General features: G+C 39.9%; 6 protein-coding genes and 2 long non-coding RNA genes across 15 annotated transcripts; 2 read left to right on the top strand and 6 right to left on the bottom strand.

Moving 5' to 3' along the window:
• Nucleotides 1–26,219: 26,219 nt before the first annotated feature.
• Nucleotides 26,220–32,496, bottom strand: polr3glb (RNA polymerase III subunit GL b). 3 transcript variants are annotated; one of them, XM_035393416.1, is made up of 9 exons: nucleotides 31,974–32,496; nucleotides 30,998–31,038; nucleotides 30,133–30,289; nucleotides 29,793–29,922; nucleotides 29,568–29,636; nucleotides 29,048–29,104; nucleotides 28,336–28,406; nucleotides 27,848–27,961; nucleotides 26,220–27,743 (listed from the first exon to the last, which is right to left on the bottom strand). In XM_035393416.1, the coding sequence occupies exons 3-9, from the start codon at nucleotides 30,250–30,252 to the stop codon at nucleotides 27,657–27,659; spliced, it is 648 nt and encodes a 215-aa protein (XP_035249307.1). In that variant the 5' UTR covers nucleotides 30,253–30,289; nucleotides 30,998–31,038; nucleotides 31,974–32,496; the 3' UTR covers nucleotides 26,220–27,656. The 3 variants fall into 3 exon arrangements, with proteins under 3 accessions (XP_035249307.1, XP_035249318.1, XP_035249297.1); XM_035393427.1 differs by lacking the exon at nucleotides 30,998–31,038; XM_035393406.1 differs by lacking the exon at nucleotides 31,974–32,496 and having other exon boundaries at nucleotides 30,998–31,475.
• A 3,871-nt stretch (nucleotides 32,497–36,367) lies between these two features.
• On the top strand, nucleotides 36,368–53,527 carry LOC118215255 (ankyrin repeat domain-containing protein 34A). Of its 2 annotated transcripts, none has more exons than XM_035395856.1 (2): nucleotides 36,368–36,743; nucleotides 46,701–53,527. In XM_035395856.1, exon 2 carries the CDS (start codon nucleotides 46,762–46,764, stop codon nucleotides 48,346–48,348), a length of 1,587 nt encoding a protein of 528 aa, XP_035251747.1. In that variant the 5' UTR covers nucleotides 36,368–36,743; nucleotides 46,701–46,761; the 3' UTR covers nucleotides 48,349–53,527. The 2 variants fall into 2 exon arrangements, with proteins under 2 accessions (XP_035251747.1, XP_035251738.1); XM_035395847.1 differs by having other exon boundaries at nucleotides 36,370–36,743; nucleotides 46,681–53,527.
• Nucleotides 52,689–61,777, bottom strand: LOC118215263. 4 transcript variants are annotated; one of them, XM_035395879.1, is made up of 9 exons: nucleotides 61,665–61,777; nucleotides 60,896–60,966; nucleotides 60,327–60,369; nucleotides 59,126–59,302; nucleotides 57,511–57,657; nucleotides 56,753–56,809; nucleotides 56,105–56,221; nucleotides 55,727–55,795; nucleotides 52,689–55,228 (listed from the first exon to the last, which is right to left on the bottom strand). In XM_035395879.1, the coding sequence occupies exons 1-9, from the start codon at nucleotides 61,707–61,709 to the stop codon at nucleotides 55,058–55,060; spliced, it is 897 nt and encodes a 298-aa protein (XP_035251770.1). In that variant the 5' UTR covers nucleotides 61,710–61,777; the 3' UTR covers nucleotides 52,689–55,057. The 4 variants fall into 4 exon arrangements, with proteins under 4 accessions (XP_035251770.1, XP_035251761.1, XP_035251779.1 ...); XM_035395870.1 differs by lacking the exon at nucleotides 61,665–61,777 and adding an exon at nucleotides 61,077–61,167; XM_035395888.1 differs by lacking the exon at nucleotides 61,665–61,777 and adding an exon at nucleotides 60,088–60,146 and having other exon boundaries at nucleotides 60,327–60,404; nucleotides 60,896–60,981.
• Nucleotides 61,778–62,414: 637 nt separating this feature from the next.
• On the bottom strand, nucleotides 62,415–68,240 carry LOC118215469 (membrane-spanning 4-domains subfamily A member 4A-like). Its single transcript, XM_035396313.1, has 7 exons — nucleotides 68,206–68,240; nucleotides 66,542–66,668; nucleotides 66,121–66,231; nucleotides 65,839–65,895; nucleotides 64,477–64,620; nucleotides 64,119–64,232; nucleotides 62,415–63,456 (listed from the first exon to the last, which is right to left on the bottom strand). Exons 2-7 carry the CDS (start codon nucleotides 66,647–66,649, stop codon nucleotides 63,403–63,405), a joined length of 588 nt encoding a protein of 195 aa, XP_035252204.1. The 5' UTR covers nucleotides 66,650–66,668; nucleotides 68,206–68,240; the 3' UTR covers nucleotides 62,415–63,402.
• A 3,616-nt stretch (nucleotides 68,241–71,856) lies between these two features.
• On the bottom strand, nucleotides 71,857–80,536 carry LOC118215459 (membrane-spanning 4-domains subfamily A member 4A-like). Of its 2 annotated transcripts, XM_035396303.1 has the most exons (10): nucleotides 80,337–80,536; nucleotides 79,379–79,420; nucleotides 78,707–78,795; nucleotides 77,588–77,748; nucleotides 77,336–77,458; nucleotides 76,942–76,998; nucleotides 75,503–75,655; nucleotides 75,010–75,123; nucleotides 74,133–74,231; nucleotides 71,857–73,252 (listed from the first exon to the last, which is right to left on the bottom strand). In XM_035396303.1, exons 4-10 carry the CDS (start codon nucleotides 77,738–77,740, stop codon nucleotides 73,163–73,165), a joined length of 789 nt encoding a protein of 262 aa, XP_035252194.1. In that variant the 5' UTR covers nucleotides 77,741–77,748; nucleotides 78,707–78,795; nucleotides 79,379–79,420; nucleotides 80,337–80,536; the 3' UTR covers nucleotides 71,857–73,162. The 2 variants fall into 2 exon arrangements, with proteins under 2 accessions (XP_035252194.1, XP_035252185.1); XM_035396294.1 differs by having other exon boundaries at nucleotides 79,379–80,536.
• Nucleotides 80,537–80,952: 416 nt separating this feature from the next.
• LOC118229683 lies at nucleotides 80,953–97,970 on the bottom strand. The gene is made up of 16 exons (XM_035421932.1): nucleotides 97,807–97,970; nucleotides 97,133–97,243; nucleotides 96,706–96,762; nucleotides 95,051–95,212; nucleotides 94,615–94,728; nucleotides 93,222–93,299; nucleotides 91,443–91,517; nucleotides 89,744–89,758; nucleotides 87,809–87,893; nucleotides 86,641–86,810; nucleotides 86,308–86,418; nucleotides 85,904–85,960; nucleotides 82,601–82,765; nucleotides 82,253–82,366; nucleotides 82,070–82,141; nucleotides 80,953–81,429 (listed from the first exon to the last, which is right to left on the bottom strand). The coding sequence occupies exons 1-16, from the start codon at nucleotides 97,951–97,953 to the stop codon at nucleotides 81,343–81,345; spliced, it is 1,620 nt and encodes a 539-aa protein (XP_035277823.1). The 5' UTR covers nucleotides 97,954–97,970; the 3' UTR covers nucleotides 80,953–81,342.
• Nucleotides 97,971–100,544: 2,574 nt separating this feature from the next.
• On the top strand, nucleotides 100,545–108,638 carry LOC118215502. Its single transcript, XR_004762833.1, has 3 exons — nucleotides 100,545–100,620; nucleotides 103,259–103,733; nucleotides 108,581–108,638. It is a non-coding gene; the product is annotated as an uncharacterized LOC118215502 (long non-coding RNA).
• LOC118215498 lies at nucleotides 107,337–108,650 on the bottom strand. The gene is made up of 3 exons (XR_004762831.1): nucleotides 108,616–108,650; nucleotides 107,969–108,046; nucleotides 107,337–107,395 (listed from the first exon to the last, which is right to left on the bottom strand). It is a non-coding gene; the product is annotated as an uncharacterized LOC118215498 (long non-coding RNA).
• Nucleotides 108,651–113,933: the final 5,283 nt, after the last annotated feature.

Genomic DNA, 113,933 nt, shown 5'->3' with positions numbered 1-113,933 from the left:
TGAGATACACTCTCTAAAATAAACCCCTGGACACCTGTCATCCCAACGAAAAGCAAAGTGCGCTTTTTATTCAGCTGGAAAAGGTCCAAGGACAAGCTTCTTGTTTTTATTCCACATGGCGAAGGCTTGCCAATAGCACGATACCAGCCAGTGGTGGGTGCGGCAGAGTGGCATCTGAGCTGTTTAATGACCTGCCAGTGCCAGGCACAGAAAACGTGAGGAGAACCTACTGCAGCCGCTGCTCACTTCAGAAAATATGCGCCAGGTTAGCGGCTGTCAAGCACGTAATGACCATGCGTTTCACCTGAGCGACTGACTAGCAAACTGACATACATCTTCGCTGCTTTGACTCTTTTCCCAGAATAGGACGGCTGGAAAAGAACACCAGTCTTACATGGAAATCAGTTCTTCGGCAGAGCAAAAGCAATTTCCAGCCTCGAGCTTGCAGGTCACGGGAGGGCAGAGGAAGAGGCAAAAAAATATAGAATTTCGTTCTTAGACAGAACCACCCTCACATATTATTACAACTGCTTTGTAAATATAATCCGGCAAGGAAATCAGATATTGTCATTGCGATTACTTATGTGGTTCATACTGTGTTTTTCATGCATTTGATTAAGTATCTTTTAAAAAAAAATAATCAACGGGATTATATAAACAACCACACCAGCAATCACAGCACTAGGATTGAGTCAATAGATAGTATAAGACAATGTACAAAGAACAGTGTGACTTAATGACATATATTTGCCACTTTTTAAAATGAAAAATAAGAGGCGTCCAGAACTCTAAGACACAAGTCTATACTTCATATTGTGTATGATACTGATTGTAATCAGTATGGTTAAGGTTGGAGTGCACCCAAGTAACTGTCATTACATCACAAATGACAGGAAAGCTGCATAAGTGTATGACAGATTCAGCCTCAGAGTGATCTCCACCAGCAGAAAGGTAATTTTCTCTTTAAGTGGGCTCAGTTGAGCCTGATAGCCTCCTTCGGAGAATGCCAAGGTCTCTCACTCATCAAATTCTGTCCGTAGACCTGAGGCCCATCCATTACATTCCGTAGCTGAGATCCATCTTTTCCTTTCGCCAGCCTGAAATGTTTAAACTCTGTGGAGCCAGACACACAAACATATCCGCATGGACTCTCTAGTCAACAAGCACCAGAGCAGAGAACTTCATCTGACTAAGAAAACAGATGTCTCAGTATAAAACTGGTATTTTTATGTGTTCTGTTCCTTTACGAATACCCATGCACTACACGTAATAGTTCACTAATGGTAAATGTTACATTTTGTACCCATGGCCAGAACTTTGAATAGAATTTGATAAAATAAGGACAGGTGATCCACAGTGTTCAGAAGTTAGTTTTGAGGGGAGAAGATCTAGAATAATCTGAAAAATAAAAAGCTAAACATTGCAATGTCCTGTGTCTTTAATTAGACAAACACACAATTACAATGCTCAAATCTGTAAATAAACAGTACTTCAAAAATGACGTGTAAAGAAGAGTCATTTTTACTCTTAAAAGCAAAGGAAGGAACATTATGAAATATAAACTGATCAACCAGATAGAATGTCCCTTGAGTTCTGTGTGGCTGCAGGATTCAGCAGTGTATGATGAACGGGCTCCTCTGAGTTGAGTATCACATCAGAAACCTGACGCCACTGTTTATGTTCTGCAGATGTTCCGAAGGAGGGCTCCTTCTCAACAATGGTTTCAGACCTCTCTACGCGGTCTCTACCCTGTCCTCATTTCTTTTACTTCCTCTATTCTGAAAATCAAAACAGGGCGGCAACCCATGAGAGTCCAGTTCACTGATGGAAAGATCAGTGTAAAATAGCCTCTCATCTTGACCCCTCACACACATGGTTAGGGTCCAATACCAGCCCATCCCTGAATAGAGGTATGATACTGTACCGCATTCTGTTTCCTGGAACTAATACCATGGCAGCTCTAGGCCAGCTACCAAGTTTTCACGGCATGGAAATATTTATTGTTTGTGCTGTGGTTGTCTCTATTTATCCAAACAGAAGGTCTTGGAACATATTCCTGTTTTTTTAAGTTAAATCAGATCATTATAAATAACCTGAATTATGTTATTCACATATTTAAATCTTGCTTATTTATTTATGGTATTGTCCGTAACATTGACGTGGATAAATCTTTTGGTACAGTGGATTAAGGACATTGAATACAGCAGTTATTCAAATGTTTCCCAAAAGTCACAAATTAAAATTTGCCATAATACTGACATGGGTTATTATTAGAGCATTTGAAGTGAAATTTGTCATGAACTGCCACGGCACAGAATAGAAACAAAGATTGCTGCCCTACACCCAAAAATGGTCACAGGTAAGCAGTCTCACAGTTCTTTTAAATACATTTGCTAAGACAGCCATCTAGGCCCTGGTGCACTTTCATAGTGTGAACTTCTCAGATACCCTCCCAAAAGAGCACTGACCAGCTCTGATCTTTTCCCCATGGCCTGCCCCTCCCAGCCTTGATGCTTTGAAGTTATCATCATCTGTGTGCATGAGGTAATCTCTCCATCCGGTTGGATAATGATCTTGACCATGGTGGTTTTGATTGGAGGAAGCTCATTTTCACATGTTAGATCACTCACTTAGTGCATGCTCTTCTACTACAACAGCTGCAGCCCAGAGACCTCAGGGAACTGAGTTAACTATAGCTGTAGCTTAATGAGGTGATGGAAATGTGCTTTGTCTTGCATTGATTACTGCTTCTCCTAACATTCCCTGAACAATTTACAGCTATCCGCGCTTACCTGAGCGATTCTAATCCCAAACGTCATCAATTAGGGTAATTTTAAGGTGGCATCTAGAATGTCCACTATACAAAAAGAGTTAGGTATAATAGCAAGCCAAAGTACAACTGGCCAAACAACATTGTGCTGAATAAAAAATAAAAGCTAATTCCATATGGTAAAAAAAAAAAAAAATTTAAGAAGCTAAAAAAATGTTTTTTTTTTTTTTTGTATATTTAGACAAAAAATTAAACATGAACCCAAAAAGATTTTATTGTACAAATGCAATGCTGGAATTAAACCACATGTAGAGTACTGAGTCCGGTTTTGGATATGAAATTTGCAAAATAAATAAATAAATAATACAGAGAAGGGCAAATTAATTCGTCCTACATGTAAGTATGAAACATACAAATTCACCCCCGGCAGCAACATGCTGTGGAAATTACAAAGTAAAAAAACAAAATAGACAAATAAATGAAAGTGTATGTCATATTTTTATGGAAGTGTTTTTAATAGGCTATTGTACACAAGAGGTCTTCTAATTGTTTGTGTGTCGGTAGAGGATCTATAGGGCTAGCTAACATTAATATATAAATGTGGCCTTGCTGGGAAGCTACAGAAGCCTAGTTAAAAAGGTGTTACCAGTATGGGCACAGCGGTTAATGTGGTCCTTTTGACTTCAAGAAGATTAATATAGCTGCTGTGAAGAAGTCATTATCTTGTGCCATTTTCTATGCGACCGGTAACGTTACCTACCCAACCAAATTGCAGCACAAATTTTGGTGCTAATTTCAGACCCGCCTGTTCTAACGTTATACACTTGGGTCTGTTGTCTCATTAGCAAGGTAGCTAACGTTAAACTTGGTCAAAATGCCAAAAGCTAAACTGTCTAGAGTGTAGGTGCATTTTATTTGGATTTCAGAACTATAGATGAGTTTCATGTGAAGATTGTGAAAGCAACAGCTTAAATATTTTATTTGTAGTTAGCCCACAAGCCAGTGGAGTCGGTTAGTGTCCACGGGAGAAGTTGAAACCGGGTCTGTCACTCATCCAAAAGTCCCATAGGAAAACACGCTTCTTATAAACATATGCAAACACACACACAGAGTCCCGTACTGCTATCCTTGTGGGGACTTCCCATTGACTACATTCATTCCGTAACCTCTAACCCTAACCCTAACCCCAACCACTACATGCCTAACCTTAACCCTAACCTTAACCTAATTGTAACCCTAACCCTAAACCTAAGTCCTAACCCTAAAACAGCCTCTTGGCCTTGTGGGGACCAGCAAAAGGTCCCCACAAAGCATGATTTTCCTCATCTTTCTATCCTCTTGGGGACATTTGGCCCCCACAAAGATAGTATTACAAGTATTACAAGTTCACACACACACACACACACAATTTTATATACAATTATAATTATACGCCCATTTTGCCTGTTTCCAGTGTTTTATTTGCGGATGTACTTAAATGTCCAATGGGGAGGCATTTTCTTTGTGGGCTTGGAGCATTTGTGATGATGTAATTGGCAAGAAAAAGAAGAAGAAGAAGAAGAAGAAGAAAAGGCAAAATCCCCTAAGTTTGGGGCTTTATTGTGTGGACGTGTGAAATTGTGTTTTGAAATGTGGTCAGGAGATACAGAAATGAATGTTTTTAAGGGCTGATAGTCTATGGTCATTGTGGTTATTTCTGTAGGGAACCCTGAAAAGTGTCGAACTCTCAGTGCTCTATAGGTATGGGGCATGCCACCCTGCCAAGGCACAACTTGGAAGGATGGCAGGTGTTGCTTTCTTTAATTTTGTCTGGTAGTGTAAGGTTACTGCTCTAACCAATGAGGAAGCGATGAGGAATGGTTTACATATCATGTCTTACAGATATGAATGTTAATGAGTGTAGGATACAAGCCCACCCTGTCCTTGTCAGCTAAACAAGTCACAATAAACTAATAGTGTTTATTACAATTTAATGGTTATAATTGGGTTAAAAACCTCATAATCCAGTTGCCTGGACCTTGCCTGATATCTCTAAGGGCATATTTGATAGATAGCACATTTCTGACTGGCAAGGAACACTCTGCTTTGCATTTTGTCTGCATCCTTTCTTTTATTTGGCATCAACATCATGATTATGCTTGTGAGTTGTAAAGTAAACTTTGGGAAACAATGCGTTTTAAAATAAATCATGAGCACAACTGCAGAAATGTAAACTAGCTAAAAGATAATTTATATGTTTAATATAATAACAAACCTCTGTGCATACTTCCACTTCTGTTATACAGGATACATTTTTGTATTGGGAGAAGTACTGTAATGTACATCACTGTCCCCACAATTTAATCATGAGAACTTGAATGTAAATAAAAGTACCTTTCAAGCATATCAGAAATATATGCATTAAAAAATAAAGTAGCACTATATAAACCATGAGTATCGAAAACAATAAAGGATTTGTTAATTGAGTGGCCAATAAGAACCAGACAGGGAACCTGTGTCACTACTTATACCTTTTTCATTGCTGTTCCCAGGTTACCAATAAAATATATAGAATTATTGGAATGGGAAGAATAAACCATTGAAATTAATGCTTAGAGAAATATTTTCATCTAAAGTAATTGAAACTGTTGTACTCATGGATATGAGAAAATGATTTACAAATATTTATAAGTAACTTTCCATTGCAGTGTCTGTCCTTTGCACAGAAAAAAAAAAACCAAATTGGTGCAGTAACAGTTCCAGGGACATTACAGGCAGGCGCAGCTATCTGTCTATATATATCTTGTCTGACTAAGGACACTTTTAATGATGAAACCTTTGGCATTCTGTGGGTCACAGAGTTGGAGAGCCAGGGACACCGAGTCTGGGCCAATGCTGTACATGTAGAATTAGGGTAAGATTCTTAGTAATATCAAGTCAGCCAATCAGAATGTGCTTAGTCTGTCGCAATCTGACACAGTCTCCACCAAAGGCATTTAAATTACAATTGTATTGCTTTGTACATCTGAAGATGTTTGAACTAAAGCAAGCCAGCTGAAAGATGTCCTCATCTGCAATGTCAAACATTTTCACAGGAATATTCATCCACACATTTAATTGCATTTCATTGTAATTGTTAATTGCACCAGACAGAATATACTGAATGATTCTTAATGAATAACTTATAAATGCTGACCAGATTTTCTCTGTGGTATTCTGTGATCTTTCCGTCACCCCTGGTCATTGATGAGTCTGTAGTTTTGACTGGTGCAATGTGACTCCTTTGGCAAGGTATGTTTTTGCTGAGTCATTTTGTTCGCCTTCTTCTGAGGAGTAAATAAGAAGGGGAAGTTAGAAGGGTGGGGGGGGGGGGGCTGAGTGCAGTGCTTAGTGCTTTGAGAGATTAAGGAGAGCATATCCATGCTGCAACAGATGTGTTACAACACTGTATAAATATGTTTTCCCCTTGCTTATTAGATTCACAACCATCTCTGTACCCCAGAACATCACTGCAGGAAGACAGAACCGTAGATGTGGAGGATGAAGTAAATTTCATCCTTTCGTTTTAGTGTATATGTTTAATTGTTGAAATAATATTTATGATGCTGCAAAATTCACTTGCAGTCTTGAAGGGCTGCCGTGTCTACTGATTTTTAGTGCGTTTCAGCACTTAAGTGTTGAATTTATTTATTGGATAGAGTCCACACACTGGGGGATGGGATATTTATGTAAGGATTTGATTACTTTACAATAATCCATCTCCTAGACTTCCCCGTAAAGTTGAGCGTGTTACTTCAGTTAGGCATCTCTATGACACACTCTCAGAGTCTTGAACTTAACCTTTCCCAATCAGACCACCCTTGATGACCTCAGTGCCTGTTCAGAGCCTGTCACCCTCTCCTCCCTGTCCCCAGTCTGGCTATAGGGATCTGTGATAGGCTTGGCTCAGCCAAACATGCATCTACAGTCTCCTTCTGGAAGCACAATTTACTTAAATCTAAAATATTATAATTTTGAATGATTTTAATAAAAAATTACGACCCAACATAGAAACTGCATTACCTTTGAAAACTGGCTGATTTTCTTTTTAATGACTTTTAATGACTATTTGGAGATGGACCAGCACACAGGCTGGCAGTATTACTCTGTGGAATGCACATTAAGAACAATTTTATTGTTTCCTTCTAAAATGTGCTAAAGGTATATTGTTAGTATGAATGAATTACACCTCTGCCACACTGAATACACTGTACCTAATCAATATCATTGCTACAGTAGTGTTGCTACAGTGGACTCTTCATATAAAGCCCCTTATATAACTGGGTTATGACATTTGAGATGCCCCCTCTCCATGTTTGGCATTGTACTGCTGCATGACTGCCCAGGGGCCCAGAGACAGGAAAAGCCCTTCTGTGCAATTTAAATGTCACCCATCACGAACCACGCTGAAATAATATATACAATAAATGACATTTAAGTAAATAAAAGAACAAAATTAATGATTAAAATAAATGTTTAAAAATACCTTTAAAGTAGGATTTTTCATGAGGTGTTTCTTAGCAAATTATTTGATGTTAAGAGAGAAAAATGATAATGTATTCAGGGACTGGATATTGGAGATGTGTGTTTGAGGATTCGGACAGAAATACAGTTTTTGCATGCATGAATTCATGAGGGCATTAGAATGCCATAAAATGCAGTTAGAAGCACAAAAAATAAATACTGAAAATATAAATTCATAGTTTCTATTCCATCTGCATTTAGAGTAGCATGAACTTTAACATATATTTCATGATCTGCACTACCCCAATGAAAAATAAAAACCTTTATTGCTACCAAAATACATTTTGTTTTCATAGGCCACATCATAGCTATCTGTGTCAAAGGGTCTCATGTCTGATTGGCTGGCATCTGTTCACTTGTGCTCTGATTGGTCATACTGAATGTTCACGAGCTTGATCATTCACAGAGAGCATGGTCTCTCCTGTTCCTGAGCTGGAGCCAGTATCTCGCTGCTCTGGCCTGCACAAAGGGACATTACAGAGGACAGCCCTTTTCCACTGTTATGGCTCCTCTGTAAGGAGAAACTCAGACGATCAGATGTCATCTTTGTCATTTGCCTTATTTTATCATTTTAACATTATTTATCGCATGTTCTGTAGAATCCTCCACTTCTGTAAATCAGACTAGATTAGAGCATCTACTGTAGTAATGTGATATAATTTAATTTAAGCAATAGAAAAGTGTGTACATGTACAGTGTACATAGGCATTCTTAAAAATGTGTCTTACTATTACCAAACAAAGAATGGAATAGCTGCTAGCAGGATCAACGAGCTGTCTCTGACCCATTCGCCAAGTACTGTATGCACAAATGTTAGATAGGATTGTTTCCCATTCACACACACGGCAGAGGTGACCTGCCAGATAAAGTGTCTCTAGGCTACTGGCCTGTTGAAGTAAAATCGAAAGGATTTTGTTATGTCAGCAATGTGATAGAATGCAAGGGGAGAAATGGTTTCCGTTTGAGACATGATTTACTATTGTACGCAATAGTGATCAGTGTTGACTAACTGACACCCAGTCCGCAGTGCCAAAAAAATGATCATCATTTGTCTCATGATAAACTATTAAAAGGGTGGGTATTGTTTCATTCATTTTGAGAGATCTTTTTTGCTTAAATACCATGCTTTGAGACCAAAGTAAGAGTTAATGTAGAAACTGCATCCAAAATGAATTCCATACACAAAATTGGACTCTTTCATGGTGTCCCTCTGAATAATGTCCAGGTGAATATTTCAAAGCAATCAAAACTTTATTACTTTACAGTGTTGTCACAGATGTAAGTTCTTATTGTTGCGACTTGGCCCTGTTTCTCAGTTCAAGGATGACGGGACATTTTGTTCTCTAGACCAGTAAACCATAACTCTTTACCCTGTGGGTGTACCTCTGAACTCTCTGGTAAGGCTTATTTACTTCTATCGCCTTGCACTTGAGCACGTAGCTGTTGTTGCCTCCTTGGTCAATACACACGTGGTGCAAGTTGATAATAAAGTATATGTAAACACGGCTCGTTCTCTTTGCCAAACTATGCTGTTTGCTTACAAGGTCATGTGATTGAAAAATGATACTGCGCACATGACACCACCCTTTCTTCATTCAGTATCTCTTAGTGCTGAATGGAGAAGAGAAAAATCATATTTTATTTCAGCTTGCATCACACCACAAGAGAAGTCACACTGGGGAGTTCTCCTACTGATCAGCACTTTTAAATGAACAAACACAGAACATCACAAACACTCTTTTATAAGAGCATATGAATCTGTTTTTACTATACATTTTATGAGTTCATTTTATGAATGGCCTTTATATGAATTTACATGCCACAGTCCTCCCAATGCATCATCACAAGGTGTCCTTGCTTGTAGCCATATCTTTTCTGCTTAAATGGTATAAATATGACATGCTACTATCTCAAGCAGATTAACTTACACAGTAAGTTAATAAGGGAAGAATGGTGCTTCTCTGACGCTTCTCTGAAAGTTTCTACACACTTCTCTGACACTTATGGTTGTTACACCTTACTTGGATCAGCATCCGGAGATCACCTAAGGATGCTCCGAGGCTAAGGAGATAAGGAACAAGTGTGGGGCAGGACATCTATGACAGGTGCCTATAGAATGTCAGAGAGAAAACCAGGCCTAACGTCTTAGCAAAGCAAAGCACAACCTAGATGTCACTGAAGACGGTGTCGAGATGCACAAAGAAGCAGTGCTTTTGATGCTGCAGCCTTGGCCAGCCCTGTTTTGTCTGATTCCCACCTTTGTTTTTTTGTTTTTGTTTTGCACTCCCAGTCGTGAGGTCAAGTTATGGCTAGCCGCTGCCTCAGCGGCAGCCTGCCAATAGAAGTGCGATCAGAAACAAGTGTGTTAAGAGAGAGGTCTGAGTACTGGCAGTTGTGAGGGCTGCCCCTGGGCGTAGAGGCTGTTATGAGAGCGCTGCATTCAGAATCACATTAAAGGGTCTTTCATCCCCACTATCACCGCCGCTGAGTGGCTCCCCTGTTATCTCCCCTTCGCCGCGATGCGTGTGGAGAGGGCGAGAGCTGCGAGAGGCGAGGTGCGGGCACTGCGCCTCTTATTATACTTCAAAAGTCAACCTGGAGAAAGGGCGACGCCGCGTGGCACTTTCCCATTGGCGGCGCCACGGAAATGGGTGGGGGTGCTGTGAGAAATCAAGGATAATGAGCTCCTCAACATGCAGTGACTGTGACAGCAAGAGACATTCGCTTTTGCACTTGTGGCAATGTGATTAATACTAGCAGTAAACCTCAGCCATCAGCCATTAAAAGTGTCATACAGGGGTGTCTTGTGGTGAAACCTGTAGGGTGCTGAGCATGTGCTCATTAGGAGCTGTACAAAAAGGTGTTTTTGTACTTTTTGAATAGTGAAAAAATGGGATTTGCACACCTCCATGCATTTGTTTTAGGATATTAATTTTATTTTGTTTTTAATGGTAGGAATGTAATTTAGTGCGAAAGGATTCCACTGTGTTTATCCTGTATATAAGCACTTATTCTAGCCCCATGTTGTTGTTATGGGGCTCTATATGTAGCCTCTTTAAGTTGTGCTTGCTCTGAATGGTGTAGCATTTTTTAAATGCTTGATCTTTTCATGACATTGTGAATGTGAATTCACTGAAGGTAATTGTTCCAAAACTACACCTGAATCTGTAACACGTCACACAGATATATGTCATTACATGCCCTTGGCTTTGCTTGTTTGCCAAACATAAGTGTACTTTCCACTTCCCCAAGTAAATACGACATGCACATCTAACGCTTTCAAAGCTTGTGCCCTTTCCTCTGTTATATAACCAAGAACATATTCTGAAAGCCACACATCAGTGCTGTGCTGTCTTTCAAATTTCACAATTTCAGATGATCAGCAATGAAACAGTAGCAGAGAAAGCACCGTTCATTGAAACATTTTTTTGAATTTAGTGTTTGCATTAGGCCTACCGTACTGATTTATGGGCCACTTCCCCACCTGTTTGCTGACTCTTTGAGTTACCAGTCCAGATGGGGAAGACGTTTTTCAACTGGTATGACTACGTGCAGCTTTGAACACCAGTGAGCTAGCAACATACCAAACTGAGAGCTCATATATCATACTGTGCATGCTACTGAACTTGAGCCAATGGTTGTACCTACCACTAATTGGCTACACTCCACAGTTTGTATTTCTGCACTTTTATACCATTGAATCACCACTGTTCGTCGAGCACTGATGAATAGGACAAAGAGAAAAAAATGTATGAAATATGAAAACAATGCACAAAAAATATTAATTATTTTATAAAACTGTGACTGTATTTGATGGTAGGAGTATGTAATCTGCATCGATACATGAACATGAATATGCAATATGTGGGGGCACTTAAAAGTAATAGCAGCCTCTGTTTAAGGTATAAGAAGCATGAGGTCTGGATTTGCAAATGGGTTAGCCATAAAAGAATGTCCATCTTATAAAACGAGAGCAGAAAGTAAATTTTTGTGTTATTTTTAAAAAACATTTATTTAAGCAGGGGAAAGCAGAGAGGGATTGAGACAGAGAAGGGTTCGTGGCATAGAAAAAGATTCTTAGCAAAGGATCAAACCCTCAACCGTGCAGGGAAATCCATGGCGGAAAAGTCTGCCACCCTGCGGATAGTGCAGCACACTTCTCCAAGAACGTCTCACAGCAACTGCCATTTCTCAAACTTGTGCACAGTTTGCAATAAGCGCACAGTAAAAGAGATTGTTTATTGTATGCACAAAGCACAAACCAATTTGATTTAATCACTGTCACAATTACCTCATGCACTATGCTATAAAGATAAGTAAGTTCACAGCACTACCCCTTACCCTACTGAATGCACCCCTCCACAGGACCAACAGCTCTAGTTTCAGTCAAGTTCAATGGCCATAGCATTCCACAAGCTGAGTGACTCTATTTCTTGGAACAAAGTCCTCTATCTATTCTGAGCAGACCTCCAAGGGAAAAGCTTAATTAGGAAATGTAGTCTGACTGTTGTAGAGGTGATTTGGGGTATTTCTCGTTCTCGGACCTCTGTTGACCTACTTGTGGTGTAAATTGGAGGCTCGCAGCTCTGGTTCTGATGTGCCTCAGTATGTCAACTTTAGCGCATCAACATTTAATATGATTTCCACACTGTCCAGAGATGATAATTGAAATGCGCAGGTAGACAACTACAGTAAGTGCTTTTCCTCTATTTGAATGGCAGTGATTTTTTGTCATTGTCTGATTTGCTATATGACTAACCTTATATTGACCAACATAGGCCTATTTAAGTCCTAGACATTTTTTATATGCAGCTTTGTTACAATCCCTTCCAATTTCTTCTTTGTAGAACAATAAACATGAGAAGCAAGTTAAATAAAAATAATTATACCTAGACAAGTGAATGGCTAGATCAACAGCCTCTCTCGTGTGTCACAGGATTAATGTGAAAGTGCATCTCTGCGGATGTCAGCACCTAAAAAGTTTTGCACGATCTGTTCCTCAGAAGTATGCATGTGTGTACCTACATTGTGTACTCTTTTTTTTTACATGCAGACTAAACCATGTCACTGCCTTCACCATGAAGAACTAGAGATTTTAGCAGCACTGTTTAGACGAGCAGTAAGTAGGCCATGATTATGGTCAATGTCCACTGATCCACAGCTGCCTCCTCTGCCCTGACTGCTAATGTAGCACAGTCTTCTCTTGAATTTCTGCTTGAGTCAGGCTATGTGCCAGGGCTGCATCTCAGGCGTGCTGGTCATGAAGGGCAATAGAATCTCCTGCCCCCACAACACCTTTGTTGAGCTGGGATTTCCTATACTCTTGGAACGCAGTGGGCACTCATCAGAGACAGGGGCACCAATACAGAATGGGTGCCTTCCAGACTACAGTTGTATCCTCAATTAAATGTAATGTAAGATGTAATCACCAAGATATTCTGAAGATATTCAAGAAACTGAGGGTACCTGAAGGGTGACAAAGCTATATCCAGCCCAGAACATAACCTGCATTCACAAAACACTTAAAATATCTGCTTCAATAGAACTTTCACACTCAGAGCATACTCCATGCACTCGAACACACAGAATACATCTACACAAACAAGTTTGCACAGCTGTTCAACACTGTCACGCTCTCTCTTTTGGATACATGGTCGTACGTCACCAGTAGCTGGAGCTCTGAATAGAATACATGCCAGTGCTCAGGACTTGGGATTCCTGGTGTCTGTGGTACACAGGAAACAAACAAACAACATGCTGTTTACCAAAAAGCCCAGTTCAAACTGTCCCCCATGCTGGGGAACAACGTACAGGTCCATAGCCTGATGTTAAGTTTTCTGAACTGTCCATCATTTTAAAAGGACACTGAAGTAACTCATGGTGCTTTACCATCCACTGTTGTCATGGACACTACTGAAAGCATTAAGTCTATGTACCCAGCAAAGGGTTAATTCACACATTGCCTATTGTCACTGTACAAAAACATTTGCTGTGCAGCTACTTTCATGTCACAACACAGATGTGAATGTTTACCACTACTATACAAGATGAAGAAATAAAGTGCTGGACACCATTAAATACATATTAAGAAAGTATTGTTTTCAGTTGACAGAGTGGTCTTGTACACTGATTACACAGATTAAATCTGCACAACACGGATTCCATTCCACACAGAGAAACTGATGCGTGCATTAAGGGTAGGGTTGTAAAGTGTGATATTAGCTAACCATCATTACATTTGTTCTTCTTTGTAGAACAATAAACATGAGAAGCAAGTTAAATAAAAATAATTATACCTAGACAAGTGAATGGCTAGATCAACAGCCTCTCTCGTGTGTCACAGGATTAATGTGAAAGTGCATCTCTGCGGATGTCAGCACCTAAAAAGTTTTGCACGATCTGTTCCTCAGAAGTATGCATGTGTGTACCTACATTGTGTACTTTTTTTTACATGCAGACTAAACCATGTCACTGCCTTCACCATGAAGAACTAGAGATTTTAGCTGCACTGTTCAGTCTCTGGTATGAATGTACCATGTAATAAGCTTGTGTTGATTTTAAGTAGGCTATAGCTCATTCAAGGTGGCTATTAGTTGAGCCTATGCACTTTAATGAAGTTAGCTAATGCAGTACTGTTAGAAACCATGCACTAGCACTTAGCAAATGCACTACATTGGGGTATATGATGTAGCCATATCTTCTATTGTGCATGACAATGCAAGAGGGTTAGTTCACATGCATTTACATGATTTTACAATCAATTAATGATTTACTTGATTGTTAAAGGTTTGTTGCCATGTATTTATATTGAGTTCATGGTTTAAAAAAATTATTTGCTATAGTTACATGGACAATACCTTGATCATAATTCATGATTAATGGTTAAAGAGTGATAGAATATTTGATAAAATGAAACTGTACAGTTGAACATTTATAAAGTGTACTATTTGGTTTATTAGTAACACTTTTACACTTTTGAGGTTACAATGATGCCTTAAAGAATCAAAATTAACACAGGGAGAGCCGGATACAAAACAGAACCATGACAGGCTGCTTGCTTCAGATTGGTCAGCCAATGGGTAACAGGAATCTAGGCAGCCAATGGGTAACAGGAAATCTGGAATAGAGTGGCAAAGTGGAGAGGGAGGGAGAAAGAGAGACAAGACACAAAACACATGCTGGATCGTAACACAAACATAACCAAACATGTTTGTCCCATTATGTACTGTCTGTTTGTGGGCCACACAGTTTAGCCAAATAAGTACAAATAATATAATTCATTTAGAAATGTATAATTCTCTCGTTGATTGATTTGAATATATTCCTTTCATGCTCCATGAACTCTTATTGTGGGGGATCTTGCTCTATGGATATATCCACAGCAGTTAGAACATATCCTCAGTTAAGACCTATAAAAATGTTGTACATACCTGCAATAGTTTGCAGACCTGTCCATGGTGAATTCCTGCCACTGGCCTAATGCATGGGATTGGCTCCAGCACCCACCGTGACCCTGACCTTGATGAGCGGGTATAGATAATAGATGGGTGGATGGACGGATACTGTAGACAAATTAGAGAAAATACTTTAATAATCTTATGGGAAAATTTCTTCAGTAGCATATAACATTCACATTAATAAACAGATATTCATGGCAAGAAACCTTCAATCGGTTACACTCTACTCAGCCTTTGATTGATTTTAATATTTTACCTTCATAATCCATTGGCTCGTCTTGTAAAGCTCCTGCCTCTGGAAAAATTAACAGAAAACAGAATATAATCAGTTAAGACATAAAATAGTAATATGCTACTGGAGAAATTGTTCCATAAGATTAATAAAGTATTTTCTCTATTTATTAATCTATCTACAGTATTTAACATTCACATGAATAAACAGACATTCATGGAAAGAAACGTTCAGCCCTTCGACTGATTTTATTACATTATAGGCATTTAGCAGACGCTCTTATCCAGAGCGACGTACAACAAGTGCATAGGTTTCATGATGTAGAGGCGCAAAAGAAACACTAGAGTGAAGTAAGGATCGTAGTGCCAGAAGTGACCACATCGATCAGGACTCCACAACCCTGTAGAGTAAGCTTGTTCAGCAAGCAAGAATCCTACCAAGTACAAACTAGCACTGGAATCACACCTAATCATACAAAAACAATCCTGCCAGATACACTAACATAATCAAATTATCCTAGCTAGGTACAGTGAGCTGAACTATAGGCTAGGGAGGGGTGGGGAGAGGTGCAGCCTGAAGAGATGAGTCTTCAGTCTGCGTTTGAAAGTGGTGAGATTCTCTGCTGTTCTGACCATCACGGGGAGGTCATTCCACCAGCGAGGGGCCAGGACAGACAGCAGACGGGAGCGGGAAGTGCAGACGCGAAGAGGGGGAGGTGCCAAGCGTCCAGAGGTGGCAGAACGGAGGGGTCTGGCTGGTGTGTAGGGTCTGATGATCCTCTGAATGTACCCTGGTGCTGACCCCTTAGCTGCCTGGTATGCAAACACCAAGGACTTAAATTTGATGCGAGCCATAACAGGCAGCCAGTGGAGGTCAGTGAGCAGGGGGGTGACATGGGAATGTCTGGGGAGGTTGTAGACCAGACGCGCTGCAGCATTCTGGATGAGCTGCAGGGGTCTGATGGCGGATGCTGGCAGACCAGCCAGTAGCGAGTTGCAGTAGTCCAAGCGGGACAGGACCATTGCTTGAACCAGGAGCTGGGTTGCGTAGGTGGTGAGGAAGGGGCGGATTCTCCGGATGTTGTACAGGAAGAACCTGCACGTTCGACTCACCGCCATGATGTTCTGGGAGAGGGACAGTCTGTTGTCCATCACCACTCCAAGGTTTTGCGGTGGGTGATGACCACAGTGTCCCCAAGGGAAATAGAAAAGTCGAGAAGGTTAGAGGATGGGGCAGGGATGAAGATCATCTCCGTCTTGCCTGGGTTCAGCTTAAGATGGTGGTTATCCATCCAGCTCTGGATGTCCCTCAGGCAAGCAGAGATGCGAGCAGAGACCTGAGTGTCAGAGGGCGGGAAGGAGAGAAAGAGTTGGGTGTCATCGGCATAACAATGATAGGACAACCCATGGGCAGAGATTACAGGACCAAGAGATTGGGTGTACAGGGAGAATAGGAGGGGACCAAGGACAGAGCCCTGGGGAACTCCTGTGGCAAGGGGGCGAGGTGCTGATACTGCACCAGCCCAGGTGACTTGGAAGGAGCGACCGGAGAGGTAGGACTCAATCCAGTCTAGTGCGGTGCCACAGATCCCCATAGCTGCCAGGGAGGACAGGAGGATGGGGTGGTTAACGGTGTCAAAGGCAGCAGAAAGGTCTAGGAGGATCAGGACAGATGAATGGGAGGCTGCTTGTGCGGCGTGAAGCGACTCATTGACCGAGAGGAGTGCTGTCTCTCGAGTGGCCAGGTCTGAAGCCAGACTGATAGGGGTCTAGGAGGTTGTTCAGGGAGAGAAAAGAGGAGAGTTGATTAGAAGCAGCTCGTTCAATTGTTTTGGATAGGAAAGGGAGAAGGGAGACAGGACGGTAGTTCTGGATGACAGAGGGATCCAGAGTGGGCTTTTTCAGCAGTGGGGTGATGTGGGCCAGCTTGAAAGAGGGGAAACATCCAGAAGACAAGGAGGAGTTCGAGGGAGGTGACATATGGACATATGGAGGTGACATGGATGTCAGGTGTGATAGTCTGAAGGAGAGAGGAAGGGATGGGGTCAAGAGCACAGGTGGTAGGGCGGTGGGAGAGTAGGAGCTGGGAAACAGAGTCAGTGAGGGGAGAGAAAGTGGAGAAACAAGGGGAGGGAACAGATGGGGGAGTGGGGAAGGGTGGTGGTGGACATGAAGGAGCTGCGGATGTCTGCAATTTTCTCATCGAAGAAAACTGCAAAATCATCTGCAGCAAGGGAGGACTGAGGTGGGGAAGGAGTGCTGAGGAGAGAGGAGAAAATGGAGAACAGCTGATGAGGGTTAGAGGCAGATTTATGAATTTTTGTTTGATAATAATTAATTTTGGCAGAGGTTACAGCGGTAGAAAATGTAGCTAGCATAGACTGGTAGGCAGACAGGTCGGATTGAGCCATGGATTTCCTCCACTTCCTCTCCGTTGCACGTAGGCTGGCCCGGTTGGTTCGGAGGGGGTCAGACATCCACGGACTGGGAGGGGACGAGCGTGCCTGCCTGGAGACTAGAGGACAGAGAGAGTCAAGTGCTGAGGAGAGCGAGGAAGACAGAGTGGAGGATGCAGAGTCAGTGGGAAGGTTGGAGAAGGATTCAAGAGTGGGGAGTGAAGCAGTGACACTGGAAGCGAGAGAGGAGGGAGAGAGGGAGCGGAGATTACGGCGGACCATGACAGTAGGAGTGGATGGAGGGGAGGGAGGGAGAAGGAAATGAAGTGGTGGTCAGACTGGTGCAGAGGGGTCACTGTGGGATTGGAAGAGGAGCAATTCCTCAGGATAACCAGGTCTAGGAGATTGCCAGCTTTGTGTGTTGGTGGGGAGTGCATTAGGGTGAGATCGAATGAGTGGAGTAGGGGCAGGAAGGCTGCGGAGTGGGAGGCATCAAGGTGGATGTTGAAGTCTCCCAGGAGGATCAGTGGAGTGCCATCCTCTGGGAAGGAGCTCAGCAGGGTGTCGAGCTCATCAAGGAAGCTTCCCAGGGGCCCTGGAGGGCGATAGATAACTACAATATACAAGTTAACAGGATAGGTGATTGAGACAGAGTGGTATTCAAAGGTAGAGATGGAGAGGTGAGAGAGGGGGAGAACAGAGAATTTCCAGGAGGGAGAGATCAGCAAACCTGTGCCCCCACCACGGCCAGATGGGCGGGGGGTGTGAGAGAAGGAGAAGGAGGGCTGCAGGGGTTGCAGTGTTGCCTGGTGTGATCCAGGTCTCAGTGAGGGCAAGGAAATGTAAAGAGAGGAGGGACGCGTAGGCTGAAATGAAGTCAGCCTTCCGCGTAGCAGACTGGCAGTTCCATAGCCCTCCTGCGACCGTGAAGTTGTCACAGGGGGTCAATGAGGGATAGCGAAGGATGGAGGGGTTCCGTCGCCGCGGGGGGCCTCGCCTGCAGAAGCGAGTTCTGAAGGGGAGAGAACAGGTTGGGATGGGATGGGCACATAGCATAGCAGTGAGGACAGGGAGTAGAGAGAGGAAGGGTGATGGTAGAAGGATAGGGATGCAATGACACAAACTGGGAGGGAGCGACGCTAGTGTCGCTCCAAGCCAGACTACAAGCCCTAATTAGCAAATTAAAAGCAGCTGGTGACTAAGCAATTGCCCCACAAACCAGCAGCTAACTAGCTCCACACAATACCTGCTTGATGCAGTCAGTTAAGAGCAAATGAGGCTAATAAGATAGCTACTACACTTCACAAACAAACACCAAAACTAATGCTGGGCAAACTACAAAACAGGTAGAAGTCTAATCTAGCTACACTAATGGCAAAAAAACAGATACTTAGCCCGCTCTAGGAGAACTTCTGCGGGTCCTGCACAGCTGAATCCTAATTTCACTTTCTGCCCAACTAACTCCAAACAGTTCTAATATAGTGATAGGTTCCCTGTTTTAGGTACATGTATTACTATATATATATTAGACTGTATGTAGTGTATTGTATTTCCCTCTCCTACCATGCTGTGACTGTAGTTTGCATGCCTGTATGTCTAGCACCTCTGTAGTGTGTCTCTGTATAACACCTCTAGTGTCTGCGGCAAGGAGGTCACATTCCTATGCTAAATGGATGCGAGGGTCCCCAGGAAGGGACAAGACCATTTGTCTCCGGTCCGCCACTTAACTCAACCTTTTGATGTGTATGACTGAAAACTGTATATCTAGACACCACACAGTGTGATGGGCAGAGATTCTCTCAGCGCAGCGCCCGAGTGTGCTGGGTCTGTCTCTCCCTTGCGCATTGAATTAAACCACAAATCCTCTGAGGAAACTTTGTCAGCGTGTTCTTCATCGTCCTGCATTTGACTCCACGAATAAGGGCAAAATATCCTAACAATAGTGTCGCTCCAAGCCAGACTACAAGCTCTAATTAGCAAATGAAAAGCAGCTGGTGACTAAGCAATTGCCCCACAAACCAGCAGCTAACTAGCTCCACACAATACCTGCTTGATGCATCTTTGCAGATGTTAGACCAGGATAGTGTTCATTGTTCTCGGCTAGAAATAGCTGTACAAAATAAGTAACTGTACCTTACTGAACCCGTGTTCAGCAGTTGTCTACGATCATGAAAATGCACTTCTTGTACGTCGCTTTGGATAAAAGCGTCTGCCAAATGAATGTAATGTAAATGTAATGATGCAGTCAGTTAAGAGCAAATGAGGCTAATAAGATAGCTACTACACTTCAAAACTACACTTCACAAACAAACACCAAAACTAATGCTGGGCAAACTACAAAACAGGTAGAAGTCTAATCTAGCTACACTAATGGCAAAAAAACAGATACTTAGCCCGCTCTAGGAGAACTTCTGCGGGTCCTGCACAGCTGAATCCTAATTGCACTTTCTGCCCAACTAACTCCAAACAGTTCTAATATAGTGTCGCTCCAAGCCAGACTACAAGCCCTAATTACCAAATTAATTTTATTTTACCTTCATAGTCCATTGGCTCGTCCTGTAAAGCCCCTGCCTCTGTGGAAAAATGAACAGAAAACAGAATATAATCAGTTAAGACATAAAATAGTAATATATGCTACTGGAGAAGTTTTTCCATAAGATTAATAAAGTATTTTCTCTATTTATTAATCTATCTACAGTATTTACAGTTTTTCTCAATTGTTTAAACACGTTTTCTGAAACTATAGCTCAATTTCTCAAAACTCTACACACAAAGCACAGCAACAGTTAACCTTTTGCCAAAACTACACAAATCTCTTGCAAAATGCATTAATGCATTCAAAACCATGTTCTCTCTTCTCAAAACGGACTTTTTCCATCAAAATGATTCACACAGGCCTCATATGAATAGGTCTTGTTGAGCATTGATTTCACACTGGTGCGATAAATTTAAAAACAAAACCATCAAAATACTGTATATATGTTTTGGCATCATGAGTTCATGTTACATATTCAAGTTATAAAATTATGTAAAAATTGCTTATCTTTTCTCCTTTTTTGAAGTTTTAGTTTTCCTTTTGAGGGGTCCCAAAACACGCTGCAATTTTACAGTAAATATAAAGACTTGCCATGATACAATACAGTAAATATATCATCATACAAATAGTGCATTTGCTAGGTAAACCTAATTCTAAATCAGTACAGTACAGCAAAGTGTGTGAACTTTTATCACTTTGAGTGTTGTTGTTATTGTGTATGATACAATACACATTTACTGTATTGTCCTGCCAAAGAGGTCCAGTTGGGCTGCACTCACAACCCAGTTTCCATCATGAGTCATACTGAAAATTGTTAGAAGTGTTTTTTTTCATTTTCCTTTTCAGTGCAATTATGAGTTTTGCCAAAATAGATAACATTTGTGTCTTCTCAAAACTAGAACATGCTTAGACTGGACAATGGATGTGATGATCTGTTATCATATATGAAATCAATGAATAAATTCAAAAAGGTAACAAAGCAAATCTTTATTTGTTACTGTAAAATAAATATTTGTTCAGCAGACTGCAAAAATAAAAATTGTAGTTAGTAGGCCTACTGTAAAAAAAACAAAAAAAAACAAATACGTGATCAACCAAAGTTGCACATATTTCATTTGAAATATTAGCTCGACTCCCTCTTCTTCGTCTACCTCGTCAACCTCATACACCTCCACCTCCACCTCCACCTCTACCTCCACCTCTACCTCTACCTCTACCTCTACCTCTACCTCTCTGTGCTGCGTGTTGCTCCATTGTTTTCCAACACAATAGAGGTCACCTGAGGTTTCTTTTATGCTCTGGCAGATAATTGAAAAGTTTAGCCAATTGAGTTTGACCAGGTGTGGCGTGAGTGAGACCAATTGGTACTTAAAGTTTGGCATTTGAAGGCCAGTGTTTTCCATTTGAACAAACAAGGCTTGATTACGAAAATTGTGCTAAATGATGAGATTTTGTGTGTATAGTTGTGCAAAAATGTGATTTAGAATTGCCATTTGAGTGAAAACAAAGGAATTGTGCTTGGAGTTTTGCAGAAATAGTCTTTGTTATTGACACATGTGCACATGTGTTTTCACCATCGTGTGCATAGTTCCAGTTTTAGTGTGTAAACAATTGAGAAAAACTGTAACATTCACATGAATAAACAGACATTCATGGGAAGAAACGTTCAGTCAGTTACAGACCCTTTGATTTATTTATTTTTAAATGTATTCACCCTTTGATTGATTTTAATATTTTACCTTCATAATCCATTGGCTCGTCCTGTAAAGCCCCTGCCTCTGTGGAAAAATGAACAGAAAACAGAATATAATCAGTTAAGACATAAAATAGTAATATATGCTACTGGAGAAGTTTTTCCATAAGATTAATAAAGTATTTTCTCTATTTATTAATCTATCTACAGTATTTACAGTTTTTCTCAATTGTTTAAACACGTTTTCTGAAACTATAGCTCAATTTCTCAAAACTCTACACACAAAGCACAGCAACAGTTAACCTTTTGCCAAAACTACACAAATCTCTTGCAAAATGCATTAATGCATTCAAAACCATGTTCTCTCTTCTCAAACTTTTTCCATCAAAATGATTCACACAGTCCTCATATGAATAGGTCTTGTTGAGCATTGATTTCACACTGGTGCGATAAATTTAAAAACACAACCATCAAAATACTGTATATATGTTTTGGCATCATGAGGTCATGTTACATATTCAAGTTATAAAATTATGTAAAAATTGCTTATCTTTTCTCCTTTTTTAGACATAAAATAGTAATATGTGTATAACATTAAGAATTAGGCAGGAAGACAACATATGCATTGCATGTCATCACGTTAGAAACTTGTTACTTCTGCTGTTCCTGTAACATTTGAGTTGTCCTGTGTCCATGTTTTATGACTATTTATACTTTTTACATGTCTCTGTTGTTGTGTGTAAGCATATATCTTTCAACATGTATTATAAAAATGGCTTCAGATTTTTTTTTTTTGCTGTTTTCTCTACAATTTAGTTGTTATACCAGTTCCCTGTATGTATCATGGTCCTGGTTTATGAGCTATCCTTGGTCGGTCTGGGGAGGGTGTAGACTACCACATGCTTCCTCCGATACATGTGGAGTCACCAGCCACTTCTTTTCACCTGACAGTGAGGAGTTTCTCCAGATCCCCTCCCTGCTGAACAGGTACCCTGACCAACCACTAGGACTCTCCTTTGGAAGGTATCTCCAAAGATGTTTGATGAAAATGGCTTAGGAGTTGCTGCCACCCCCATGCTTCACAGTTGGGATGGTGTTCTTCAGATTAAAAGCCTTACCCTTTTTCCTCCATACATAGTGCTGATCATTATGGTGAAACAATTCATAAAATCATTTTAAAAAGCCAGAATTAAGTTTGCCGGCGATCTATAGGAGGAAGACTAAACAAAAATTTAACTGTTTGGCCATAATGATCAGCGCTATGTATGGAGGAAAACGGGTGAGGCTTTTAATCCGAATAACACCATCCCAACCAGAGATAACTTAACTTTTCATCTGGCTTAAATGAGCAAATGTTCTTATATGGTTATGAATGTTACTTAAAGATAAAATCATACATTACCGATGCTCGGAATCATCAGAAGTCCACACAGCAGGATGCATCTGTTATACAAGAGAAAAGTCAGCACATAATTAGTTGAGTGAAATCACAGTTGTCTGTCTCAAGGTCATATGTTGTGGCATTAATTTTGTTTTTGTTCACATTACATGTAAAGATACAGATGTCACTGCATCTGAATACCTGCTTCACAGGGGCATAGTTTCTGGAGCCTGATGGTGCATTCACACAGCAAGCGACTCGTCAACCGAGTTTTCGGAAGTCCATTCATTCTCTATGTAACTGAGCGACGCCCAGCAACACAATCAACTGGGCAACTGACCCTGCGGCCACAGTTTCTCGCTGTGTGAACGCACTGTGAGCAATCAAAGTTGCCCGAAAAATGTTGCCCATAGTTTAACTTTTCGCGGGCATCGCCCGTCAACAACCAATCGGAGCTTGGATTCCTATTTCTCCAACCAATATGATTGCATTTTGCTAATTATTGTTCAGCTCATAACAACTTATCATTATGGTACAATTGCAACATTTAAAAAAAATAGTACATTGATAAGCCCCAGAAAATGATGCTTGGACGGCAGTTTCAACTTGCTTTCCAGCTAGTTAGTGAGGGAGTTAGTGAGATCGCTTGCTAGGCAGCTAACGAGAGAGACATATGAAGAGATCGCTAGCCAGTTTGTGAGAGGGATAGAAACAAACAGGAGATGATATGTGGCTATATGGCAAATATACGTCTTTGATGACACATTTTCATTCCCATACCCACACGCTGCACGAACTCCTACCTACGCGGCCATAAATCGGGCGGGCATTCAAGCTAGCTAACACGGCTCCGTAGCATGGAAATGCATCTTGTTGGATAACACAGCATTTTATTTTTCGGGCTCAAACTCCTAGGCACATTAAGTATTTACATTAGCTTCCTGTTAAATCCAGAATAACAATGCACCCATTACACCAGTATGCTAAGCTGGACACAAAAGGAACAGCTTGTAGGCTTTTGCGATCGGTAAAAGTGATCCACTCTATCCTCTTTTCTACGTCTTTGCACTACTACATTCCTCAACATATTTACAATAATACAGGCCACTGATTCTAAAAACTTTTTTTTTACTATCATTAAAATTAGCGAGACTCACCTGCGATCATTTCTATTGTCCATGATTGATCTCTCCCTCGCGACCTCAGTTAACGCGTGGAGAGGTGTTCTCGCACAAAATAGCGTCATCCACGGGGGGCGCTACTTGTTGGTGAACGCTTACGTTCATCGTCTTGAACTTTCAACTATGAGCGCATGCATTGACGTACTCATGCAAGTTTCTGGATGTATTGTACATACAATACCAGATGGTACATCGGACGTGGTGGGGTAGCAGGTAGCACAGTAACCCTTCATCACAAATGTCCCAGGTTTAAATCCCAGCCAGAGCCTTTCTGTGTGAAATCTGCATGTTCTCCTCCTGTGGGCTTCCTCTGGGTGTTCCAGCTTTCACCCGCAGTCCAAAGACTTGTAGATTATGTTAGCCCTCCACTTCCTGTCGAAAACTCAGATAGAGAAGAAAAATAGGTAGACGGTACTGTGTAAACTAAATCGGCAATGGAGCAGGAGCAGCAGCAGCAACGGCTTTTGGCCACTGCCACACTTGTGTGCGCAATGCCAATCTGTGCAAAAACAGCCAAAAAGATGCTTTTCTGTTTATATTTTAAACTCTTGAGCGCTGAATAAAAATGATCCTTGGGCATTAATAAAGAAACCTTGAAATGTTTGACGATCTTCCAAAATGTTTGAGAGAATGGCTCCATATTTGATGCTGGTGGTTGTCTTCTCTGCCGAATATCTCCCAAAATGTTTGATGAATATTGTTATAATTCAGGTGATTGTCCTCCTTTCTTTCCTGAAATGTCCAGCACAAATGACTGGATTTCAAGCAGAGGGCAGGTGAACATGACAAATCACATTAACAAGTCAAATCAGATCGAGCTTTGTGGAAATAATGCAAATGCACACCCTATGGCACACCCATAGGCTGATTAGGTGGTCACTGTTCCTGCAGTCTCATGATCTAGACATCCGACATATTAAAGGCTGTGACAGCGTGGTTGCGGATGCACTATCGTGGGCTCGTTTTGGATTAGCTAGTTGAGCGGTTGCTGTGGGGATGGCTTGTGGATTGGCAGGTTTGTATTGGGGGGGGGGGGGTGTAAGTTGTAATATTCAGTTTGTGTCGGCTTTTTTTTCTCTCAGGTTATTAATTTTTAATTTTTTGTTGTGGCGACGGAGATCGTGTGGGGACCCCCGTCTTATGGGGGGAGGGGTGTGACGACCCTATCCACCCTGTCTGCCTGTTACGTGGTTTGTGTGGCTGCTGTGTTTGCTGTCTTGGCCGGCTCTGGAGATGGGCATGGCAGAGTGTAATCAGCAACACTGGCAACACCTGGGCCCTGGAGATGGGCGTGGCAGAGTGTAATCAGCAACACTGGCAACACCTGGGCCCTGGAGATGGGCGTGGCAGAGTGTAATCAGCAACACTGGCAACACCTGGGTCCTGGAGATGGGCGTGGCAGAGTGTAATCAGCAACACTGGCTCTGGGCCCTGGAGATGGATAGCCTAGTTGTATTTTTAATGTCATACATATAACGTGATTACATGACACAGTACAGTCACGGATGGAAATTAAACTCCGTAAACATCTGATAATATATTTTAAAACATAACGGCAGACAGTCAGCTAGCCTCGTTCAGGTTGATGGGCTTTTCCGCACCGGACTGTCAATCAAATTGTAAAAATCACAAGACCGCTTAACTCTATGGTTTTGGCTCCAAATCGAGAAAATGGCCGCGCCCGCCATTGAGCTTCAAAACGTGTTTTAGAGACCCACGGAGAGTCAATGGGTGACGTCACAGTAGCTTTGTCCATATTTTTTAGTCTCTGGTTCAGACGAGCAGTAAGGAGGCCATGGTTACATTATGATAATTTGTACAATTACTTTTAGTCCTCTAAAATAGATGAATTAGGTATACAAAAGCTGTAATTCCTACACACATCACAGGATATTGATGTAAATACCCTCTAATTAAAGCTGACACTCTAAGCTCATATTCCTTAATTCATTCAAATCCAATGTACTGAAGTACACAGCCAAAACAACAAGCATTTGGCCATTGTCAAAATAATTATAGACTGCACTGTATGTGTTTATGTAAGTTAAATGTTTTAAAAAATATATTTTTCATCAGCCCATACACACAAATGTAGACATAACAATACAGCCTTTTATAAGAAGCACTGGAGCATATGGAGAATGGTTCCGATCAACCATTCTCCATATGGCCCTAATATAGTCCATATTAACACTGTGTACTGGAACATTCAGTATGCTACAGCTTTATGCACATCACTGTGACATAATACAGGGGGAAAACTCCAGTGCCTATAGGGTTTATGTAACTGACGAAGACCTTTGAGGTCGAAACGTTCTACCATTAAATCACTTTGGGAGCAGATAAAACAGTGTGCGGGTATAATCTCTCTTCTATACTAACTATTTTTTATCCTGCACCTGTTGGAATATTTCGGATTTGCATGCATTCCCCCGGACTAAAACTCCAGTGCCTGCCATGCCTGAATTGGACAATTATTTGAAAAAATAGTGGAGTCCCTCTGGTGGCTAAAAGCAGGCAGGGACAACCAACCTCTTTCTCCTGTTAATGCAGAAAGAATATCAGCCAAACATTCACAAAGTGGAGTGTTTGGGTCATGTCTGAACGGTCAAATCCCAGCCAACATTCGCCTCAGTCCTCTACTCCACAGTGTCACATGAAATTACATTGAAAATATTTACGTGCCCATACACTGAGCGTTCACACCTCACATGGAAATTTAATATGAAAATCATGGTAGTGAAAGATAAGTTAAAACACTCCACCTACTGGACATTTGTGAAAAACTAATCTCAACCATCAAACCATGAAATAAAACAAAATATCCAATTGGATTTCAGTGGTCTTTTTTCCCTCAGCAGGGAAACATGGGAAACATTTACTTTTTTTTTTTTTTTTTTACATTTACAGTAGTCTTTAAAAATATAATTTTAAAAATAGTTAAAACTACATAGAAAAGCTGAAATCAACAGATGTAACAACTGAACAACAACAACAAAAAAACTGTAATACTGCATGGTCCAATTTTAAGGCCATGAATATTTTTAAATAAAACCTTCATCGTCATTAAAAATGAAGTAGCCTCTAAAAATGCCCCTTAAAATGTTTGCTATAAAAGAGTAAAATTGTAAAGACACTTTGAAAAATGAAGAAACTGTTTCAGACTTAAAATGAGAAGTTATTCTGGTCTACACTACATCAAAAAGTGCTGGGTGATCACTAAAAGAACTCTACATTTGGGCCACTGCCGTGAGAAAATGAGGACCAACAGAGTTTTTAGTACTATACAATCACTGTCCAAACGATCCAAGACTGAATGATGAAAATGACTCTGGTTTCTGGTTTCTCTAGTATCCGCGGATCTCTGTGATGGACTGAAGCATTGGCCTCTCTTAGTCTGGCCCACACCTTCAGATGAAAGGCTGTTGTACATTATTTAGTTCTCTTGGTGGTTCAGCCACGTTGTTCCTCAATAAATGGCTTCGTCCATGTTGTCATCGCTGTCTCCACCAAATTCCTCCCCATTGTCAAAGTATGACATGATGTAGTCTGTCTCCTATAGGGAGAAACAGCAGCCCGGTCAGTGAAGTGGTACAGTAGCACAGTGGATCAGTACATGCTGAGTGAACTGAGGTTTGCCACATTGTCCAGCTCCCTCACCTCTTCAAACTCTTCTTCATCATACTCTTCTTCGCCCTCCTGCTCTTCCTCATCCTGCTTCTTCCTCTTCTCCCCTTCTTCATCAGAGCTCACTTCTTCTTTCTTTTCAAGTGTCTGGAACATAAGAGAAAACAGAATGTCAATTTTATGGAAATTCTATTACATAAAATCCTTGTCTTTTCACAATACAAAATGCATGCAACGCACATGCACTCTTTTCCAAATACAGTTCAATCTAAACTGAGATGAGACTGTTTTAATGAGCCACATGATGTATGTATGACAGGGTGTAATGTTCCAGGCACTGCTGCAGCCAGCTGCATATACTGACTGACGCTCCATACTGTAGCTAGTATAAATTCTAAATAAGGCATTCTATGAATGTGATGAGTAATTGGCAGCCTGTATTGATCGGGATAAGACTGCCTGGATAAGAGATTTCAAAAAATGTTGCCTGTGCCAGTCTTACTGCTGATAGCTGATCCTACCTCCAGTTTGCGGATAATCTCCTCTTTGTCCACATGAGTCTGCTTGCTGGGCCTGGGAACTGTTGGAGCCTCTGGATTGACAGAGAAGGAGGTCACAGTGCAGAAAGGATAAAGAAAACACTATTGCAATCCACACTTCCCCTTTCAACATGCTGAAATTGAATCCATCTGGTAGAAAAGGTAAACTTTGCAATGTGCTTGGAAGCCTATCAGATGTAGGAATAACCTGGAGATATAGCGATGAAACACAGAAGACAAAATTCAACATCAATTCAAATGCTATTTAAAATACTCCACTTACTATAATGAAGTACTTTACTAATGATTTCCAGCTCAGTTATAAAACATTAATATTCCCAAAATGAAACAACCTATTAATGGCATGTAATTATAGTTCTCATCTTTCTTTTCAGCATAATAAAAAGGCTATTAAAAAGAAGTCTGTGTAACCACTTGCATCTCCAACACTGTCTCAGAACCACATGTAAAATGATTAGGTAGGGACATCATCCTCTAGTTGTTCTTTGCCTTTTTACATGAAAGAAGCCAACATATAAATTTATATTGAAGAATTTGGGTAAAAAACAGAAATTCTGGGAGAAATCCTTCCAGATAGAGATATACTGATGTTGCATTTATGACTCGCACAGCAAACCATTGACCCGTTCAGCACCCATTACATGCTTTATGCAATACAAGCCCAGCTACTCACTCTCTTTCAGCGGCTTCCTAACTCTGATCCGCAGCTCTCTGGGTAGTCTTTTCCAGTCTAAAACAAAGATTCAGGTGTTGTGAGTCTACACAGGTTGCAATCCCAAATGTCAAGCGAATGCCTAGCCAAACTGCAGAGAAGAAAGCTGGCAGCCTTTACTCAATAATCTTTCCTCCCACCAACTGGCATTTCTGCAGCGACACTAGAGTTCATTGCATGATCCAGTAGAGAATATGCTGATCCACCATATGTTGATCCACAGTTGGAAACTTGATTTTGCTGCCCTGATTGACATACATGTATATCTGCATTTTTCCAAAACCAACCAATTTAGTTGTTTTTTATTTTTTTCAGAAAAAAAATGCATCCTTTATGGTAAATGGTAAATGGTCTGCATTTATATAGTGCTTTTATCCAAAGCGCTTTACAATTGATGCCTCTCATTTACCAGAGCATTTAGGGGTTAGGTGTCTTGCTCAGGGACACGCCCAGGGTGGGGGCGTGTCCCTGAGACACTCACCAGGATCCCATTCAATGGTGTTGTCGGTTGGCTCTGAACTCTGGTACTTGTCGGAGTAGCGCTCAACATCTAGAAATCAAAACAGTCTCCGTTTATTCACTGAGGAAAAACTTTGCATCCACCCACTTCCACTAGCGAAATCCTAATCTCGCCACAGTCTCATTCATCCCCTTCCCATTATTGGAACACAGTGGATCCTGACGGCGGCCTGTCGGACTCGTCAACCTTTTTTGGGCGCGGCCGGCCTGATGTAGAAGGGCAGGCTCTTCATGGCACCCCTCAGCTCCTGCTTCAGCGCCAGCATGTACTCGGCCTCCTCGCTCGTCTGAAGGGGAATGGGCTTGTGGTCCATGGGCTGTGGAAACAACGGAATGGACAGATGTGCTTTCACACTGCCCCGGAAAAGCCCACAGATCCTCAGCTTTTCACTGACACAAAACCAATGACCCAAACACCGACGGACAGACACACAACCACAGGAAGACCCAATCCACAGTACAGATGTGAACTTTGAACTTAAGAGACTCAAGCTGTGATGCTCATGAGGTCTTGTAGGACCACTCACGGGAAAAATTGGGGTGGGTTGAAGAGTCGAGGGGGGAAGGTTCTCCCCTTTTCCAATTCCTACAGCCTCCATGTTGAAGCTTAGCTGACCCCGGCCTCGGCCGCGACCCCTTCCCGCCATGGTGAATGCAGGTGGCCACACAAATCAATCGGGACACCTGAGGAGAGTGAGCGGCTTACAATATGACATTTTATGCTTTGTTCACAAATTATTTTCACTATGCTTGCCAACAGTCAAAAGTATCGCATGAGTACATTTTTGTATGTGTGATATGTCACACACTGTTATGGCCTCAATATATGCAGTTCCTTTTTTCAATCAAAAGAAACTGAGGGTTGGGGTGTCTCATGGCATAGCCTGTAGAGCATTGTCCACATGCTCGTTAAGAGCTGTGACATCAGCTGTGATTAAATAATACGGATATGCTAGCCCTCTAGGAATCTGTTAATTCTTTTACCTTTCAAAGATGCTTCTTGGAAACAACTACCATGATTGTGCATATAGTGGAATGAATGAATGTTCATAGCAAAATCGTGGTGCCTACACAACTGCCTTTACCTAAATAAAGGTTCTCTTAACGAGCTAGAATCAAAGCACAATCAGCTCAAAAAAGTTAGATACAGACTATTCGCATCTTTAATTCTAATTGTGGCATTGAAGAAATGACAAAAAATTTTAATTCTACTTAGGTCAACAATTCATCTTTTATTTTTTTAGCTACCTAACTTACCAAACGAACTTTTCATGAGACTTGCGTTTAAGCATGTACAGTACCCCGACCATCATCACAAATAAAACGACTGTAAAATATAATTAGCTAACAAGCACAAACTGGTGACACAAACTGTTAGCTCGCTTTTCTTACCTCAGTTGGTGTTTTCACTCTTCGCCAGGGTATGAAGTTCTCTGGAAGCGAAGTTATCCAGTTTATTATCCAAAAAGTCAGTATACAGTTGGCTGGCTTGCTAACAAGCTAATTCGCGCCAACTCGTATTCCACGCACTGGAACTTTTGTTCTTAACTAAACAATGCGGTGGACGTTTAAAGTTAGTTGCGACGTATTTTCAGAATTATGCAACCAATATTTCATAACATGTTCTACTATTACTGTTATGTTTATTTTAGGTAACATCGCTACGTCTCATTTAGTGGTTGTTCAGAATCGTCCTAGTTGAGTTAGCTAGCTACGATACCAACTATTTACTAGCTACCATACTTGTGTTGCTGTACTTTTAATTAGCTACTTTGGACGATTAGTATGTTGAAGGAAGATATGCACCACACTACAGTTCTGGCCAATAATCAGCTGTCATCGACCAAAGAAATTTTAACTACATTTTCTATTTTCATTCCTCTGGTGTAGTATGTGACATCAGCTGTGATTAAATAATACGGATATGCTAGCCCTCTAGGAATCTGTTAATTCTTTTACCTTTCAAAGATGCAGTTTTTGAAACAACTACCATGATTGTGCATATAGTGGAATGAATGAATGTTCATAGCAAAATCGTGGTGCCTACACAACTGCCTTTACCTAAATAAAGGTTCTCTTAACGAGCTAGAATCAAAGCACAATCAGCTCAAAAAAGTTAGATACAGACTATTCGCATCTTTAATTCTAATTGTGGCATTGAAGAAATGACAAAAAGATTTAATTCTACTTAGGTCAACAATTCATCTTTTATTTTTTTAGCTAACTAACTTACCAAACGAACTTTTCATGAGACTTGCGTTTAAGCATGTACAGTAACCCGACCATCATCACAAATAAAACGACTGTAAAATATAATTAGCTAACAAGCACAAACTGGTGACACAAACTGTTAGCTCGCTTTTCTTACCTCAGTTGGTGTTTTCACTCTTCGCCAGGGTATGAAGTTCTCTGGAAGCGAAGTTATCCAGTTTATTATCCAAAAAGTCAGTATACAGTTGGCTGGCTTGCTAACAAGCTAATTCGCGCCAACTCGTATTCCACGCACTGGAACTTTTGTTCTTAACTAAAGAATGTGGTGGACGTTTAAAGTTAGTTGCGACGTATTTTCAGAATTATGCAACCAATATTTCATAACATGTTCTACTATTACTGTTATGTTTATTTTAGGTAACATCGCTACGTCTCATTTAGTGGTTGTTCAGCATCGTCCTAGTTGAGTTAGCTAGCTACGATACCAACTATTTACTAGCTACCATACTTGTGTTGCTGTACTTTTAATTAGCTACTTTGGACGATTAGTATGTTGAAGGAAGATATGCACCACACTGCAGTTCTGGCCAATAATCAGCTGTCATCGACCAAAGAAATTTTAACTACATTTTCTATTTTCATTCCTCTGGTGTAGTATGTTCCCCCGGAAACATTAACTGCGTAGGTAAGTTCCTAACGATGGTTCCTACTCAGTTAAAATCAATTAGAAGTTTGCTAAAATATATATTGTAATGTGTCTATTCGAGAGTATTGTATAATCTTGGCGCTATTAGTGTTAATACGAGACGATAATAGCATGCATAGCATCAAACAGAATTTCAGATACTGATGGTCTTTTTATCTCCTTGGAGCAGATGTGGTGTCGAGGAAGTGCAGACATATGAAGACTTGCGTCAAACAATATTAGAAATTAGGCATTATATTCGGTTATAAACCTGCGTATTTCAATAAATTCATATATTTTCATATTTAAATAAACTGGAACCCTCGGAAAAACGCTGGTCATACGACGTTGTTTTCCCATTTTGTTCTGACATACGTGCAATCTTTGGGGAAAAAAATACAACGAAAGAAAAATATATTGTGAAGATACTAATCACTTTATATACTGAGCTCTTACCCATGGTAAGACATTTTACTGCTCTCGTATTTTGATGCCAAAGGTAACCTAATAGATAGAGCGCTCCCTTCCTATATTTTCCTGTCTCTGCCAAGGACCAGACAATGAAAGGCATACTTCATCACTGTTCTCATAAGTATTTGTGAGGAGCTAAGCCTGGAACTAATTTTGATTTTGATGTGGTGGTATCATTGGTAAAGGTATTGATTAGCACATTCATTCACACATCTCTCTGGGCTTAATCAATGATGGGGACAATTGATTGTTGTGTCTTATCAGTGAATAATATGTCTATGATGTGGCATTAGTTAAGGACATCCAAAATATTATTTGAGGTGTGGATTTTTGGTAAAATATAAAATACAGGACCTGTAATATTGAGCCTCAGTTCAAAGACGGGTCATTTTTAGTCCATTTTTTCACCGAAAATTTTGACAAAAATAAGAACAATAATTAACATATCATCTGTTTCAGTTTGTGATCACTAGCTTCCTGTTAAATGGAATATAAATGTTTCTGCTTGCTGGGTACTTCTCCATCGGAAAGGTGTAATATATGTAACTGTATAGTGGAAAAGACTCAACATTTTGTTTCAAACTAAAAGCTCATCTTTTGAGCCCTTCACCTGCAAAATGACACCGTGGAAGTGTATCGACAAACACCATTTTTCACGTGTCGCGTGCTGTGGGGGCCCATTACATGTTTTTTCTTCTCTTTTTTTAAGCCCATGTTCTGGTCAGTTTATACTGACACTGCGATGATTTCACCTGGCATTGTCCGCGGGATCATATTAACCAGAGCATCCTTTATTTCAGCCAAAATTTTTTTATTATTTGTCCCGATATGTCCTGCAAATCTTGCCTGCCAGCGATGTGTTTACAATCACACAAGCTGAAATATGACAGAAAATCCAAAACCACTAGATTGTCGAAGCATTATTATGTACAGAAAATGCAAGTTTGATAAATGGCACTCAAATGTAGCTGCTGAATGAGATGTAGTGCTGTGTTAGGGTTGGAGTGAAAATGTACAGGATGGTAGATCTCCAAGAACAGGGTTGGGCAGCACTGGCTTGAAGGAATAGGTCACTCTCTGACTTAAAAAAATAAAATAAAATACATTTTTGTGCATGTTTTCCATTGGGCCATACAATTTTGGTGTGTGATGAATGATATTTTAGATACTTTAGTTTCTGACCTGTTAGCCTTGCAATGGAGGATAAAAACAGCAGTAATAATGATGATAATAATAATAATAATAATAGTAATAATAATAATAATAATATGGAGGTGTTCTCCTGAGACTCTGTGACATTACATTTTGGCTTCCCTGAGCTATACACTTTTTCTCTTAACTTACGACCGCAGTACTGTTTGAAAACAAGATGGCATCAATCACAGTGAACGCATTGGGTGCATCCCTTTACTTTTCACTACTCACCTACTTTCTTCCACTCCCCCAATACCACTCCTCCCCTACCCAGAAGTATGTACTGGGAAGGGGGGGAGGGGAGTTTCACCAATGCAGCTAATTAAACTTATTGTGGCAAGGTTATTCCCAGCAAGAAATTGCAAAGAAGCTTAGGTTTCCAGGTGCTGTGTTCAGTACACACAGAAGGGTCCAGCTGATGGGCAGTCATGTCAACTGGAGAAGACCAGGAGGAAGAAGGATAACATCAGATGCAGAAGACAAAAATCTTGTGATGTCTAGCAAAAGAAACTGGCGTAAAAATGTACCTCAATTACAGGAAGAACTCAATGCAACTAAAAAGAAACCTGTAGCCCTCACTACAAAATATGGCAACTATGACCTGCTGGCCTAAAAGGAAGGGTGTATATCTGCCTTTTTCCAATCTTTCTTGGTCCATTGTTGATTGTGTTTGGCCCACCTGAGTTTTCTTGTTAAAAGCATGTAGCAAGAGCTTTTTACACGCAAAAATGTACTTTTAGACCAGCAAACACACACACACACACACACACACATATATATATATGTATATAATGTAAATTCCATGAACAGGCTACATCCTTGTCAACTGTGAAATCAAGAATGCCAGAGAGTCGAGCATCGTCACTCTCACTCTTACGGAGGTTTTCTTGCAGTGGAGTGTGCGTGTCACCGTGGGAACGCTTCTGTAGGAATCCAGCAAATCAGTTGCCATAGAAACTGCGTTCCATAATAGCTACAGTCACTAAATTGGTATTTATGCAGTCTGAGAATAGGCTACAATTGTTTCTCCTCACATCCTTTCATCATCCTAGCTCCATCCCCATTCCTGCTACACATTGTATAAAATACTGGAATCATCATTAGAGAAACTGGTCCTTCAAATAACATACCTTCTACATAAGATATACAGTTCATGAAATTTGGACAGACACATTACAAGGCATTCAGTACACCATGTTTTGCAATTGGACATTGGTATTGTGGATTAATTACAATGTCTTAAAAAAGCTCACTATCCACATATAATAGATTGAGAAAGGGACACCAAGACAGCAGTGTGAAGTGAGTCAGCATGATCTCTCAGCTTTATCATCAGAAGAGGGGTACTCTGGGATTCCAGGGCTGTGATGCAAAGGAGGTAGACAAACAATTTGGGAAAGAGATATCAATGTAGGCTGTAGCCTACATATTAATATGTTGTATCAAATTGTTGATATTTCATATCTAGCTCTCGGGGCAGTAGCGACAGATACAGTCGTTCTGTGTGGGTGGACTGTGCATACAATTTAAACGTTTGTAGCCACATTGATTATATGGCCATGTATTGACAGCCCAATTGTTGTGGTAGTGGATACACAGGCCTATATCAAGTAAGTGAAGTTGTCTTTTCTTCCAGGATGAAGAGACTTTCCAGTTATACAAAACAAATCATGTAGCCAATTGGTCCTATGACAACTGCCTATTTACAGTATAACACCATGCCAAAGCATATTGTAATAATTTAAATTAATTAAACTATTGGGCCGTATGGGTTGCAATCTAAAGCTGGGGAGTAGCCTAGCCTACAGTTTTTTTTTTTTTTTTGCCAGACAACTCCATTTCTTGGAGAGGCAGTACAGTTGAACCCCCGAGGTAACCTGCTTAATGCAAGATGTGATGACATTTAAATTAGTTCGCCTGTTGATTATATAAGATGCGAATTGTGTAGCCAAGTCGTTTTTGTAAATAATGTGTTCGCGCAAATAATTTTGTGGCTGCAAACTGTGAAATATTTGGGAAGAACAGTATGAAACTGCAAACACTGTCAGCTGTGAACACGTTGCTTGTGAAGCAAATCTATTTTTAGTCACCAATGGTATCTTGCGGTCGGCATATTCTCTTAGAATTGCAATTTAGTTACAACGAGTTTTAACGAATGTCTTGTCTAAATACACACGCACGCACGCAAGCACGCACGCACACACACAAAAACAACACGCACACACATGTACACACACACACACACACACGCTACCCCTCACTCTGCCTCATTCCACAGATTCAAGCCTGGCCACATTGAAAATTCAGCGTTCCTTCGTATCTTCGGTACTGAGTGGGAGCGCGTTAGGCTACTTCTCTTTCCCACCAAGCTACCCACTCCACACCCCCGCAGCGACGCTACTCGTCTTACCCTAAACTCGCGATCGCTAGAGGGATATGGGGGAGGGGGAAGGCAAGCTAAATGCAGAACACTGTCAAATAGGAATAGCTGCGGAGTACTTGACTGAGTACAGCTGGGCTTAGGGGGGAAAGAAGCCAGTCCATGGAACCCATATAAATAATCGCATCACATACCAGGTAAGGCTTCATATTTAACCACGCTATTTTAAGATACTGTTATGTAATAAGAAATCGCAACGACGAGTGTTATCTGTAACATATTGTTAGCTACAAGTTGTTTTAAGTTTCTTTTCTTTTACTAGTAAGGGCATTGGTACGTTAGCAGACTATTGATATGCAATATTGCTAATTTGTATCTGGTCTCAGTATATAATACAGCCTCCTCCTAAGTGAAAATGGAAAAATAGCCTCTTCAAATGGAAAACCTTGTGCACAAGTCTCACCATAAAAACCAATGTTCAGTAGTTCAATGTTCTGACAAGCCATGATGCTGATTTCTTTCAAGAACTTTGAGAGAAAATCACGCATATAGCACCGTATGATTGTAACGGCATGGTCAATGAGCTTCTGGAGATATCTATGCTACGTTTCGCCTAGAAAGCACTTCTAATCACACTCAGCACAGCAACGGATGCCTCCCCATTATTTAGTGAACCTGCTGTAGACGACTCTAGGCATCTCTTAAATGGTGACCAATTTCAGTCATATTATAAAGATTACTGCAATAAATAAATGGGACTTCTGATAGCTTCTTCGTATGCCTTCTTACACCCTGGCAATAGGTCAATGTTGCATCGTAATAAATCGTGATATGTGGTTGTCCAAAATACTGAGGTCTAAAATAATAATAAATTAATATGCCGTTATACCAAATATTGTCCATCTTGCTAGTGCTATCGGACTGATGTGCATTATTTGCATAAACCAATTTAAAATCAAGTAGGCTCGTTGGTGAATTGTCTTGGGCAGAGTGCACTGTATCCATTGCAGTCCTCTGGGCTACTATATATACGGTTCAGACAGCCAAAACCGCTTGATTATGGAATATTACGAGGGAGGCGGTCACACAAGGAAGAATGCAGGTATGATGCGTGAACGCCAATATTTCTGAGGATCAATGGATCATCACACAATAAGCCGTTATAATTCCAATTGGCAGACATTGTTTATAAGAACCTTATATACTCGAATTGCAGTCTACTGTATATACACACTCACAAAACACACACGCACACGCACGCGCGCGCACACACACACACACACACATAAAATAACTTTTTTGACATCCATGGGTCAGAATATGATAATGCGCAGTTAGCCTAATTGTTTCGCAACAGACATAGGCAAGTATTGTAAGACTGAAGGCATGGTTTACCCCAGAAAGATAATAAGGTTCGAACAGCTAAGGCGTAAGGAGACTAGTTTCTAAAGTGGTTTGGAACTGGGCTTTACAGTGTCTTACTAAGTTGACTGCAAATATTATTATTATTATTATTATTATTTATGATAGGGCATGTTTTCACACATTAAACGCGTATTAATGTAAACGTCTATAGGTTCAGCAACCGAAAGAGGTAGCTTAGGAACATGTCCTAATTTCTTAAGCTATGTGGCAATATGTTGGCTTTTGCCACTGGCCATTAATTCAAAATCTGACCCATCACTTTTGGTGAATTCTGCAATGCCAACCAGACGTCTCCGTCTGCGTTGTAACGCCGTGTCAGTACCATGGACAGCGAATATATTTTGAAATTTAAATATAAGTGGATTCGTTTGCAAATACTGTTTTCGAACTTGCTTGAATGTGACTGTTTTGCTTGATTAACATCGCGCAGATCAGTTAAAGTAGCCTGTTATTTTGAGCTTCAATGTTGTGGCTTACCACCACTAAATAAATGATTACATGTTTCTTCAGTAGGCGATAGTATTGTATTTTGAAATAATACTTTATAGTGAAAAGAGGACTTTTTAAATGCTAAAAATACCCTAGTAATGGACGGGTGCAATTGGCTTTATCTGAAAGCGAAGTGGAGCCAGTCAGGGACAACCTGCGCCAGGCCTCGTTTGGTACTCTATACCATTTGTAACCATTAAAAACAACTGACTGAAATAATAGTACAATGATTTATGGGTTGCCTATCAATTTAAATCCAAATGTCTATGAACATTGCAACCTCCGAAGGGCCAAAGTATTTTAACCAATAATTTTATAGCACCAGACTTATATTATATTATATTATATTATATTATATTATATTATATTATATTATATTATATTAATAGTTTTCATAACTGACAGCCGATATAATGTCCTGATGTTGGTAATCACTGCAAATCAAAAAAACTTAATGGCTTGATAACTGAAAGATGAATATGTTCCTTGCACTGTCCCGTTGTGAATTTTATTGCACACAACTATTTTAATAGTACTGTGGCATGATTTATTTATTTATTTTATTGATATTTTTGCTCATATGAAATTAAATGTCAGTTTAATATTGCTTCATGCACCATAAACAAGTTTACATTTGTGATATTAAAATCTGTGCAGCCCCATTGCATATAAAATAATTAACTGTTAACAATTAAACTGTGGCGATTAAGGCTAAATCACATTGATCTTGACCCCAGTTTTATAATTACATGTAAGTCAATTGTTCTAATCATGTGATGCTCGAGTATAGTGGGAAAATATCAATCACTGTACCAACTTGACATGGTACTAATAAAGTAAATATCATACACAGGCTACATTACATTCACATGGTTGTTTTATTTGTAGAGACCCATCATTTCACAATAGTTTTTACACCCATAGTCTCTTTCTTGACTCTATACCATTAGCTCAGCATGTGTAGCTTAATTACTAACATCGTCCCAGGAGGCCAAGAAGGAGGATTTGAGATTTGTGCATATTTAATGATGATTGTGTATGAGAATTAAGTGGCAGTAATATACAATACACACACAGGCACTCATTGCAATTTTCAGAAGTGGAAAAACATGCACTTTGTGAGTACATGTAATAAAAAAAAATAGTCAGACAATGTGAAATACAGTACAAGCATTATAATACCATAAACAGATGGTAAAATGGAGCATGGTTTCTTCCCCGTTTGCTTCTTGAACATAACCTTAGAGAGCCCACAATAATTCTTAAATGAAACAATGACATGAATGCGGGGAAGGAGTAAATTGGCCTGTCAGCTCCTGTCATCCTTCCATATGCTGACTCAGAGCAGAATTCTGGCAAATCCCATCCTCCTCCATAACCCAGCAATTTCTTAATATTGGTAATATAGCCGGAGAAAGGAACTGTCCGAGCCGGCTGTGATTAGGCCTGTTGAAAAGGCCGCCTTGCTGGTCGGCATAATCCGATGAGGCATCGTTCGCCCCCGGTGGCAGGGGGAGATTGGCAATCAGTGGAACAATCGTCTGAGATTGCAGCGGCGGAGGGGGTCGACCTCAGTTTGGCGTGATTGCGAGCCGGCAATGCTGCGGATGCACGCGGCTGTCTCAGCTGGGGATCCAGGGCCTCGGAGAGCTGATGCATATGCATATCATCGTCTAATATCTAATATTCCATGCAGCAGGCCAGTGACTGCAGGTTCGGAAGGGTGACTTAATTTCTAACACTACCATCACTCACTACTCGCCCAATAAGGTGGTCGTAAGCATTGGTTTTGGACTTTCACATCGTAGTTGTATCTGAATGGGGGGTGGGGTGGGGTGGGGGGGGGGGGGGGGGGGGTGGAGGTGGATGAGGAGAGTGAGTAGACCAAGAGAATAGATTCTGGGGTAAAAGAGAACTTTTGAGCTTTAATGAAATGGATGAGAGACCAATAAGGTTCCAATAGGCCGTAACATGCGAGAATCTATGAAAGTCTTTATGAATCTATACATTGATGTCACAAATCCATTAAAGGTGAAGAGAAAACCCTCAGGCTCAGACATAGAACCCCTTGGAGGTCAGTGACTGCCAAGGGAGATGTGTATTGCAGCCTTGTGTGCTGTAAGACCCTGGACAGAGAATGACTGGCTGAGTCAAAACGATTATGTTCTTGGAGCTGTCAGATTTATACCTCCATAAGTATCCAATGTGACAGAAGGAACAACAAATGAACAAGGATTTTTTTCTGTCGTAAGGAGAATTCAGGTTGACGGTGAGAGAGAGAGAAGACAGCGAGATTGTATCAGTCAATTCCCTATTTTTTATTTACTCATTGGGGATTGTGGGGGGTCATTAGTGAATTGTAACCTTAGAAGAATTATTACTCTTCTAAAGTACCAAGAAAAGCAGGCATTCTTAAGAATTAGACGGTTCAAACAAATGCAACTTCCAAAGCCCTTATGTGGTGAAACAAGATGTACTGAAGTTCGTGCAAGGTGATTAAAACATAGTTTTGAGCTCCAGTTCTTTGACCATTGGATATTCATCAATACTGCATATTCCCAGTCTGATCACTTGGTTCCTATTGAAACTGTACTCAGGGATGTATGCTTTATGGATGGATAAAGTAGAAAATAATACAATTTTGTTTGGTACCAGCTAAATTAATTTTCTGGTGCTGTGTGTGGTTCATTAAAGGACATATTTGAGTAATTTGAGTTACAACTCAAATTACACGCACTTAAACACATGTTACATTGCTTTACGGTTAAATGAAAAGGATACATTTTACAGATACATACTGTTATTTTGTGCCCTTTAGTGTTATACCTCAGAATTTCAGCTCTGCAGGTCCACAAGCTGTTCTCATACTACATACAAGACCACACATTTGTTGGACTGTACTTTGCTACCTATGGTTTCTTGTCCCAGCTCTCCCTTTCCCTCATTTCTCTATGCCTACTGTCATTCTCTGTCACACAACACTCAGAGGGAAATGTGCCCTCAGCCCCACCAGGCCACTGCTCACATGGTTCTACCTCATCTCCATACCAGGATGTCAGCAGTGATTTGGTCAGGCCATGAGGCACAGTGGGATGTTTCTGGGACCCTGCGATCCAAACGGAACCACAGTGCTAGGCCCTGCGCATGTGTCCTGGTCCGTCTGGCCGATGATGACTCATGCTTCAGAGCACATGTCAAAAAAAAAAAAAACTGAGGATGACTCTCCCTCCTTTTATTTCCAGCACAGGAGGCAAACAGACAAAACAAGCAAACATAAAATATATATTTTTAAAAGACAAAGCATGCACAGCTTTGCTGTATTGCTTGAGAATATTTCTGCTGTCTCAGGAGCATCAGTATGCATGGAATGTGCAGTCTTGCTCACTGGGGGCTGATCTTGCGGTGCAGAATCACAGAGAATCACTAATGAGGGAATCTGAGTCTGTGCTGTGCTGTGCTGTGCTGTGCTGTGCTGTGCTGTGCTGTGCTGTAGGCGGCGAGTGTTAGACATGAGATACCCACACAGCACCGTGGGCTGCTGCCTCATGGACACATGCTTGCCTGCAAGTCTTTGCCACATAGAGGCTTTTTAGTGTTTAAATTATATCGCTCACAGAAACAGTGACGTTACTCTATTCATTGCCATCAGGTGGCAAAGGGAGGAACTGGACAATGGCTAATAATAAAGTAATTCATCAGGAAATGCCTAAATGATTTCAGTACGTTTATAAAAGGCACTATATGCCAGTGCCGTGGTAACAGTATTCTTATTATTGCTACTAGGTTGTCAGATGCTTTCATTCCAAATGACTTACAAAGCTGTCTAGGCAAGAAAAGAATGGTGTGTCATTCACTGTAGCATTATTTCAGCCCTGAAAACAGAACTGCAGTACACACTGCGTGAACGCATATACTATATGTACAACTGGGGGACAGAATTTCAGCGGTCTACGACAACCTTTGTTAAAGGTCTTACTGCAGGTTACCATACTGTTCAGGCATCCATTTAACTGTGGGTTAATATTATGGTGAATTATAAGAATTCTGACACCTGGGGCTCCTCTTCCTGTTGTGACACTATCCTCTGTCCTCTGACATCACTGTCATTGCTCATCTGCACTAATTAAATTCTGTCACTGTCTCTGCCCCTCTGCTCAACAGTTGACGAGGGAGTTCAGTGCCATAAATCCCATTAAGAACAGCAGCTGAGCGCCATGGTGATATGTGGTGCATTCAGTGAGCTTGGGGGGGATATGATGGTGGCTATTTTCCAAATTTAGACCTGAGAGAGAAAAATGATCACATGCAATTTAGCTAAAATCTGATTCTTATTCCTTTTTCTTTCCCCTGACCCCATCCAGCCACTGGACCCCTCAGTACCCATTAATGGACTCTTCTCTGACAGGTAGCTGTAACTGATGTTTCCACTGAAAATGTGACTGGTGACTTGAGGGGAAAATTCAATTTTAAATCCATCTCAGCTGAATTCCTGGGGTTCCTGGGGCAGTATTTTAATTGTGCTGTCCGTCTGAATAAGGCTGGGCTGGTGGTGCCTTTGCTGTTATGGAAATGCCTTCCTTGTTTCATGTCACCCCTCCAGGATGAGCAGCTGGGTCATGCTGCTCTTGTCACATTTTGATTGATGGGATGGTCCTCAGACGCATCCTGAAGCCTCTGATTCAGGCTGTATATATATATATATATATATATATATAACATAACATAATATAATGACGAGAACAGGCAATTCAGCCCAATAATGCTCGCCATTTTCCTAACTAAGTTGGTGCTCTGATTACCTACAGACTATATTACATATTATATATACTGTATATATAACAGACTATACTATATAGTTTAGTTGCTTAGGCAACATTTTCATGTTTGGGAAAAATACAAATGTAGTGTATGAACTGATGGGCACGCCATGTGGCACAGTCGGCAGGGTGGGCAACTCTCAAGCCACATGCAGGCAGGGGTTCGATTCCCTCTCCATGGCACCTTCGCTACTGTGATCCCTTTTCTGTCTGTTTCACTCCGCTTTTTGCCTTTTCAGAATAAATCCAACAAATATGAAAGGAAGGCGGACTATTAATGCTGTTCTTTTTTAAAGTATAAGTAATTTAGCATTGGTTGTTAGCTGACAGGGTCTATATGTCCGTTGTGCTGTATGGGGGATGCATAAGGCGGGTGAGAGAACACAGTGTGCTACAATAAAAATGGACCAGCGGCTCCATTCATTCCGCTTCCATAAAAGGCAAGAAATCAAAGAGGGAAGCTCTGTACACTCTTGGAAGGGGGGCATTAAATGCAAAGCAGCGACCTTGGTCACCAGAGGGGGCTTGAGTCCGAGAGAACAACTGGAAATGAAGGGAGCCAGCCTTCTGGAGAGGTGCGTTTGACGTTTACAGACAGCCACAGGTGGCAGGAGTTCGGGCAGTTCCTCTCTGAAGCTTTCATGTTATGAAATGGCAGAGCATTACTAGGAGAGACCCTGATGTGCCCCCCGGCTGTGCGCAGTTTGGCCTACTGCCCCTTCTTCGGGGCCCACACCTTTCTGTGCAGGCCCAGCTGACCAGGGAATGCTGGGCAGCTGCGCTCGCATTGGATAGATGCATGGGATGGCAGTGCAGCATTTTGGTTTGGGAACTGGTCTTGTAACTCAAAGATGGTGGGTTCAGTTCCTAGCTGGGGTGCTGCTGTTGTACCCAAGGTACTTGACCTGAATAGCTTCAGTAAATATATCCAGCTGCATAAATAGAATGTATGGGGAAAAAAAAACGAATTTTTTAAGGGTTCATTCTGCCTTTTTGGTGTTGATTGATAGAGGACATTTTCATGTCAGTCCAGCCTTCATGCAGCTTCAAAACCACTTAGACATACTCCACAGTGCACCTTCAGCGAACAGAATCCCTCAGCAGTCAATAATTACATTATAAATATGCCATTGTTTCATCATTTTGAAGTCAAATGACATGTATTTATGTCAGCCATACACATGATATACATATGATACAAATGATAAAGATAATGAAATAACGGCTCAAAATTGTGACTATAGACTGCTGTTCACTGAAGGTGCACTGTAAAGTATGTTTAAGTGGTTTTGGAGCTGCATGAGGGTTGCCTCCATTCACGTCCATAACCCGCGGCTGACTAGCAGGCGCTGCATGTCCGCTACGATTCAACTGATGTGAAAATGTTCTCTGTTGATTGACAACACCATGGATGTGTCGAAAAAATACAGCTATGAAAGTATAAAATTCCAAACTATCCCTTTAAAGTCTCCTTTTGTCAGTTTAACGCTGAAAATCTTATGAATGACAGCTGCAGGACAGCTGCTCACTGCCCTTGGTCCAGAAGTCCATCATGGTCCATCATGGCAGTGGCTGGTGAGGCTGATGGTTTTACCTGGGCTTTTGCATGGATTTTGTCAGCTCACTTGTTTGAGCACAGTCTGTTCTTCTCAGCATCGTAATATCCTGACAGATCTCACAACGTGTCATGGAGACGACTGCGATTTCAAGTTTTCAGCTTCGTTTGGCAGTCCATCACTAGTTGGGTACAAACATGATTGTTCTTCAAACAATTAAAAAATTTTTTTTCTTCAAAGTATATTAATTTTACATGGACATAATAGGCAACACAATGTCTTGAAGGAGCTAAAACCAATTCAAGCTATGAAAAGTCTTTTTCACAATGCATTTCATAGTGATGAATCTATAATTCTGCGCATGGTGAAGAAACAAGAAAAAATGCTGGGATTTGTGCATAATGTATAATTTAAGCTTAACGTTGTGAATAGTATAGTCAGTGTCACACCATGGGGCTCAATTGTATCAAAGGGCATTGCAAAGAACTTTCCCGATAGAGAAGAAAAGGCATTTCACAAATCGTTTATGTCACATCAAGTTAGTCTTCACACAGTTACCTCCTTACATACTGTAGAAACATTCAAATGGGTCCTTTGAGCAGAGTAAAGGAATATGTCTATCATGCGCCAGTTCCCAAAATGTATTTCAGAATAGCAAATTCTTTGGATCCACTGAAGATTTGTGCTTCTGAAGAATGTGACACAGACTCTTAACAAAATAAATAGTTACAATTTGTACTTAAAATGACACAATAGCTAATTTTGTTTATGTACAGCACCTGACACCACATAACATCAAGATTAGAACTATGCTGAATGGAAATACATTTAAAATCTTTATTTACTTGTTGGTTTGTTAGCTGCTTTAATTTATCTGATTAAAATCCCAAGGGAAAGATAAAAAAAATTCCATGGCTAAAATGCTGGCCAACACACACACACACTAATTTGCTTTCTTTGTTAACCTCTGACCCTAAAAAGTGACTCATAATGGATGATGGATGGCTGCAGGCTACATCCTATCACCTCTGCTCACACTGCATAACAAATCCTTTTGGCCTGACTAAGAACCAATGGATACATTGGGCAGTTACATTTTATACACCCTGTAGATACTTTAAAAGCCTGTGAACAATGCATTTATTAACATTTCTTAAGATATGTACAAGTCATTACAAAGCAGTGGCAATGCTTTAAGATGGATGTCATTATGTAAAATGTTATTCTCAAATATGACATCATTTGACTTGACTTTAAGATCAGCCCCTGAAGAGAATAACCTGCAAACCTGCTTATGAATAACTTATGGAAATACAGTGTTGTGGTAAGAAAGGCATTGCACACGTACACTGTACTACGTATATATATATATATATATATATATATATGAGATGGGTGAGCCTTGGATCATTCCCCCAAAACATTGCATCCAAAGCAATTACAGAGTCTGTCCCAAAGGTTTACTACCAAATAGGCTTTGTGTTCTTGCCATTTATTTTATACAACTTAAAATGACTATCAGCGATACGTTGGGAATTATATTTAAAGGCATTATAATTTGGTGAAAAGTATGTTCAGCTTTCCCAATTCATTTTCTGAAGCTTTATTATCAGTACTTTTTAACACTGCGCCTATGAATTAAGAAGTGAGTAGTAAAAGTGTGCTCTCATTGGACCTCAAGAACGTTTATTGGTTGAATTTTGAAGTCGATAGGATGGGAAGAGTGTGCATTGCTCTATATATAACCCTAATAAGGAGTTTTAGTACATAATTGCATGATTTAGTGCATTATAAATAAGTTATTTTACTTCCATGATTTATATAGTCTCTCCTGTATCTTATTTCAGGTTGTTCAAATTTCCCTTAGGATGTCTAGGCAATACTAACCGAAGAAGGGCCTGACTAGGCAACAGAGCGGAGGAGGCACCATGGGGGACAGTGGGACCCTGCATACAGAGGGCAACGCCCTCCTCAAAGCGGTCTTCCAGGGCAAGCTTCGGCTGGCCCGCCTACTGCTGGAAGGAGGTGCCTACATTAACGAGGGCAATGAACGAGGGGAGACGCCCATTTCCGCTGCCTGTCTGGCCAGTTACGAGGACCCCCAGAGTCGGCAAAAGATGGTTCGTTATCTTCTGGAGAAAGGGGCAGACCCCAACATCCCGGACAAGTCCGGCCGGACAGCCTTGATGCATGCCTGTGCCGAGCAAGCTGGCAAAGAAGTGGTGTCCCTGCTCCTGGAGAATGGAGCAGACCCCAGCCTCAAGGACTACTCTGGGTCTTCCGCACTGGTTCATGCCATCAACAAGGGCGACCGGGACACACTGCAGGTCCTGCTAGATGCCTGCAAGGCCAAAGGCAAGGAGGTCATCATAATCACCACTGACACGTCTCCTTCGGGTACCAAAAAGACTAAACAGTACCTCAACTCTCCCCCGTCCCCAGGGGTGGTTGACAAAGTTTCCCCTGTCGCATGCATGTCACCCTCGGAGGTGGAGATCCGCACCTCCTCCTCCCCAGCAGGCGAAAAGGAGGAAGAGGAAGGAATTTTTCGCTTTGCGCTCACCTCTGCCTTACCTCTGCCCTCTGCCCGTCCTCCTGGGGAGAAACGAGCTCCCCCTCGCAAGCTCCTCAAACGGCTCAACTCGGAGCCCTGGGGACTGGTGGCCCCCTCTGTGCTGAGCGGCGCTCCACAGGACAGGGGGGATGGCGACCTGCAGGAGGAGGACAAGGTGGTTTTGGACATGAATGGCCTGTCCATCTCGGGCCCCGGCAGGCCCCTCCTGTCCCGCAGGCACAGCATCGAGACACACGACCCCTGCTCACCCAAACTCATCGACCGCTCCTGCTCTGAGGACTGTGCGGCCCTCTGTGGTTCCTCATGGGCTGACAAAGTGCAACAGCACCAGATACTGTACCGCAGGAACACTGCACCTGAAACTCAGGAGAATGCAGCCCCGGCCGCTGTGACCGTCCGTCCCTTAGCCCACCCCAAACTGACTCGAATGGACCACTATGAGTCTGAGACGCACCTGTGTCCTGAGTCCATACCGGGGTCTCCAGACTCAGGCCGGATTTCAGTGGAGCGTCGCAAGTACAACGCCTCCCCTCTCTCCCTGCTGACCAGTTCCTCACGGGAGTCCTTGGAAAGTATCCCAAACTCTGTGTCGCCCATTACCATGCGGCGTCGGCCTCCAGGGCTGCTGGAAAGAAGGGGGTCTGGCACCCTCCTCCTGGATCACATTTCCCAGACGAGGCCCGGTTTCCTGCCCCCGCTCAACGTGAACCCCCAGCGACCCATCCCCGACATCCGGGCCAATGGCAAACCCACATCCCCGGTGCACTCCGGCCACAAGATCCTGGTGCCTGTGGCCCCCACATCCCCCAAGCGGGGCCATGATTTCAAGCTGAAGAAGAAGCTGATGAGGAGGCACTCCATGCAAACGGAGCAAATGAAGCAGCTTTCCACGTTCCAGGAGATCCTGGCAGAGAAGGTGATTGAGTTTACTGGGGACTAAGACATGCAGGCGACAGGGGTTGAAAGCTGGGGAGGTGGGTGGCGTGCTGCCGGTGGGAATAAAAATAGCAAACGATAAGGTCAATTTTCCTTCCATTACAAATAATTAGGAACCACTTTTTCCATCCTTAACCTTTCTTCAATGCCATTTAATTTCTCCTCTCCAGAGAAGGCATGCCTAATATGTATTGAATATGGATGCTTTGCTTATTTTGGTTTGGGTGACCTAGTTTGCTTGGTTGTTTCCTTTTTTAGTGCAGTGCAGAGCTGGAAAATCTCATTAATCATGTAGTTGGTTTGAATGCTGATGTTCTATTAATATTTCTTTTCAGTGTATTTTAGATGAGGATTTAGTTATATACAGTTCATGTTTAAAGGACAAATTAAAAATTTTGTGACTGGATTAGAAAAAAATAGATCCCTGATATGATGTGGGCATAACAGAAATTAGGACATGCATGTTCTCAAATCTGATATCACTAGGATTATCATGATGAAAAAAATGTTTTTAGACGTATGTATGTTAACACAGCAGCTGTAATGTTTTTCATTTCAGATGAGGTACAACATTACTAATCGACCCTGCTCTTGGAGATCTACCATCTGAAAGGTTTTCCCTCCAACCCTAAGAATGCACACCTCATTCAACAGTTAGTAGTATCAGGTGCGCCAAATTAGGGTTGAAATAAAAACCAACAGGGTGTAGGATCTCCAGAAACAGGGTTGGTTACCACTGAGGTACAACAAACTACAAAAATCTCCTATTAGGACAAATTACCAATGAACACCTTTTACTATCAATTGAAGGACAATTATTATATTATATGTACAATTATTATATATACTATATATAGTGTAGTTCACAAGAAATAATTCATTATTGATAGTTATTTTATTGAATTCAAGTATACTTCACCCATACACATCATAGTTATTCAAGCCACCACACATTTGACCTACCCATAGCATTCTATAATTGCAATTCACTGCTTTATTATGTACCCATAAAGGTAATCTAATCGAAGATAAAGTCATACCATAGGAGAGATCTTTTTATGAACATATTAACATATTTGACTGAAGTGCAATTTATGTGACTCTAAATTCCAAAGAAACTCCAGCAAAATGCATAAATGAAAAAATAAATGACAAAAAAATAAAAATAAAAAATAAAAAATGCTAATTTAAAGACTACGGCAGACTTTCCCAAATCAATGCACATTTGTGCCAAGGAGCTGCACAAATAAAATGTAAATAGTGTATTTATTCAATGAAAATATTTGTGTTTTATATAAGACATCGTATATATAAGATGTGTGCAATATGCTGTACTGCTTTACTAAGTCAATTACTTTCATGTGGTGGGTGTGAGGTGCTCTTTTATAATTTGCCAGAGGCCACCGGAGAACATCTGCTGGTTATCGACATATAGAACTGAGATGCGGCACTGAATGCAACGGCAGTTTACAGTGTAATACATTTTCTTGTGAGGTTGTACAGTTAGAAAAAAAAAACCTACAGTGTTAACATGCTAGGTTGTGAGCAGGAAAGTCTTCAGACATTTATAATGTCTACTCTTACATGTTGTTGTAACAACGATGTTTTCAAGCTTACAATAGGACATTTGCGTCTATTTTACAAATTTGAGCTTCTGTTTGAAATATTTCTGTCTTGAAATATAAAGTGCAACAAAATATAGTGTTCAATTCTGGTGGTTTAACTACATGTATTAGATATTTAGAACAAACAAAGGATATTTTTCTATGCCTGTTACAAAATAGCAATGTTCATTGTGATTTTGCCTATATTTTGTTGTTTGAAATGGATTGTAATACAATTGTGGAGCAATCATAGGTTTTAATGTTGATATTTAGCTTTATGTTTGAGTGGAATTAGAAAGCAAATATTTTTAAAGATATTACAAAGAATTGTTTACCAGGCCTCTCTTGAAAAAGAGATCATCAATCTCAGCGGGACCATGTGAGAAAGTAACGGAGGAGTAGAAATATCGACTGTAAATGACTGTACACCACATTTGACATATCAGTCTGGCTGCTGATGAGTGGGGTCAGTCATGTTTCCGTCTCCCTTGAGACCAGTGCCTATGTTTACAGTTTGCAGTTACTGAATGAATGTTTGCTAGAGAAAGATTGATTTAAAAAAGCTCAAGTATCTGTCTGAAACATCATTACATTTAACAAACCCCTATTAACCATGACCAAAGACAAAAACACACATTTGCCATTCACCTGTAGGCATGAAGTGTTGACGCGTCCAAACATCTGGATGGTTTTCCATAGGAGCAGTCCCAGAAGGTGAAAGCTATTGTTTGATTTCATAACAGCAGAGTTGGTCATGCCAACTTATTGTCAATATTAAATAAATGCCAAAAAGTTTTTAGTGGTGTAGGTGGTTCAGATCAAAACCCGAAGGGAAGAAGTGCTTTAGAATGTTCTCTGATCAACTTAGGTTCCATGAGAGGTGGAAAAAGAGTAGCTAAACATGTAAATCATTATAAATCAATAAGGAGTTTTGGGCCATGTGATATCACAAAAATGGGTATGTTGGGGAACAGGAAATAGATATCTTACATGTCAGTGTTGGTATTTGGAAAACATTAGCATGACTTATTTTGCTCTGTGGAACACTGTGATTACAACAATCAAGCTAATAAGAAACTTGTGCATTGTGAATCCTTAGATGGCCTAACAGCAAGACAGCTGCTTTTGTGGACCTGATAAAATGTATGAGGTAGTGCAGTTTTTACAACTGCGAACATGCTTTTTCAGAGCCACTACTGCCCAATTACATCAAGCAGTGAATCATACGATGGCAAATGGTCTTTGGCTTATTTCCCAAACGATTACCAACAAAGATACTTCTTGTTGCCCTTAGTCCAAGGGCATGACCAGTATGGTCTCTGGTGTGTTAACAACAATAACTTTACACAGCATTTGCTGTACTTTTTCATCTCGCATTTGGCACACTTAGGAAAGGCTTCTGTGTACGCTTGTTCTCATAGCTTTTTGTCCTTAGCTGGGCCCCACCATGCCGCATACATATCTGATTATTTTGTTTAACTACATTTTTTTTCTGCCAATGTTGTCAACACTCAGTCCTTCAACCTATATATCCCACATTTGTCTTTCCCTCTCGATGTATGCCTCAATTCTCATTTTTACTGCCTACAACCTTTATGCTTCCACACGATGAACTCCTGATCTGGCAAAACATTGACAATTTATATTTCAACTTCCTGAAACGATGAAGAAAAAACCGGTGAGAAAGATTGGCTGTTTATCACTTCCCTATGTCACTTGTCCCGATTTGAAATTAAAATAGGCGCTCTGCCAGTGTGCCACGTAGTTGTTTGCATCTGCTGGTTTTGATTGCCGTGCTTGTGATGTCACCTCATAAATCAAGTTATTAACTATATAAATTCCTGCTGGCTAAATGTTCATTTTAGGGCTGGATTAAATCACCATTTGTCCTTACATTTGACTTAAGAAAAGAAAAAGAAAAAAACATTGACTGCAATGTGATTTGCGCTCAGCTGTCTTGCAAAAGATATGCAAGTCTAGGCAGCGCCTGAATGGTTTCTGTACATTTACAGCTGTATAAATGGATTGTATGTAACAGATTGTAAGCTGTATACATTGCACATGATAAGAGTATCTGCTAAATGCCTAAAAAAAGTCTATATTCACCCTTAGTTTTTTCTAAATTGCTGTATTTATGTGTATTTATTTTTGCTGCACAGATAACATGTCAATAAGCTAATAATTGTAAATAGGAAACAATTTTGTGTGCTAGTGACATCACCCTCCTTTCAATTGCTTTTTGACACATCTGTTCTATATGACAGGATATGCGTTAATACAAGTATCAAAAACTGAAAGAAACAGGATCAGTATCATTATACAAGCAGCATCTTGGTAATGAGATATTTGTGGTGTCTATTTTAAGCCATAACCAAAAAAAATAAAATAAAATCAGCGTGTGTCTGAGGTCACATTGTACTTGCATGTGCCCACAATTCAGGCTAATTACTCTTTATGCTAAAATGTCCAGAACTCAGAATCAGATTAATTGTGTCAGTTAGTGTTCATATGCAACTAAAATTTAGGGTTTGGTCTTTATTTGACAGCCTTAGTATGCAGCCATTTTGAATGAGAAATGAGTCATTCTATGAACAGTACTCAACATGGAACAAGGAACAGTACTCAAAGGTCAGTATTAATATGGGGTTTATCCCTGATGCTTAAAATAGGTACTGCAAATCAACGTTATGAGGTAAAAATGTTACATTCCTCCGCTCAACAGAAATGCCATAACCTCAACTCAGCAAAACGTGTTTATATTGAACGTCTGTGTGTTCAAACACCCTTAACTGCCTACGTTAATATTTGAAACCACAAATTTTAAATATCAGCGAAAAGAGCAAGAAAGAGAACTATACCATGTCCAAAGCATGCAGCAGTCTGGAGTAGAACAGCAATTGTGTCCGGACTGAGCTGTCAGCTAATACATTGTTTTTATAACATGGAACAAGCTTATTTTTTCTGCAGAACTTGACCCTACCACAGACCACATCGCCATTTTTCACGAGGGGCTCATGCTCTAACCGATAATAATCTAAATGGAAATACGCATTGTTGAATGGGTACATGCTTCCTTTGTTTTTAATCTGATACAAATTGTTTGTTTGAATGTGAAATAAAGTCGGGTGAGAGTCTGAGAGGTTGCATTATGCAGGTCCACAGTAGTCTTGCTTTAATTGCAATGGGGAGCCAAGCAAAGCGCGCACTCTCATCCATTCACAAAGATGTCTTGCTCGACAGGCTTCAGGTGTTCTGATCTGTCGGAGGGCAAGACCCTGGATTACAGGAATGGACCAATTGACTGTATCAATGGCCCATATAATGAGTGCCAAAGGCCACTAGGCAGGCCAGTGCACTGAGAGAAGAATACACTGAGGGACCCTGCGGACTGGTCTCTTGAGACACATTATTTTGCTGCTGCCACGCAACGTTAATGTGCTGTTTGTTTCCCGGTATATTGTGCACTACACAGGAGGTTCGCATTTCAAGTGTCCACACACGGCGCTGGGAGACCTGAGGAAACAACTTTGTGTTGTGTGAGTGACATTTGATGTCAATAAAAACTCTTTTATGACCAAACATCTGCATGTTGATTTTTCTTTTTTCACAGGAGACTGGGAAAGTGTCCAATTTTGCCCAATAAAGAGGTTCCACAAAAAAAAAAAAAACAATTTTCATTAACAACATCACTGACCCTATTCCTTTTTTAAATCCATTTTTCAAATTATACAGAAAAATATGACCATTACATTACATAAAACTACATTACATCCTTCACTGAACAACGTTCCACATAGTTTCATTTCTCTATACTGGTCCCAGATCAGTAGTGAGCAAGTGGGCATAATTCATAACTGTACATGAATGACTGAAATCCGAGTACAGGGGAGAGCATGAAGCAGAGCAGTCTGGGACACAGTAGTGCTCACTGAGGTGTTGTGTAACAGTTATTTGCATCCCATCCCCTCTATTGCCTTTGAGCTTTGAGATTCTTTTCCATTGCCCTGATGAAAAAGTATTGCTAGAGAAAGCAATTGTGCATCGAATCAAACTGTGACTGAGCAACAGAATGTGGGAGCAATAATCAGCAGGAATATGCAGATGGGGAATAAGCCTTCCGTTCCCCGGTTATTACGTCCAGTTTGTACACATGGCACAAGGCAACAAATCAATTTACCACAAGATCATTTAAATCATACATCTATCAATACGCAAATTCGGCCACCGAGCAACGGCTTTTCAACGCCTTTTTAAAAAAATATCGCACGGGCACGTCAAAGCGTCTAGTGGCGGAGCGAAGGATGCCTGTGCTTTTCCTTGAACGGCCAGTTCTGAGGGAACGGTTGTGTCTCCGGTGTCCGCATCCTTTTAAAACTTCCATCTGAAATTCCATCAGTGTTGGAGCCTGGCTCGCCCCTGCCTAATACGACGCGCCCTGAAAAGTGCCGAGCCCCCTGACCCCCGCCGAAGCGAGGCTAGCGTGGACATTGAAACAAAACCATCTCAAGGTGAGCCGTATAATCACCGCATCTGCTGAACACAGGATTATTCCAATGCAAATGGTGGTTTTCTTGTAAATATTAATAATTACCAGTATAAATGAATTAACCTGCTGTTGAAAACGGCTGAGGTGGAGGTAAGGAGGGTATTTTTGATGCACTGCATTTTCATGAGGATGATCTAATTTTGTTCTCCTCAGGTGTCTATGGCTTACATCCAAGTTTAAGATTTATTTGCATATCAATGGGATAGAATTATGCATTGTACTGTATTTAACTGACACTACAGTTGCTCTGCACACCTCATCTTAACAAACAAAGGGGAGAGATTTAACAGCGGGGCAAGTGGAGGTACAGCAGTCAGACTGTGAAGCATGAGTCAATTCATCTGTGGTACAAAAATAAAAGAACAAATTCAATGTGAATATTAGACAGGGATGTTCTCTGCGTGGTCGCAGAGCTGGAGTTTTTGGAAGGGAAAGGAAATCTGAGGCTTCAGGAAGGCTGCAGGCCAGAGAGCACCAGGTGCTGGGTTTGGACCGTGGAGCCTGCGCTGCCCCAAAAACCCAGTTTCCAGGCCCTGAGCAGAGCTCACTGACATGCCAAAACTTCAGGGGGTGTACTCTGGAGGCGGAGCTGCAGGCATGATCGTCGTGTAGATCCCTTGCGTGGGCAGAGAGATGGGCAAATAAGGACCGGCTACTGGCTCATTAACATACAGAGGTGGGTCGAGTGGAGGGTCTGAAGTGCTCTGGGCTCTTTGCTTGATGACCATGGCACACTGGAACAGGAAATTAGAAACAGGAAGAGGGACAGATTCTGGGCAAATAATGCAGTCATTCTCTCATTTCAGTGTAATAATACATCATTAGCATTAAGTCTGTAGAATACGGTATGTATAATCTAGCTGAACTAACAAATATGACATTACTTAATTTGAGTCTATAAACAAAAGATAACTATGAAAATCACTAATAATTAGATTCGAACTGTATCAAAAACCCTTTTTGTGTTTTGACTATTGAAAACAGATATTAATATAGAAGGCTTGTTTGCAGTATTCAATTGAATAATGGAAATGTCTTTAAAGTTCAGCAGACATGTCACCCTTTATAGTATATCTATTTATAGTAGATCTATCTCTATTTATCTCTATACCAACAGAAGAAACCACAAGAGTGGGCCAAGTTACAATTTAAGTGGGTTGTTTACCATTAAATGTCCTTTTAAGCCACAACCTTTGAATGAAATAATAAATATGCATAAATGCTGGTCTTACCAGTACAGAGACACTGAACTCCACGATGTAGAAAAAAAATAGTGCTCCTTGTATCCCGTGCACCTCATCCTGTGAAAAAAAACACTTAGCACTATTTTCTCCCCTGATTAAAAACAATTACAATAAACTGGGTACAACTGCGCCCCCAATCTCCACCCCCACCCCCAAAAAGGAAACTGGAATTTTAAATTAATATAATAATATAAATAAGGGACAAGCTGAAGTCCCACCCTGGCACTACCCCATATCTCCACCATGGGGCAGGTTTTCATCTCTACTGGACATTCTTGAGGTGGTTTTTAAGGGAAGAATAGAAAATGGCCTTGTGAAATATTTCACAAAAAGTCAAATACAGTATCAAAGTATTGGACAACTCACCAGCTGATTTTCATTACATGGGACTTCAATAGTCCACATTAACTCCACAGTGAGAAGGACAACAGCAGTGGCTGCTATGAGACAGCTGAAGATATTCATATAAACAGCACCGGTCACCTTTAAAGAGAAAAATGCATTGAAATACCTTTCACGAGAGTCATGTATAGGCAGAAATTGAATTTGAATTGAATAGCAGTAATTTGAATTAGCAAAGCTAAAACTGAATTATTGTATTTATAAATTGAATTGGAATTGCATAACTTGAATTTGTATTTTACTATTTGAAATTGAATGAAATAATTTGAATTTGAATACTGTCTTCATTGCATTCTATTTTCACTTTTAATTTCAAGTTTCGAATAATTCAAATTTAAGTGCTCTCACAGCTCAGTTTACATTTTCTACAGTACACATCTGAGACAATTCAGATTGTTGGCACTAATTTCTGCCCATAGTCACTATCCCTAACCTCACAAAAGTATCAGATGTGGTTGTATGTCTGATTGAAGTCTAACTATGCATCAACAGTTATTTTAAAAATTACAACTATACAATTTTATCATTTAATTTTTTTTGTCTTAGTCTTACAAATATTGCCAAGTCAAAGTCTTGGGAAAAACTGTGACACACAAAGACACACAAACTCACCAAATCACCGTTAATGCCTCTGTATGTCATGATAGAGATGATACCTGTGCCCACATGCTGCAAAGCAGACAATATTTGCATTCAGCAGAAATTTCCTGTGGAAATTTTATTTTGTTGAAATTCTATCTGGTGAATGCATTCAGACCTAAATAGAAGGCATCATAAAAATACAAAATTGGGCACTTTTCTAATTAAATATATGTATTTATTTATATTTTCTTACGTGAATCCCTGTTTATGCCATACATATTTCAAATAAATACTGTATATAGATCTTGTTCTGCCAATTGAATATTTAAATGAAATGTTCATTCTTCATTTCAGAAATTAGATTAAAGACATATGATTCCACCAGTACATTAGTACATTAGAAATAAAAATGTGTATTAAAGGGTGCCATTTAAGAAAAACACCCTTAGCTTAGCTCAGTTTGTTTTGGAACAGTAAATGTAGCTTAAATTTGACAAACATTTGGAATTTAAACATTAGTTTTGTGATTTGGGTTTTTAATATGTTGCACTTCCACAGAAGACCAGAAAGAAAAGTACATTGTGGCATATTTATTGCAAAATGAGTCCATCAGTGGCATACATATTACATGTCCTTAAATCATTGGCCCTGCTGAGTGTTGGGGTCATGGAGCATCACCAGGCTAAGCATCATACTTAAGTCAGAGGGTGCAAACATAGACAATCCACAGCAGACATGCTGCTTAAATTATGGGACGTGAAATGAGGCACTGCAATCGCTGTACTTACAATTACTGGACCCCAAATTGCTATTCCAGAGGTAACTGTATAGGTGCTGGGGCTCATATTTGCCGTGCAGTCCCACATACTCTTAAATTTCAAGGTTGCAATGATACCGAGGGCAGCTGTAGCCAAGCTGGTCATGATGTGTATCATCTGTGGAAAAGAGAATGGTTAAACCTCTGAGTGAATGATGGTGCGGTGCCAGGAAGGGAATTTGAGTGCTGGCCACCAGGGGGCAGCATAGGCCCGACTCACAGGCATAGCCAGCGTTGTGATAAATTCCAATCACTATGGCTTCAGTCAGTTATCTAATGATTGGGCCTTATAAAAAGGCCCGGTTCAGGCCTTGGGGAGAATGGTTTTGGGGACTGGTTGGTTGAAAGATCATAGATGGCATCCAAATATTGGAGGACGCCATATTGATGAACAAGGGATTTGAGTTTGATTGGCAGTGAGAGTGGGGCCCCAGATTTAGTGCTCCTTTAACTTTTACATATACAGTCACATCCGAAAGTGTTTAAACCCTTGATTAAAATAAAAACAAGCAAAAATAAATGAATAAAATAAACAAAACAAAAAAAAAAAACCATTTTTTTATGCTAATATGATTGGTCAATGAAAAAGATTTCTCCAGCATTTTTTTCCTGATAGATGTCATAATTATTCACGAGGGCCTACGCATTGACTTTTATTCATTAGTCCATCTAGTCCATCAGATAGTGTTACGATCTTTTGCAATGCATTTACGCACATTTCCCAGCTCTCTTTTTTGTTTCGTTTCCAAGACTGCTTCTGGATGAGTAGCAACAGTTGCAGCGACCACCAGGAAAAATAAATGTATACACCTTGTTTTTTGGAGGTGCTTCTTTTTTGTTTATCAGAGCACCACTGAACCATAGCCATAGCCAAAAGAAGACCTTGCCAAAATGTAACTCCCAAGTGGACAACATTTTAAAGTCTTCTTTAGGTATACCTTAGAGGTCCAAGAGTGTCACCACAGGCATTTTGGACAAAGTGATATAAAGGAATATCTGTGAAAATAGCAATATATTTCAAATGTGTGCAAATAAAAAATACAGACATATTTCAAGAAAGATTTAGAATATGGAATAGAATCCTCTAGGTTATACTTTCTCATTTTAGCATATGTTTACTGCCAATTGAAAGGCTCTCAGAAGACAAGAATCTTGGTGCTTGTGAATAAAGTACATGCACAGGTAAACCTTCATTCTTTCCTTACATTTTTATCTGCTTTATCGCATGCAGATTTTTATTATGATGAAGCAGAGAAGGAAGGACAACAGTTGTTAACCATCATGTCTATTTTTTCATTGTACTTGTCCCTGTCTTCTTTGGGTGGCCCTGGCATGCCATTTCCTCCTGTAACTCATTGCATATTACAGTATATATTGTCAGTATATTGGCTAATTATTGGCTGTTTACGGTAACAGCTCTAACCTTTGTGTTTATTGAAACATCTGAGGTCAAGACGACAGAAACAGTTCTACAAATGAATTAGGCGCATTATCATCACTTAAATCGCCCAAAATACAAACCAAAATATATTATCTTGTCATGACATTGACTGAGAATTAAAATAGACGTTTTACTTTATTCTTACCCCTAGGACTTTTGGGTCCCCAAACAGGATGTTGCACAAAAAATCCTTGATTCTGGGACGAGGCGGGGGGCAGAAGTATGCGGGGGGCAGGTGTGCCATGAGGTGGTTGTAGTTTGGCACTATGGTCTCCTGAATCTCTGTGATGGCCATCACTCCTCTCTGGCTGAGATGTTTTGTCTGGAAATGATTTAAAGTGGGCAGGCATGACATCGCAACAGTAAGACATGTATTTATATTTTTAAAACTAACTGTCATAATAAGAATAATAATTACAATAAAATGGTTCGTCATGTGCACCCTGCTGAGGCCTGTATGTGGCTACAACTGGCAGTAACTGAAAATACTTTTAAAATAGACTGTCACAGTTAGTTGGTGACCAACCCAATTTACCAATTTAGAGGTTGCAACGCTCAATTGCCATTCGAATCTTGAGTCCCATGAAAATACCTCACATTGCACCCCACCACCCCAGGCCATCCCATCCCTGTACAATTACAGCATATTTTTTGAGGGCCCCTGTGAGGCAGGACCCTTCTACCTCCCCTCCCCCCATATGGGCCTGATGACATTGCATTACATTACATTGTTTAGCAGATGCTTTTATCCAGAGTGACTCACAAAACTGGAGAAATTCAGTTCAAGTCTCAGTTAAAGACAAAGCCACAGAAGGCCCATTTATAATCAATAAGTGAAAAGTTCAATAAACAAACCAATAATTGGCATTGCAAACAAAAGTAAATACAGCTGTAAATCATCTCAAAAGGAAATTTAAAAAAAGAAAGGATTGCTAAAGAGGGTCAGAGGAAGGCAAGCTGCCCTGTCCAGATCACAATGGGAAGCTCATTCCACCGCCAGGGGCCCAGAACAGACAGCAGATAAGGAAGGCCATGCATGCAGGGGGAGCTGCCCAACTGGCTGAAAAGTTTTTCAAGATGGCTAACTTTAGCATTGTGATTACTTACTAAAAACCGACAGATTTTAGGAGTGAGGAGAACCCTGATTTCCTGATGTAGTGTCATGTCTGAAATGGAAAAGTGTAGAATTTCCACACAGCACCTTCATGTCTATGTTTAAGTGTTCATTTTTCAGAATTCTGACTGATAGCCAGGTCAGTATTTTTGCTAAACCCTTGATAAATCCCACCTTATAACTTAAAGGCCTCCACTAATTTGTTTAGTTAATTAGTTGCTTGGTCACTTACATTGTCTAATGTGTCCCAGTTATTTGTTTGTGCAGTCCTTCCCCTGAACGGCAGTTTGAGGAAGTGACTGTTTTTATTCTGCATGGCAGGAAAACCACACAATAGAAAGCTAAATACTAAATAGCATTTTTCTAATAAAGCAAATTGTTTGAACGGTCATTTTCATCCATTATAAGATTTGAGCATTCATGAAGTAACTACAATTGTTCTCCTAAAATAATTTGTGATCCAAAAGGTAATGGACATATGGAAAACAGCATATATTTTCTTTAATGATTAAATCGTTGTTCATTCTATTATTATAAAAATCAGAATTAATTATTATTATAGTCATGTAGTCTATTCTTACATTATTCAGAAGCCCCGTGAGAGAAAACATAAAGCAGCCAATAAAATTTTTCTATTCTTCGGAATGTTTAATCCTGCTTTCTGCAATAATTGCTAATGGAAATGAGTATTATGCATATATAAAAATGAAACATGTTTAAAATGTTTAAAAAAAATAAATGCTGAGTTACTTTTGACAAAACAAAGCTAATAGAAACCGTTGAAGTTTACATAAAGCTTACCTCGCACGTTGTTGTGACGCAAAATCGGGGCTATCTCTGTGCTTGTCTTCCCTGCAGTCAGGTGGAATTGACTGCAATAAGGAAATAAACACAATGGGTTGATGATTAAACACTGGTGATAAACTCCAGGTTGGCCTCAAATCTACCAGAATGTGTTCCCTTCTTTTTCCATAGTGCTAACCTGAGGTGGGAGGCTGTAAAGACTTGTGAACGAAAAAGGTTGCAAATGGTAATTTAGCATCAGAGTTTCAGTGGCAGTTTGACAACAAAAAGTCTTCATTGTTTTCTCTTACAGCAAGCATATTTTATTTCCATCATTGCTTTGCAAAAACAGAGATCATGTAACTTTTCAATTATTCTCACTGCTTAAGTTTCTGGTCTATTTTGTCATTTCCTCTGTGGCGTGTACACACAACATGATGGGATTTAAAGGAGTACTGTAGCTGAGTTCAGTCAGAGTGTACAACCATGATCTTTTACATTTGTCAATATCCAAATGCAATGCATCAGGTATATATCATCAACGTATAACAGTTTTATAGTTTTATTGGGAAACTTTTATTGAAAGTTGGGCGGTGGAATTTTACTAGGAATAGCAACGCAACTGTGTATGTGTCTTCACTCCTTCTGACCTTTGGTTCCATCATACAGAGCTGTACAATGGTGGAGCCAACAATGTTAACTGATACTGCAGACCAATAAAACTTTGTTTAAACAGAGTATCATAGTTTCAAGCCTGTATGTAAGCAGAAAGTGAGATTTGTCATACCGGGCAACGTTTTCCAATCTTCAATCGTCCAATTTTGGTGATCATGCACCCACTGTACCCTCATCCACCCTCATTGACAAGAGTGGAACCTGGCATGGCATTTCAGCTGCTGAAGCCCATGTGCGTCAAGGATCGACTCATTATGCGTTCACAGATGCCCTTCTGCACACCACTGTCGTAAACAGCTGTTATTTTGTGTTAGCTTGAATGAGTCTGCCCTCCTTAGCTCCTCTCATTAACAAGGTGTTTTCACCCACAGAACTGCCGCTCACTGAATGTCTTTTTTATCTCACCATTCTTTGTAAACTTGAGAGACTGCAGTGTGTGAAAATCCCAAGTCGGCAGCTGTTTCTGAGATGCCGGAACCAACATGTCTGGCACCAACAATCATACCACAGTGAAAGTTACATATAACATGCTTCTTACCCATTACTAATGTTTGGTCGAAGAACAGCTAAACCTTTTTTTTCCATGTCTGCAAGCTTTATATATTGACTTGCAGCCATAGGAATCGCTGTTTGGAGGAGCAGGCTGAGCAGGTGTACCTATTCAAGTTGCCATTGAGTGTGTGCCCTGAACATGTGTCTGTGCATTTACTGTAGTGTAGAATGGCCAGTGTATGTACTTACTGTATAGAGGTAAGCCCAATTCTTCTGTCAAAATGATTTTAATATATATCTAGCCATTCATATGAACAAGCACTGACAGATAAACAATAAAATACGATGCTTCAGAAACTGACTCTTCGGACAGTTTTAAATGTTCACATGTTTATTCACATACGCTGAATATCACACAACATGAAGATGATGGCGAATCATCATGACAAGCAAATGGATCCCCAGTGATCATTTGTATAAAATGTTGCTGGAAATGTAACATCAGTAAGATTCTAAAACGGAAATTCTGACACAACCTGGGGAGGTCCTTTTAAAGATGAAAATGCAACAATTATTCAAGCTTGTATTTTACACCTGTTTCTCAGGACAAATGTCCCAGAGTAGTAACGTGCTACACAAGTGAGTATTCAAGATTAACAGAACATACTTACGAAGTGATTCCTTTGAAATGTGTAAGCAAAACAAATCAATGTGCGCATAAGAGATGTACCTGGAGTCTTCTTCTGTTTTATTTGAATTTAAATACACAATCAAATGTTGAATCGAGTTGGCCATTATGGCTGTATTTATAATAGTCACTAATATTCATTAAGTGATATAAAGAAACACTAATTCTGATATGAAATATTATGCTGATGTTCTGCAATGTTTGAGTTTTCTTCCTTGGTGCCATATCTACTGCAGCTTCGAAGGCTCTGTTTCGCTGTTGATGTCCAGCTGAGCATAGCTGTTCAAAAGACTTTGACCCAAACTCGATACATGTATTGTCTGAGACACACAGAGAAAATACATACAAGTAAAATCTTTATTTTGGTAATACCAGCTACACCTGATGGTGTGAAATATCATTTTCTTATTTGTGTATAGATGTAAAATATTTCTCAAAGAAAGTTTTACTTTTTGCTGAAATTCCCGGTTATACTTTAATGTGTATATTAGCAAAATGAAAAAAAAGAATTTTGGAACTTCCAACAGCCTAAGACAAAAATACATACAGAAAACTTACAGACTCTGAGAATGACACAAGCCCAGTTATCTACACTATTGTATTAAGAGAGTAAAGTAATATCATGTAATGTTCTTAGGTCAGTTGAATTTATAGTCAAGCTGGGTAGACATCATTTCGAGACAGTGTTGATTGGAGCTTCTGGGGATTCTATTATCACCACTTGCTAAAAGAAGAACAATGACAAGACACCATTTCAAACAGATGCATATCACTCTGGCTTCTGGTGACTGCAGGCATGCACAAGCTCTCCATACACAGAGCTAATGGAGAACCTCACCACAAAATCTCAGCCTACACCAGAATTCATCAGTTGAAGACAGTTATGAAAAATACAACACAGACCCTGTGGCCAGATGTGTGCTGGGCTGCTGCCCACACCTGCCACAGTCATGGACTGACTTGCATTCAGAATCATGGGCCACATCACTGTGTTATTTTTTCTGTTTAGATTTAGTTGCACATGACACCCAATTGTCTGCTTACATTTTGTGATAGGAGCTGAGAGAAAGGCTGCAATAGAAAATGTCAATCAGCTGTTTTTTTTCTCCCCTGATTTTAAGAAGTATTGCGATTTTCATTAAATACATCACAAAGTAACACATGCTGGTCATTGAGTACAACATTAAAAGACAAACATGAGATGTACTTGAGTTGGTTTCATGGGAAGGCTATAGGAGCAATGAGCCTTTCATTGGGGGTGAGCTCTTTTCAGTCTTATAGTATTAATGCCTCCTGTATCCATCATTCAGTAGTTCACCGCACACTGCTCCACAGTACCACTGCCAACGCATCTAACCCTAAACCTAAGCCTAAACCTAACCTTACCTCTGTTGAGTAGCCACATATGGCTCTGCAGGTGAATGCTAACACACAGAAGGAGATGATGAACTGCAGGATGGAGAAAACCAGCAGCACTCCTACAATCCCATGAAATAATCCCTGTGCAGTGAGAGACAGAGAATAAATGAATGCCAGTCCTTCATTTCCCCATACAGATTCTTCCACGTAACTGCACTTTCATTTGCACTTTTCAACTGCACAGTGCATAATACAGCATTATACAGAGACATGGTATATTGATGTGAGTCAAGCATTAGTCCTAAAGTCCGCAGAACAGGTGTGGATACTGAACACTGAACACTGAACACTGAGGATACTGAAATGTGAAATATGACTGTTGTACCTGATACGTATACCCCATCTGCTCGCAGTCATAGCTCTGGCAGAAGAAATCCAGATTGCGAACCGAAAGGTTTATAGAGAAAATGCCGATGGTACCGCCAGCAACGACCATGCTGCAGAAGTTCATCCTAAGCGATGTTCTCAACTACCAGAAAGACATAAATGTCAAATGATATCAGGGATATGATGGCGGGGCCAATGTACAATTCATATTTCTAATTAAATCTAAAATCCATAAAATCCACTGATTCCAATTCAGGGCTTCTTTACACAGAGTTAATTTGAACAACATGTATTACTGTAAAGTTATTCACTGATCTGAGCTATTCATAGTGCATTAGCGTGATTAAAAAGTTATTGACAGTTCATTCTACTGCTACCTGTTACAGGGTTCACGAAACCCCAATCTCACAAACTATTTGATACAGGAAACTTTCAGCACAACTTTTTATGTTAAGGTCTTATAAATATCATACCAGGAATGAATATTAAATCAAACTTCAAGTTAATTATAATTGAACTTTAACAAGTTTGCATTCATGCCACTCACATTTCCAGTGTATTAAACCAACAAATGCACTGTTCAGTTTTAAACCTCCATCACAAGTGGTTTTGCTTGGGTTATTTTTAATATTCAATTGCTTTGTGATTTTCACACCCAAAGGCTTCACTCCAAATCAACTGAATTTAACTGCTGGTGAAGAGACTCATCATTTGCCCCTTCAGCTAAGATATCACAGGTCAGGTGTCATGTTGGTTAAGTCTGGCAGGGTTTCTTATGTTGCCTCTGCACTAGCTACTCCAAATGATGTGCCAGACACCCAAAGGCTACCAGCTGCTGCCAGTGAGAGAGATAATTCTCCTCCAGTCATGTTACTGTAGTTCATATTTGGAACTGTGTTGTCTGTTGTGTGGAATCCAATGACTGGTGAATGCAATGGAGGAGTGCATCAGAATAAAAAAACCCAATCAAACAAACACATGAACAAATAAATCTCCCCACAGGACATCTGCAAGCAAACCAAGTGTAATTGGGAAGTTGCAATGAGGAATTAACATAATTCAGGTTCACAGAAAGAACAAATTAGCATGTGACTTTTTTCTGGCCTTCAATTGAAATAGAGAAGCTATTTTGGAGGTGGAGAAGGGTGTGAGACACAGGGCATGTCAACGTTGTTTGACTGTTTGTATAGAATGGAGGCATGTGATCTTAATTAGCAATTCACATTCAGATGCCTTCTTAAAACAGGAAGTAATAAAATATGGAATATGGGGGGGGTTTAGGAAAGGGGAGTTAGGGGGTGGGGGTGGTAAAGAAGGAAACAGACTGAATAGTCTGCTACAGTCTGCAATCAGAACTCACCAGGCATTTGTTGAATTTCTTGTTAGCAGCCACAGTGAGAGCTCCTGAGGAAATGTACTGAGGGGACACAAAAAATAAGATAAATTAATCTGTATCCTGTACTTTTAATGAACCTCAAGTTCATTAAAATAAAATTGACTTTCAGTTGATGACTGATTGACCAAGGAGTGAAACTGAAGCTCATAATTTATGTAAATGTCTTTTACTTTTATTCACTTTTACTCCTGATACAAACACTCCTGATGTTAGTTAAGTTGGACAATTAGCAATGAATTTACTTACAATAAGCCCTCCCCAGAAAACAATCCCTCCGTGAACACCAGTGCTGTCAGCATATATAGTGATGGGGATGCCAAATAATATGTTGATCACTCCAATCATTATTTGCACTATCTGCAAGAAACAAAAGAGAAAACAAATAATTCATTTAATTTACACAACTCTATGTTGATCAAACTGAGTGAAGCAGTCATCACTTTATTTAAATAAAATCCAGACCAAAAAAAGCTGAAAATAGCAGGACAACTTTTTGTCTTTTCGAAAAATTTTGTTTTACAGAAGTATTTACAACAGTAAAATCATTGTGAATTAAACAGTACTGTTCTGGCATAAGTCAAGTATGAGGGCCATCCGAAAAAGGCCTTGCTTTGGGCATTGCTGGAAGTACAGAGGGAAGAGGGAAAGAGCAGAAAAATTGACTTACCCCCAGAGGCTCTCCTTTCAGAAACTTTCCCAGAGCAGTATCACTTTGTTCGTGGCAAACCTGGGTGACGACCACAACCCCACTGGGTGCTGAGACAGAGCTGGACATCTTACAAATGGCAGGTTTTCTGTGTGGAGACATGGAATGAAAATCTATTTGTATTGTGTACATGAACCATGTATATTTTGTTGAGTTTGTGCCCCCACATTTACCACAAAACTGAACACTGACCTGTTCATGAGAGAACCAACAGCCCGTACCCACGTAACCCCCGCCGCCCCCCCCCCCCCCCCCAAAATACTGAGGGGATAGCATTTTAATATAAAAATTTATCATTCATTAGTAAGATCCCAGAAAATATCTGAGAAGAAACAGAACAGAGAAATTTTACAAATATTTACAATGACTGCAATCATAGCTTTGCAGTCTACAGTTTATTCCAAAAAGAACCATAGCACGTGAAAAGGTATTTTTAATAGAAAAATTAAAACATTCTGAACTGCGTTCAAAGATCAGATAAATACTTAAATAACTCCTTAAATGCATGAATACCGTTTGTTAAATAATAATTGTGTTAAATAATAAAAAGGTTTGAATATATCTGCATAGAAAGAGGAATTAAATTTGTATAAGACAACCTTACCTTACAGAACCAATGACCTACTTTCTGTCTCTGGCCAAGGATGTTCAGTGTACTTTCTTGTCTAATGCTACTGGCAGTGATTTCATGGGGCATTTATAGGCAGGTCATGAGCAAGATATATCTTTTCAGTCAGTGAACTTCAGACCCTCCTGACAGATGTATGCCAATCTGTCACATTTGGTGCCAATTAAACTGGTTCATACATTAGAGTTCATGAAACTTTTTGCCCACTTTTTGCCATTTTGCCTTCATGCTGTCCTTTAATCCAACAATTGACAGAAAACCGCTTTACGTCTTGGCAAATAATGAGACGGAATGGTTATTTTTCACTGATTTTGGCAGTGCCTCAGGGGCTGTTTAGTCCTGAATATGTTTTTGGTGCTTCACAATGTAAATTTTTCCTTTAAAAAATTATTTGGATGAATTACTGGTAAAAGAAAGTTAATTTATAATTGTTTACTCCTTCATTAAGTCATAAACAGACTCCATATACAGACTCCAGTATGACCAGCTTTAATGCAAACATAAGGACTTAATATAGGCCAAATCCCTTGTCATACACAATGCAGTCTATAATTATTTTAACAGTGGCACAATTTAAGTTGTTTTGACTCTGTACTCCATCACATTGAATTTGAAGTGACACAATGAATAAAATGAAGTTAAAGTGACAGCTGTCAGTTTTAATGAAAGGATATTCTTATCCATATCGGATGGTCCATATCAGAATTACAGCCCTTTTTATACATTGTTCTGTTTTAATGGGACCAAAAGTAATCGGACAAATTTAAATAATCTTAAATAAAGTTGTCGTATTTAGTACTTGGTTGCTAATCGTTTGGCACTAACACTACCTCTGTCATGTTTCACAGAAGAGGTGATATGCCTTGGATCATGAGCAGTTTCTTTCTTGGCACTTTTCTTTTTCCAACACTTTGGCATAGGTTAATATTTATCTCATTTGTCCATAAGACTTTGTTCCAGAACACTAATGTTTTTAATGTTTTCAGCAAACTCTAACCTGGCTTTTCTGTTCTTCAGGCGTACCAGTGGTTTGCATCTCGCAATTAACCCTGAGGTTATGCTGGTGTATAGGCAAATGTTTGATCTTTTTATAGCTTTCTAGTGCATGAAATAATTATGCACTGACACACAGCTGGCAGCCAAGAAATAGCTGAGCAGCCAATTGTCCAATTACTTATTTCCCCTAAATTGTGGGAACTACAAATTAAAGCTGACAGTCTGCCTTTTAACCTCATATTCTTGGCTTAATTTCAAATCCAATGCATTGGCGTACTGAGCTGAAACAACCAAAACTGGGTCGCTGTCTAAATACTTACGGACTGTGATGTATCCTAGGGGTGTGAATGATGCTCTAAATCAGGGGTCCTCAATCTTATCCAGAAAGGGCCAGTGTGGGTGCAGGCTTTCATTCCAACCAAGCAGTTACACACCTGATTCTACTAATCAAACACTGGAGTCTTTGCTAAGGACCTTGATTAGTGGAATCAGGTGTGTAACTGCTTGGTTGGAATGAAAGCCTGTGCCCACACCGGCCCTTTCTGGATAAGATTGAGGACCCCTGCTCTAAATAGTGCTGCCTGGAATGAATTTTACATTAAATTAAATGATATAACCTAGAGACATACTGGGTGTGTACATTGTCAATCTGCCCTCAATAACTATCAATAGAATGTTCATTTTGGACAACTGACCATTTTGAAGGATACTATTTTCACCATCATAAAAAACTGTAAACAGCTCAACACACCCACTTTTATAAGCAAATGCAACAAAGTCCTCCCTTACGCAAACCTAACTGCCTGAAAGTTTATCTGAGGTCCAGGACTCCTACCTATTGCACACAAGAGTAATCATGTAAAAGTTCAATTTTATTGTCATATGCAATTGTTATGCACAGTGAAATCAATGTAATGTAATGAATTTTACATAAAATTAAATGATATAACCTAGAGACATACTGGGTGTGTATGTTGTCAATCTGCCCTCAATAACTATCAATAGAATGTTAATTTTTACTGCTGGTACTAGGCACGCCCATTGATTAAATATGTACAGTATCTCAACTTAACTCTCATACAGCCCTTACACAATTCTTATTGTGCTCCTGTTATAACCATGTGTCATGGACATGAATGTCTATGAATAGATAGCAAATGTTGGGATACTGTCACGGTACGGGTGCTGGGACCCAGGCGCAGAGTGGGAAAAAACCACGAAACTCAAAAAGGGGAAAATTAACAAAGACTTTACTAACAGGCAAACAAACAGGGAACAAACAAGGCCACAATGGGCAAAACCACAAACTCAAAAAATATCTAAAAGCAGAAAACAAGGGGGACTCACAAATACAGGCAGGGCAGAACACGGTCAGGGCAGAACACAGGCAGGCAGAACACAAGGGTAATTCAAACAAACACAAACAGGTCACAAACACAGGCAGGTACATACGGTCGGCGCAAACATACGTAGGAAACAAACACAGGAACAAAGGAAATGCAGAAACTCCAAAAAACACTAGAAAACCAAGACATGGGCAGGAACACATGGGGCAGAGGCTTACGCACAAACAATCTGACATAACCACAAGGAACCAGCCCCTGAGTCAAGGGAGGGGGAAACTTAAATAGACAGGGGTAACAAGACACAGGTGAACTCAAAAAACAATCAAACCAGAAGGAGGGGATAAGACACAGGTGGGAACAATGATGGGATAACGAGACAATGAAACAATCATACAATTAACAGGGGGGGAGCAGGACACAAAACAGAAGTGCCGCCATCTGGCGGCCCACCAGGGGAAACACAGACAGGAAAACAGGACCATGACAGATACGAAAAGTTAATTAATTTGGGGAGCACATGAGAACATGCAGTATATTTTTAGGGTCACAGACAAAAGATCCAGAACTTTATAGCTCTAGCTCAGTTACAAATATCTGATAAATCAGTGAACAGCATGAAAAAGAAACCAAACTGTACACTAACTTAGTCTTGTGGAATGTATGTAGCTACATACAGCTCATGGCTGGTATATACAAAGTGTACACATCTTTTCAATGACATTGTTTAACTCATTGCACTGGCTTCTTCACGTTAGTCCATCACATTTCTTCCATACACAGTATTAATAGCAATTTTCTGCCCATGCCCCATACCCTTGGATTGTGTGATTAAACAGCCTGTCAATCAAGGCAAATAAATACTGATGAGTGTCCAGAAACTCCTTTTCAGTTTCCAAACCAGGTGAACATTCAATTTATGTGTAATGCTTAATAGCAAACCATTATCATTTCTCTCCATAACTGAGTTCACAAGCATGACTGGTCTGTGTTGCTGTAGTTTGTAGAGATACAAATGAAAAGCACAGCCAAATAAACTGGAAAGAGCATATGTTCCATAAACCTCTTCAATTGAACACACAAATTTGACACGATTGATATATTCATAAATCAACAATCTTGTCAGGGTGCGACGTGGGGGGTTAGGACCCAAACGGAGAGGGGGAAAAAACTCAAAACTCCAAATGATAAGAACAAAAGGCCTCGCAGGGCAACTCTCAAACACAAAGAAAAACATCAAAAGCACAAGAAACACAGAAAATCCAAAAGTCCAAAAACACATGGGAAACAGAACCGGGGCAGGAACACATGGTGCAGGAACATGAGGACCAGACACAACTAAGGATCCAGCACCTGAGTCAAGGAAGAAGGAACTTAAATAGAACAGACACTGACGAGACACAGGAGGGCACCATGAACAATCAGGCCACAGAGAGGGAAGGGAAAACGAGACAACCAAAAACCAATAATTGAACAATTGAAACCAATAATACAATTAAACAGGGGGCGCAGGACACAAAACAGAAGTACTGCCATCTGGCGGCCCAAAGGAAGGACAGACGGGAAACACAGAACCATGACAAATCTAGCAGAAATAAATTGTAAAAAAAAAAATCCTCAGTGTAAGGCATTTTCTGATATGCTGCAATGTCAACATTTTTAAATATATTTATATATTAATGTACTGTGTGTTTAAACACGTTAAAAATAGTGTATCTAAGTGATTTTCATGTCAGGGATGTGCAGTTCTTTTCATTGGACTGACATGATATTTAAGAATACCTGCCATCTAGTGGTGTCTGATAGCCACTGCAATAATAGACACATTGAAACCCGGAAACGATATGATATCTTAATCCTTCACCTCTTACAACAAACACAAACCCCCCCCCCCCGAAAAAAGAGAAGAAAAGAAAATCAGGTGCAATAAGCACAATAAGCACAAGTTGGTAATTCTGAGGTTGAAAAGCATCACAGATTTTATAGAAAATAAAAGCGTAGATGTGTGTTTGCCATATATGTATGCATATCATTTTATGTATTCTTTGTTTTATTGTAAAGTGTTGACCTAGGTTGGTAATAATGCACAGATTTGACTGTTGCATTCATTTACCAAAAATTATGCAAGACTTTCCTTTGAATAAGCAGGGGAAACCACAAATACTCTAATTTTCCATGAAAAGCTTAATGTTGGTAAACAGGAGTGCTGAGCAAATGTGAACAAATATTTAGGGTGTAGCAAGATTCAGGAAGTTACAATATTAATTTATAACACCACGAATAGAGGAAAACAACTTGATATGACACAGTGCAGTGAAAGTGATTTTATTCCCTTATGGAAAATAGATTAAGGCTTTAAATGCAACACACATTCTTGTGTTGATAAATTGGAGCAAAACAATAATAAGAATAAGAATCTAAAAAAAGAATAGAGTAGTCATCATATTATTAGTATAGGTAGTACAGTATATTATTAAGCAGCTATAAAAAAAAAAACACAAGTCACTGGTTTCCATAAGATGATTCAAGAGAGAAATGCAAAGTGTGTTAGATTTCTCTATTCCTGAACTTTGTACAGGTACTGCAGAACTCCAGGCAAATTTTGCCTCACAGTGGAAAACTGCTAAGGAGATTCTTTGTTGTCACACTTGTAAGTAAAGTCTCTGTGTTAGCGGGATCAGTATTTACAGAATCACTATGAGTAGATCTGCTCTTAAACAGGTGAGGCTTGTTTAAAAGCACCTCATGCATGTAGCACAAGGTCCTTATTAATCCAACACAGGTTTTATTGTTTAGGTTTAGTAAGGAAAAGGCAGAACAAACAAAAAAGGAACATAATGAAGCCATAAAAGTTAGTTAATATGTACTCTAAAGATGCACAGCTCAACATTATGATTAAAACATTGCTGGTAGGAAATACAAGTTGGGCCTCAATGCCTGTTTTGTTTGCCAAAACATAAAGGTTATCAACTAGGATATCAACTAACAAAAGTTAGTTGATATCTACTCTAAAGATGAATAACACACTATAATGATTAAATCAGGAAATACAGTAGCTACAGAATAACAAAGAAACTATTTTTCACTTACTCCACCACTGATTCCCCAGTTCATATCTGTAAAGGGATCAAGTCTGTCTCGACACAATAAATGCTGACAATAAAGTCTCCCAGTCTGATTCTATGAGTAAACATAAACATGCAAGGAAATGGTATCATTGGACCTGCTGGAGATTTGTGCATAATATAGCAAGATTTACATTGTAAAGGTATGGAAGGTAGAAAATCATATTGACCCTGCATGTATGTCATTTGAATTAATCATATATTTCTTTAGTGGCTCAAGCCATTCATTCATAACGTAGAACTTACTGGGTGTTCTTGATTTATATGGAAGTGCTGCTTTGTTTAAAAGATATTTTGTAATGCACATGATTCTGATCAAAAACTGTCTAATTGCATATTCCTTTTTTGAAAAAATATATGCAATATCAGTGATTAAAGTATTGGGGATACAGGATATCTAGAGTATAGGCAACTCAACACTAATAAAGTTTTGCGAAAAGACGAACCATATGAACGTCAATTGATAACAGTACTCAATCTGATCTTTGTCTCATGGGGGGACTGTGACATATTCCAGAGGATTCTGTTGACTCTTGATGAAGACATCAGGCTGGTTTTGAGCCATGCTGGGGGATATTGTCTTGGATAGGGAAAGAAACAAAATAAGTGACATTAATATAAACTTTCACCCCAAGGCAGCTAGACCTGCTGGGGTGCATGGCACTATTTGCACATTGTAAGCACATTTCTTTTGAAATCTTTTAAATATCAACTTGGTGAATTCCAGGTGAATTGGAGATAATTAACATACAGTTCACATAGACAAAGGTGCACATCAAAGGTGATTAATAATTATAGGACAGCACAGGACCTGTACTTACAGTAAGTCTTCTTTCAGCAAGAGACTGATTGCATTCCAAGATAATAACTAAAGTTAACAATATTGCAGTCAAACTATTGTTCTGTTACTATCCATCCATTATCTATACCCACTTCATGGTATCTGTACCCTGCTCACGGTCACGGGGGGGGGTGGTGGGGGGGTGGGGGGGGGGTGCTGAAGTATATCCCAGCGTGCATTGGGCGAGAGGCAGGACTACACCCTGGACAGGTCGCCAATCTATCACAGGGCGCACACACCATTCACTCACACACTCATACCTATGGGCAATTTAGAGTCTCCTATTAGCCTACCTGCAGTCTTTGTACTGTCTTTGGACTGTGGGAGGAAACCGGAGTACCCGGAGGACATGCAAACACTGGGAGAACGTTCTACCCACTGCACCACCATGCCGCCCTTTCTGTTAGTACATATTTCATTTAATTACCCTCTATCACAGTTATAGGGATTTAACTAACATAGTGTGTGGGCATAAATAATGGTCCTGTTTAAATTGAGATTATTCGGGAAAAGAGAACCAAAAATCTATTGAGAAAGCCAACAGTTCAAAACAAGAACTAAAATACAGGAAGTGTAATCGTGGAGGGGGGAGGGGGGTGTGAATAAGTAGATTTCTCACCTCATATGCCTCATATGCTTGTGTTGAAATGGACAGCTGTAGATTTTCTGGTGGGGCAGTATTGCCTTCAGTGCTTGGATGTTGCATGATTACGACTTCCTAAAGGAAAGATATGAAATTGGACGGAGTGTAGCACAGTGGGTAAGGAACTAGACTTGTAACCAAAAAGTCTCAGGTTCGATTCCCGGGCAGGACACTGCCGTTGTACCCTTGAGCAAGTTACTTAACCGAAATTGCTTCAGTTTATATCCAGCTGTATAAATGGATACAATGTAAAATGCTATGTAAAAAAAAAGTTGTGTAAGTCACTCTGGATAAGAGTGTCTGCTAAATGCCTGTAATGTAATGTAATGTAAAAATTGGAACAAGCACCAGAAAGAGCCCTGATGCTCCGCGCCATGAAGGCAAGCTCAGGCGCACACATCAGGATTGTTTTTTATACAGCCTCAGCTTTGACAAGAATAATTTGGTGAAGAGCATCATCAAAATAAAACAAAAAATACAATAGTTTCTTTCCCTCTTTCTCCGATTGGCTCACCTGCCAATCAGCTGGGTTTTCTTCACTTTCAGCATTTTGTGAATCATTTTCAGTAAAGTACAGTACATAAAAGGCCTATGAAAATACAGAGTACAACAGGCTGATTACTGATTATATAACTTCATAAAGGCTATAAAAACTAAATGTGAACTACAGTTGGCTTTAGCTGACTTGAAATCAATGTATAGGCATATTTTTACATGTATTTTGAGCTTATATTCCATTTCTTAGTTTTCCAAAGAAATTTCAACATCCCTCCTGTGCCCATCATTCAGTAGTGTGCTGCACACTGCTCCACAGTACCACTGTAAATGCACCTAACCCTAAACCTAACCTCACCTCAGGGGTACAGTCACACACTGCCCCACAGGCGAATGCTGACACACAGATGGAGATGATAAACTCCAGGATGGAGAACACTAACAGCACTCCTGTCATCCAATGTGACTCGATCTGTACAGAGAGAGACAGAGAATAAATGAACGCTAGCCACTTCCCCATACAGTTTCATCCGTGCACCTGCACTTGTGTGCAATATGGAACTCCTGACATATATAAAGTATGAGAGTTAGTAGCCTAATCTTTTTCATTACACACATTACACCAGGACATTTATTTTAGTGCTGGCACCTTAACTCTAACCCTAACCTTAAATCTTCACATTCAATATGCCTCTATGAATACCAGCAACTTCCATAACAAGTTGCAACAGAGCACAATGATGTCTGATCTAATCATAATTTTGAGTTGTAGTCATACAGCACAACTGTATATTAGATATTTACATTTAATTACACCTGAAATTATGAAATGAAAAACATTATTTCTGTACCTGAAATGTAGGCTCACATATGCAATGCGAGAAGTTGAAGTAAACATTGCTGTAGTAATAACTTCTTTCAAGAGCAATGTCCAGGCAGTTAAGGATGATAGCAATGCCAGAAGTAATGGTGCTAAAGATGTTAATACCAAGTGCTCCTTTAACCTTTGGGAAAGAGATACTGTGTTGTCACTTCAGAACATTCTGGGTCTATACCTACAGTTTGAAATCAAGGACTGCCAAGTGCCTTTCTGATGCAACGATTTTGGTTGCCTCATTAGTACACAAGAATAGCATAACCATAATGACAAATAAAATGTCCTACTTCAGTAGGATATTTCAGCAATTCCTCTAACAATTTTATTTAAAATATTTCTCAGAAATTAATAATATAACGCAGTTGTTTGATCTCAATATTACAAGTATGTGATACTCGGGGGTACGCCTAAGCAACGGTCACCGTCGTTCCCTCAACATGCACAGTAGAGGCGGTTTCCCATTACTTCCTAGGCTTCGCCACTTGCCCCCTCCTATCCTCTCCAGTTCCTATGTCCTGTGGCCCGAATACAAAGTCAGCTGCTTTGAAGGCAGAATTTTCCCTATTTTCACTACACTTGTCCTTCGGAGGAATGCCCCAAACCAAAGTCATCAAAAAATGTGCCTTTCTGAGTTAAGTTAACAACAGTTTACAGTCAGAAGATGCCGCAAGTAAAGCACCTATTAAAGTTAACCACGCATCGGCGAAGAATTCACTCAGGACTTTTAACTGTATTCATACCACCAACGTTGCGACATTGCATCATTGGAGGCGGACAGCGTGTTTCCTGTTTACTTGTTCATCCATGAGAAGTTACAGCGTCCTTCTCTGTTTTTGTTTTTCAAACTTCAATGCAGCATGGTTCTATAAAAATCAGCAACCACAAACATGCTCCTGCAAGCCTCTCAGCTCTACTGATTGGTCAGCTCTCACAAACACTCTCTGGCAATCAACATTTGCCCTGATGCTGCGGTTAGAAGATGAGGATCATCTATTGCCTGTTGAGTTCTATGCTACCTACAGTATTGAGAGTAAGCAAACAGGCAGTGCTCCTCTCGACTAGGGCAACATGCATACCTTTGTCATTTGATACAAATTTGATGCTGATTTGAGTTTGCAGGACAAAAATATAGGCATAAAATCAGTTTAGGTGAGCTTAATGATAAGAGGCGGCAGCAAAACATTTCTTATCCAAATGAAAAGTAGATTGAAGTGAGATTTTCTAGTCAACGATTAAGTGGCAATGAAACTGCAAAAAGTCAGGCGCTTGAAAGGATATTATTGATCATTAGAATTACCATACCTGGCAAAAGAAATTGAGCTGCTTCCCTAATCTGGGAAAGCTAAAACAGTTCTACTGAAATTAATGAGTAAATTTTGGAATGGTCAGTACCAGTCAGTGATCAGAACTCACCAGGCATTTGTTGAGTTTGTTGTTAGCGGCAACACTCAGAGCTCCTGAGGAAATGTACTGAAGATAGAAAAGGAGAGAAATAAAATGTGTTCCAGGTCAGGAAGGTAGATTACTAGGCTACTTCATTGTGTAACGTTAAATAGTTAACTCTTTATTTTCAGACCTCAGCTTCAAGTCATTGTTCCAGTTCAGTTGTAAGCACATATTGATAGTAGTTTACAATTAAAGCATCAAAGGTAAATTATTTTATTTTCTCCAATAGGAGGCCATTAACAATTGAAATCAACTTGCATGTGATCAGTGATTCTGCCACTGAAACCGACTCTTGATATATTCTTCATAAAAACATTCCTGAGCTTCATTCAGTAAAATTGTTTGTAACTAATTAACTTACAATAAGTGCTCCCCAGAAAGTGATCCCAGTAATGGTAGCCTTTAAGTCACCATATATGGAAATGTATGCATGCATGCTGATGCCAAATAATATCTCCACCACACCGATCATTATTTGTACAGTCTGTAAAATAAAAAGGACAAGAAAATCTGGTTAGATCTACTTCTTTGTCTTGCCGTGGCACTGCCACTGCATAGTTTTCTGAGCACAGAGGAACAGAAGAGTGACATGCAAGACCAATAATTATCTCACCCCAAGTGCCTTAGGCTCGACTTTCAGAAACTTGTCCAGCACAGAGGAAGCTTTGGGGATAGTGCAGGGAGTGGTTACAGCAGTGCCAGAATCCCGTGGGTAGACCTGGGTAATGACCACCACTCCATTGGCTGTTGAGAAAGAGCTGGACATCTTATAATCTGTGTAGAGACAGATAAAGAAAGAAGACATCCAAGTTAATATTTAAAAGACCATTTAAACCAATTCTGATGTCAGGTGTCATACTAAAAAAGATAACGATGGTGAGTGCTTAAATACGAATTTTACAAATACATTTTGTGTCATATTAATGTTAAATCAAAAAACAAACTGAGACATAGGCACAGACAAAAAAAGTTGGCTATATCTAGATTGGCTATATCTAGGTTATAGGCCAAAAGTATTCTGTGGTTTTTAATAAACCTTGAGTAAATAAGAATTCAGTTAATATGTGCGCATTTATTGAATAACTAACCAAAGTATAAACATTTTTTCCCATTTTCTACCTACAAATAAGATGAATTTTACTTAAAAATAATCTTAAACACAACCTTTCACAAAATAGCCTCCTTTGGCTTTAATTACAATTAAATTATTTGAAGTCTATCCAATCATTTTGCAAATGGGGTTTGGATTTGGAGGAGTAATTAAATAAACTGAAATCTAATCTACCTTATCTATTTTGTTTTAAAATCTCAGGTAGCCTTATATCATTGGCCTGTAGTGTAAGCGAAATAGGCGCTAAAGTTGCAAGAAATATGGCAAAAAGAAGGCGGCATTAGGGTTTGATGCGCAGGGCCAAGTAAAAATATTGTAGCAAGGCTATTCCCAGTCAGAAATTGCAAAGAAGCTTATGATTTCCAGGTGTAGTGTTCAGTACACACTCCAGCTGATGCCAGTAATGTTAACAGGAGAAGAGGCAGTAGGAAAATATCTTGTGGTGTCTAGCAAAAGACTTTGTTGTAAAATTGCGCCATAACTACAGGAAGAACACAACACATCTAGAGAGAAGCCAGTTCCCCTGACTACAGTGAAATAGGAACTATAATCTGCCAGTCTAAAAGGATGCGTTGTAGAGTCCCTGCTCAAACTCCAAATTTTTTAATAAGGCAACCATACCTCAATACAAATGGACCATGGACTGTCTCATCTATTCTTTCTTGTCTTCTGTCCTGTGCGAGGGTAATCTGTGGGTTGTTCCTTTATTCCTGGTGTTTTCAAATGTATAGTTCGTCAGCAGGACAGTTAAATACAGTATTTCAATCAGTGAACATTGTACGTCATCATACATATGAGCACAAATTTCTTGACACGAAGGGGGAAAGGGTATGATGGTAAAATTAATAACTCCATAATTGCTGCAAGCTATGGATAAAGACTGCAACACATGACTCTTGGTTCAAACTTCACTTTACACAGCAGTGTCTGACCAGTTCATTCCAACCAGCATTACACCTTTTTTGGGTGGATGGCATAATTAACTGCTGATACAATTGCACGTTTAACGAACATGTAAGAACATGTAAGCAAGGTGGTTTCACAACACTAGCAACTCGCAGTCCATTTATTGTGTCAAACATAGAAATGCATAGCCCAGAATTGGCTAATAGGACTCACTACACTTAAGATTGAGTATTTAATTAAAAAGTCATGTCAAAATAGAAGAGGCAGAATTATGGTATTTTTTAATCAGTATCAGGCCATGCAGCGCACTTAAGTGTGCACTTAGATATGCATCTAAGTATATAGTAAATCACTGAACAGTATTAAAAAAATAAATAAAGTACTTACCGATATTTTGTCAGAGAAAATGGATAAACAAGCTTTCCAGTGCTGCATGTACGCATGAAAAGACATTAAAGCGGCGGTTGTTTCACACAGGATCAGGTTGTGTGACTGAATAGCTCAAATTCTGTCTACAAAATTATTAATATTGGTTTTGCTTCCTCCTTTGCATTCTGGACTCCTTCGTGTGAGGCGAGTTACAGAACGTCATTGTTAATTATTAACACATTAAAATGAGTTGCTATACAGAATGTCACGTACATCACAATTATGGCAGTTTAGTAGGAGAATTTTTTTTTTGTTTCAGGATAAACTTGCTTTCCCCGTTGCTTTCATCACTTTGCACAATGGAAAAACATACCTTGTACTTATTTACTTTGAATATCATACTCATATCTTGATAATAAAGATGTTTTCAGGCATAATAACTGAATGCATATGAATGTATTGAACTAGGTGCTTTTTAACACTATATTTTTATGTGTATGCAGAAACATACCTGTAGTGGTCCAGCAACAGAGACAAGTACAGATGGTCAAAGAATTTAATTTCTACCAATGATTCATATTGTAGAACACAGCCAAATATTCTGGCGTTTACAGGATACAGAGAAACGTTGGATTAAAAGGAACTAATGTAATACAAAATTACATTGTTTATACGTCCTGCCTGGTCTTTCACTTGCCACCCATTATACACCTATTTAAAATATTCTCTGGGGAAATCCAAAATGGCGCTGATTGTTTGACCGGCTGCCTTGGAAAACAAGATTGTGCCTATCCTCCATTCAACCATGATTTTTTGGTGTTAAGACACATTTTCCCACTATTTACACACAACATACACATTAAACAAAAGGGCATCCAGACTGAAGACCGTTTTACTGATATTGATTAGTTTAGTATACCAAACTTCTTGGCATCCTATTGTCCCCTCTCCACATGACTTTGAATTAGCTACATACCAGGGTTTGCATACTCCACATCATGGCTTGAAGACATCTACATTAAGTGTTTTTTTTTTTTTTTTTTTTAGTTTGTAAAGGATTTTAGGATTCCCATTTGAAGTGCTGCCAATGGGCCAAACAAACCGGAAAGAGCGTCTGCCAAATGCCTGTAATGTAATTGTGGCAAACACGCCTGCCACAGGCCACCAAAGTGGCTTTCCTTGGGGCCCTCCAGCACAGAGACACAGGGAGATGATGTTCAAGCAGTCCAGATTTATTTCACGAGGGTTTGGCAAGATGGTAACAGCCAAAGTGAGCAGATGTAACCCAGTCATGACCGAAGCTCCCCGTGTGAGTGGGGATGGCAGATTTAACCTGTGCGCAGTGATTACCTCACTACGCACAGGTGCAGCCACTCCTGTTCCTGGGCCCAATTAGCCTGGCCAATTATCTAATTCTTAACCAATTATCCAATTGGCCAGGTCTAATTAGCTTGACCCAGGGCAGGTGTGGCTGCTTAAACCAGCCATCCCCACACCACAGTAATGTAATGTAATGGAAAGGTCATTTGGATGGGTTCTAAAATAGACCATTGAAACTGCTGCTTCTGAGCAAGACTTGGATGACAAAAAGCACATTTTGAAATTTAAAATTTTTATTTTTAGGCACAGTCTGTCATTTGTACTTCATTACACATTAAAAGCAGATTTTATTCCATGGCTACAGACCTAATGCAACCAAAACATGTTTAGCCTTCCTAACTGTAGAGAGGCCCTGTTCTATATAATTGGTAACATACATTCAGTAAGATATTTCATAATATGCATGACGCTGTCGGTAAGCGCTGTAAATATATAATGGAATATATTATAGAAAGCGCTAAGTACAACAAACCTAATTGATCTTTGTTGGTTATGAAAAAGCAGCTGATGTTGTTATTATATAGAAGTTCTTCTCAAATAGCATTACCAGAAAATGTGTAGGAACATCACCAGTAATGCCTGTGACCACTATGACCTCTCTTTCATGGAACGACCTCAGCATAAGCAGGAGGCCTCTCTGTTTCCTTGCTGCCCATCACACTTTGCCCCAAAATATGTGGAACTGCCATCTTTAGAAAGAGAAAGAAGGAGAACAATAAGGTTAATAAATGAAAGTCACATTACCCTCAAGTGCTGGTACAGGGCAACAGTTTTTGAGTTCAACAGTGAAGTGGAGAGGACTGACCTGACTGTTATACAGTATAATCAGAGAGTATTCAGTAAGCCAAGTGCTCAGCTATGCACTACTTTTGATTTTTCAAAAGACCATGGCCCGCATCTAAGTCGAGAATATTTGTATGTCTGTCTTCAGTCTGTATGTGATTTGTACAGCAAGATGGCTTACTAAGGTCTTGAGCAAGGGACCAGAAATACTCACTGCGGTCAGCCATCTCACTGTCAAAACTATTGTGCTGTAAACTTTAATATCATTTAAATAACATTTCATATAATTTTACACTGAACCATAGGAAGTGTTTAACCTACACAGTATATAGACAGAATAACTATATTTTTCAAGAATAGACATTGTGTGCATATTAACACATTTAGACGTTCTGTGAAAAGCTTCGAGGAAACACCCACAGAGTAGAATATCCGATACTCTAAAGCCCAGGATAAAATAAAGCAAAAACTGAGAATGCCAATCACATCAGAACAAGATTAGACATTATTTGTTGTATTCAGGAAGTGAAATAACAGAATTACTACCTCATGATTACTTGGTGCTGGGATGAGGTTTCCTGGTGCGACATTGTTTGGGTGTGGTATATATACCACTTGCTAAAAAAAGACATGGAAGTTGTTCATTACCAAATTCTCATTGTCCCAAGGTTAATTAAATAGCTGTAAAAAAGTCTTATGATCCCTCTACTTCATCTGTGTAGTCCTCACCCCTGAGAAGCAGTGACACACAGCTTTGCAGGCAAATGCTGAGACACAGATGGAGATGATGAACTCCAGGATGGAAAAAACCAAGAGCACTCCTGAGATCCCACGTGATCTAGACTGCAAAGAGAAACAAAGAGCACATCAGCGGCAGTATATCTTTCATTCATACATAATTCACTAACTTGTATATAACAAAACTTGTTAAAATATTTTTAGTATTATTGTTTGTAGCGTAGTCTTTAATAGTTAGAATTATAGAGCCCAAATGATCAAGTTTAGTTACATACTTGTATAACACATTCAATTGTTGGATATCTAAACACAGAGATTGTATTGATGTTACTGTTGCACCTCTTGTAAAATCCAAAGCTGTTCACAAAAGCTGTTGCTGGACGAATAGTCACTGTCATAGCAGTAGTAAAATCTCATTCGTATCACCAAATCTAGAGAGAAAATGATGATAGCAAAGCCAGCAGTGATTGTACTGAAGACGTTCATCACGAGGGCTCCTTTCACCTGTGGGAAAGAGACAAAGGCCAGTAGAGTCATAAGTCAGGTGTTGGTAAATTTGGAGATGCAGGATATGAACAGGATTGATAAACCGACAATATCTTTACGTACATTTTGCTAATGTAGTACAGTACCTAGTGTTGCATTGCCAAATGAAGTGACAGCACTAGTGCAATGTTATGCACAATATAAAAGATAACTGTGTTCTACTGAGTTATTTATTAATAAAATATTCTTAATAAAATCTCTGGTACTGAACATTTATTTCATGCTTAAACCCATGATGCTTCTCATAAACAACATTGGAGCCACCTACCTAGGGGGTGGTCCCCAGCTTGCAACTGAAAATGCATGCTAAAGGGCCAGGTCTTGTGGCTTGATGTCTAGTGAAGAAACCTGCTTACCTTTGATACAGTTACCTTCTGTTCTCCAGATTATGAAGAATTTACAGCCATAAAGGGCCGGAACCCTACTGTTTTCGTTCCGATTTTTATTTTTAAAAAAGTTTTTTTTTAAGAGTCCAAGCACTGCAGGTTCTAAAAAACAGTTGGGATTGGTTTCATTTTTAAAATTATTTTTCTGCCCTAAAAGTGTTCGCACAGCAAAAATTGTTAATTGTAGAGCAACTTAATTTAATAGGCTGGTTTCCAATTCCACCAACTCTTCAGGTAAGAAAAATTAACCAGACTGGCCAGATGGTGGCACTATAGGAAGAACCTTATTTTTTGGGCTATAACTTCATAAACTTCATAACTTTCATAAAAACCGATCAACCGGTCTTTTATAACGAACACATTTGCCTCAAGGGCCATTAAAGTCCTTGGATTTTTAGCAAATTAGCATTTTTTGAAAAGCGCTTAAAATGCTTTGCTCCTACAAAAATTGACCAATTTGGACAAAACTTGGTATACAACCTCTCATACCAAGCTCCATCAAAATCCTATACAATATTTTGATAAGATAAGATATGAATAAATAAACACTTAATAAGCCTCGATATGAGCGTGACTTATCACAAAAATTCCGTCTTTGGTATGTCAAACCAAGGATGCATGCAGAATTTAGTTTCTCTTGGTTGTAAACAAAAGACGATGTGCGTACAATGCTGGGGGAAAAGTGTGTCACCTTGGTAGGTAAGACTCGCTAAATTATTTAAAGTACTAAGTGCATCTACTTGTGTTACTCATTCTTCCATTTCAGTTGCAAAGCTATTCAAATATAACCATCTGTTTGAAATTGACAGAGTGTAACTTTTGTGAATGGTAACATTTGGCCAGATAGGCTAAGAGACTACATAGGTAGCCTGGCTGACCACAATTGTTTCAGTAAATTGCCAGTAGGAAATGATGTGTTTATTACTAACAGTTAGCAAACATTATCAAACTAATTTTCAGTGAGATTCAACCATAGAACATTAAATATGTATGCCTATGGATTCAACCAAGACAGAGGCTAATTAACCTATGTGTGGTAACACTACACAGACATGGCTGGCTCGTTAAAATGGTAAGCATCCATTTATACATTGTTAGCTAGCTTGCCATGAACAGCCAGCTATGAATCCCACATTCATAGAGCAACCCAATATGCCAGGCTTCCTGTCACTCGCGTAACCTTGTATTAAAATAATATTTGATCTTGAGTAAAAATAGTCTCACAGTACTTTTTCTGTCATGGACAGCTAGCTAGCCACCAACTTCTTTGTTTCAAAACTGTAGCTATATAGTCCTACTGTTCAATTGAGCACCTATGTGATGAGGTGGGTGCCAACATAGCATTATCATACATAGTGGACACTTGCTAATTTCAATAAATACTGCACATATTTACACCAAACTGCTTAGCTAGCTGAGTGTTGATGTATTTCATCAGAATTTGGTGGACAGCCTCAGTACGCCAAGTTCTATGAAAAGCCTATGCAGAATTTTGATACATTAAAATAAGGATGAAGAAGGAGCCAATGAATGTAATTGTAGATATAGCTTGCCACAAAAATGCTAATAATGCCCAAATGGTTCAATAGAATTTGGTAGCTATATTGGCAGTCACATAAAGAGCCAAACACAAATATTGGCCCAATTGAATCATATGGTTTTAAATCCATGCTGTATTTTAGAAATGTAAAACTTGCTGTAGTGATCAATTTCCTCATCTGGCAGATTGATCTGTACCTTTTATGTTGCCAACCGCTTGGATTAGCCACCATTTTGGAAATGCTGTAGCCCATTTTCCTCTATCTTCAATTTTGGCCTGAAGACATCGTTGAGATCTATGAAACTTGGCACAGTGGTACAGGGCCCCTCCCGATGGCCACTAACTCATCTTGGCACTGATTAGCTGCTTGTTATATGGCATAATATTGGCTGTCTGTGCATGGACCCCATGCATCGCTGCTTGCAGCTATATTTGTAAATTGATTTTGCTGAACAAAAACACTTTCTGGCTTGAAATTAAACAAATAACATATGAAAAACATTGCAAGTTTCAAATTGGCCACAGGTGAAGTTGATGTACTTTAACACATCAATGCACAATGCATGACCACTTTCCAACAGAGGTGTCTTCTTATGGAGGCCAAGCGAAGCACGGCCTCCTCCAATTATGTTGTCTGCGTACAGATGGATTTTTGATTATGCTGACTTTTGATGATGCATTTGATTATTTTACCGTAAGTCACGTGGGCTAATGGTTCTCTTCGTGTTTCCACCACCTCATCAGAGCCTTCTCCAGTCATAACTCTGATCACTGAAGAATGGTGGGTGTAACATTAACGGGGCTACAACTCATGAGCGACATCACATAGTTGTTCTTGCCAGTGTGAGTGTGTCCACTCTCTTTTGCATACCATTTATGTAATTTCTTTTTTTTTTCGGGCCTGGCATCCCCAAACGTTTTGTGAGCATACCACCCATAAGATGTCACAACTGGATGTCTGAATCATTTGTTAATGAAGTTGGTGTGACTGTGCTCTTAGGATTTTTGTGTTTGAGGACACCTTGTGTAGATAACATCACCGCACATTACATGACCACTTTCCAAAAGAAATATTTACAGTCAGGCTACTTTGGGAAAGATAAAGCGGTTCGATTGAAATCTGTCAGTAAACATCTGAATGGTCACATTCAGTCAGTTATCAGAACTCACCAGGCACTTGTTCAGTTTGTTGTAAGCAGCAACACTCAAAGATCCTGAGGAAATGTACTGAGGGGAGATCAAAAAAGGAAATTAATTTGACTTGGAAACTTTTATAATAGTGTCTATTCTCTATTGAAAAAATATTCAATAGAGAATATACACTACTAACAGCAAAACATTATATCCCTTGCATATTTTAGGGTGTATTTTAATCCAGTTAAAATTTCTGGAATTTTAATTAAACTGGCATTCAATCCAGGCACTGTGTGTAAAACAGCACCTATATCAAGCTGAGGTTGAGCACAATCATCTAATAGTGGATTAGTGTTTTGTCCACATCCTTTACACCTAATAACTTAATTCAGTTCAGCAAAGATTTTTTAAGCAGGACGATTGGTAATGAAAGAACTTACAATAAGTGCTCCCCAGAAAACAATCCCAGAGTAAACACCAATGCTGTCAGCATGGACGGCCATTACGATGCCAAATAATATGTTCAGCACTCCAATCATTATTTGCACTGTCTGTAAAAGACAATCAACAAAAAATGTTACCAGCCTGTGTAAGTGAGTCTGTGTTTAGAAAATATATAGACACTGAATTTTATTATAGTGCATCCTTATATAAATGTCTTTCTTTTAGAGCTTTTCCACTGACAGTCTGGGATTGCTGCAGCAATGACTTTGCTTGCAGGTCCCTCTCCAGACAGAGAATGGTAAAATGCAAGAATTGAGCAATGATCTTACCCCCAGTGCCTTCGTATCTCCTTTCAGAAACTTTCCCAACACAGAGAAAACATGTGGGGTAGGGCCGAAAGCTGGTACAGTAGGACCACTTTGCTGAGGATACACCTGTGTGACGACCACGAATTGGCCACTATTGCCTGCTGAGCTGGCCATATTACAAGCAGGGGTTTCTGTAGGGATAGACGCAGCACTGTAAGAAATTGGTGAAATGACTGGCAGCCATTTAGCCAGAGGAAAACCACTTAATGAAGGAGAAAAACTTTAACCTTAATCCTGTTATTCAACTGTATACATTCTAAGGGATGGCTATTAAATAATGACTTAATGCTGTTATTCTACATGGCTTTCACAGTATTTTGAACAAAAAACTAAAATAACGTACATTTTTACAAACACTTTACAGTCATTTACACAGGTCATTTCTGTACACATAACTGCAAATGTGTTTATACCATTTCAATTAAATGTACTAAGAAAAATCTAATACAACAAAGAATCTGACTGTGTCCCTAAGTAATGAAGGACAGAACAGGAATATTCTACTCTGACAACTTTTTAGTTTAGTATTGATTTCAAAAAATGAATTGATTAAGAAAGGGTACGGTTCGGTTTTGATACTTCTGTGGATGCGCAGTGTTGATCCGGAAAACATCAAAACAACCATTATCCCCCATTATCAGTTGTACTTACAGAAATTAATACTTACTTCATGTATATTTCCTGTTAGGAGCAAGTAGTAGCAATTCAAACAGCATATGGCTTTATTTTCTTTAGAAAGTTAAATGTCAAGGATGCACAAATGATTAAAGTTGAAACTAAAACAAAATAAAAATAGCTTTAATAGCTTAAAAATTCACATCACTTTAATATCTAACTGATCCCCATGCAGTAAATAGGCTACAGAGCAATATTGACTTCTTGGGTCACCCCAGCGCCGACAATTTAAGAATATTTTACAACAAGGTCCAACCGTTTTTGTGGAATGGAATGGTAGAATAGTTAACATGAATGCTACCTGTGAGATGCGTGTAAATACGGTAAAATAAACATGGCCTGGTGGTCAATTAAAGACAAGTATGATTTACATCTATTATTAAGTTTCCTGCAATAACACAAAAGCCTAACCGAAAACTACGTATAAGGTGTAGCCTATGGTATATGTTCTTACCGCTCCGATGAGCCCAGAAACTGCGCAGTAAATACTTAACGTGATACTTCGCTACAAACCTCTTCAAGAAACAACTCCCAGCAGGCTACCGTTGTTTGGTAACAGTAGCCTACAGGCTACACCCTATTATAAATTAACTCGTTTCAGTCCAGAAAACAACGCAAGTAGCATACATTATTAAAATATGAGCCTGAGGGGACGCTACGCGAAGTAGCAGTATTTGCTAGCGAACTGGAAATCTGTGTCTTTCTAATTGATAGGAGGGTGGTCGTGTTATAGGCTAAATTTCATTTAGAGATCTGTTGTTCAATGCTAAAGTAGGATAACTGCTTAACTATAAATAGCTTACTGGCAAGTTATAATTTACGAATACAACGGTTAACACATATTTCACAAATGAGAATCTTAAACAGCCAATCTTTGTTTTTATTCAAATTGTGGAATGGCTTATGCTAGTTTAAGATGAAATAATGTATACGCTCTGATGGAAAACATGATGATGAAATTAGGGGAGGCCCGTGGGAAGAGGTGCTATAGCAACTAACAAGGTGACTGGAGTTCTTTAGAATGGAACTAGTCTAAGGTACAGAAGCTTGCAGCCTTGTTTGCGAATTCACCAAGTGCTGTTGCGGATTTAATTAATGAACTTGAACAGCATTTGCTGTTGATATTAAATTATTTTTAACATTTCATTGTAATGCGATTTTTAAATGCAAATGAAAGGGGAAAAATCATATCAGATTAACTCAACTTGGTCATTGACATTACAGACATTTTAGGGAAGGAACTGACGGTGCTCATGATTCCTCTGCCCTTCTCACTATATCTGACAACACGCGCAGAGTCGCAGACGCAGACGCGCACGCGCACGCGCACTGACCATTACTTTATACACACGCCTGTTAACGTAAATACACTCATACTCCAAACAGCGAATATATTACTCAAGCATGCAGACATAGTGAAGAGGTTTAGTTTATTGTTTGGCCAAACATTGCAATGGGAAGATGCCACAACAAGGCCACAAATGCTGAAATAACAGCTTTTTACAACAGTGGTGTGCAGAAGTTCATCTCTCAACGCACATTAAACCTTGCAGCGACTGGGCTACAGCAGCAGAAGGTTCTACTTGTGTCAGCTAAGAAGGGGAAGATGAGGCTACAGTGGGCACGTGATCACTAAAACTTGAAAACCGATTTCTGCTGCGTTATGCGGACGGTAAGAATTTGTCCTAAACAGTATGAATCCATGGATCCGTGTCAACGATGTTTTCTTGGCACACATTAGGCCTCTTAATACCAACTACCCAGCTAATACAAAACTTTCTCACAATGTTGCTGCAGTGTATTGTTAATGCAACACTGACAGAACATTCCCGTGACACTGTGAGAACAATTTTAGCTGAGCATGGGCAATTGAATGTCACAGCATACCAAAGCATTATTGCTGGCTAGGTGCATCCCCTTATGGCCACGGTCTACCCTTTTTCAAATGGTACTTTCAGCAGGATGTGTCATGTTACAAAGGAGGTTTGCTGTGGAGGATCAGAAATGGCAAAATTATAAATAAATAAATGAATATATAAATATGAATGCAAGAAAAATGTAAATATACATGTACACAGAAATAAAGAAATAGATAAGATCTGACATAAATGGCTATTTCAAGATTTATTCATTTCCGTATTTATTGCTTCATTCATTTCTGTGTATATTTATCTCTGTATTTATTTATTTCTGTATATATCCATCCATCCATCCATCCATCCATCCATTATCTAAACCTGCTGGTCAGGGTCACGGGGAATGCTGGAGCCTAACCCAGTATGTACTGGAGCAGGAATACAGGACAGGTCACCTATCTATCGCAGGGCACACACACACCATTTACTCACACACTCATACCTCTGGGCAATTTAGTCTCAAATTAACCTACCCGCATGTCTTTGGACTGTGGGAGGAAACCAGAGTACCAGGGAGGAAACCCACATGGACACAGGGAGAACATGCAAACTCCACACAGAAAGGCCCAGGCCGGGATTTGAACCCAGGACTTTCTTGCTCTGAGGCGACAGTGCTGCCCACTGTTTACGATTACATACATCTGGGTTCCTTAACATACACGCACAATATAGCACCCCAAAAATACTTCCGATAAAAAAATTCACTCTGAGAAATATGTTGCTCAAGCTCCAATTCAACCACTTCTGTGTTACATTTTGCATTTTATCTCCCCTACTAATGTCAACGTCGTAAAAAGCAACTATTGAAGCAAGGCATGTACAGTCAATCTACATACTCTGGTACGATCAACCAATGGGAAGGTGACACCTATGACATATTTGATTGACAGCCCCTCATTATCATATGGACAAAGAAATTTCAGAAAAAAAAATGTATATACCGTAATAAATTCAGCAAGAAATGAATACATATGGAAATAAATATTTACAGAAATTAAGGAATCAAGAAAGAAATAAATGTATTTAAAAATAAATATACATAGAAATAACCATTTATGTCAGATTTAATCTGCAGGACTGTAATTCCTACACGGTTCATCCCATATGCACATAAATACCCTCAAATTGGCAGTCTGCACTTTATTGATTTTCACCGCTTAATTTTGTCTTGTTCAATATTAGTTGCATCAAAATTTAGCTGGGGATTTCTTTGAATTTTAAAAGGTGATTTTTTCCCCCCCATTGGCCCTCCTCAACATGGCAATGAATCAGCTACATAATGTTTGCATGCGCCACATCATGGCTTGAAGACATGTACATTAATAGTGGTTTTATCGTTCAGAACTGTGTTCAAGGTTGGCTCTTTATTATGATTCTCATTTAAAGTGCTGCCCATAGGTCAAACAAACTGGAAAGGTAATTTGGATGGGTTCGCAACTAGACCACTGAACTGCTGTTTCTTGTACTTGGATAACAAAAAGCACATTTTGAAATTTAAACATTTTATTTCCAGGTATAATCCAATCCAGTCCAAGTGCTGTACACTCAGAAATAGCAAAACCCTAAAAACAACACAATAAAAACACAAAGACCAGTTTAAAAGACAAAAGGACAATAAAAAAAAAAAAACAATAAGATCATAAGAAAAAAAAGAAAAAGAAGGGCAACTCTCATACTGAGTTAGCCAAGGAATAAAAATGCATTTTAAGACGGGATTTAAAAACAGGCAGTGTAGGGGCAAGCCTAACATGGAGAGGCAACTCGTTCTAGAGTTTGAGGGCTACCACTGCAAAAGTGTGATCTCCCCTGTAATGTGTATAATGTAATTTAATATAATGTGTCATTAATACTACTAATTACACATGAAGGGTGCTGTTTATTCCATGGCTACAGACCAAATGTAACCAAAACATATTTAGCCTTCTGAACTGTAAGGAGGCCCTGCTTTATATGATTGGTAACATACATAGCAATATTTTGTAAAATACATGATGCTGCTGATAAAAAATGTATACTGGATATGTTATGAAAGACACAAAACACAAAGTAGCTAATCTATTTCTGTTGTTTATAGGGAAAATCAAAAGATTATTTATTATCTTGAAAGTCTTTTTAGATTAAAAAAGAGAGGATCTATAGGAACATGCCCACTGATGTCTTTCAAGGAAGGACTTCATCATATTGAGGAGGCTTGTCTGTTTGCATGCTGCCCATCACAGTTTGGCCCAAAACGGGTGAAACTGTTGTCTTTAGAAAGGAGAAAGAGAGGGAATGAAAAAGGTTAATACATAAAAGTCTCATTATCCTAATGCCAGCTACAAGTGCTTCTGCATGGCAACAGTTTGAGTTCAACTGTGAAGTGGAGAGGACAAACATGACTATTCCAGTACATTATACGTTCAGTCTGTATTTAGTAAGATACTTGCCTGTGCACTATTTCTGGTCTAAAATCTAAAATGACCATTTTAGGTACAGTACCAGTCAAGGAGGAGTATTGGTGTTCATGATCCCATCTATCTTAACAGGTGCTCCAGGACCTGTAGAATTTTTCATATTTAAAAATAAATAAAGACCACCCGCCATATTTCAAAATGCATGGGGTATATTCCTACGTCATTTTCACCACATGCAGTACCATATACACTCACCGGCCACTTAATTAGGTACACCTGTTCAACTGTTCGTTAACGCAAATATCTAATCAGCCAATCATGTGGCAGCATTTAGACATGTAGACATGGTCAAGATGATCTTCTGAAGTTCAAACCAAGCATCAGAATGGGGAAGAAAGGTGATTTAAGTGACTTTGAACATGGCATGGTTGTTGGTGCCAGATGGGCTGGTTTGAGTATTTCAGAAACTGCTGAGATTTTCACGCATAACCATCTCTAGGGTTTACAGAGAATGGTCCAAAAAAGAGAAAATATCCAGTGAGCGGCAGTTCTCTGGGTGAAAATGCCTTGTTGATGGCAGAGGTCAGAGGAGAATGGCCAGACTGGTTTGAGCTGAGAGAAAGGCAACAGTAACTCAAATAACCAGTCGTTACAACCGAGGTATGCAGAAGAGCATCTCTGAACGCACAACATGTCGAACCTTGAAGCAGATGGGCTACAGCAGCAGAAGACCACACCTGGTACTAGCAAGTACCTAATGTAGTGGCCGGTGGGTGTATTTCCAATGGAGGGTAGAAGGGTGAACCTGATGTAGGAATAAATCCCATGCATTTTGAAGTATGGTCGGTGGTCTTTATTTTTTTTTTAAATATGAAAAATTCTAGAGGTCCTGGAGCACCTGTTAAGATAGACGTCATAATGAATACCAATACGTACCAAGATATTTAAATAACAAAACAATGCACCCCCCCTTCACAATGAGCTTACAAGATTTCCATTTTCATTTAAAAATTAAACTTTTGAATGCAATTCACTTATGATTATCTGCTTATATAAGTACAGATATCATATAATAAAATATTAAGTGTTTATAGACAAGTTTATACTGTTTAAAGCATTTTTTATCATGAAAAAACTGGTTTAAGCAGGTGTGTCCAAACCTTTGACTGGTACTGAATATGTTTTTTATGTAGCATGACTTAGGTTTGCATTCAACGAGAGACCAGAAAATAACAGGATCATAACTGAAATCAAGCATCTTGCTGTCAACCTTTAACTTTGCTGTATTCTTTAGCATAATTTTATACTGATGCACTATCATAGGAAGTGTTCAACAGATGCTGACACAATCTCTGTATTTTTCAAGCATTACCATTCATGCACATCACATCTAGATATTAATGTGAAATGCTTGGGGAAAACACCCAGAGGAAGAGCAGTAGAATAGTCTTTAACCAAGGATAAAACAAGATAAAATCTGAGAAGGTCAATCACCCAAGCACAAGTTGTGAGATCCATTATCTGTAGTATACAGGTAGTGAGATAACAGAGTTATTACCTGATAAGTATTTGGTGTTGAGATGAGACGATTATCTGATATGACTTGACTGCTTGCGGGTGTTATATATACCACTTGCTATAAAAAAACAGAAGATTTTCATCAACACATTTTCATCATACATAGACTACTTAAGCTGCAGCAAAAGAAGTGTTTTTTTAGATAAAGCTCACAATAGCAATGTCATACACTTCTGAATTAAGCTACAGGTAGTTGCCAAAAAGATGGGAGCACCAGTATGAAGTCATCTGTTAGGCCACTGTATACCACCAGAAGCTTGGATCAGACAGGAAGGAAATGCTGAAACATGGGACCAAGGTGATCACTCAGAATTATAAAGTAGTGACTGGCATTCACCTAGCATTCTATGGGGATTAGTGCAAACAAAGCAAGCCGGAAAAGTGTACCCCTCATCATTACGAAACTGCTAGATGGTAAATGGTCTGCATTTATATAGCGCTTTTATCCAAAGCGCTTTACAATTGATGCCTCTCATTCACCCACCAACAGTGAAAGGCTGCCATGCAAGGTACCAATCAGCTCGTTGGGAGCAATTAGGGGTCAGGTGTCTTGCTCAGGGAGACTGCGACACGCCCAGAGTGGGGGATCGAACTGGCAACCCTCCGACTGCCAGACAACCGCTCTTACCTCCTGAGCTATGTAGACCCCTTCACATTCGGTACCAAGCCCTCAGGCCAGTAGGTTTCTTTATGTGTGTGCCACACACGCATTTATCTGTTTGTCAGGGACATGTTATTATCATAAACAAAAACAATCTAAAATGAAAACTAGCCAAGAAATGTATATGTCTGCAAACTGAAACAAAAAAAAAGATATATATATATGTATATATATATATATAAAACATGCTTGTAACAAAAAACTAAAATGAAATAAAAAATTTTACCCACAAAATAAAATGAAATAATGACAAATTTCAGATCACTTCAATTTATAATGTTTCTAATGCAAAACATGGGTTTTTTCCTGCCTCTTGTTCTAGGTAGGCAGTCATGGCCACTAGATGCCGATATGCTGCCTTACACATACACATTATCGTCACTCTATCTTCAATCCTTTAGTCAGCGTTGGAGCTTTGAGTTTAACAAACACTGAACACAGAGGACTTAAAACTAAACTAAATTGAGTAAATAAAATATAGTAGGATTATTATAGTTTTGTCTTTAAAGGTGCACTCTGAGGTGTCACTATTTACCCTCTGCCTATTCCTCTGGTGCCATTGCACCTGAATATGTAGTGATTATCCTAGTTTTTCCACCGTTTGAGCCACTAAATTTATTTTCATTCACAAGTGCTGTCTGTAACCACCATTCAACAGTCTAATGGGTCACGCTGCTGTACAAGCCAGCCCTGGTTGTAATGTAGATCTCACCTCTGTGGAGCAGTCACACACTGCTTTGCATGCAAATGCTGACACACAGATGGAGATGATGAACTCCAGGATGGAGAAAACCAACAGCACTCCTTTAATCCCATGTGACCTGGTCTGTGAAAAGGGAAACAGAACATATCAGTGGCAGTCAATCACTCACTTCTACATTTACATTCTGCAGACTTGGACTTTTGCATAGTAAACACTTAAAACATGTTAAAATATTTTCAGTATGATTGTCAGTAGCTAAATCTTTATTTATTTCATTTATGGAGCCCATGTGATCAAGTATGAGTTCAGTTACAAGTTAAAAGGGTTCTCTCCTAATGACATTAGCTGAGTCATAGTCATATAACACATTAAGTTGTTGGATGTCCAGACTATCCAGATATACCTACTTAGATCATGTTAAAAATAAACAATGTGACTGTTTTACCTCAAGAGTATTCCGAAGCCTTTGGCAAGAGTAGGAGGCATATGAATTGTCACTGCCAGAGCAGGAATATCTCATTTCAACAACAAAGTCCAGGGAGAACAGGATTATCGCAAGGCCAGCAGTTATGGTGCTGATGATATTCATTCCAAGTGCTCCTCTCACCTGCAGAAAAGTCCAGGATATCATATAATGCACATATATCATTTTAAACAGACGGGTGACAAATTAAAGGAAAAACCACAATAAAGTGTCTAAGTAAGGTGTTGGGCCACCATGAGCCGCCAGAGCAGCTTTAATGCGCCAACTGAAATTTATTCAGTTGTGTCCTATTTTAAGAAAATCGTTTTGCAATTTGTGGTTTCAAAATCTTTATGAGATTAGGTTGCTGCAGGTACAGAAATCAATGCTGTTATGCTGGATACGTCGCCGCTGGCCAACAGCGTAGCAGTAGCACATAGTAAAAACACGGCCATTCAAGAGTTAGAACAATACAGACACAGGTGGTTGGCTAATGACACACCCAGCACTGTCTCATGTGGCTCTAAAATATCTGACCTGTAACCCAAACAGCTGTTTCCTCCAAGCAGCTTTTCGGTATAGGAACAGATGTTGTGTCTCCCCATTGCTCTAGACTGCACCCAGCTCATGTGCAGGAGCTTATCTTTACAAGATACAACTTGGGGAAGTTTGAGTAAAAGCACAGGCTAAATCCGGTTTTTATACAAATACAACTAATTTTGTTGGTTGAACAAATACAGATACAAATACAAATAGTGACATCTCCCTCAACCCCTACTATGGGTCAGAGACGTCAAGCAGTCGTGGCATGCAAAGGATATGCAACAAAGTATCAAACATGATGGGATGCAAATTTCGCGTAGTCCTTTTAATTGACCAACGGCGCCCATTAATTGATTAATGACTAACTGATGAGCTTAAAATGTACTATATGGGCAATAACAAGAATGACTTAGAATAGGCCTACCAATTAGATCAGAGAGGTTTTATTAAGACATTCTCATACAATCATTAAAACAGGATTTGTATTGTGTATTAAAGCCATAACGGCAAGAAACAAAATTAAACTAACGCGGATTCCCGGACTGAGAAATCTGTACATGAGAGGAGGGACCACTGACACTTTTATTACAGGCTGGCTGAACTGCCACTGCGATGTGACAAAATATATTGCTTACTGTACATGGTCTTAAAATAGTAGGCCTCTTTATGTGCCGCAAAGAAAAAGGTCAGTGCAACAAGTCTGTTCATAGGCTATATTTTTGAAGGCTGTAACACATAGCCGTAGCATGATCAACATAACCTATAAGCATCTGTATCCACTCAAAAAATAATAATTTTTAGTTCAGAAAAAAAAACTTCCACTAGCACTGAGCACTGTGTTTCAGCTTCTTTTACTTTGTTTCAGTAATATTTAGAGTAATTCAGACTCTTGGAAAACAAACTCCCAAGGGTTACCTTTCAGAAAAGACCAGGATTATTTTGTACATTTTAACCACATGTGAATGGTTTGATTACAAATCTAAAATTGTGGACTACACATTTCTTCATCTCAAACTTTATGCAGCTCACAACATATAAAGCAGTTCTACTGAAATCTGTCAGTAAGTATCTGAATGTCAGTGATCAGAACTCACCAGGCATTTGTTGAGTTTGTTGTTAGCGGCAACACTCAAAGCTCCTGAGGAAATGTACTGAGGAAACCAAAAAAAGGGAAATTAACTAATTTGAGTTAAGAACTCCTTGTTTTTAGTCCACAAACAGACACACTGCCCCAGAAAGTGTATTTGAACAAGTTAGTTTAGAAAGACACTACTAACAGCAAAACATACTCTTTACATGCTTTAGGACGTACTTTAATCCGGTCACAATTTCTGGAATCTAAATTGGCATTCAATCCAGTCATGAAGTGTAAAACAGCAGCTACATCAAGCTGAGAACCTGGGACTGAAGAGCAATCATCTAATAGAGGATCAGTGTTTTGTCAACATCCTTTATAACTAATAACCTAATTCAGATTAGCAAAGATTTTTATGCAGGACGATTGGTAATGAATGAACTTACAATAAGCGCTCCCCAGAAAACAATCCCAGAGTAAACACCAATGCTGTCAGCATAGACGGCCATTGTGATGCCAAATAATATGTTCAGCACTCCAATCATTATTTGCACTGTCTGTAAAAGACAAACAACAAAAAATGTTACCATCTTGTGTCTGTGTTTGGATAATTGCAAGGCACTGAATTTTACTGCAGTGTATCCTTACGCAAATGTCTTTCAGAGCTTTTCCACTGACAGTCTGGATGTAGCTGACATTTCCTGCATTGCTAACAGACTATAAGCCAACTAATCTATCTAATTGAGAGCAGTTTGGTGAGTGTGGCTCACCATGTTTGCATTCAATCTATGGTCTGCTGTTGTGGTGAGTTCTTGTAACTGCCTTGATGACACAACAACAAAGTGTGGCAATTATAAACTATAAACTGCATACATACATGCTCCCACAATGATTCGAAAACTGTGTGCTTCCTCCCAATCAAGCACAGTTCCCATACACACAGGTGTTCACCTACTATTGAAACTGTATAGAGTGCCGTCTATAGTGAGTGTGTGAGTTAACAGTGCAGGTTAAGTGCAATGGCCACAACACAGGGTACTGCTGCAGCAATGACTTTGCTTGCAGGTCCCTCTCCAGAGGGAGAGAATGGCTAAATGCAAGAGTAGAGCAATGATCTCACCCCCAGTGCCTTTGGATCTCCTTTCAGAAACTTTCCCAACGCAGAGGAAACATGTGGGGTAGTGCAGAAAGCTGGTGCAGTAGGACCACTTTGCGGAGGGTACATCTGGGTGACGACCACAAATCCACTCTGTGTTGAGCTGGCCATTTTACAAGTAGTGCCCTCTGTGGGAAGAGGTGGATAAAGGAAGTGGAGGTACAGTTTTATATCACATGATCATATCCAATTTTAATTTCACATTGTGAACCAAGGGGCCTACCACATGCTGGAACAGCTGCTGCAGAATGGGGAACTGACACCACATAGTGCTTGTAGCCCCCCTGCGGTGGAGGTAATGACCCGCAGCTGTGCCAAGGTGCCAGACCCTCCCAGTCCCTTGTGCACAACCACAGCTAACCTGATCACACCGGGCACACAAAATGACCTTGTGCAAGCACAGTAAGAGGATCACATCGTAACACACCTACCTACGCATGTCTGCATGCTCCCTACCAGAGACAGAGAGAAATGAAATGTGTGCCCTACTAATCGACAGAATTAAAGTCGTAAGCCCTTGGGTCAACTGCCATATTGCATGACCTCACGAGTCAGCACCTTATAAATAAAATGCTTTATTTCTGCATAAATTCCCAAATGACCCTGTATGTGTTACTTTCAACATTCCACATTATCTTCCACTTTCCTTCTGTATCTCCAGATCTCTCACACCAGACACCTCCAATTTTAAGATCAAATATATAGATGACACTAGTGTATTAACAACCTCCTTGCATACAGTGGAGGCATAATGCCAAATGTTTGTGCATTGTAAATCAGGCATGAGGTGTTGACCTCTCATTGAGTGAAAACCTTGGACGGCGTCAGCCCGGCACCTGGATGATCCCTCTACGCTCCCATAGAACATTACTGACAACTAGCATGCATTCCCAGTGTTTATAGGCAGTATTTTTTAGGCATTTTTTAGGCCAGGTATTTTAGGCAGATGACACCAGGGGCTGTTTTTGCTGTTTTTTCTTCTAGTTTTCTTTTTCCCACCATACCAAAGCATTGGTATATATAGTTTTTTTCTTTTTTTGGCGCTAAAGTAACCTCTCCACCTAATAAGCCTGGACTGCTGTGCCCTTGGGCCTCCGAGTGGTCACACTGCTCCAGAACTATGTGTCTATGCCTTGAAATAGTGACGGGTTCAAGTTTGAGTATTTTGCTAAAAGCACCCCCTACAGGCCATATTACACTATAACACTGTGAACCTGAACATGCTTGTCTACAATATGACTGTCTATATTCCCTTGAAGTATCTTCACAATCGGCGTACATTTTTGGCTATGCACATATTTTGGGTGTGTTCAACTATTTTTTTTGAAGTTGAAATTACAGTCCTGTGTCCATCTGTTGAGATATCAAAATTGCCTTTGCAATTTAACACAGAGACATGCTGTAGATCCCACATGCCAAATTTGTTGACAATCGGGCATACATTCTACGAGAAGTATGAAAAAGTTTGTTTTTCAAAAAATAAAAAATAATGGCAGAAAATCAATATGGCAGACGGTTCTATAGTTCTATAGGGGTTCTATGATTCTATAAGGGTTCGATGACATAATTAGTTTAGAATGAGATGGTAGATAAGTTTTTAAAAAATGGGATGGCCGTAATAATTTTTTTCAATGTAGCAATTTTGCAGGTGGCTAGAGTGCCAGTTGCATGTCTGTCATGCATAATAAATCGGCAGCCATATCGAACATGCCTGTCAAATTCCGTGATTTTTTAAAATCTTTTTTTGCCCTAATGTCACACGAGAGGGGCACCTGATCAGATCAAATGCCTGTCTGGTGTGACCTTAGCAAATATGAAGCATGTTATTTCTACCATGGGGGCACTATAGCAGCACAAGAGACCGTAACTTTTTTCATCCTAAGGGGCATCCTAATGGGGTACTTGCATGCAAAATGAAGCATGGAAATGTTTTATTAGGACGCCTATGGTAGAAAAAATAACGTACTTAATTTTTTCTGTGATGTCACACCAGAGGGGTACTTGAACTTCTTAAACGCCCCTCAAAAATAGGGCAAAAATTAAGCACAGAAGTGTCGAGGATAAAAAAAGGTTTAAAAAACAAGGGCACTTTCAGCGCTCACAGACAAGGGCAGGTGCGGTCGCCACCCCTGAACACCACCCTCCCGAAACGCAGAAAAATTGTCTTTGGACACATGTTGCACCTCATATTATGAAAGCTAACATTTGTCTCGAAGCGTTGTGTTGTCACCGAACGTTAAAATTATAACATTTGGACGTATAAAAAGGAGAAAATTTGGAATTCAAACTTCCTTCCCCGCCGGGAAGTAAATGTTTTCTAAAATAGATACTGTCAGGGATAATACGCGCGCCATTGCTTCGTCAACAAAATCAAACCTTTAAATATAAGCCCCGTTACTTTGAGTGTTCTTCATCATTCTAATACAAAAATGACTCCTCAAAAAATACACACAATCGTGTCCACAAACTAAACATCAAATTGAAAACAATGTCTAAGGAGTAATTAAGCTTCTTAGCCTACCTTTTCACAAACGAGCCTAGAAATGTTTAAGATGTAAGCTTCTTACTGTTAAAATGATCACGAAACCTCGCAGTAGGCTAAACAGGAGCCATAGACCCTCCTCTTCCAGGAAAACGTTTCAGATCACCCCCATAGCTCACGTAATAATTTCACATTTATTATCGGTGGCCTTGATATGTAGTGCAAGTTGAGTTTCCGTTGGGGACCGCGAACTGTACATACTGTTCCAAAGAGAACACGCCTCTTCAACAAATCTAGTAAATCGATCTGCACAGAAAACAAAGCGAATAAACAGCCTAATTAAAGAGTAATTTCACTTTTAGGTTTCTGGTATTATTTCAGTTTTTACCATGTTTTATATGGGCCCAAACAGTTTTGGCGTGCGAAGAATATTTAATCTCATGATCGTTCGTAGACCGAAAAGGCAATGTCGGCTATTTTATCCGATAAACCAGACATATATCTTCCATACGAGTGTTGCACTCCTCTTTGCCCTTATTTATGAAGTATATAATTCGGAGACATTTTTTAAGACCTGTCCGCATTACAGTGAAAATTTAAGTAACAGCAGTTGTGCAGCGACTATTATAGGCTACCTCTATAAGAGGCCCGGATCAGACAGGACGCGTTTTAGCAGCTGGGGGCGGCTTTTCGTAATTGTTGTCAATGAGAGTGAAGCTTTTTGCTCGCAGCTTTTGCGTTGCTGTGCGCCTCGCGTTTTTGCAGAAGCGCCCTGACCGCCTCGAGTTGAAAGAACTTCAACTCAGAGTAGAAAAGCGCCCCGCGTCATTGGCGTTTTTTTCCCATTGTCCAATCGGATGTACAAAGGCCTACATTCCTAGATAATTTTTCAATTGAATACTTTTTTTTTCATTAGGCCTATATGATGTGTGCCTATATTAGCTGATTAAATTATTTAATTATTAAATAAAAATGGAAATCATGAACAGAATCTTGGTTTTATTCATAATTGACAGTGTTTTACATCGCAACATAATTTTTTTTTACATTACAACATAAGTGTCTGGAAATACTTGAAAATGAAAACATGTTACAAAATACAAAATAAATTATTTCAATTTTTATTAAATACTTGAATGCAATTCACTTAACTGATGGTTATCAGTTTGTATAAGCACACATATCATATAATGAAATATTAATCATGAAAAAATTGTTTTAAGCAGGCATACTCAAACTTTTGACTTGCAAGTGTATTGCGATGGCAGGTATGCCATCCCGCCAAGTTACGCCTTGGCGGGGGCATGCCCCATACCTATACAGCACCGAGAGTTTGGCACTTTTCAGGGTTCCCCACAGAAATAACCACAACAGCCAAAGACACTCAGCCTTTAAAAACATTAAATTCTGTACATTCTGACCCCATTTCAACAAACAGATTTCATAAACAACTTCACATGTCCACAAAATAAAGCCCCAAACTAAGGGGATTTTGCATTCTTCTTCTTCTTCTTCTTCTTCTAAGTTATTGTATATTTGCTACGTACAATAAATACTGCATGTAAAATACATATTGTACATACATACATAGAGAACTTCTTTATCCCCATGGGGACATTTCCTTCGCAGAATGTTACATTCACATTTACGAACAGACATTTATACCAAGACACATACAATCATTCACGCAACAGAAAGGCTGGGCACCGAAATACATACATACCAATACAAATTGGACATATAGACGCCTATTCAATCAATTTTGACTGTGAGAAAGCCACCCACACATATGTTTGGCCTGTCCATGTACTGCATGCTTATACACACAGGGCCAAGTGACTTGAAAGAATTGAGGAAATATTGGGTAGCATTGCTTTGGAATACATCGTATTTCATTTTGGTGAGGCAAGATAGCCTATATTGTTTGTAGTACCGTAACTTGGCGTCATTTTGATATCAATACTTTTAATGGCAGGCGTGGGTTTTGGCAGTCTGAATGAATGAGTTATAGACGGTGTATGTCTTGTATGTGTGAGTAACGTGGCATTTTTGTACGTTGAAAACGTGTTTTTTATGAGATACAATTTTGCCTGATCACTTTAACAGTCAAAACTAGAGTTATGAAGAAAGGCTTGTGTGTGCGTGTGTGCGTGCAAAGCGAAGTGGTGCGAAAGCATGTGAACATGCGTTACACTGACTATTCTGGTACTCAAAATATTTTCCTAAGGTTGGAAGGTCTGCTACCGTGAAAACTGCCTGACTTGTTTACATTTTGGAAAGATGTGGCAAGCGGGTAAATCTATCAACGGAAACAGCGATAGATTTAGCCACTAGCCAGATCTGTCAAAAATGTAAACAAGTCAGGCAGTTGTCACGGTAGGGAAAGTTTTTATGACAACGTTACCTAGTAGGCACTAGGCAGTGAATTAAAGTTAAGTTAGCTCACTTTCAGCATCACTCTAGGCACCCTGCGAGACATATCTGTACGGACTGTAGCTTCAGTTACTAACGTTATGTTTAAGAAGCAGACTAGCTGTTAGATAATCTTTTTTTACCTTGTGTTGCTAGAGGAGGAATGCAGACGGAAATGGAAGTATCTTGGGGACAAGTACGTGAAAGAAAGGAGGGCAGAGAAGGAGAAACGGAGTGGGGCAGAAGGAGGGAGTCAGAAGAGATGGAAATTCATGGCTATAATGTCATTCCTTGAGCCACACTTAAAGGAGAGACCAACAAGCTCGAACTGTCAGTTTGAGATAGGCAGCCAGGAGGAAAGCAGGGACATTACTGTTGAGTCTGTCCTACTTCCTATGGTGTCCCAAGTTGAGGTAGGTGTAGCAAGTCTCAGGGACCTGTTAGGAATTGTTAGGGTGATTTGGTCAAAATTAATGATCTGTCCATGAATTTTTTTAACACTTATGTATTATATTCTCTCAGGAGGAGGAGGAATGTGAGCCACCCTCTTCATCTCCTACAACACCGTATCTCCCACTAGCTACAGCCAGGGTTTGTGAGCCACTCTGCACACCTGCATGTCCCCCACCCAGTGCATCCCGGGCTGTGGAGACCCCTGTCAGCAGGGAGAAGGGACGAGGAAACAAAAGGAGAGCAGAGCAAGAGGTAGAGCTCACTGGCTACCACTGGGAACTCCTTGCCACCATCAACAAACCCCTTGATGAGGAGGAACATTTTTTCATGAGCATGATCCCTGCCGTGAAACGCTTGCGACCACGCAAAAGGGCTGAAGTCAAACTGAAATTCATGCAGATATTAATAGAAGCAGAGTTTGACAATGACCTTGAGGGTTAGGTTTTTCTTTTTTTCTGATAAGAAATTTTAAGAAGAAGAAAGTGCTGCGACGGAAACAACGATAGATTTACGTTCACAGGTATCACGCCTGCTTGACTGTATGGTAAGTTGCAAAGTAACAAGTCTCACGTCTACACCTGTCAGATTTTTAGGATGTTAGAAAAACAGTAGGTAAACAAAATAGAACCTACCGCAAACAAATGCTCAGCCGCTCAGCAGGACCAATGGACTCCCTGTAGTCGTTTTTTTTTTTTTTGTGAAGCTGGGCCCGATGATTGAGAGCAGATGGTCAAACTCTCGATTCATCCGGAAGTACGCCGTGAACCGGCCATCATCCAGGCGAAGCTCCTGGACCAGCTGGTGGTACTCTCCATAGTTCTCCTCCTTCTGAGGGTCTCATGTACCCACACGGATCTCCGTCTGTCTGTGTCCAACTTGTAATTTGCTAACATCCTCTCACCCTCAATCAGAGCCAGAGCAAGTGCCCTCCGCCTGTCCATTTTTTATGTAGATGTTTTTATTTCACTAACTATTTCTAATAAAATGTACAGATTGGTGAGTTTACTTCACAGCAAATAACGATTAGGCTTATGACAGGTGATTCTGTGGTTGCCTAGCAACAAGAAAGAAAAAAAGACGCCCCCAGCTGCTAAAACGCAATCATAGCTAGTGAACAAAAACAATTTGAAGGCAGCTCTTTTCAGTTAACAAAGCTACAGAACTAAAGGACAGACCCAAATGAGAATTCTAACTGAAGAACTTCAAATGACCTTTAATTGGATATTTAATTGGAAAGGCCCACATTTACATGTAGACAGATTTATTTTTATCTATTACAGATTATCATTTGTTTGGAGGAGTGACAAGAAAAGACGAGGCCCCAAGCAATTGCCTATCTATGGCCTATGGTAACCTCCTATGAGTATATAGCCTGACACACACACACACAGATGGGTGACAAATTAAAGGAAAATCCAGCATAAATGAATGAGGAAGCATAACGAATGAAGATCCTTCCATACTCGTGTACTGCGTGATACAATTCAGCCATTACCACCCTACCATACTCCGTGGCATGCAAAAAAAGGCTCAGGTGACCTTGATTTGGGATCCAGATGGCAAAAGGAAAGTGACTTTGGAAGACGGTTCATTATTAAGGCGTGGATGGTAGGAGATCCACTCACAAAGACTGCTCTACTGTCTAGTGTTTCAACTAAAGTGACATCTGCGTTTAAATCTATGGAAAAGACATCAGTACATAGGGTGGGAAATTGTGGTTGAAAGCGTATATTCAATGTCCATGATGCTCGTGCATTACTGCGATACGTAAGGAAGAACAAAAGAGCAACTCTCCGTCAGGAGACTGAGAAGTGATCAGACTCTGTCAACAAGAACAGTTAATTGACAACTACATAGAGAGGGATATTATAGCAGGGTTGCAGTGCATTAACCCCTCATTACAAAGACAAATGCACATTTGAGAGTTCAGTGGTGCAAAAACCATGGGCACTGGTCTACAGATATGTGGAAAAAAGTGATATGGACAGATGAGTCATCCTTCAACATATTCTCGACATGTGGGCAAGGGCACGTGTGGTGTACACCAAGAGAACGGTACAGGCTTGAATACTTGACCCCTACAGTGAGGGGGCCCGTTGGCTCAGTTATGCTGTGGGGGGCATTATCCTGCCATGGTTTGGGTCCAGTTGTCCCCTTAGAGGGAAGGGTCACTGCAAATCAATACAAAGTTATTCTGAGTAATCACCTTTGATTAAACATTTCTATCCTGATGGGAGTGGTCTCTTCCAAGATGACAATGCCCCCATCAACAGGGCATGAGGGGTCACTAGATGGTTTGATGAGTGTGTAAATGATGTGAATAATATGCTATGGCCTTCGCAGTCACCAGATCTCAATCCAATTGAACATCTATAAAAGATTTTGGACTGACGTGTTAGACGGCACTCTTCACCACCATCATCTAAACACCAAATGAAGATATATGTTTTGGAAGAATGGTGTTCCATCCCTCCATTACAGTTCCAGGGACTTGTAGAATCCAATGCACATTAAAGCTGTTCTAGTGGCTAGTGGAGGCCCAACACTGAGACACTTTATGTTGGTATTTCCTTTAATTTGTCACCTATCTGTACACAGTCCATACGTTGGAATTATTTCCTATGACACATGCAACCTAAGACCCCTGTACCAAAGGAAAGAACCGTTATGATATACGTAGGGGAAATCATACTGTATTCATACATGGGGCACCAACCGTTCTTGGATAGACTATTTTGAGTCCGATTTTCATGTTCTGACAACATCAAAACATTACATTACATTACATTATAGATTCTTAGCAGACGCTCTTATCCAGAGCGACTTACAACAAGTGCATTACAAAACAGACACGGGTTTAATAAAAATTATTTATTAAACAAACGTACAAACACAGAGCATACATAGACTAATTGAACCAGGGCGAGCTATGCTAAATATGGGAAGGTTGGAAGGTTGGTGTGTGTGCGTGTGTGTGTGTGTGTGTGTGTGTATGTGCGCGCATGTGTGCATGTGCGCATGTGCACATGTGTCTCTTTTGTCTCTGGACAAAAGATGAAGGGCAAACCGTGTTAGCTGCGTTTGTGTAAAGTAGTGGGATCAGCGTGTCTGATAATCTTACCTACATGAAAGTATTGCATCGCTCCCGGTAACGCCGAAGAGGGAAGCGTGGCTTCAGCTCTTTAGCGATACAGTACATGCAACCAAGCAAGTTATTCATCCACTTCCCACTACCGACTATACTAAGAGTGTGGATCATTAATTAAGGAGTTAGCAGAAGGAGGGGGAGAGAGAGGGAGACCACACGTTTGGCAGTACTTATCACCAGGGCAAATAACGTGAAAGGACAAATGGAACTTAAAAAGAAAGAAGGGTTTCTGTTTACTCCAATGCAGATTTTAATCTCCAACATTTCGGCAGCAAGCTGGGTCAGGACTGACAAAGGAAGCTTGCTGCCGAAACATTGGAGATAAAAAATCTGTATTGGAGTAAACAGAGTGTGCAACCCTTCTTTCTTTTTAAGTTTCACTTGCATGTCCTTCTGGTCTGTACCTTGCTAAAACAAGGTGTGCATTTTCTTTTTCACTTTTGAAAGGACAAATGGAAATGCACCACATCCCATTAGTCGCAATAAATTCCTTTTAAATTGCAGCCCGTGGGTAAAAAAAACCAGAGAGGTCATATGGATCGGTTGTCAAACAGACCACTGGTCCGCTGTTTCTGAGAAAGACTTGAATAACAAAAAGCACATTTAAAAATTTTAATATTTTATTTCGAGCTACAGTGTGTCATTTATACTTCAATACACATTGATTTTTATTCCATGGCTACAGACCAAATGGTACGAAAAAACATATTAGCCTTTCTAACTGTAAGGAGGCCCTGCTTTATATAATTGGTAATATACATAACAAGATATTTTGTAAAATACATGATGCCGCTGATAAAAAAATGTATAATGGAAATTTATGAAAGGTGATAAAGACAAAGTAGCCAATCTACTTCTGTTGTTTATATGGTAAAAAAGGAAAGTATTTATTGTCTTGAAGGTCTTGTTGGATAAAAGAGAGAGGATCTACAGGATCTAGAAGATCTGTACATGAACATGCCCACAGATTTCTTTCAAGGACGGAATTCATATTGAGGAGGCCACGCTGTTTGCATGCTGCCCATCACAGTTGGGTAATGGGTGTAATTGGGTGTCGTCTTTAGAAAGGAAAAAGAGAGGGTACAAAGAAGGTTAATACATAAAAGTCACTTTACCCTAATGCCAGCTACGAGTGCTTCTGCATGGAAACAGTTTGAGTTCAACAGTGAAGTGGAGAGGATATACCTGACTGCTACAGTACATTGTACATTCAGTCTGTATTTAGTAAGATACTTGCCTGTGCACTATTTCTGGTCTAAAATCTAGAATGACTGTCTTGGGTCTGTATACATTTTTTTAATGTAGATTGACTGTTAACTTAGGTTTCCATCCAACAAGAGACCAAAAAATGAAATCAACCATCTTGCTGCCAACCTTTAACTTTGCTGTAACCTTAGCATAATTTTATACTGAAACACTATCTCTATATTTTTCAAGCATTACCATTATATGCACATCAGCACATCTAGATATTATGTGAAATGCTTGAGGAGAACACCCAGAGTAAGAGCAGCAGAATCGTCTTAAACTGAGGATAAAATAAGATAAAAACTGAAAAGGCCAATCACCCAAGCACAAGGGTGAGATCCATTATCTGTAGTATACAGGTAGTGAGATAACAGAGTTATTACCTGATAAGTATTTGGTGCTGGGATGAGAAGATTTTCTGATGCAACCTGATTGCTTGTGGGTGGCATATACACCACGTGCTATAATAATAAAAAAAAACATGAAAAACTTTCATCAACAAATTTTCATCATATATAGAGTACTTAAGCAGCTGCAACGGAAGTGTGATGCTCTCTCTATTTAGATAAAGCTCACAATAGCAATGTCATACACTTCAGAATTACGCTACAGGTAGTTGATGCATGGACATCACAATCCAGGAGTATGTGCTCCCAACCACTGTTACCCTTTATTGATAATATCTTTCTCAGAGTTCAATGTGACATCACTTTAGACACGCTTACTCATGAAACACCTGCAAGTAGAGCTGTCATCATCACTGTAGCTCCTGCCAAACATACCCCAACAAACACCTCTCTTTCATAATCACTGAGGTCCTGTCTACTGGCCTGCCCAGCATTTTTGTACATGATCCTGAAACTGCTGGGATGTTAACTGTTTTATTAACTCAAGGCATACATGCGGTAATAATACGGAGACACCTGCTTTCAATATATGTTGTGATTCCCATTTATCAATGTTTTTAGCCACTAACTGTATTTTCATTCTTGCAGTTGTAATGGTTATCTGGACCCATCATTCAACAGACCGATGCAGCACTCTGCTGAACAAGGCAGCCCAGATTGTAATGTAGATCTCACCTCTGTGGAGCAGTCACACACTGCTCTGCAGGCGAATGCTGACACACAGATGGAGATGATGAACTCCAGGATGGAGAAAACCAGCAGCACTCCTGTCATCCCCTGTGACCTGGTCTGTGAAAAGAGAAATGGAGAACAGATCAGTGGCAGACAATCATTCATTCCAACATTTAGCTACATTCTGCAGACTTGGACTTTTGCATAATAAACACTTAAGACGTGTTAAAATATTTTCAGTAAGACTGTCAGGACCTACATCTTTATTTGTTTCACTGGGGATGACATAGCTCAGGAGGTAAGAGCGTTTGTCTGGCAGTCGGAGGGTTGCCGGTTCGATCCCTCGCCCTGGGCGTGTCGAAGTGTCCCTGAGCAAGACAGCTAACCCCTAATTGCTCCCAACGAGCTGATTGGTACCTTGCATGGCAGCCTTTCACCGTTGGTGTGTGAGTGTGTGTGTGTGAATGAGAGGCATCAATTGTAAAGCGCTTTGGATAAAAGCGCTATATAAATGCAGTCCATTTACTTACAGAGCCCATGTGGTCACCAGTGAGTTTAGCTACAAGTCAGAAAGATTCCCTCCTAGTCTGAGTCATAATCATATATTACATTAGCTTGTTGGAAGTCCAGACTATTTAGATACGCATACTTGGATCATGTTTAAAAAAAGTGACTATTTTACCTCAAGCGTACGTTGAAGCCTTCGACAATTGTAGTAGGAATATGACTCCTCATTGTCAGAGCAGTAATATCTCATCATAATACCAAAGTCCAGAGAGAAAAGGATTATTGCAATGCCAGCAGTGATGGTGCTGATGATGTTCATCCCAAGTGCTCCTCTCACCTGCAAAAAAAAGTCAGGATTTAATATAATGCTCATTAAGTATATAGTATATATAATGATTGATTTACACACTATATAACCAAAATATCTGGACACCCCTTAGTCTGGGGCTGTTTGTCATGGTTTGGGCTAGGCCCCTTAGTTCCAATGAAGGCAAATCTTAATGCTACAGCATACAATCACATTCTAGATGATTCTGTGCTTCCCCAACAGTTTAGCGCTAAAAAGAATAATTGTATATTTGGTCGCCTAAAGTTATCTTTCAGAGATAATATGTTATTTCTCTTTCGAAGAAAATATTGTAGTGAAGTAACGCCTGGACTGCGGCTGTGCTGCCAAGCGGGCGGCTTCACTCAATCAGGAGCTAATGACTCTCGTCTGCGTTTGCTGTTGTGGACTCTGGCAAGTCTTTAAATAGAAGGCAGAGCCAGGCGCTTGGGGTTGTGGAGGTCATATTCTTGTGTTTGCGACCTGTGTGCAGCAGACTTTCGACATACGGCCCTCGCCAATTGTTCTGGCCACACTGCGTGCGTGGTGTGACACATCTGGAGTGCCGTGGACCAAACTGGTGACGCCTCTTCCAGTGTTGGCCGGCACTCAAGCTCAGACCCCGAGGAGAGGTCTTGTCAACAGTGGCAGGGAAGTTTTAATCTGTTTAATTGTGTCTTTTTGTCCCGGGTATTTTACTTGTGTTTGTGCCTTTAATAAGTGGCAGTGCGGGAGGGAAGCTGCATGGGGCGGTCGGTGGTTCGGAAGAGAGTACTAGGCTAGCCTACCGATTATTTCCGACAGTGGGGTGGTAGCCTACTATAACAAGATTGTAGTGTGCATTCTCACTTAATATTCTCACTTTGCTACGTGTGACAATGATTATCATTCTTACAAGTTTAACAGTGCACTTGGCTGTGCGTAGTGACTGCTCCGTACCGTAGCCTATCCGGGCCGCCCGGTGGGGTTCTCCCCCCGATTTGCCCTTGACCAGCAATAAATAAAGCCTATTATATTTTTCCATATTCCGTGGGGTGTGTTCTCAACTTCCTATATATCTGGACCTTACCGGGAAAAATGTAATAGCAGCCTACACATTATTTCTGGTCCCTTTTAGTAGGGTTCATTACAATATAATGATTTACATATTCCAACAGATGGAGCTCTATATTGGGATGGCAGGTATGCCATTCTGCCAAGTTATGCCTTGGTGAGGCAGCATGCTTGGTATGGCAGATATGCCATCCCATGAAGTTACGTCTTGGTGGGGTGGCATGCCCCATACCTATACAGCACCAAGAGTTTGGCACTTTTCAGGGTTTCCTACAGAAATAACCGCAATGACCACAGACTCTCAGCCCTTAAAAACATAAATTTTTACTTTTGACCCCATTTCAACAAAACTCACACATTCACACAATAATGCTCCAAATTTAGGGGATTTAGTGTTTTTTCCTTCTTCTTATTCTTCCTCTTCTTCCTGCCTGATTACATAATCAATGCTCCAAGACCACAAATAATATGTCTCCCTATTGGACATTTAAGGTACATCAGCCAATAAAAACTTTGGATGCACACACAAAATGACATATATAGAAGAGGTATGTGGAAGAAGAGAAACCCATTCACATTTTGCCTCTTGCATCACTCACATTTTTATCGGTGAGTTATATAACGTTAGTTAATGGAATTTATATGAATGACTATCGATTATTCATGTGTTAACATTAAAATTAATTATTGCAAATTTGCATCCTTAATGTGTGCATAATGTCACTTAAGAGTTTCCATCCATTATCTATACCACTGATCCTGGTCCGGGGCACGAGGGGTGCTGGAGCCTATCCCAGCGTGTATTGGGCAAGAGGCAGGAATACACCCTGGATAGGTCCCCAATCTATCGCAGGGAATGCACACCATTCACTCACACACTCATACCTACAAGCAATTAAAAGTTGTATGAGCAATTTAAAGTCTAAAATTAACCTACCTGCGTATCGTTGAACTATGGAGGAAACCCATGCAGACATGGGGAGTAAATAGCTGGAATTCAAACCCAGAAACCTTCTTGCTGTGAGGCAACAGCGCTACCCACTGCACCACCATGCTACCCACTTAAGAGTTCACATAATTTAAGTCTGTTTTTCTTGCCATACTGATGTAAGGATAGACACATCTTCGTATGTTCCAATTATATTTCTTCCACAAATTGTGTCCTCCATTTGTATAAATACAGAATGTGTACTTCAGAGAACTTGTGCTGGAAAACAGTAGGGAAACTGACTACAGTTGAAACGCTGTCATGAGAAATTTATATAATTGACCAAATGGTAAATTGACTGCATTTATATAGCTCTTTTATCCAATTGATGCCTCTCATTCACCCATTCACCCACACACTCACACACCAACGGTGAAAGGCTGCCATGCAAGGTACCAGTCAGCTCATTGGGAGCAATTATGGGTTAGGTGTCTTGCTCAGGAACACTTTGACACGCCCAGGATGGGGGATCGAACCCGCAACCCTCCGACTGCCAGACAAACACTCTTACCTACTGAGCCATGTCGCCCCCAAATCTGAAAGACCACATTCTCTTCAGATAGTAAGTTGAAAACACTGGGCCAAGTTACATTAAATAATTAGGAAACATAGGGCAGCATTGCTTTGGATTACAGCTTGTTTAATCTGTGCGAGGTAAATAGGCAATATTGTTTGTTGTAACTTAGCCTCATTTTGAGATCAGTACTTTTAATGGCAGGCCTAGATTTTGCATGTTTTAATTTATGACTTATAGACAATGCTTTGTATGCCTGAGTAACTTGGAATTTTTTACGTTGAAAACATGTATTTGTTGAGACTTTGGTTTACCTTGCACAGCAAGAGGACTAAACAAACAGGGCCCAAATTCCTATTCATATAAATAAAATAAAATATTATTTATAATATTTAAAATAAAATATCCTTACATTTATATAGCACTTTTCCGAATGCTAAAAGTGCTTTACAGTGAAGGGGAACTCACCTCACCCACCACCAATGTCTAGCACCCACTTGGGTGATGCATGGCAGCCATTTCGTGCCAGAAAGCTTACCACACATTAGCGAAGGTGGAGAGGGAGAGAACGTTTATTTAGCCAATTAAATCTGGGGATGGTTTTGGTGGCAAGTTTGCGAGCGCCAGATCTGGGATTTAGCCAGGACACCGGGGAACCCCCTACACTTAGCAATAAGTATCATGGGATCTTTAATGACCACAGTGAGTTAGGACTTTGGTTTAACGTCTCATCCGAAAGACAGCATCTCCTACAGCACAGCGTCCCCGTCACTGCACTGGGGCATTGGGGTTCATGTGACCAGAGGGAAGATTGCCCCCTGATGGCCCACTAACACCACTTCCAGCAGCAACTCAGTATTCCCTGGTGGTCTCCTATCCAAGTACTAACCAAGCCCACACCTGCTTAGCTTCAGCCATTCAGCAGGTGCAGAGTGCATGGAGGTATGGCTGCTGCAGGAAATGTAATGTAATGTAATGTGCAGCATGTGAATGTTTCTGGTCTGAAACAACACACACCCACACCAATAAAATGTCACAACTGGAAGTTTAGAATCATTTGTCAGTAAAGTTGGTGTGACTGTGCTCTTAGGATTGATGTGTTTGAGGACACCTTGTGTCGATAACATCAGTGTCCACAGTCATGTTCCATGACCACTTCCCAACATAAAAATTTACAGTCAGGCGGCTCTTGAAATGATAAATCAGGGCTACTGAAATCTGTCAGGAAATATCTGAATGGTCACATCCAGTCAGTGATCAGAACTCACCAGGCATTTGTTCAGTTTGTTGTTCGCAGCAACACTCAGAGCTCCTGAGGAAATGTACTGAGGGGAGATCAAAAAAGGGAAATTAACTCATTTGAGTTGGGAACTTTGTGTTTTCAGTCCTCAACTTCACCCACTGCTTCAGTAAACGTATTTGAAAAAGAAATACTCTGCAGAGAAAGACACTGCTAACAGCAAAATACTATATTCTTTGCATGATTTAGAATGCATTTTAAGCCAGTAACAGGATAAAATTGGCAATCAATCCAGGCATAAATTGAAAAATTGCGCCTAAATCAAGCACAATCATATAATAGAGGATCAGTGTTTGTCCACATCATTTATACCTAATAACCCAATTCAGTTCAGCAAATATTTTTTAAGTAGCAGGATTGGTAATGAATGAACTTACAATAAGTCCTCCCCAGAAAACAATCCCAGAGAAAACACCAATGCTGTCGGCATAGATGGCCATTGTGATGCCAAATAATATGTCCAGCACTCCAATCATTATTTGCACTGTCTGTAAAAACAAAAAAAATAACAAAATGTTAGTTTGTGTTTATGTTTGGATAATTGCAAGGCACTGAATTTTACAGCAGTGTGTCCTAATGTCA

The sequence above is a fragment of the Anguilla anguilla genome, chromosome 1 (genome assembly GCF_013347855.1).
Source record: "Anguilla anguilla isolate fAngAng1 chromosome 1, fAngAng1.pri, whole genome shotgun sequence".
Classification (NCBI taxonomy): Eukaryota; Metazoa; Chordata; class Actinopteri; order Anguilliformes; family Anguillidae; genus Anguilla; species Anguilla anguilla.
Note: the sequence above shows the minus strand (reverse complement) of the source record. Positions and strands in the feature narration are given on the sequence as shown.

Coding starts and splice junctions, on each gene's coding strand:
- polr3glb (XM_035393416.1), bottom strand. CDS start 30,252: ATGGCGGGAAGGGGTCGCGGCCGAGGCCGGGGTCAGCTAAGCTTCAAC. Junction 28,407..29,047: donor TAGGAAGCCGCTGAAAGAGA/GTGAGTAGCTGG, acceptor CTGTCAATCCAG/AGGCTCCAACAGTTCCCAGG. Junction 27,962..28,335: donor AGATTATCCGCAAACTGGAG/GTAGGATCAGCT, acceptor CTTATGTTCCAG/ACACTTGAAAAGAAAGAAGA.
- LOC118215255 (XM_035395856.1), top strand. CDS start 46,762: ATGGGGGACAGTGGGACCCTGCATACAGAGGGCAACGCCCTCCTCAAA.
- LOC118215263 (XM_035395870.1), bottom strand. CDS start 61,136: ATGCTAAATTACCATTTGCAACCTTTTTCGTTCACAAGTCTTTACAGC. Junction 55,796..56,104: donor CATGTAATGAAAATCAGCTG/GTGAGTTGTCCA, acceptor TTTTTTTCACAG/GATGAGGTGCACGGGATACA. Junction 55,229..55,726: donor AGTTCAGTGTCTCTGTACTG/GTAAGACCAGCA, acceptor TTCCTGTTCCAG/TGTGCCATGGTCATCAAGCA.
- LOC118215469 (XM_035396313.1), bottom strand. CDS start 66,649: ATGTCCAGCTCTGTCTCAGCACCCAGTGGGGTTGTGGTCGTCACCCAG. Junction 65,896..66,120: donor TTTTCTGGGGAGGGCTTATT/GTAAGTAAATTC, acceptor GTGTCCCCTCAG/TACATTTCCTCAGGAGCTCT. Junction 63,457..64,118: donor TATGTGGCTACTCAACAGAG/GTAAGGTTAGGT, acceptor TTCTTCTTTTAG/CAAGTGGTGATAATAGAATC.
- LOC118215459 (XM_035396294.1), bottom strand. CDS start 77,740: ATGTCCAGCTCTTTCTCAACAGCCAATGGAGTGGTGGTCATTACCCAG. Junction 75,656..76,941: donor ACAAACTCAACAAATGCCTG/GTGAGTTCTGAT, acceptor TCTTTCCCAAAG/GTTAAAGGAGCACTTGGTAT. Junction 74,232..75,009: donor TGTGTGACTGTACCCCTGAG/GTGAGGTTAGGT, acceptor TCTTTCCTTTAG/GAAGTCGTAATCATGCAACA.
- LOC118229683 (XM_035421932.1), bottom strand. CDS start 97,953: ATGGCCAGCTCAACACAGAGTGGATTTGTGGTCGTCACCCAGATGTAC. Junction 94,729..95,050: donor GGCTTCGGAATACTCTTGAG/GTAAAACAGTCA, acceptor CCCTTTTCACAG/ACCAGGTCACATGGGATTAA. Junction 86,419..86,640: donor GAGATACGAAGGCACTGGGG/GTAAGATCATTG, acceptor TGTCTTTTACAG/ACAGTGCAAATAATGATTGG.